This window comes from Lissotriton helveticus, chromosome 3_1 (assembly GCF_964261635.1).
Source record: "Lissotriton helveticus chromosome 3_1, aLisHel1.1, whole genome shotgun sequence".
NCBI classification, from domain to species: domain Eukaryota; kingdom Metazoa; phylum Chordata; class Amphibia; order Caudata; family Salamandridae; genus Lissotriton; species Lissotriton helveticus.
The window spans coordinates 1,531,533,327-1,531,677,505 of NC_136061.1; positions in this window are offsets into that span (position 1 = coordinate 1,531,533,327).

Sequence of the window (144,179 nt, forward strand, 5' to 3'; positions counted from 1 at the left end):
AGGGGAGCAGAACAAAGATAGCCAGACCAGAGGGGAGGCAACATGATGAAGAGAGTTTCCCTGGAGGGCACACAAGCTCCGCACAACAACCACCACCACCAACTACTCCTTCACAGACATCACCACAGCGCCAGGGAACGCCGCCATCTCCTCATACGCAATCACCACTGCAACAATCACCACCACCACCACGAGCTCAGCTTGTCATGAGCACCCAAGGGATTAAACATGGAGCATCATCCCATGAAAAAAGAGACGTCATCCATCAAAGAAGCAACGTCATTCCACCAAACAAGGGGCATCACCCCACCAAACATGGGGCATCATCCCTCTAAATATGGGGCATAACCCCACCAAATATGGGGCATAATTCCACCAATCTTGGGGCATTATTCCACCAAACACGGGGCATCATCCCTCCAAAGAAGACATCATCCTACCAAACATGGGGCATCATCCCACCCAAAAAGAGACGTCATCCCACCAAATATGGTAAGGTAAGGTAATACTTTATTGTACAGTTAATTAAAACCATTACAAACCAACATCGATAAAAACGGTTTTTTATGTCTATAGCAGCATAGAAAGTTGTATTAATACTGTGATAGGATGTAAAAAACTGCAATTAAAAGGTGCTAAATCTAAAACTATTCAAAAACAGGCAGAAAGGAAAATTGGCCCACTGCTGAGTCACTTCTATCATACCATTGAAGAGCTTTGCATAGTTAGGCTGACCTACTTTCACCTTCAAGATACATTTGATTATTGCAGTCCGTAATCCGCATGGGTAACAAGACGTTATCCTCCCCGTAAGCTTGTACTTTGTAGCGATGAAACCCGGTGGGCTCCTAAGTGCCAGCTGGGCCCTCGTTATTATCCGATTATTTTGGCTCTAAGGATACAGGTGTTGCACTGGGTTCCGTCACTGTCCTTCCTGATTTTTTTTAGTATGAATGCCGTCCCTTCTTCATGCAGGTTCTGGTGCTGACTTCTGCTCTACTACCAGGCCAATTTGGCTTTTTCTGTTTGTTCTTTCTTTATGTTAAGACGGACTTCTGCGACTTCAATGTATTTTACTAGTCGGCAGCTCAATTGAACTTTGTCACCCGAAAAACATGCCAGGACCGCTTGCCTGCATGACCTGATTCGTTTTTTGTTAAATAATGGTCTCAGAAGGTTCCGGCGATCTTGCAGCAGCTCCTTACAGATGGTAATAAGGTGTAAGATGTTTTCTTTGTCGTTCCCACAAAGGCGGCACTTTGCTGGCATTGAGGGACACAGCCAAAGGGCCATGTGGTCTGCAGAAGGCAATAGTCCTAGGCGATATTTCAGAAATTTCTCTTTTGTTTTTTTGGTGAAGCTGGTCTGAAGATATTTTAGTACATACAATAATCCAGCACTCCAACAAATTATATAGATTCATATGACAAACACATTTTCAGAAAGAAAATAAATCAGCAGGTCGTGGTGTAACTTCTTTATTCAATGTTCTTTTCTTAAAAGTTTAAAAAAAGGTTGAAGTTTTATTCCCCATGAGTTGAACTTTGCTTATTCTTTTAGCAATCTCTCAGGAAATTCTGCTGTGGCCCATACTGTTTTTGTTGCTTCCACCCCTGAGTGTCCCAACAGTTCTATAAATTCTACTGACTCCAGGTCACTAGAGGATATGTTTTTAAAACTAACAATAGTTTTCAGTAGGCGTAATATATTCCCCCTATTTAGAGTATTTATTATGCCCCTTGATTTGTACTCCGGGTGGAAGACTATTGTGGCGGTGCCTATTTGCCCCTTATCTTGTATCGAGCTATTGTGCACAGTAATAGGGTCCTCCCCTAAGCCATGACATTCCTCATTTGCTTCTGCATGTCTTTTAGTGCTCAGTTCAATGTTGTTCATTAGTTCTAATCCAGTAGGGCTTGCTGCAGTTACTGTCTGTTGAGGGCTTCCTCGAGGGTGTCTTTCTTCCTTTTTATGGGGGGACTGGTAATAGGCCTTCTTTCTTGAGGCGGTTTTCTTTTGTTTTTTTTCCTCCCTTCCAGGTTTCCGGTTTCTTGTGGGTTGTGTTCCATTTCTGTGTCATCTCTCATCTCAGTCAGCCTGTCTTGCAATAAGTCAGGTGTCTCTTTCGCACTAGTGGTGGCCTTGCCCCAGGGTATTACCGTTGTTTTTTTCTTTTTGGTTTCTTCCCTTCCTTTTCTGTTTGCTTCCCAGTTTTCCCGGTTGAAAGGGTTCCAGTGCGGCTTCTTTTTGTGAGTTTTCACCCGGTGGCACTATGTTTGCAGTAAGTGGCCTTTGGGTGCCTTCGTTTTGCTGTCTGCTGCTGAACGTTATCTTCTTTGCTTCTGTAATTTCCCTGATCAACTGTAGATCTTGGGTCATCTTTGAACTCTCATGAGTTGGTGACTGAGTTCCTGCTGTCAGTGGCATACTCATTTCGCATCTCTTCTTGGCAGAGCTAGTTGATCAATTGCTTTTTATGTTATGTTATGTTATGTTATCATAAGCTTGTAGAGCTCTATATCACCCGGGGGTATCTAAGCGCCATCAGCGGACACACAACATCAGTAGGCACAGGGTGCCAAATCACAGAGGCCCCCACGCCTCCCCAAAAAGCACAGTCTTCAGCTTCTTCCTAAACAACAACAGGTTAGTTTCCTTCCTGAGTTCTACGGGCAGGTGATTCCATGCCGTGGGGACGGTGCTGGAGAAAGCTCTGCCACCCTTGGATGTAAGATTATACCGAGGGCATAACAGGTTACATGCCACAGCAGACCGAAGGGTCCTACTTGGCATGTACTTGAAGAGCCGATCCTTGATGTATTTGGGGGCTGAGCCGTAGATTGCCTTATGCGCAATGCAGAGGCTTTTAAATTTTATTCTTTGGGCAATTGGCAGCCAATGTAGGCTGCAAAGTAGAGGCGTCGCTCGGGTGTGCCTGGGTTTGTTAAAAATGAGCCTGGCCACATCGTTCATTACAACCTGAAGTCTGGTCAGCAGGTTGTTTGGGAGGCCATGGTATAAGGAGTTACCATAGTCCAGCCGTGCCAGAATCAAGGCGGAAACAGCCAGCCTCATCGTGGAAAAGGACAGTAGTGAGGAGAGTTTCCGCAACTGGCGTATCAAGCCGACACAAATGCCCACCACAGATGATACCTGCTGTGTCATAGATAGTAAGGCATCAATTTTGATGCCGAGGCTTTTTACTACTGGCGCTGGTTCTGGAAGTGGCCCTAATTCAGCCAGCCAAAACTGATCACTCCATGGATTAGCAACTGTTGTAATTGCCAGGACTTCAGTTTTGTCTGGATTTATTTTTAAAGAGTTATCCAACATCCAGCTGATTGTAAATTTGAGCATGTTTTGCATTCTCAAATGAGCTTGAGCTGTGTCGTCAATCTGAATCAGGATCTGTGTGTCGTCAGCATAATTATAGACTCTACAGTCCATCCTGTTCAGTGCTGCGATCAGAGTCTGAAGATATATATTAAAAAGCAAGGGTGATAGGGCCGAGCCTTGGGGCACACCGCAAGTCAACTTCGCTGGTTTAGACACAAGGTCTGTAAGTTGAACTCGCTGCGACCGATCTTCAAGGAAGGACGTCAACCAGGCTAGAACTGTGCCCTGGATCCCTAGGTCCTTTATCCGCGATAATAGTTGGCAATGATTAACGGTATCAAATGCCGCGGATAAGTCCAAGAGGATCAGGGCACAGGGTTTTTTTTATCAGCCTTGAGTCTCAGGTCATCCAGCACGGACAGCATTACCAGTTCCGTGCTGTGGTGAGCTCTGAAACCCGCCTGATTAGGCTCAAGAAGGTGATTGCTTTCCAAAAAGAGGGTGAGAGATTGCAACACATGCTGCTCTAAAATTTTTGCAAGAAAGGGAAGCTGGGAAATTGGCCTAAAATTCTTTAGGTTTTTTGGGTCGGCCCCGGGTTTCTTAAGTAATGGAACCACCCTTGCCTCTTTAAAGTTGGAGGGCACATGTCCCGTCTCCAAGGAGTGATTCAGGAGCGTGAGGACCTTCTCCTCCAATCCGAGCCATCCCAGCTTGAAAATCTGAGGTGGGCAGGGGTCTGCTGGGGAGCCAGATTTCACCCGATTCAGTATGGTCGCTAAACATTCCTTGGTTAGGGCTGGTAAAACCGATAGGTTTTGCGTAGTTGGTCTGACGGGGATTGGGAGGGGTTCAATATAGCATGGAAGGTTTGGGGTCTGACAGATTTCTGTTACCAAGTCCTTAATTTTATTCATAAAGAAGTTTTGAAAGTCTTGGCAGTCCTTTAAATTAAAGGAGGGCTTTGGCTCTTTAACTATGCGTAGATCATTTAGGACCTTAAAAACTTCTTTCTGGGGTTGGCTGCCATTTGGATGGCTGTGTCGTAGAATTCGGCCTTCCTCAAACTAATAGCTTTTTTATAGGACGCAAGCTGCAGAGTGTACGCCTCATGTGCAATGGGCGAACGGGACTTCCGCCAAGCTCTTTCGCGTTGGCGAAGAACTTGCTTCAGTTCCCTAAGATCTTTTTTAAACCATTCTGCAGCTTTGCCCTTGTCTCTCATTCTAATTTTGTGGACAGGGGCAACAACCTCAATAGCTTCCTTGAGTAAAGAGTGCAAGGCGGCGCTTTCCGTATCCACATCGCCCATCGGCGATGACCTCCCTAATATCAGAGAGGAGATAGTCCATTGCCGTTGGGAGTGTTACCAATTTGTCCACAATTGTTATGTAGGAGCAGTTAGGTTGTGTAAATTGGGTCTCTGCTTGCGCCCTTTTAACCAAGTTGTTCAGCTCTGCTAACTTGCCATCAATGTTGGCGACAAATATTGACAGAGAATTGAGGACAGAAAGTTGTAAATCCATCTTGTCAGACTGGTATTGGATGGTGTTTACCGATAGTTGCATTGTGTGCAAAAGTGATGACCAAATGTCTTCTTTTGCTTGTGGTGTTTCCTTCCTCAGATTTGTGTTAGTTGCACTGTTGGGCCCTCCTGGCAATTCCCCCTTAGAGGCCGCTGGGAAAGATGCTACCAGTTCTTCCCACTCCTCTGGGGTGAGATACGAGGTTTCAAAGTCGTTGACCTGAGGTGGTATAGATGGTGTATTGGTTGAAGTGAATGGACTAGCGGGATCAATTTCAGTTTGTCATGGGGCACCTCCTAGCTTGACTTTCTCCTGTTGTTTCTCAGGTTTCTCAGGTTGTTGGTCATTTATTTGAGAAGTATACTGCCCCAACAAACATGGGGTATCATCCACCAATCTTGGGGCATTATTCCACCAAACATGCGGCATCATCTCTCCAACGAAGAGACATCATCCCACCAAACATGGGATATCATCCACCAAAGAAGAAACATCATTCCACCAAACATGGGACATCATCCCACCAAACATGAGACATCATCCTAACAAACATGAGACATCGCCCCCCCTCCAAACACGAGACATCATCCCACCAAACATAGGGCATCATTCCACCAAACATGAAACATCATCCCACCAAATATGAGACATCATCCCACCAAACATCAGACACCACCCTATCAAACATGGGGCATCATTCCACCAAACATCAGACGTTCCACCAAAGAAGTGACATCATCCCACTGAACATGAGACATCATCCCACCAAACACAAGACATCATGCCACCAAACACGAGACATCCCACCAAAGAAGAGACATCATCCCACCAAACATCAGCCATCCCACCAAAGAAGAAACATCATCCGACCAAACATCAAACATTCCACCAAAGAAGAGACATCATCCCACCAAACATGAGACATCATCCCACCAAACACGAGACATCATGCAATCAAACATGAGACATCATCCCCCCCAAGCACGAAACATCATCCTACCAAACACGAGACATCATCCCCCCAAACATGAGACGTCATCCCACCAAACATGGGACATCATTCTTTCAAACAAGAGGCTGCATCCCTCCAGGCATCTCTCTGTAATAATGTATTTAAATAGGTTTCAGATAGAACTGTGAGTCCTACCATTTAAGAACAAGTTGTATTCAGGGTGGTGTCAAAATACATTTTATATATACTTGTAACACAGCAATATAGAGTCATACTTTACGGACAAGTGATTTACACAATACACAAGCAGCAACATAAAAAATATTTATCATTCCACATTTGAAGGTTAGGCGAGCATGGTGCAGTCACCCCTCCAATCATGAGACTACATCTGCAGATCAGGTTTGGAGGTTAAGCATGCATTTTGCACTCACATATTTGCCTGCATTTTGCTCCGTGTCTATCTAGAATAATGAATAATGAATGAATGGTTTTATCCAGCAATCTCCAGGAATCGGACCGGTTACCGAGATGCTGTTATTAGGTACAGAGGATAATACAGTAACTATAGAACAAGGGCCTAATAATGTGCCTAATGAAGGCGACCCAATAGTCGTGGGGACCAGCTCTAAAGTGACTTGGTTGGATACCTGGGCCATATTGTATTGGAATGTTGCTGGGTTAAGATCTAAGCTGGATAATTATAATTGGGTGAAACTTGTTAATGAATATGATATTGTTAGTCTCCAAGAGACTTGGATGGTGGATGTGCACCATCTGATTGGTTTTAAAACTATATTTACTCCTGCTATTAGCTCATTACGAGGTAGAGCCAAAGGTGGCCTATGTACATATGTATCCAACCTTTTTAAATATGATAAAATTGAGATCTTATGTAATACTTGTTTTTACCATCTGGTTAGGATTCATATTGATAAAAATGTATGTTTATTGATTGTGAATTTTTATAATAATGTTCCCTCGGGAGATGTTCCCAATGTTCTGAAGACCCTTAGAAAAGATATTTGTAGCTCGACAAGCAAGGAGACTAAAGAGTCTATTGTTGTGTGGGGGGGTGATTTTAATTGTCCACCTTGCACAAGGGAAGAGAAGGGGGTTTGTGGCCTCATGTTAGATAGGGATATGAATTTGACACATTTTGACCATTCCGAAATTAGGGACTCCTTGAATGAAATTGTTTGCATGTGATTTGGGGTTCGCAAATATAATGTGTCAACCAGAAATGCCATTTTTCCCTACTTTCAATGGTAGAGGGGAATTCTCCGTAATTGATTATATTCTGATATCAACACATCATAAAGATTATGTCTTGAGATATAAAACGTTAGAGAACCCCCTGACCGACCACTTCCCTTTGAGGGTAGAAATTGTAAGACCAACTTCTGACGCTGTGAAAGATCAAGAAGCTAGGCGTTTAGTGCACAATGTCGTCTTGCAAAGACAGAATGGATATGCACTGAAGTGGCCAAGGGTGGTGCCCGAAGACTTTCTTCACAAATTAATTAAGACTTGTAAACCTAACTTTGATGTATGTCTGAGTGAGACCGAAGAGAATATTGACGTAATTAATAGTTTTAATATTATCAGTGCACAAATAAAGGTCGGATTACGGGTTGAAGCAAAGAACTCAAAAGGGAAAAAACCAATTTGGTTTGATAATGCATGTACCAAGGCCTATTCTAAATTAAAACGTGCCTTGAATTCCCCTGTTAGGGATACAATCCTGATTAGGGAATTGCGGAGGGTATATAACATGGCCCAAAGGAGGAGAAAGGATGCATTAAAGAGGGAGGCCTGTGAAGCCCTATGTGATGCTTCACAATCTCGTGATATGAAAGCTTTCTGGATGGCAGTAAATGCTCCCTTTTTTAATAATACCTCAAGGGCAAGGATTGAGATTGTAATTACCGAAGATGAGTGGGTACATTTCTTTGAAAATCTTTATAGTTTATGTACCACAACTGAAGACATGCCTGACGAGGCTACGCACAGGTGGCGACCAACTTCCTAAAAGTTACAACTGAGCTGGAAATTACAGTAGAGGAAGTGATTCTGAGCATCAGAGTGAGTTTGGGGGGAAAGGCCCCAGGTCCCGACGGGGTTCCGGTAGATATTTTTAAGAACAATATGAATTTATGGGCGCCACTGCTCACTCGTCTGTTTAATGCCTCTTGTTCAGAGGGTCTGGTGTCAACTTGGTATGAATCTATCATAGTGCCAATTTTTAAAAAGGGTGATAGGGCCAGTAGTGCGTGCTATCGCCCTATATCACTGTCAGATTTGACAGTTAAAATCCTTGGCAGAGTAATTTTAAATCGTTTACAAACATGGGCAGCCGAGCACAATATTATAAGTGACCTTTAATACGGCTTTAGGGAAGGTATAGGGACTGTAGAACAGTGCCTTAACTTACATATCCTCCTGGAAAAATACACTAAAGCCAAAGGTGGCAGAATGTTTTTAACTTTTGTAGACCTTACATCCGCCTTTGACTGTGTGACCCACAGTAAGTTGTGGTTAATTTTAGAACGTTTGGGGGTGGCGGATAACATTATCCAATTTCTTAAGGATTTATATAATGGTGCAAGGGCCTCGATTAGATTTGGGAAAAATGGTGAATGCACCAGGATGTTTAGCATTGACAGGGGCGTACGTCAAGGATGCGTCCGGGCCCCTTTTTTATTTACTATTTATATCAATGATTTAGAGAAAATTTTACAGCAGGAATGTCAGGACATGCCACTGGCTTCCAACCGTCCAATACCAGCTTTAATTTATGCGGATGACGCAGTATTGAAGGCCAGGACTCCGCTTGCAATGCAAAAAATGATTACGTCATTTGCAACCTTTATGACCAATTTGGATCTGAGGGTCAATTCCACTAAAACTTTTTGTATGAATTGTGGCTATCGCACATTGAAAGCTAAGAAAACAATGCACATTGATTCCAAACCACTGGATTTTATTCAAACTTTTCCCTATTTGGGTATTTTGTTTGATTGTTCTGGTCAATGGTGCAATGCAGTCAAAACTAGGAGATTGCTGTTTTTAAAATCTATTGTGGCACTTAAGTCCTTTAGCAAGAAAATGGGAAGGTAACCTATTAAAGAACTCCTACTTATTTACAAAGCAAGTTGCGTTGCAATTGCCACATATGGGGCGAGAATTTGGGGCTACTCAAATGTGACTATCCTCCAGGTGATGGAAAACAAATTCTTAAAATACCTGCTTTCAGTCCCAGATAGTGTGTCTACTTTTAATTGTCATACTGAACTTGGACTGCAGTACCTGGATGATATAATTAAGGTACAGACGGTTTAATTGTGGCACAGGGTTTTGTCCACAGAGGAATGTTCTTTTAATCGCCTCATTTTGAGGGATGTTATAAATCTTGATTGTGCCCACAAGATGAGATGGTTACAATACATTAAGACATTCCTTGGGAATATTGGTCTTTCGCAGTATTATGAAGAACCTGCAATGCTGAATTCGATATCTAGGAAAGATCTGAAGAAGTTATGTATACATTACTTGGAGGAATGCAGGCTAAATGTGGAACTTAAGAAAAAATCTGTGACTCAACACCAACTGATAACGACGACAAATGTCACCGAACCATATATAAATTTACAAATGAGAGACTTTGAAAGGTTTTTGTTAATCCGCCTAAGACTTGGAATTTTATTTAGGTTGTTGAGTTTCCCCGCTGTGAACGATTGGTCCATGCTAATCATTAAGTGTCCTTGTGACGATCGGTCTGAACAATCTGATATTCACATTTTACTCTTTTGTAAGTTTTATTCAATCCCCAGGAAAAGGTGGATACTGCCTATTTTCAAATACATGAATTACAGACAATGCCGACCTGCCTTTTTAGCTATTCTGAGGTTAGATGATGTTTTTACTGTTGCATCTCTTTCATTTTTTCTTAAAAATGTTTTTATTCTAAGGAAATCAATAACTAATTAAGTTGTATTGGACCTGGAGGAGTATATCTTGATTATCTTTTTTATTACTCTATATTGTATTTTTACGTGATGTTTCATGATGTGATCCTACTGTACTTTCATGGTTATGATGTAATATAACCGAATAAAGATACTTGAATTGAATTGAATAATGACTGTATATTATGTTGTTCATCTTTAAAATTAGGTCTAGGAATCTCAGGAAAGGTACAGGATCTACTGGGTAGATATGACATCATAGCATCATAGGACATCAAACATCGGTTCTGGTCTATTTTTTATAGGTACTGTAGATATGGACATGAACGTGTCAGTAACGTCATCACGGTAGGCTGCGTCAGTCCGCCATTTTGTGATCGCAGGTGGAGGCCTGCATGTCTGTGCTGTTGCATGTCTACTCATGGCGAGGAGCAACATATTGCAATTCGCTTTCTTTTGCGCAGTGGGAATCTTACCCACATACCCTACCTGTGCTCTAAGAAGGGGCGTGTCCATTTGATAGTCAGCGATGTTACTAATGGTTTGATAAATAGACAGTGGCAGGCCAAATTAATAAAATCAGGCATTCAATATTTAGTGTGCACACCCACCCAGCATGCTCACGACCACCATATATGCCCCATACTCTAGATGTGCGTGATCCACAGTAAATGCACCTGTACTGCACATGCACATTTTACATGAAAACTGGGTATTACAAAAGCACTAATTCACTCTAATGCAGATTAGGAGGTCACTCGCATTTCAGAACTACACCAGGAATCCTATCCTGTGGACAATTAAATTATGCGGCAATAGAGGTCAAAAGTATGCAGCAGAGTTGACTACATTTGGCAGCAGGAAAGGCAAATTACCTACTTGTCTATCGTTCATGATCCACTCCTTCCTGCAGAACCTGTTCCCTAACTAGCTGGCTTGTAAAATTCTACCAACATGGTTGTCACTATCCAGCAGCCAATAGATAAGGAGCACCGACACCACTTCTAGTCATTTGTACAAGACAAGCTCAAATAAATCAAACAGAAATATATATATATATATATATATATATATATATATATATATATATATATATATATATATATATATATATATATATTTATTACCTAAATTTCTCCTCTTCAGCAAAGGATGACGACGACGCTTTGTGCAGTTGGAAAATGCTTTTAATCAGCCAATATCGAACGCGTTTTGGCTGCGCAGCAGCCTTGCTCACCGATAACTAAGCAGAAAAAGCAGCCATTATTTAAAGTGCAAATCGTGCTCATTATGCAATTTACGTGAACTACAACTAGTGATATGAAAGACAGACTCGTAGTTTTTCATGGCACATTTCTTGCAAAATAACAGTTGTGCATATTCAGATTTTTATACAATATTTAATTAGCTTTTGTTGTATAAAGTGCATACTGCATGATTCCTAAAATTAATTAAAAGAAAGTATGAGTTTCATTATTTAGAATTCTGCCCCAGTGGGCAATGTTGCTCCTTTTGCTTTTCAGCCCATAGTGGGCTTGGTCAGCATTTTATCGCACCGCTAATTCCACATTGATGCCGAAGTGGACACAAAAATATTATCTATTTTTGTCTGTCACCATAAAAACAATTACTTAAAACACTCTTCTCACACAAAACAAATTTTTCTTTCATATTGTACGGTTAAAACCACATTTCATTTTTACGAATAGACACACATTACTGATTCATCTTATTCACAAGTGCGTATACAAGTCTTCCTCCACATTAAGGCCATTCAGACTTTTTGTGTTTAGTTCTATAATGTTCCGGGATTCAAGTTTTCTCAATTTCTTCTCTCTGTTCTCTCCCCGGACATCAGCTGCTACAGCATCGATCACAAAATAAGTTAGACCCTTGGGGCCTCATTTATGAGAAATGACGCATCGCTGCGTAAAAGCAGCGATGCGTCACTTCTCAGTGCGCACTCCTTGCGACATACCTGATGTGTCATATTTAATGTATGACGCATCATGTCGCAAGGAGTTACAGATACATCAGTATTTCTGACGTATCTGTAAGCGCAAAAGTGACGCGTTGCTGGAGTGTGTCACAAAAGTGACGCAACTCCAGCAATGCTTCCTTTCACATTGGGATAATATCTGAAAAAAGACTGCTGGACTGGGAAGATTTGTGAATGTTAAATTGTTGAGAGGTGAACACCGGAAATTACTGTGAATTGAGTTATCTGACGCAAGCGCGGCTGAGCGAGGTACGGTTTCCTGGAGTAGGGGACTGATCCTTATACGCAGAGCTACCTCCGCCTCAGAGTGCCTTGCACACCGGTTGTGATTCAAGAGAGGGGAACATGTGGTGTGGGTTGGGGGTGACATTTGATAGCGCAACCAAGTTGGGGGTGGTCAGCTGTGGGAGGTAATGGGAGTACATGGGGGGAGTTTCCAGAATTTCGGGGGGGAGTTGGGGGCGTTCTTATTTTTGATTGGAATGGTTTGTAAATGGCTCGCAATATGCTATGCACAGGTACAAGCGACTGGAGTGGTTGCAGGCAGGTTACAGAGGATTGAGGCCACATTGGCGCTGAGTGATCTAGCGAGGTCATGCACATTGGCGGCTGCACGTAGTACAGATACATCCCACACACATGGCAGGGGATGACGGGGGTGCTGAGCGGAAATTGATAGACAATCTGAGCGCCCTGACATGGAACATTAGGGGACTTAATGATCATCGTAAGGTCCGGAAGGTGCTCAATTACCTACACAGGCATAGTATTGATGTGGCATTGCTACAAGAAACACACCTTCCGCAAACAAGTGCAATGCTGAGATGTAAAGGGCTCCTAGGGAATATTAACACTGCAGGGTTTACGACACATGCCAGAGGGGTGATGACATGGGTGAATCCCAAATCAGCATACACGTTAGACTTGTTGGCATCGGATCCGAATGGGAGATATGTCATTTTGAGATGTAGGTGTAGAGGGCTGGACTTGATGATAGTTAACACATGGGCACATGCATCATTGAAAATTGCATTTGCAAATGGTGCGAATTGCAAAAATCGGCCGTTTGCGAATGCAATTTGAACTTTTGGGATGCATCATAATTTTTGTACTTTTCGCAATTTTAGTAATCGCAAAATTGCGATTACTTAAATTGCGATTGCATTTAAGGAATCATAAATTGAGATTCCTTAAATGCAATGCATCAAACAAAAAAAATTAGCGATTTCGCCAATAGGGGGAGCAAATTACCATGAAGTTGACCTTCATGGTAATTTGCAAAAACTTTGAAAAATGCACTAAAGTGCATTTTTCAAAGTTCCGTTTTACAAACACACATGCCCTTGGGGCATGTGCGTGTGCAAGATGTACTTATAGGCAGATTTCAGGGGTGCAACAGGGTGTCCTTTTGACACCCTGGCACCCTTGAAATTGCATTCTCAATTTGCGATTCTCTAATTGAGAATCGCAAATTGAGAATGTCTTCCCATTCATTCATATGGGCCTCTAGGCCCATAGGAATGAATGGGGAGGTATTCCTTAATTGCGATTCGCAATTTGCGAGTCGCAAATAAGGAATTTTAAGAAATCGCAATTTTTTTAACGATTTCTTCATGCAAGCCCATTTGCGATTCCTTATTAGTGAATCCTTATTTTTCGCTAATAAGGAATCGCAAATGGCAATGTTGATGCATGTGGGCCATGGCCCCAACTTAACATGATCAGGAACCCATGTTTAGATAGATCGGCGGGTCCACACCCAAAGACATCAGATGCTGCGAAGGCGCTAGAAAGTGGGATCACGTGCATAGACTTAGTAGACGTACGGCGAGCGCGTAACCAGCTACCTGGGGGCTACACACACTACTCAGCATATCACAACATACACACCCGTATAGAATATTTGTTGGCTTCCACTGGATTATGGGATAGTATTCGGACCTGTAAGGTACTGCCACGTACGCTCTCAGATCACTCACCGGCACTGCTCTCTCTGACTTACCCCAAGAAAACGATATCCCCATTTACCTGGCGCTTCCCACCGTACTCACTGTTGGATCCGGTTTTTAAAGGGGAGGTAGTGGAGGCCATAGAAACCTTCTTTGAGGTTAACGTGGGTTCAGTGGATAGTTTCCAGACTATATGGGAGGCATTCAAGGTTTATATTCAGGGCATAGTGATAGCTAAACACTCCGGGGTCTTAAAAGACATACGGCAGAGGTTGTCGACTCTCAAGTGGAAACTAAAGCAACTGGACGACCAAAGGGGCCAGCAGGGGGACACAGGAAAGGAGGAGGAAATGAAGGTCCTCTTAGAAGAATATCACGAGGCTGCGGACAGTGAAATAAAATACCTCGGTAAATATGCAACAGATAGCTTCCCTATCACTAGAGGCACAAGACAAGGCTGCCCCCTATCGCCACTACTATATGCGCTGGTAGCGGAGCCCCTGGCGTGCACGCTGAGGGAATATCACAGCCATGAAGGCATCAGCTTTCCAACATACAACGTAGTAATATCTACTTATGCAGACGATACGCTGCTGTACGTGCGGCAGCCAGAACAAAATCTGACGGCAGTCCTTTGCGAAGTTGTGCACTTTGGGGCCTTGTCAGGCCTTAAGGTTAACTGGGCCAAGTCACTGGTCTTCCCTCTGACCCCGGTCATGGAGGAATTCACAATGGAGTATCCGTTACAATGGACTACGGACTCTGTCCGGTATTTAGGGATTAACCTGCATACAGCCCCAGAGTTGATTCTGCGGGAGAACTACGGCAGGGTTATTGATAAACTGGAGGACGATGTGGAGGCTTGGTGCAAGCTTCCCCTGTACCTGATGGGGAGGATATCAATTATGAAAATGGTAGTTTTACCTCGGATGTTGTTTCTATTCTCCAATATACCAATTGTTCTCTCCCGATCCTTTTTCCAAAGACTGACGCAGCTGATGCTAAAGCGAGCATGGGCGGGCAAACAGGCGAGGGTCAAATGGTGGGTCCTGATGCTGCCATACAATATGGGCGGCCTAGGAGCACCAGATTTTGAATTGTACTACAGGGTGGCACAGCGCTCCTATTTACATGCTTGGATACATGGTGAGACGGGCATACCGTACTTGCGCATGGAAAAACTATTTGCTGCCCCGTACTCGCCTCCAGCGACAATATTTGAGGACCCGGACCGTAGAACGGGCTATTTAGATTCATTAAATGCCACCAGACACGCTTGGCATTTCCTGCTACAACAGCAGGCGGGAGCATTACTATATACCCCGTCAATGCCCATTGAATGGGCCCGAGGGTTGACGCCGTGCAGGGACAGAGGAGTGGTTAGAGCTTTACAATTGCTGCACTTGAATGCTGTGGGAGACCTCTTTCATGACGGAACAGCCAAAACATGGGAACAGGTACAGGAGGGGGCGGAAGCCACAACGCAATTGCAGAAATTTCAGTTTCATAGGGTGCGACAGGCTATGACGGAGCACTTTGGTAAGGACATGCAGGAACCCCCGGAGATCCCGAACTTGCGTATGATGTAAAAACCAGTTCCCCTCATAAGCTGGTTACCAATATTTATAGGCTGGCAATGTCACACAGGGTGCATGACTGCATGACAGGCAGACTGGCCTGGCAGAGGGACCTACAACCCACAATCGATGACAAGATAGGGCAGTACTGCTGCTCGAACACACAACGAATATCACTACATGGGAAGCACAGGCTAATCCATTTTAAATTCCTCAACAGAGTATACTACACACCGGAGCGGTTATTTAGATATGGCATCAGAGACAAAGCGACCTGTGAAAGGTGCTGTGCACAGACAGCTGATTTCATACATTTAGCATGGTACTATCCAGGTATCCAGAAATATTGGGGATAAGTGTTCAGGGAACTGGGGAGGATAGTGGAAATGGAACTGACCCCTGACCCGGTGCTAGCACTGCTGGGATTTTCCAAAGCAATCCCAAAAGCTGTACGCAGGCTCATAGACATGGGTCTTTTAATAGCAAAAAGGGTGGTGGCTCTATGTCCGATGAAGGGTCCAGTGCCCACAGTGCAAAGATGGTCGCACGACATGCTATACTGCTGCACGCAGGCGGAGATTTATAGCGAACTGCTCCCTCTGCGTAGCCGGCCAAAAATTTGGTTGGGATTATACAGGACATATAAAGATGGGGTGTCGGGGTGGAGAACGGGGAGGGGAGGGAAAGAGTTGGTGTAGGAAGGTGGAGACCTGACTATGGTTACCCCAGATTTTTTGCCTTGTGTTTAGCTGGTTTTCGACTTAGTTGGCCTGGGATCCTGCTAATCAGGGTCCCAGGCTATCTGCTCTCTCTTTAAAATGGACTCCATGTACCCTAGGTGCATAACTAATTGGATTGGGTCACCTTATGAGCACTGTACAGTGTACTATAGGTACCCAGGGCATAGGTGCATCCAAGGCCTACCAGGGGCTGCAGCATAGCTTTTGCCACCCCTGGCTGGCCATCCAAACTGACACAACTGGCTGATCACTCAGCTGGGGCAAGGTCGTGTAATCACCCCTTGCTTAGATATAGTATACCTATATCTAAACCTATATCTGGACACATATATACCTATAAGTCACTCCTATGGCAGGCCTTAACAATCCTGGAGGCAGAGTGCTTGGTTTTATGTGAGATGGTGCTCTAGCATGAGCTGAGCCTGTCTGCAGCTTTCGGAACCATTTCCTTATAGCTGTTCCAGGGTATTGGGTATTAAGTGTGGGGTTCCTTTTCGTTTTTAAGTTTTAGCTCTTCAAAGTTATTTGTGGATGACCATAAATTATTGATTGGTCCCCATCATTTTCTTGACAGATATTTAACGCGCAAGCAATCTTTTGTCCTGAAGATGACCGTTTAAAACAAGCAGCGGTCGAAACGCCGTCGACGCTTCTTTGTGGCCCAAATTTATTAAGGACACTGTGTTTATGTCCCAGTTGTTCCTTTTTTATTATGTGAAGATTCTATGTGCCACTTGTCTGGTTTTTGTTATATGTTTTTTTTATGTACACCAGCATTCTTTGTCTTGAGCGCAGTTGTTTTTAATGATTTTAAATAATAAATACACTTTTTGTGATACTGATTACGTTGTCCCATAGGCTTTTCCATTTACTTTTTATCTCATTTCTTTTCTCTCCATTTTTTCTGAGTTAAAACACGTATCATTCTAAGGTGTTTTTTTTATCTCCCTGAACCTATTGTTTGATGCCATAGCTAACCAAAACTTGGCAGGGGAGGCCTGTACAAAAGGTTTCCTGTCACAGGGAGGTGTTACACCACCCCAGACAGGAGATGGTGGATTGGGGCAGGGAGGGCTGAATGAAACTAGACACTGCCTGGGGCACACAAGGTGTCCCATGCAAAATCCAGTCAAACCGGTTCTGGGGCACTCCAGACCCAGCTCTGGCACGAAACTGGACAAAGGGAAAGTGGTGTAACCACCCCCTTCCCTGATCCCAACCATAGGAGGGACCGAGCAGGATACCCAGCCCCTTGATTTGGAATAAAGGTAGGAGCTGTGCCCATTGAAGACAGATAATCCTGACTGAAACTTTGATACAGAACTCTGGACCCTTCGACATCCCACTCGACGTGGAAGACTGAAGAATCTCCCTTGTGGTCAAGGAGTGACCACCCTGTGCAAGCAGGCACCATCCAGCGCCCAATGGTTTGCTTTGTTGCAGTTCCTGCCGGAACTCGAGCAACAAAGATCAACAAGACCCAGCTTCCCTGACTTCTAAAAGCCCGATCCATAGTCCCAGCAAATCTGAGACCCGTGGAGGCGACGTGAAGCGTGGGGCTGGCCATCTTGAAAAACTGCAAAGTGCTGACCGTGCAGCTCCCGAGGCACCCTCGAAGCTGTGCATTGGGGTTTAAGAAGCCCTAGCCCTGAGCAGCTTGTGCACCGAAGATCACCCCTCCACACTCACCGAGTGCTGCGTGGGGCCCTTTTGCACTTTCCTGCTCAACGCGTCTGTCCGGTCACTTGTCCGTTGGCTAGTGGTCACTACAACAACGAAACTTTGGAACTACTCTGTTAGTCTAGTTGCTCCAGACTGGTCCTCGTTTCCCTGAAAAGGAGCAACCTCTCTGACATTGCTGGTCCGAGTAAGAAGCAATCTTTAAATCCTGCATGGGTTGCATTTGCCAAGGCCTGTTAACTCAGATCCGGAAGCCGACACTGCCGACAGCGAGAGCCTTTGTGGGACAGCTCGTGATTCACTCCTGGTCATCCTCGGTGCCCCAAAGTCCACGTGGCAGCGGAGACAAGCTTCTCGACAACCACCTGATTGCGCCCGACATTGCCTGGTTCCTTCCTGGTTCCATCCTGGTCACTGCCAAGTGACCCAGACTCTGTCCCCTCTGCTTTCAGGTACTCTACATCTTCGATCCACCCTTGCATCCAACCGGACTCTTCTCTCCTGGCCGCCTGCAGCATCTTCATCTCCAGGCTCCATAGAACTCCACGACGAAACCCGACACACTTTGGCATCTATTCACCCGCTTCCTGTGGGTGAGGTAACGATTGAACGCCGGTGCTCCTGTAGTGGTTTACACCTCTAGTGTCCTAGTTTTAAGTGGCTAAGTTCTGGTCCAGTCGGAAGACTTCTAAAACAGTAACTTTGAAACTTTCACGCACCATTGACTTTGCATTGGTGCATGCGTGTGCTTTTAGCGCTGCACCCGAATCCCGCGGGCTACTCCCGTCCTAGCTACTGTTATTCCAGAGTAGTCCCAGCGATTCCCAAGGCCCTAGGCCTTACCATTGTTCGTAAAGCGGTTCTTATACCACTTATTTAATATATGGTTTGAGTGGCCACCAGCCCTATCCATAATTGTGCAACTTTTGTATGTTTAACTGTGCTTTTGTTTAAACGCTTGTGCCTCTGCACTCATAAAGAGTACAGAGGATTATTCTAGTAATAAATACATATATTTTTATAATATATAACTTGTGTGGTGTCCTTTCATTTGATATTACAGGATTGCATATGGTAAAACAGCTGGCTTCACATGCCCTCTTGAGTTAAGCCTAAGACTGCTTAGGTCTATGCTACCCCTAGGATAGCTAGTCTATAAGGTTGACTTACAAGCACCACCATAAGGGATTGTTTGGACTGATACAAGGTGCCCACAGAACTGTGGACATCATACATCAGGCCAACTTCTCACATTGGTGTGCAGCGGTTGGGATTTGAGCTTGCTGTTGTTTTACCATTGCAATCTTTATATCATTTGAAAGATCACATTGAGTACTATAGGTACATATAAACAAAGCTTACATACTTAAGTTCTACTGAAATTAGTAGTTGTAGATTAAAGGGCATAGCACACCCTGACTACAACTCACTAGCAAGGTTCTAGTAGGAAAACACATAGTGTAGGTAAGTGCACCACTTACACCTCACTAGAGTCATGTCTGGCACAGGTGAACAACCCAGTTCTCTACCTGTGGCAGGTGACCTTACCAAGGCACCTTCCAGCTATGACAACCTCAGCTTCAGAGACTTGAGTGCCTTGTGCACTACAAGGGAGCTGAAAAAGGGTCACAACCCTACCATTCCCATCCTGATAGGAGTCCTACTAAAGGATGATCTTGAGAAGGCTAGTGCGGGTCCCTCAGGTAATCCAGGAGAGGGAGTGAACCCCCCAGATAATGAGAACACCACCCAGAGGTGGATGAGGAGGAGGAGATAGAATCAGATGATCAGGGGGATAGCCAGGTCCAAGTTAGGAGGCTTAGCCATGCTAACTTGAGCCTACATGGGGATGGAGAGGGTAACCAACTCCCCAGACCCAATAGCAGAATACTTCCAGGCAATAGAAGAGATAGATCCCTTTCAAGGGAATCTAACCTTTCTAATGCCTCAAGGAACTCTCAAAGGGGAATGACTTCCCCTCAGAGAAAAGAGCATAAGGCCAGGATGAGAGCTGTCAAACTCCAGATAGAGAGGGAAGAGATGGCCCTGGCCCAAGCTAAACTTGCTTTAGCAAGGGAACAACAATTGTGTGGATTAGATTCCACTGGTGGCAGCAATATCCCTAGAGATAAAGACAGGTCCTATGACAATAGAAACCTGACAAATATTGTGCCCCCCTATAAAGAAGGGGATGACATCCACAAATGGATGACTGCTCTGGAGAGGGCCTGCATGGTACAGCAGGTCCCCTAAGATCAGTGGGCAGCAATCTTATGGTACTCCTTTTCTGAGAAAGGGAGAGATAAGCTCCTCACTGTTAGACCTGAGGATGCTAAAAACTACACTGTCCTGAAGAGTGCTCTTATTGATGGGTTTGGCCTAACCACTGAGCAATACATGTTGTTGTTCAGAGATACCCAAAAAGCTCAGACTCCGGACTGGACTGATTTGGGAGATTGTGCTACTAAGGCTCTGGAAGGTTGGTTACTTGGCAGCAACGTACATGACTATACAGGATTGTATAATTTGATTATGAGGGAGCAGATCCTTAGTAATTGTCAAAACCAGCTTTTGCACCAGCACCTGGTGGACTCAGATCTGGCCTCTCCACAAGAATTGGGTAAGAGGGCAGACAAATGGGTCAGAACCAGGATTAGGCCTAAGAATCAGGGTGGTGACCAAAAGAAGGATACTTCCAAGGCTCAAGTGAAAGGTGGGGATAAATCAAAAGAAAAGTCTCCCACTGGGCCCCAAAACTCCAAGGATGGGGATGGGTCCCAAAACACTTCCTCTAACCCAAAGAAACCTTATTGCCATGCCTGTACGCAGACTGGCCACTGGAAGACAGATAGCTGTTGTCCAAAGAATAACAATAAAGAAAATATTCCTCCAAGTAAAGCTCCAACACCTCCTGTTACTATTAGTGGTAATCCCCCAGTTGGCGGGAGCACCCCCAAGAATTTGGCTGGGTTTACTTTTGGAACTCATGTGGACTCTGGCCTAACCAGGTCCCCAACTACAGCTACTTGTGTCTGTGAAAATGGCATGGGGTTTGCCAACTTCACTGCTAGCCCAAACACTTTGAGCAAGTACAGACAGGAGCCCCTCATCAATGGTCAGAAAGTTGAGGCCTATAGAGACACAGGGGCTAGTATCACTATGGTGACTGAGAATCTAGTCCCCTCAAGGCAACTTTTACCTGGTGCCACATATCAGGTGACTAATATTGACGGAGTGCAGAAAAATCATCCCATGGCAGTAGTAAATCTCAGCTGGGGAGGTGTCACTGGCCCAAAGAGAGTGGCAGTGTCAACAAACTTGCCTGTAGATTGTCTACTTGGGAATGATTTAGAAATCTCAGCCTGGGCTGAGGTAGAACAAGAAACCCATTCTAAAATGGTAAATCCCCATGGAAAGGTTAGTGGGGCTGTGATGGCCACAGCCCCAATCCAAGATTTCCTTCCTGAAAAGGTTAGGAGGGCTGTGCCAGTCTCAGCCCAATCTCAAACAGATTCCTTCCCTGAAAAGGTTAGCAGGGCTGTGATGGTAACAGCCCATACCCAAACTGAGTCCCTTCCTGAAAAGGTTGGTGGGGCTGTGATGGCCACAGCCCAAACTCAAACAGATTCATGTGTTGTGAAGCCTGAAACTATGGATCACTCCACACAAACAGAGAGCATTGAGGAGGAAGAGAAATCTCCCTCCCACCAGACTTTAGGAAAGGATCAGCCTCCTCAGGGAACTGATCTTACCCCTTGTGAAGAAACTGCCCCAGAGGTAGTCGGGCCTAGCCTGGCAGAGCCCCTGATGTCAGTGGACCCTTCCAAGGTGGGACCTAGTCTGGAGCAGGTAACCTGCCCCTCTCTACCCTGCCTCAGTCACCCCAGGGCTGCAGAGGTCAAGGAGGTCAGTGAGCCCCAAACGGCCCCCTGTCCCATACAACACCCCCATCAGCAGATTAGGGGCACCAAAGCTAGCAGCCCTAGCAAGGTGAAAACTTTTAAAACTCTTGAGGGATCCCCCTTACAACTAGTTAGGGACCTCCCCCAGATGGACACTGTTGGGCACAGCCAAACATGGGACCCCAAGGCCCCAAACCTGACCTGTCCCTCCAGTAGCCAACCAAAGGGACCCAGCCTCCAGCTGTAGGTAGCCAGAGGTTGACCCTGAGAGCACAGTGCAACTCAGTCATGGAAAGAAAGGCATCCATGGTGGATAGTGATTGGAGGAAGTTGAGCCTTACATTAGTGGAGCCTCACTTCAGTACTCCATCTCAACACCAGCCTTTTACTTTGCCAAAACACACCACAGGTAGTGATTCCCTATGGTGGAGACCCTCTGATACCCCTAGGGTGAGGGATTGCTTAGTGGACCATGAGACAGGGGGTAACCATGCTAGTGCAGGTACTTCCTTATATGGCCACTTAGGCAATATATGTTAGGGGTGTTTCCATCGCAACTGGTCTCCCAACGTAGTCCTGTGGTGCTTCGGCTCAGCTAAGGTTTCCAGTAGGTCTCAATGGTTAACTAAATTGTTAATTTACTGTTTAAGATCTTAACTGGAAAATATGTAAACCAAGGGCCAATCCAGTTCTCTGTATTATAGTGTTATTTAATTGCTGTTGACAATGCTTGTTGGATGAATCAGAGACCTTGACTCTGCGCGTGAGTATTTTTAGAATGTTACATGCGCCCCGTCACGCGAGGAAAGACTATTAAAAGAACCGTCGTCAACGGCTCTGCGCTTCGTCTCTTGTTGTAGTCACGACGAGCACTTCAGCCCCGTTGAGCCGATCGAGTTTGCCAGGAAAAACCCTTTTCTCCTTTATTTAATGCGAGACTGAGTTAAACATGGAATCTCAGTAAATCTCTGCTGCTTTCCGTCTTGAATCCTTGTCAGGATTTTAACCTTTCCCCGTCCATCTAGAAGAAGTTTACCGGTATCTTCAAGGGAGCAGCGAGTGCCGATGACATCATCATCTTCTCAGAGAGAAGCAGATCGAAGCCCGACTTTTCTTTCCTTCCGTGACAGTTGAATGAAAAAGGAACAGTAAGATTTCTTGAAAGTTCAAGTGCAGATGTAAATAGTTAGCAGCAGTGCTGGAACTTTACAAATACTTTTAAAAAGAGCTTGTTGTGTTTTGACAGAAACGATTGACTTGAGTAAGCTTGAGGAATCTAAACAAGACTTGGCAAAGGCAACAAATTATTCATGAAATTACCTATGTTTTTGAATTGTAGAGGTTATGAGACAAGGTTTAATGTGACAAATCAAATGAGTCTAAACTCAGGGGTTAAGTCTGTTATTCCTAAGCTATCAAGAGAGTAGGTTGCTGTCTTGTTCTTTTTCTTTCCTTTTATTTCAGAACCCCTTGTTCGGAGGATTGACTGGGAAATTTTCAGGTATGAGCATGTGCATGTGTTCAGAAGTTACATCTGGTCTAATCAAATTAACATACTAATTCTTAAGTTCGATTTAAATGTTGAATTGAATTATTACAACTTTATTTAAAGGTGTCAATTCAAGTTTATTGAGTAGCTGCGCTTGACTCCAGACCCAGAAAAGTGTGAACAAAGGCCGTTAATTAAAATGGCCAGTAATTCAGAAGTGGTTAAAATATTTAGGAAGTTTTAAAGTTAAAAGAGGCTGAATTTATTATTGGATGCACTGTACTACAGGATTACGTGAGACCAGAATTGCGGATAGAAAAAACATCGGCCAGGAACACTATCTAGAGAGACAACAGCTGAAACCAGTGTTTGTTCTTGTTGTTTGTCTCTCTCTCTCCACTTCCCCTTTCCCTTAAGGAGAAATTGACATAGTCAGAGTTTTAATCCTGATTGTGTTGGTTGATCCTTGAGGGAGTTGGGAGTTTGCAGCGTCAAAGGGAAACGACTGGAGTGACTTTCGTGACTTCTCAACAGAAGACGAAGCCTTAAAAAAAAAAGTTGTTTCCTTTTGAGTTTGTAAACTCACCCTCATGGATATTCCTCAGTTGACTCAGTTAGTGCAGAAACTGAATATGGAGATGGAGAGTTTGCGATTAGAGAATCAATCGCTTCGTCAGGAGTTAGATGAAACTAGGGTGGGGTTTTCGGTTTGGAGAGATCCTACAGAAGTTAGAAAAGATAGAAAATCTATTTTAACTCCAACCAAGTTTAATACTAGTGTCCACCAGTCACACTCTCTTGGAGATCAGTCAGGTAGTCAACCAGTCCAAGTCACTGTTGTTACTCCAGCACCTGTTCCGTTGGCAAATCCTGAAAGATTTACTGGGGATTGTAGTAGGTACACAACTTTCATTAGTCAATGCCAATTGCATTTTATGTGTAAACCTCAGATTTTTGCCACTGACATCGCTAAGGTAGCTTTCATAATCTCATATCTAGGAGGGGTGGCTGCAAATTGGGCTATGCCATTGGTTGATAATAATGAACCTTTGCTTCATAATTTGCAAAATTTCAAAATTGCCATGTCCAAATTATTTGCTAAACATACATTTATTCAGGCGTCAGATAATGAGGTACTGAATTTACGTCAGGGAACAAAGGATCTCATTTCATACATAACTACTTTCAATAGACTTCTGACTGAGACACATTGGCCTGAGGAGAAAAGAATATCTTTGTTTTATAGAGGTCTTAAAGACGACTTGAAGGATTCATTAGCACATATAGTTAATTTGCCTGAGGACTTTAAAGAATTTCAGGATCTCGTGGTTAAGCTAGATCACAGATTAGGTGAAAGTAGAAATGAGAAACCGAGGAGTGATTTTAGGAACCCACAACACCGAGTAGTAAAGAAAAGTCGGGCTCCGATCTGCTTCTCTCTGAGAAGATGATGATGTCATCGGCACTCGCTGCTCCCTTGAAGATACCGGTAAACTTCTTCCAGACGGACGGGGTAAGGTTAAAATCCTGACAAGGATTCAAGACGGAAAGCGGCAGAGATTTACTGAGATTCCATGTTTAACTCAGTCTCGCATTAAATAAAGGAGACAAGGGTTTTTCCTGGCAAACTCGATCGGCTTAACGGGGCTGAAGTGCTCGTCGTGACTACAACAAGAGACGAAGTGCAGAGCCGTTGACGGCGGTTCTTTTAATAGTCTTTCCTCGCGTGACCCTGTGCATGTAACATTCTAAAAATACTCACGCGTAGAGTCAAGGTCTCTGATTCATCCAACAAGCATTGTCAACAGCAATTAAATAACACTATAATACAGAGAACTGGATTGGCCCTTGGTTTACATATTTTCCAGTTAAGATCTTAAACAGTAAATTAACAATTTAGTTAACCATTGAGACCTACTGGAAACCTTAGCTGAGCCGAAGCACCACAGGACTACGTTGGGAGAGCAGTTGCGATGGAAACACCCCTAACAGTTCCCCCCCCAAAGGCCGTTAATTTAAATGGTCAGTAATTCAGAAGCGGTTAAAATATTTAGGAAGTTTTAAAGTTAAAAGAGGCTGAATTATTTATTGTATGCACTGTACTACAGGATTACGTGAGACCAGAGTTGCGTATAGAAAAAACATCAGCCAGGAACACTATCTAGAGAGACAACAGCTGAAACCAGTGTTTGTTCTTGTTGTTTGTCTCTCTCTCCACTTCCCCTTTCCCTTAGGGAGAAATTGACATAGTCAGAGTTTTAATCCTGATTGTGTTGGTTGATCCTTGAGGGAGTTGGGAGTTTGCAGCGTCAAAGGGAAACGACTGGAGTGACTCTCGTGACTTCTCAACAATATAGGCTTACCTAGTCAAGGATAGCCTTATATCCTTTCGTTTGGGGGGGGGGGTTATGTAGGAAGGTGGATACCTGACTATGGTTACCCCAGTTTTGTAGCCTTGTGTTTAGCTGGTTTTCGACTTAGTTGGTCTGGGATCCTGCTAATCAGGTTCCCAGGCTATTTGCTCTCTCTTTAAAATGGACTCCATGTACCCTAGGTGCATAACTAATTGGATTGGGTCACCTTATGAGCCCTGTACAGTGTACTATAGGTACCCAGGGCATAGGTGCATCCAAGGCCTACCAGGGCTGCAGCATAGCTTTTGCCACCCCTGGCTGGCCATCCAAACTGACACAACTGGCTGATCACTCAGCTGGGGCAAGGTTGTGTAATCACCCCTTGCTTAGATATAGTATACCTATATCTAAACCTATATCTGGACACATATATACCTATAAGTCACTCCTATGGCAGGCCTTAACAATCCTGGAGGCAGAGTGCTTGGTTTTATGTGAGATGGTGCTCTAGCATGAGCTGACCTATCTGCAGCTTTCGGAACCATTTCCATATAGCTGTTCCAGGGTATTGCCATACCATATACTCTTAAGTGCATTATAATCCTCGCGGTTATTGCTAACTTTGGTTTGGTTTTATCAAAACATGTCGTGTAAGGTGTCATACACTTTGGAATACTACCCCTCGCCAGTTTTGGCGACGGGGGTAGCATTCCACCCTTCTAGAGGGCTAAGACATGTGGGTAACAGTAAATGCGGTTAAAACTAACCAGAGCCTCAGCATCACAAAATGGATGCTGCTGCCACAGACACAAGTCTGGCCTCCTGCTGCTGACCGAAACTTGGCAGGGGAGGCTTGGACAAAAGGTTTCCTGACACAGGGAGGTGTTACACCACCCCAGATAGGAGATAGTGGATTGGGACAGGGAGGGCTGAATGAAACTAGACACTGCCTGGGGCACACAAGGTGTCCCATGCAAAATCCAGTCAAACCGGTTCTGGGGCACTCCAGCCCCAGCTCTGGTGCAAAACTGGACAAAGGGAAAGGGGTGTAACCACCCCTTCCCTGGTCCCACCCATAGGAGGGACCTAGCAGGATATCCAGCCCCTTGATTTGGAATAAAGGTAGGAGCTGTGCCCATTGAAGATAGATAATCCTGACTGAAACTTGGATACAGAACTCTGGACCCTTCGACATCCCACTCGACGTGGAAGACTGAAGAATCTCCCTTGTGGTCAAGGAGTGACCACCCTGTGCAAACAGGCACCATCCAGCACCCAACGGTTTGCCTTGTTGCTGTTCCCGCCAGAACTCGAGCAACAGAGATCAATAAGACCCAGCTTCCTGACTTTTAACAGCCCGATCCACAGTCCCAGCAAATCTGAGACCCGTGGAGGCGACGTGAATCATGGGGCTGGCCATCTTGAAAAGACTGCAAAGTGCTGACCATGCAGCTCCCGAGGTACCCTCGAAGCTGTGCATTGGGGTTTGAGAAGCCCCAGCCCTGAGCAGCTCGTGCACCGAAGATCACTCCTCCACACTCACTGAGTGCTGCTTGGGGCCCTAACACGTCTGTTTGGTCACTTGCCCGTTGGCTAGTGGTCACTATGACGACAAAACTTTAAAACTACTCTACTAGTCTAGTTGCTCCAGACTGGCCCTCACTCCCCTGAAAAGGAGCAACCTCTCTGACCTTGCTGGTCTGAGTAAGAAGCGATCTTCAAATTCTGCGTGGGTTGCATTTGCCAAGGCCTGTTAACTCTGATCCGGATGCCGACACTGCCGACAGTGAGAAACTTTGTGGGACAGCTCGTGATTTACTCCTGGTCATCCTCGGTGCCCCAGAGTCCACGTGGCAGCGGAGACAAGCTTCTCAACAACCACCTGATTGCGCCCGACATTGCCTGGTTCCTTCCTGGTTCCATCCTGGTCACTGCCAAGTGACCCAGACTCTGTCCCCTCTGCTTTTAGGTACTCTACATCTTCGATCCACCCTTGGATCCAACCGGACTCTTCTCTCCTGGCCGCCTGTAGCATCTTCATCTCCAGGCTCCATAGAACTCCACGACGAAACCCGACACACTTTGGCACCTATGCACCCGCTTCCTGTGGATGAGGTAATGATTGAACGCCGGTGCTCCTGTAGTGGTTTACACCTCTAGTGTCCTAGTTTTAAGTGGCTAAGTTCTGGTCCAGTCGGAAAACTTCTAAAACAGTAACTTTGTAACTTTTACGCACCATTGACTTTGCATTGGTGCATGCGTGTGCTTTTTGCGCTGCACCCGAATCCCGCGGGCTACTCCCGTCCTAACTACTGTTAGTCCAGTGTAGTCCCAGCGATTCCCAAGGCCCTAGGCCTTACCATTGTTCATAAAGCGGTTCTTATACCACTTATTTAATATATGGTTTGAGTGGCCACCGGCCCTATCCATAATTGTGCAACTTTTGTATGTTTAACTGTGCTTTTGTTTAAACGCCTGTGCCTCTGCACTCATAAAGAGTACAGAGGATTATTCTAGTAATAAATACATATATTTTTATAATATATACCTTGTGTGGTGTCCTTTCATTTGATATTACAGGATTGCATATGGTAAAACAGCTGGCTTCACATGCCCTCTTGAGTTAAGCCTAAGACTGCTTAGGTCTATGCTACCCCTAGGATAGCTAGTCTATAAGGTTGACTTACAAGCACCACCATAAGGGATTGTTTGGACTGATACAAGGTGCCCACAGAACTGTGGACATCATACATCAGGCCAACTTCTCACATTGGTGTGCAGCGGTTGGGATTTGAGCTTGCTGTTGTTTTACCATTGCAATCTTTATATCATTTGAAAGATCACATTGAGTACTATAGGTACATATAAACAAAGCTTACATACTTAAGTTCTACTGAACTTAGTAGTTGTAGATTAAAGGGCATAGCACACCCTGACTACAACTCACTAGCAAGGTTCTAGTAGGAAAACACATAGTGTAGGTAAGTGCACCACTTACACCTCACTAGAGTCATGTCTGGCACAGGTGAACAACCCAGTTCTCTACCTGTGGCAGGTGACCTTACCAAGGCACCTTCCAGCTATGACAACCTCAGCTTCAGAGACTTGAGTGCCTTGTGCACTACAAGGGGGCTGAAAAAGGGTCACAACCCTACCATTCCCATCCTGATAGGAGTCCTACTAAAGGATGATCTTGAGAAGGCTAGTGCAGGTCCCTCAGGTAATCCAGGAGAGGGAGTGAACCCCCCCAGATAATGGGAACACCACCCCAGAGGTGGATGAGGAGGAGGAGATAGAATCAGATGATCAGGGGGATAGCCAGGTCCAAGTTAGGAGGCTTAGCCATGCTAACGTGAGCCTACATGGGGATGGAGAGGGTAACCACCTCCCCAGACCCAATAGCAGAATACTCCCTGGCAACAGAAGAGATAGATCCCTTTCCTGGGAATCTAACCTTTCTAATGCTTCAAGGGGTTCTCAAAGGGGAATGACTTCCCCTCAGAGAAAAGAGCATAAGGCCAGGGTGAGAGCTGTCAAACTCCAGATAGAGAGGGAAGAGATAGCCCTGGCCCAAGCTAAACTTGCTTTAGCAAGGGAACAAAAATTGTGTGGATTAGATTCCACTGGTGGCAGCAATATCCCTAGAGATAAAGACAGGTCCTATGACAATAGAAACCTGACAAATATTGTGCCCCCCTATAAAGAAGGGGATGACATCCACAAATGGATGACTGCTCTGGAGAGGGCCTGCATGGTACAGCAGGTCCCCTAAGATCAGTGGGCAGCAATCCTATGGTACTCCTTTTCTGAGAAAGGGAGAGATAAGCTCCTCACTGTTAGACCTGAGGATGCTAAAAACTACACTGTCCTGAAGAGTGCTCTTATTGATGGGTTTGGCCTACCCACTGAGCAATACATGTTGTTGTTCAGAGATACCCAAAAAGCTCAGACTCAGGACTGGACTGATTTTGGAGATTGTGCTACTAAGGCTCTGGAAGGTTGGTTACTTGGCAGCAACGTACATGACTATACAGGATTGTATAATTTGATTATGAGGGAGCAGATCCTTAGTAATTGTCAAAACCAGCTTTTGCACCAGCACCTGGTGGACTCAGATCTGGCCTCTCCACAAGAATTGGGTAAGAGGGCAGACAAATGGGTCAGAACCAGGATTAGGCCTAAGAATCAGGGTGGTGACCAAAAGAAGGATACTACCAAGGCTCAAGAGAAAGGTGGGGATAAATCAAAAGAAAAGTCTCCCACTGGGCCCCAAAACTCCAAGGATGGGGGTGGGTCCCAAAACACTTCCTCTAACCCAAAGAAACCTTATTGCCATGCCTGTAAGCAGACTGGCCACTGGAAGACAGATAGCTGTTGTCCAAAGAATAACAATAAAGAAAATATTCCTCCAAGTAAAGCTCCAACACCTCCTGTTACTATTAGTGGTAATCCCCCAGTTGGCGGGAGCACCCCCAAGAATTTGGCTGGGTTTACTTTTGGAACTCATGTGGACTCTGGCCTAACCAGGTCCCCAACTACAGCTACTCGTGTCTGTGAAAATGGCATGGGGTTTGCCAACTTCACTGCTAGCCCAAACACTTTGAGCAAGTACAGACAGGAGCCCCTCATCAATGGTCAGAAAGTTGAGGCCTATAGAGACACAGGGGCTAGTATCACTATGGTGAGTGAGAATCTAGTCCCCTCAAGGCAACTTTTACCTGGTGTCACATATCAGGTGACTAATATTGACGGAGTGCAGAAAAATCATCCCATGGCAGTAGTAAATCTCAGCTGGGGAGGTGTCACTGGCCCAAAGAGAGTGGCAGTGTCTACAAACTTGCCTGTAGATTGTCTACTTGGTAATGATTTAGAAATCTCAGCCTGGGCTGAGGTAGAACAAGTAACCCATTCTAAAATGGTAAATCTCCATGGAAAGGTTAGTGGGGCTGTGATGGCCACAGCCCCAATCCAAGATGTCCTTCCTGAACAGGTTAGGAGGGCTGTGCCAGTCTCAGCCCAATCTCAAACAGATTCCTTCCCTGAAAAGGTTAGCAGGGCTGTGATGGTAACAGCCCATACCCAAACTGAGTCCCTTCCTGGAAAGGTTGGTGGGGCTGTGATGGCCACAGCCCAAACTCAAACAGATTCATGTGTTGTGAAGCCTGAAACTATGGATCACTCCACACAAACAGAGAGCATTGAGGAGGAAGAGAAATCTCCCTCCCACCAGACTTTAGGAAAGGATCAGCCTCCTCAGGGAACTGATCTTACCCCTTGTGAAGAAACTGCCCCAGAGGTAGTCGGGCCTATCCTGGCAGAGCCCCTGATGTCAGTGGACCCTTCCAAGGTGGGACCCAGTCTGGAGCAGGTAACCTGCCCCTCTCTGACCTGCCTCAGTCACCCCAGGGCTGCAGAGGTCAAGGAGGTCAGTGAGCCCCAAAGGGCCCCCTGTCCCATAAAACACCCCCATCAGCAGATTAGGGGCACCAAAGCTAGCAGCCCTAGCAAGGTGAAAACTTTTAAAACTCTTGAGGGATCCCCCTTACAACTAGTTAGGGACCTCCCCCAGATGGACACTGTTGGGCACAGCCAAACATCGGACCCCAAGGCCCCAAACCTGACCTGTCCCTCCAGTAAGCCAACCAAAGGGACCCAGCCTCCAGCTGTAGGCAGCCAGAGGTTGACCCTGAGAGCACAGTGCAACTCAGTCATGGAAAGAAAGGCATCCATGGTGGATAGTGATTGGAGGAAGTTGAGCCCTACATTAGTGGAGCCTCACTTCAGTACTCCATCTCAACACCAGCCTTTTACTTTGCCAAAACACACCACAGGTAGTGATTCCCTATGGTGGAGACCCTGTGATACCCCTAGGGTGAGGGATTGCTTAGTGGACCATGAGACAGGGGGTAACCATGCTAGTGGAGGTACTTCCTTATATGGCCACTTAGGCAATATATGTTAGGGGTGTTTCCATCGCAACTGGTCTTCCAACGTAGTCCTGTGGTACTTCGGCTCAGCTAAGGTTTCCAGTAGGTCTCAATGGTTAACTAAATTGTTAGTTTACTGTTTAAGATCTTAACTGGAAAATATGTAAACCAAGGGCCAATCCAGTTCTCTGTATTATAGTGTTATTTAATTGCTGTTGACAATGCTTGTTGGATGAATCAGAGACCTTGACTCTGCGCGTGAGTATTTTTAGAATGTTACATGCGCAGGGTCACGCGAGGAAAGACTATTAAAAGAATCGTTGTCAACGTCTCTGCGCTTCGTCTCTTGTTGTAGTCACGACGAGCACTTCAGCCCCGTTGAGCCGATCGAGTTTGCAAGGAAAAACCCTTTTCTCCTTTATTTAATGCGAGACTGAGTTAAACATGGAATCTCAGTAAATCTCTGCCGCTTTCCGTCTTGAATCCTTGTCAGGATTTTAACCTTTCCCCGTCCGTCTGGACGAAGTTTACCGGCATCTTCAAGGGAGCAGCGAGTGCCGATGATATCATCATCATCATCTTCTCAGAGAGAAGCAGATCGAAGCCCGACTTTTCTTTCCTTCCGTGACAGTTGAATGACAAGCATTTACAATGCAATGGTTTTGCCTTTGAGAAAGTTAGAGCGATTGGCATTGTCAATGACACATTTTTTATTTATGTGTTGGTTTTGAAAACAGATAAATTAATGCCATTGTCATTTACAATGCCAATAGCGTAATCTCACGCAAATGGACGATGGTTACAAAAATTTTTGAAAAGTGCTCTATAGAATCAGGAGGAGTCGGGGAGGGATAATGAATAGAGATAGAGCCAAGAAGGAAAAACAAATTAGGGTGAGAGAGAGTGGTGCATTGGAGAGAGTTAGCAGTGTGTTGAAGGGAGAGTGAGTGACGGGATGAGAGAATGAGCAGAAGAAAGAGAGGCAGTGAGAGAAGGAGAGTGTGGTGAAAGGGAAGAGTGAGTGACGGGATGAGAGTAAGAGCAGAAGAGAGAGAGGCGGTGAGAGAAGGAGAGTGTGGTGAAAGGGAAGAGTGAGTGACGGGATGAGAGTATGAGCAGAAGAGAGAGAGGCGGTGAGAGAAGGAGAGTGTGGTGAAAGGGAAGAGTGAGTGACGGGATGAGAGTATGAGCAGAGGAGAGAGTCGGTGAGAGAAGGAGAGTGTGGTGAAAGGGAAGAGTGAGTGACGGGATGAGAGTATGAGCAGAGGAGAGAGTCGGTGAGAGAATGAGAGTGTGGTGAAAGGGAAGAGAGTGACGGGATGAGAGTATGAGCAGCGGAGAGAGTCGGTGAGAGAATGAGAGTGTGGTGAAAGGGAAGAGTGAGTGACGGGATGAGAGTATGAGCAGAAGAGAGAGAGGCGGTGAGAGAAGGAGAGTGTGGTGAAAGGGAAGAGTGAGTGACAGGATGTGAGTATGAGCAGAAGAGAGAGAGGCGGTGAGAGAAGGAGAGTGTGGTGAAAGGGAAGGGAAGAGTGAGTGACGGGATGAGAGTATGAGCAGAAGAGAGAGAGGCGGTGAGAGAAGGAGAGTGTGGTGAAAGGGAAGAGTGAGTGACGGGATGAGAGTATGAGCAGAGGAGAGAGTCGGTGAGAGAAGGAGAGTGTGGTGAAAGGGAAGAGTGAGTGACGGGATGAGAGTAAGAGCAGAAGAGAGAGAGGCAGTGAGAGAAGGAGAGTGTGGTGAAAGGGAAGAGTGAGTGACGGGATGAGAGTAAGAGCAGAAGAGAGAGAGGCGGTGAGAGAAGGAGAGTGTGGTGAAAGGGAAGAGTGAGTGACGGGATGAGAGTATGAGCAGAAGAGAGAGAGGCGGTGAGAGAAGGAGAGTGTGGTGAAAGGGAAGAGTGAGTGACGGGATGAGAGTATGAGCAGAAGATAGAGGCAGTGAGAGAAGGAGAGTGTGGTGAAAGGGAAGAGTGAGTGACGGGATGAGAGTATGAGCAGAAGAGAGAGAGGCGGTGAGAGAAGGAGAGTGTGGTGAAAGGGAAGAGTGAGTGACGGGATGAGAGTATGAGTAAAAGAGAGAGAGGCGGTGAGAGAAGGAGAGTGTGGTGAAAGGGAAGAGTGAGTGACGGGATGAGAGTATGAGCAGAAGAGAGAGAGGCGGTGAGAGAAGGAGAGTGTGGTGAAAGGGAAGAGTGAGTGACAGGATGTGAGTATGAGCAGAAGAGAGAGAGGCGGTGAGAGAAGGAGAGTGTGGTGAAAGGGAAGGGAAGAGTGAGTGACGGGATGAGAGTATGAGCAGAAGAGAGAGAGGCGGTGAGAGAAGGAGAGTGTGGTGAAAGGGAAGAGTGAGTGACGGGATGAGAGTATGAGCAGAAGATAGAGGCGGTGAGAGAAGGAGAGTGTGGTGAAAGGGAAGAGTGAGTGACGGGATGAGAGTATGAGCAGAAGAGAGAGAGGCGGTGAGAGAAGGAGAGTGTGGTGAAAGGGAAGAGTGAGTGACGGGATGAGAGTATGAGCAGAGGAGAGAGTCGGTGAGAGAATGAGAGTGTGGTGAAAGGGAAGAGAGTGACGGGATGAGAGTATGAGCAGAGGAGAGAGTCGGTGAGAGAATGAGAGTGTGGTGAAAGGGAAGAGTGAGTGACGGGATGGGAGTATGAGCAGAAGAGAGAGAGGCGGTGAGAGAAGGAGAGTGTGGTGAAAGGGAAGAGTGAGTGACGGGATGAGAGTATGAGCAGAAGAGAGAGAGGCGGTGAGAGAAGGAGAGTGTGGTGAAAGGTAAGAGTGAGTGACGGGATGAGAGTATGAGCAGAAGATAGAGGCAGTGAGAGACGGAGAGTGGTGAAAGGGAAGAGTGAGTGACGGGATGAGAGTATGAGCAGAAGTCCTGCATCCTGGTGTTAGAAAGGCGACCCCGGGGGAGGCAGAAGAGGTCTGACTGACCACCCCTAGGTCCGCCTTACCTTCGAGAAGTAGCCGAGCGTTACGGAGGGGCCTCCTGAATGAGGGCCCTCTCCGAGGATCGTACAGCCAAGTAATCACAACACTACAAACGGACACCACACAAGAGATCAAGTTCTTAAGCTTTTATAAGTAGAAAAGGTTGCTGGTTCTTGGCCGTATATACAGATGGATCGAAGGATCCGTAAAGTCTCGGAAAGGGGGGTAGGTAGCGGGACAGTCTAGCTCTGGGCGGAGGAAGGGATACCCTACGCACAGCTCTCAATCCTCGAGCTGGGGGGTTCCGAGGGGTTCGAGCCGCGGCAGCGCCAGCAGGCTTTCAGGTGGTTCAGCAAGGTAGGCCGCGGCAGCGCCAGCAGGCGTTCAGATGGTTCAGCAAGGTAGGCCGCGGCAGCGCCAGCAGGCTCTCAGATGGTTCAGCAAGGTAGGCCGCGGCAGCGCCAGCAGGCTCTCGGATGGTTCAGCAAGGTAGGCCGCGGCAGCGCCAGCAGGCTCTCAAGAGGGTTTCAGCAAGGTAGGCCGCGGCAGCACCAGCAGGCTCTCCAGTCCAGGATACAACTGACGTCCTAATCCAGGGCTGGCCCAGATATAGGACTGGAGTCCTTTGATGTCCGGACCCTCGCGCCTGGGGGTCAGAAGGGCCGGGATGATGGTGTCCAGACCCCCAGCAGGGGGGTGGAGCCAGCGCCAAGGGAGGCCGGAGGGCGATCGAAACCAGGCGTCCGGGGACGGCTGGAGGGCCATCGAAACACCCTTTTCTCCGGGATCTGTCGAGTGACCACTCGACCACCTGGGTGGATCTTGGTGCCTCGATGTCTGGGCTTCGCTGGGGCCCGGGCCGGAGCAGAGGCCACGTGGTCGTGACGTGGTGGGCCCAAGATGGAGTCGGGCGCGGCCTCATGCTTAGGTCGTGAGGGGCCCACGATGGGGCCAGGTCGGTAGTGGGGGTCCGGGATGGTGGCCGGACCAGCAATGTTGGGGCGTGCAGTGTCGGGCAAAAGGGCTGCCCGATGCTGGGTGGAGGGCCGATGTCGTTCTGGGCTCGCCATGCGGAAGGAGTAGGACCACGCCATGAGGCCGGGTCCAACACGCGTCCCCCCCAGCTGAAGGCAGGGGAGAGTCACCCATCTTCTTGGGGATTCTCCTCGCCGAGGCGGAAGAATCGGGACAGGCCGTCAGCATTGGCGTGGTCGTTGCCGGGGCGATGCTCCACAGTGAAGTCCATCCCCTGCAGCGAAATGGACCAGCGCAGCAGTTTCGGGTTTTCTCCCCGCATCTGCATCAACCACCGCAGGGGCCGGTGGTCGGTCTGTACTCGGAAGTGGGTGCCGAAGAGGTAGGGCCGGAGCTTCTTGAGGGCCCACACCACGGCGAAGGCTTCCCTCTCGATGGTGCTCCATCGCTGCTCTCGTGCCAGTAGGCGTCAGCTGATGAAGGCCACAGGCTGGTCGATGCCTTCGGAGTTAACTTGGGACAGTACGGCCCCGATGCCGTGCTCTGAGGCGTCGGTTTGGACCACAAACTCTCTGCTGTAGTCGGGGGCCTGGAGCACAGGGGCAGTGCACATGGCAGTCTTCAGAGTTTCAAAGGCTGCCTGGCACTCGGGGGTCCAGTGCACCTTCTGTGGTAGTTTCTTTGAGGTCAGTTCTGTGAGGGGCCCCACAATGCTCCCGTAGTTCTTTATGAATCGCCGATAATATCCGTTGAGCCCCAGGAAGGCGCGGACGGCGGTTTGGGTGACCGGGGGCTCCCAGGCCCGGATGGTGTCTATCTTTGGTTGGAGGGGAGCCACTTGGCCGCTCCCCACTTGGTGTCCCAGATAGGTCACGGACCCTTGGCCTATCTGGCACTTACTGGCTTTGATGGTGAGTCCGGCCCGCCGAAGGGCCGTCAGGACTGTCCAGAGGTGGGTCAGGTGCTCATCCCAGTGGAGGCTGTACACTGCAATGTCGTCGAGATAGGCGGCGCTGTACTCCTCTAGACCGGCCAGCACTTGGTTCACTAGTCTCTGGAAGGTTGCGGGTGCGTTCTTCATGCCGAAGTGCATCACTCTGAAGTGATAGTGGCCGTCTGGTGTCGAGAAGGCCGATCGCTCCTGTGCACCAGGGGTAAGACCAATCTGCCAATACCCCGCCGTGAGATCGAAGGTGCTGAGATATTTGGATGCCCCTAGGCGATCGATCAATTCATCCGCCCCGGGGATGGGATGGGCGTCGGTCCTGGTGACGGCATTCAGTCCCCTGTAGTCAACACAGAACCGGAGCTCCGGAGCGGCTCCAGGGGGGGCGGCTTTAGGGACCAGGACAACGGGACTGGCCCAGGGACTGTTGGAGGGTTCGACTACCCCCAGAGCTAACATCTTGGCCACTTCGGATTGGATGCAGGCCCGGACCCGGTCGGGCACTCGAAAAGCTCGGTGTTTCACAGGCGGGCTGTCTCCTGTGTCTACATCGTGGACACACCACCGGGTGACCCCCGGAGTGAGGGAAAACAGATCCGCAAACTGCCCCAGCAGCTTCCGGCAGTCCTGTTGCTGCTCTGGGGTCAGGGAAGAGGAGAGCGAGACCCCTTCGATGGAGCCGTCCTTCTCGGTGGTGCTGAGGAGATCTGGTAGGGGTTCGGAGTCGTCCTCAGCTCTGTCATCGGTCGCTAGCAGCAGGCTCAGTTCAGTGCCTGCAAAGTGTGGCTTGAGCCGGTTAGCGTGCAGAACCCGGAGGGGGTTCCGGGGGGACTCCATGTCCACCAGATAGGTGACTGGGCTCTTCCGCTCCACCACTTTGAAGGGCCCCGTCCATTTGTCCTGGAGGGCACAAGGTTCGACCGGGGACATGACCCAGACCTGCTGGCCCGGCTCGAATTCGATGGACGAAGCGTTCTGGTCATACCAGCGTTTCATCTCCTCCTGACTAGCCTCCAGGTTGGCCTCAGCAAGTTCCCGGAACTTCCGAGTCTGATTGCGGAGGGTCAGGAGGTACCGGTAGACATCGGGTGGGGCCTCTCGAACTGCTGTCTCCCAGCCTTCCTTGACCAGGCTGAGGGGGCCTCTGACCGGGTGTCCGTACAAGAGTTCAAAGGGGCTGAACCCCAGGGACTTCTGGGGTACCTCTCGGTAGGCGAACAGGAGGCAAGGTAGCAGGACATCCCATTTGCGCCGGAGTGGTTCTTCTAAGCCCTTGATCATCCCCTTCAATGTTCTGTTAAATCGTTCCACTAGTCCATTTCCTTGGGGATGGTACGGGGTGGTGAATTTATAGGCGACCCCGCACTGTTGCCATAGGGACCGCATATGCTTCGAGATAAAGTTGGAGCCTCGATCACTCACGACTTCTCGGGGGAAGCCGACTCGGGAGAAGATGCTCATGAGGGCTCGGCCCACCACGGGGGCTGTGATGGTTCGGAGGGGAATGGCTTCAGGATAGCGGGTAGCATGGTCAACCAGGACGAGGATGAAGCGGTGCCCCTGCGAGGTTCGAGGGTCCAGGGGCCCTACGATGTCTATCCCCACTCGCTCAAAGGGGGTAGTCACCACGGGGAAGGGCTGGAGCGGGGCTTTGACTTTCCCCCCGCTTTTCCCGCTGGCTTGACAGGTCGGGCAGGTCCTGCAGTGGTTAAGCACATCGGTGCGCATTTTTGGCCAGAAGAAATGGGTCACCAGGCGGCTGTAAGTTTTGTCCTGCCCCAGGTGCCCGGCGAGGGGCACATCATGTGCTAAGTTCAGGAAGAAGTCTCTGAATCGGGGGGGGTACGACCAGTACCCGCCCGGCCCCTAGTTCAGCAATCTTTTGCTCACTGTAGAGAAGGTCGTTGTCCCAATAGATCCAGTGGGACCCCGCGGGGTCTCCAGCTGCTTGGGTAGCGGCTTGCTGTCGAATCCCTTCGAGGGAGGGACAGGTTTTCTGTTCCTGCCGGAACTGTTCGCGGGTGGGGCCACCTTCTTGGCGCCATTGGGCGAGTTCTGGGAGGTGGTTGAGCTCGGTGAGATCTTCTTGGTCGGGCCCTTGGGGGCCGTGCTCGGGGTCGGCGTCCTCGGGGACGACGGGCGGCGGAGGGGCGGGCCACTCCGGCTCCTCGGTGGGAGCTTCCCCCGCTGGGGTGGAGGCTCGGGCGGTCATGGAGCGGGTGGTCGCACAGACCCACTCGGGAAGGCCTAGCATCCCCAGGTGCTCTCTCCGTTCGACGTTAGCCCAGGGGGAACTTTCTAGGTCGTTCCCAAGGAGACAGTCCACGGGGGCATCGTCGCGGACAGTCACTTTCAGCACGCCCGACACTCCCCCCCACTCGAAGGGGATGCGGGCCATCTGGCACAAAGTCTCTGAGTTATCTGCGGACCGGACTGGACACAGGACGTTAGGAAGGATCTGTTCCGGGGTCACCAGATGGCAGCGGACCGCTGTCACGCTGGCCCCAGTGTCACGGAGGGCTTCGGTCCGGCGTCCATTGATGGTGACCCACTGGCGGTATTTCTGGGTGTTGCCGGGGATCGGGCCTCGGGGGATCAGGTCGTGAGTACCCAGGCATGCTAAGGTCATGGCGGCGGGCTCCCACTCGGCTTGCTCGGGGTTGTCGTCCTCCTCCTCACTCCTTTCTTCACCCAGGGCCGCGGCTGCGATCTGGCGGGTTGGGGGACCGGTGGTGCCGGGTCGCTGATTCATTGGGCAGAGGGGGTCATTCGCATAATGACCCAGTCGCTGACATCCGTGGCACGTCACGTTCGGGCGGGGCCCCGGTCTGGCTGGGGGGCCCCCTCTCTGGCCCAGGGATGGCGACGTGGAGGTGGGGGAGGACCCCTGGGGGACGTCTCGACCCAGGCTCTGGCCTACTCCGCCGCCTCGTGGTCGGTGGTTCCCCGGGGATCCCCGGCCGTAGTCTCCCAGTGGACTCCGGGGAACTCGGGTGCTCACCCATCTATCCGCCTCGACAGCGAGTTTTCGTGGCTCAGTCAATTTGCTGTCGAGGGGGTGTTGCCGGAGTTCGATGAAGCAGTTATTGGACAGATGTTCCCATAGAATGAGGTCAATCAACTGCTGGTAGGTGGTGGCCTGGCAGCCTCTGACCCACCCCTCGAAGGCTCTGCTGTAAAAGTTCACGTACTCCACCCACGTGGTACCGGGGATTTTCTTGCAGTCTCTGAATCGCTGCCGGTACATCTCGGGGGTGAGTCCGTAGCGAGTGAGGAGGGCGGTCTTCATGTGCTCGTATGAGGTCATCTCAGTATCAGGGAGCTCCAGCAGGGCGTCCCTTCCTTCGTTGATAAACTTCCCCCACAGACCGGCGCCCCAGTCCTTGAGGGGTACTCGATGGGCGGCCATGGCGACCTCGTAGGCTTTGAACCACTGTTGGATGTCGTCGTTCTTATAGTACTCTTTGACGACATCCTTGGGTATGTGCACCTTTGTGTCAACCGGCGGGGGTGAGGTCTTACCCCCGGCAATGGCAGACTCGTTTGCCTTGGCTTTAAGTTCCATTTCTTTGAGGACGCGCTCGAGCATGAGTTTTTTCTCCTCGAGGGCTAACTTCCTTTCTGCCAGTTGGATTTCTCCTTCTTGTCTGAGTCGAGCAAGATCCAACTCGTGGAGCCGGTTCCTCTCTCGTTCTCGGGCGTCTTCGTGGGAGAGGTCCGTGTCTGGGTTTGCGGGTCTCCCTCCCGCTGGGTTCGTCTCAGCCTCCGGGCCGCCGTTCGGGCCCGGGTTATCTTCACTCGGGGGTGGCGCCTCGCTGGCGTCCACCCAGGCCTGCAGGGCCGATTTAAAGTCTTCTTTGGTGCTTAAGCCAGTGGTAGCGATGCCTAGCTCTTTGCAGAATTGCTTTAGCTCCTTGTGGCTGTAGTCTTCCATTTTCTCTTTCTGGAATTCTGTGTTCATGGTCGTAGTGGGTTTTTCTTGGTAGTGAGTGAATTACTCTCTGTACGATCTGCGTGGGCTCGGATCCCGGCGCTTGCCACCAATGTTAGAAAGGCGACCCCGGGGGAGGCAGAAGAGGTCTGACTGACCACCCCTAGGTCTGCCTCTCCTTCGAGAAGTAGCCAAGCGTTACGGAGGGGCCTCCTGAATGAGGGCCCTCTCCGAGGATCGTACAGCCAAGTAATCACAACACTACAAACGGACACCACACAAGAGATCAAGTTCTTAAGCTTTTATAAGTAGAAAAGGTTGCTGGTTCTTGGCCGTATATACAGATGGATCGAAGGATCCGTAAAGTCTCGGAAAGGGGGGTAGGTAGCGGGACAGTCTAGCTCTGGGCGGAGGAAGGGATACCCTACGCACAGCTCTCAATCCTCGAGCTGGGGGGTTCCGAGGGGTTCGAGCCGCGGCAGCGCCAGCAGGCTTTCAGGTGGTGCAGCAAGGTAGGCCGCGGCAGCGCCAGCAGGCGTTCAGATGGTTCAGCAAGGTAGGCCGCGGCAGCGCCAGCAGGCTCTCAGATGGTTCAGCAAGGTAGGCCGCGGCAGCGCCAGCAGGCTCTCAGATGGTTCAGCAAGGTAGGCCGCGGCAGCGCCAGCAGGCTCTCAAGAGGGTTTCAGCAAGGTAGGCCGCGGCAGCGCCAGCAGGCTCTCCAGTCCAGGATACAACTGACGTCCTAATCCAGGGCTGGCCCAGATATAGGACTGGAGTCCTTTGATGTCCGGACCCTCGCGCCTGGGGGTCAGAAGGGCCGGGATGATGGTGTCCAGACCCCCAGCAGGGGGGTGGAGCCAGCGCCCAGGGAGGCCGGAGGGCGATCGAAACCAGGCGTCCGGGGACGGCTGGAGGGCCATCGAAACACCCTTTTCTCCGGGATCTGTCGAGTGGCCACTCGACCACCTGGGTGGATCTTGGTGCCTCGATGTCTGGGCTTCGCTGGGGCCCGGGCCGGAGCAGAGGCCACGTGGTCGTGACGTGGTGGGCCCAAGATGGAGTCGGGCGCGGCCTCATGCTTAGGTCGTGAGGGGCCCACGATGGGACCAGGTCGATAGTGGGGGTCCGGGATGGTGGCCGGACCAGCAATGTTGGGGCGTGCAGTGTCGGGCAAAAGGGCTGCCCGATGCTGGGTGAAGGGCCGATGTCGTTCTGGGCTCGCCATGCGGAAGGAGTAGGACCACGCCATGAGGCCGGGTCCAACACCTGGGAGCTGCATGACTGCAGAGCCAGGACCTGCCGGTGGCACCGCTGACCCCTTGCCACTCCTCGGGTTCCCCGCAAAGCTCAGCCTGGGATGCGGCCCCACCGGTCGGCACTGCTGCTGCTGGCAGCGATGTTCCTGCATTGCAAGGCAAAGTTCGGAGAGAGGAGCGAGTCCCGAGGGAGGAGACGGTGTAATACTTGACTTGACTGGGCAATGGAAGGGACAAACTCAAGCTGAACAGTCCAAATAAAAGCAAGAAAATGTGAGGTACAAAGCCACTGGCAAGCAATGGGTGAAATGCATTCTCATGGCCGCTTTCCGAAGGTCCAAAAGATGTAGGCTTCGACCAAAAAAAACAACAAAAAAACAAAATAGGTACGCCTGTCAAAGACACTCACCTAGCCAACAAAAAGCGTGTGGGGCCACAACACACAGGGCCTCTTGGTAGTTGTGTGACTACTGTTCGAAACAGAATGAGGGCATTCACACCCACCTTTCACTGCTGCTCTCTTCCTTTGAGCCTGTACACTGCTCTGCTGTCTTTTGGGAATGTTTGCGCTATGCAAACACAACACATGTACACACAGTAAAAGTGGCACACAGTAATGTACTCCATTTAGGGTTGAATTTATAAATAAGTGCAGGGGCCTAAAGATTTTTTAAGAGCCCGCCACTGGCACTTACAAATGCCATGTTAGAAAAATACCAAGGCTGTCTAAACTGGATTCCACCTCACACCTTTCTTCCAGCAAGCCACACTGCCTGTCTCTTCATCTCACTTCGCAGTTTCTTTTCCATCCATGCTTTCTCATTTATCACAATTTCCCTATTTTTTCTCTTCCTCCTTTCTTCCTCTCCTGCCGGTCTCTCCTACTCTAGATGAAGTCCGAGGATGAAAAACAAGCCTTGGTCCTTAAAAATGAGGGACGGTGTCCACCACCCGTTTAAAAAAAAAAAAAAACCTGCACAAACTCCTTCTTTTGAAATAGTGGGTTCAACTTGCTGCTGCTTAAGCCCTGCCGATAGCCTCACAGTGCAGGAGACAGCGCTCCACATAATTATTACATTCATTGTCGAGGACTTTCTATTGTACTCACCCTGCATCAAAGGTCAGCCAACAAGTGGTAACTGGGTGTCCCAACCTCCAGCCTTACTGTCTACTCTGCCAACACATTTGGCCACTATTTACTTTGGCACAAGTGAATCAGGTGAAAGGCAACCCGATTCTCTTATACACTCATTCCTACTATTGAAATGCAGAAACAAATATACAGTATAGCTCTATAGATACATGATCGATCCTCAGTTCTTTTTTTTGCATATTGAGAGGAACCTTAAAACGAATCTTCTGTGTATAGTATATTTAAGAGCATCTGCCTAACTTTCTTCACGCAACAGCCGGCTTGGCTTGAATACCTTATTTCGAGAACTGAGAAATTGATAATTTGAAGTTAACTCAATTAGATGGGATGTAGTGATATTGTCTTTACGGTTGCTAGGCTTTGTGGCCACCCACAAACTGTGGAAAGGCATGACCAATCGGAACAGAAAACATGACGCATAGTGTATACCCCGGGGGACCGCACAGTGCATTCCGATAGAGAAGCACTCTAGTAGGCCCCTGCTTGTGCACCAGGGGCACTTAAAGGTCACGCAATGGAAACAAAGTGAAGCGAGGAGAGGTGGCGTAACACATAAAGCTGCCGACCTTGGAGGTGGAGAGCAGAGTTCGATCCTCAGCTTAGGCTGTATTAGTTCTAAATAATTAAAAGAAGATCCCTGGCTGGGCTGTATATTAAATAAACCCATCAGTAAAATTTCTGTCTAGCAGACTTAGACTATAACCGGACCAAAGAGCCTTATCTATCATAGGCACTCTCCCCCTTCTCTGCCCCACAAGTTCTCACGTTATCCCTGTGGCCCAAAGAAGAAGAGAGTGGGGCTTTTAATTAATATGTAATGCTTCAACCTAGCAGTGCCACTCGTGAACACAAAGAGGCACTTTTGAATAAACACCTCGGTAAAATAGTGAGCTACGGAGCTTCTCCCACACGGTGGAGTTAATAGGGGCGTGAAGAGTATGCTGCCACCCGTCCGCCGGAGGGCCCCCCCCCCAGTTGTATATAGCGCTAACGAGACCCGAAGGGGTTAGAGCGCTTTACATGAGCACATGTTGAGTTAGAGACGGACACATTCATGTTGTTAGGCACGGGGAGATTAAGCAATGCCGGACCAGATTCGGGGGCGTTCCAGAGGGCTTTCGGCTGACGGAGCGTGAGGTAGCCAAAAGCCAAAAATTCTCGGGAACGCCCCCGAATCTGGTCCGAGATTGACGGACAGAGCCTTCTCCCAATGGCTAGCCTCCATTTATGGAGCTAGCCAATGAGAGAGTGGGGACGGTCCAGTCCCCACACACAGATATCATTAAGTTTTTCCTAGCGCATGCGTACTTCGTACGCATTGGCTAGGCAAAACCTAAACAAGCATTTACAATGCAATGGTTTTGCCTTTGTTAAAGTTAGAGCTATTGGCATTGCTCTTGACATTATTTTTATTTATGTTTTTTTTAACATAAATAAATGGCATTGTCATTTACAATGCCACTAGCTTTATCTCTCGCAAATGACACACACAAACACACACAGAGCCCCCCCCACACACACACCCACACAAAGCCCCCCACACACACAGCCACACAGAGCCCCCCACACACACAGCCACACAAAGCCCCCCACACACACAGCCACACAAAGCTTCCTACACACACAGCCACACAAAGCTTCCCACACACACAGCCACACAGAGCCCTCCACACACACCCACACAGCACAAGCAGGCAACAGGGGCACACGGAGGCACAAGCAGGCAACAGGGGCACGAAAACGGAGGCACAAGCAGGCAACAGGGGCACACGGAGGCACAAGCAGGCAACAGGGGCACACAGAGGCACAAGCAGGCAACAGGGGCACACGGAGGCACAAGCAGGCAACAGGGGCACACGGAGGCACAAGGTTGACTGGTCAAGAGAATGTAATTTAATTCCAAAAAATCAAACAGGATTTAGAAAGTGCATCGAAACTATTTCAAATATCCTGTCAATTTCACTGATTGCTGAAAAATGTAAAAACAAGAAACAGGACCGAGAGAGAGAGAGAGAAAGAGAGAGAAAGAGAGAGAAAGAGAGAGAAAGAGAGAGAGAAAGAGAGAGAGAAAGAGAGAGAGAGAGAGAGAGAGAGAGAAAGAGAGAGAGAGAGAGAGAGAGAGAGAAAGAGAGAGAGAGAGAGAGAGAGAGAGAGAGAGAGAGAGAGAGAGACACACAGAGACAGAGACAGAGACAGAGACAGAGACAGAGAGAGAGAGAGAGAGAGAGAGAGAGATTGATTTAAAAGCTGCTTTTGACAGCGTAGACCAGAAACTAAAATGGACTAAATTGAAATCCTGGAATATACTGGAGAGAATACTTAGCGGTCTACTGCTGTTTTATACAGATACCTGGGTTTTTGTGAAGCTTGGGAATGTAGGTAGAATTTACAGAAAGGTTTATACCACCATGAGTCCAAAAAAGGGGTGCGTGTTGGCCCAGCACCTATTTAATGCATTCAACTACAACCTATCTGGAAAGCTCGATGCGATATTGTTCTTTTGAGCTTAACTTGGTGGGTTTAACAAGACTATTGAACAAACTCTCTGAATTGCTGGTTGTAAATAAATTGGAACTCAATGTATCTAAAACTAAATCAATGCTCATTACAAACCAAATAGCCTCTGATCATAACATCAGGCTAAAAGGTAACTTATTAGATAAAGTATCATACTGCAAGTATTTGGGATTTTATGTAGATAAGTTATCCTTTCGAGACCAGAAAAAATATAAGACGCAGCGAGCAGGGGCAATTAACTGAAAAATAAACTATTATTATTATTATTATCCAACAAAGGTCCCATTGGGCATTTTTTTAAAGAGAGGCAACGGAAAGTATAAGTGAAGTCAGTCTTTAACAGCACACTGAATCTATTTCGAAGCAGGCACAGAGAAGGCTCAGGTGGACTCAGGCCATATTCTCAGGCACTGTGACCGCATTGAGCTGTCATCTGGGTATAGTTCCTGGGCTGCCTGTGACAGCGGCATATGGCTGTATTAATTGCAAGGGGAGAAACGCTGCTGGAAGACTTCTGTCCTGTTTAAACCCAGGATGGCAATTTACGTCAGTGAAGAACGGGTAGAATAATCCAAACAAAACAGTGATGTGTTGGCTCTTCCCAAGATAGTCCAAAGGGGAGAGAAAAAATAACTATTTGCTGTTATTGGAAGCGTTGGCAGAGGACGACAAAACACTCGGGATCATGCCCAAGAAACTGGCACGAGTTACTATAAGACTGGTAGGCCCCACCACTTGTACAGCCGCATCTCACTACTCAACTCAAAGCTTATGCGCAGCTATATGCTCCCCGACACAGCCTGGAAGCAGCCCCTATGGTATATATACACGCACACAAAATACTTCCCACGCCGGCCACACAACATGCTCGAATTTCTCTCCATTCATATCCCAACTCTCAAAAGCCTATGAGTCCTACGTTCGCCTCAAAACACACCAAAGCGCAGGGATACAATCACGATAACGAAACACACTGAAACAATCCAAACATGGGTCACGAGCACAGCACGCTTTTCCACCCAATGCTCCCCAGAAGTAGCATATTATTAGTCGCAAATGCCGGTTGTTAGGGTTCGAAGAGCTATACAGATAAAACTACAAAGCAATAAAGGCAGTTCTTTCTGGAGAAGAGAAACAGGAGCCTTACTTATTTAGTGTCATTGTCTGACAGCTGTCACTGTTTAATAACGGCCCAGGAACCGTCTTTATTAATCACAGGGCTATCTACAAAGGAAGCAGGTTTGTTGATACCAGCCCTACCTTAGCGGGGTGCTTGCGCCATGTACCAGTGTGGCCGGCGGTTGCTGCATGAGGACCGAAGCAGAGGAGTCACAGAGGGTGGACATCTCGAATTGAGACAGGAGGGCGCACACCAAGAAACCTCACAGCAAAGAGCACTCGGTGGTTAAATATAGGTTGTTATGGAGCACTCTAAATAGGTAGAACATATCACATAAATTAGTGGTCAAAAACTGGTTTGAAACGGGAAGTGATGTACGCTGAATAGGAGCAAACGATCATCCCTATAAGGGGTTATAAAAGGAAGACGAAATATTTGGAGACTTAGGAGACATTTCATAGGGCCGGATACGAAGAAAAAAGGCTGAGAGGGAGGGCACTCAATAACGTACATATATCAACTTTTCAATTTTTTTTTGCGGAGCTTAGTTCTGGTGCTCGAATGTTTCCAAGCATCCGACATTTTTACAAATAAGGAAACAGAGACACATTTCCAGTTAGATTAGGGTTTAAAGTGGGAAAGCCGGGTTTGGAAGTCCGTCCGCACAGTAAAGTACATATCGGATGCTATTCTGTAAGCCCAGGTTCCCCTCCAACTTCACATTGGTCCGGCCGGAAACGTGTACCCTGGTGCTCAGTGGTTCCAGGAGGGTCGAATACGAAGAATGTAATAAGGCAACCAGAACGTCTGTAACTCATCCCCACCGGAAATGCGTCGGGCGGACGTTATTGTTCTGTACACGAGCCATGCTCAGAGCGACCATAGAGACTGAAGAAAGACTCCACCAATGCTCTTTATATAGGAATGTGTACATGCATTGGATTGATGGGGTTTAAGGAGTCTAAAACAGAGTTTTGGTGAACTAGAGGCTAACGTTTCTCTCTAAATGGTGTACCAACGATGTCATCCGTGTGGTAGATATAGTGAAAGCAATTCGTACGGTAGCTCCATTCGTTCGACCTGGGTCGTACCGTGCGCATAGAAATAGGACTAACAGCGATTAAAGAGACAAACACACGGACAGGCAGGGAGAGCGGGAGGGGGCGGGAGGGGGCGGGAAGACATACGGCAAGAACAAGAAAAAAACAAAGCACTCACCTGGACTCCGATTCGTAGTTCTCATGTCCAGTAAGGAAAGCCTTGATAAAACCAGCACTCACCTGGACTTCCTCCGGCCGCAGAATGGGCAAAACAAAGACGGACAAAAAAAATAAATAAACCCCGCCCACCGCCCGATGACGAGGCAAAAAGGGTGGAGAGGGAAAAAATCTCGGGAACGCCCCCGAATCTGGTCCGAGATTGACGGACAGAGCCTTCTCCCAATGGCTAGCCTCCATTTATGGAGCTAGCCAATGGGAGGAGGGGGCGGATACCCGACCCCACAGAGAAAAACATACGATTTTGCTAGCGTATGCGTACTTCGTACGCATTGGCTAGGCAAAACCTAAAAAGGAACAGTAAGATTTCTTGAAAGTTCAAGTGCAGATGTAAATAGTTAGCAGCAGCGCTGGAACTTTACAAATACTTTTAAAAAGAGCTTGTTGTGTTTTGACAGAAACGATTGACTTGAGTAAGCTTGAGGAATCTAAACAAGCCATGGCAAAGGCAACAAATTATTCATGAAATTACCTATGTTTTGGAATTGTAGAGGTTATGAGACAAGGTTTAATGTGACAAATCAAATGAGTCTAAACTCAGGGGTTAAGTCTGTTATTCCTAAGCTATCAAGAGAGTAGGTTGCTGTCTTGTTCTTTTTCTTTCCTTTAATTTCAGAACCCCTTGTTCGGAGGATTGACTGGGAAGTTTTCAGGTATGAGCATGTGCATGTGTTCAGAAGTTACATCTGGTCTAATCAAATTAACATACTAATTCTTAAGTTCGATTTAAATGTTGAATTGAATTATTACAACTTTATTTAAAGGTGTCAATTCAAGTTTATTGATTAGCTGCGCTTGACTCCAGACCCAGAAAAGTGTGAACAAAGGCCGTTAAGTAAAATGGTCAGTAATTCAGAAGTGGTTAAAATATTTACGAAGTTTTAAAGTTAAAAGAGGCTGAATTATTTATTGTATACACTGTACTACAGGATTACGTGAGACCAGAATTGCGTATAGAAAAAACATCGGCCAGGAACACTATCTAGAGAGACAACAGCTGAAACCAGTGTTTGTTCTTGTTGTTTGTCTCTCTCTCCACTTCCCCTTTCCCTTAAGGAGAAATTGACACAGTCAGAGTTTTAATCCTGATTGTGTTGGTTGATCCTTGAGGGAGTTGGGAGTTTGCAGCGTCAAAGGGAAACGACTGGAGTGACTCTCGTGACTTCTCAACAATATAGGCTTAACTGGTCAAGGATAGCCTTATATCCTTTCGTTTGGGAGGGGGGGGTTATGTAGGAAGGTGGCCTGGGATCCTGCTAATCAGGGTCCCAGGCTATTTGCTCTCTCTTTAAAATGCACTCCATGTACCCTAGGTGCATAACTAATTGGATTGGGTCACCTTATGAGCCCTGTACAGTGTACTATAGGTACCCAGGGCATAGGTGCATCCAAGGCCTACCAGGGGCTGCAGCATAGCTTTTGCCACCCCTGGCTGGCTATCCAAACTGACACAACTGGCTGATCACTCAGCTGGGGCAAGGTCGTGTAATCACCCCTTGCTTAGATATAGTATACCTATATCTAAATCTATATCTGGACACATATATACCTATAAGTCACTCCTATGGCAGACCTTAACAATCCTGTAGGCAGAGTGCTTGGTTTTATGTGAGATGGTGCTCTAGCATGAGCTGAGCCTATCTGCAGCTTTCGGAACCATTTCCTTATAGCTGTTCCAGGGTATTGCCATACCATATACTCTTAAGTGCATTATAATCCTCGCGGTTATTGCTAACTTTGGTTTGGTTTTATCAAAACATGTTGTGTAAGGTGTCATACACTTTGGAATACTACCCCCTCGCCAGTTCTGGCGACGGGGGTAGCATTCCACCCTTCTAGAGGGCTAAGACATGTGGGTAACAGTAAATGCGGTTAAAACTAACCAGAGCCTCAGCATCACAAAATGGATGCTGCTGCCACAGACACAAGTCTGGCCTCCTGCTGCTGACCGAAACTTGGCAGGGGAGGCTTGGACAAAAGGTTTCCTGTCACAGGGAGGTGTTACACCACCCCAGATAGGAGATAGTGGATTGGGGCAGGGAGGGCTGAATGAAACTAGACACTGCCTGGGGCACACAAGGTGTCCCATGGAAAATCCAGTCAAACCGGTTCTGGGGCACTCCAGCCCCAGCTCTGGTACAAAACTGGACAAAGGGAAAGGGGTGTAACCACCACCTTCCCTGGTCCCACCCATAGGAGGGACCTAGCAGGATATCCAGCCCCTTGATTTGGAATAAAGGTAGGAGCTGTGCCCATTGAAGATAGATAATCCTGACTGAAACTTGGATACAGAACTCTGGACCCTTCGACATCCCACTCGATGTGCAAGACTGAAGAATCTCCCTTGTGGTCAAGGAGTGACCACCCTGTGCAAACAGGCACCATCCAGCACCCAACGGTTTGCCTTGTTGCTGTTCCCGCCAGAACTCGAGCAACAGAGATCAACAAGACCCAGCTTCCCTGACTTTTAACAGCCCGATCCACAGTCCCAGCAAATCTGAGACCCGTGGAGGCGACGTGAAGCATGGGGCTGGCCATCTTGAAAAGACTGGCCATCTTGAAAAGACTGCAAAGTGCTGACCATGCAGCTCCCGAGGTACCCTCGAAGCTGTGCATTGGGGTTTGAGAAGCCCCAGCCCTGAGCAGCTCGTGCACCGAAGATTACCCCTCCACACTCACCGAGTGCTGCGTGGGGCCCTTTTGCATTTTCCTGCTCAACACGTCTGTTTGGTCACTTGCCCGTTGGCTAGTGGTCACTATGACGACAAAACTTTAAAACTACTCTACTAGTTTAGTTGCTCCAGACTGGCCCTCACTCCCCTGAAAAGGAGCAACCTCTCTGACCTTGCTGGTCTGAGTAAGAAGCGATCTTCAAATCCTGCGTGGGTTGCATTTGCCAAGGCCTGTTAGCTCTGATCCGGAAGCCGACACTGCCGACAGTGAGAGACTTTGTGGGACAGCTCGTGATTTACTCCTGGTCATCCTCGGTGCCCCAGAGTCCACGTGGCAGCGGAGACAAGCTTCTCGACAACCACCTGATTGCGCCCGACATTGCCTGGTTCCTTCCTGGTTCCATCCTGGTCACTGCCAAGTGACCCAGACTCTGTCCCCTCTGCTTTTAGGTACTCTACATCTTCGATCCACCCTTGGATCCAACCGGACTCTTCTCTCCTGGCCTCCTGTAGCATCTTCATCTCCAGGCTCCATAGAACTCCACGACGAAACCCGACACACTTTGGCACCTATGCACCCGCTTCCTGTGGGTGAGGTAACGATTGAACGCCGGTGCTCCTGTAGTGGTTTACACCTCTAGTGTCCTAGTTTTAAGTGGCTAAGTTCTGGTCCAGTCGGAAGACTTCTAAAACAGTAACTTTGTAACTTTTACGCACCATTGACTTTGCATTGGTGCATGCGTGTGCTTTTTGCGCTGCACCCGAATCCCGCGGGCTACTCCCGTCCTAACTACTGTTAGTCCAGTGTAGTCCCAGCGATTCCCAAGGCCCTAGGCCTTACCATTGTTCGTAAAGCGGTTCTTATACCACTTATTTAATATATGGTTTGAGTGGCCACCGGCCCTATCCATAATTGTGCAACTTTTGTATGTTTAACTGTGCTTTTGTTTAAACGCTTTTGCCTCTGCACTCATAAAGAGTACAGAGGATTATTCTAGTAATAAATACATATATTTTTATAATATATAACTTGTGTGGTGTCCTTTCATTTGATATTACAGGATTGCATATGGTAAAACAGCTGGCTTCACATGCCCTCTTGAGTTAAGCCTAAGACTGCTTAGGTCTATGCTACCCCTAGGATAGCTAGTCTATAAGGTTGACTTACAACCACCAACATAAGGGATTGTTTGGACTGATACAAGGTGCCCACAGAACTGTGGACATCATACATCAGGCCAACTTCTCACAGTTGGGGTGGTAGTACAGAATACTGATGTGCTGACGGAGGGTCTAGGCGTAGAGAGTAGTGATGACGCTGCCTGCCCCGTAGGGGTTGTTGGCTTAACAGCTGTGTGGCCTAATGACTCACTGGGAAGCTCTGTAACCAAAGGACTACTCGAAAAATGTTTGCAATGTGGGTCTGTGAAAGTTTGTAATATGGATATACCTGATGGTAAATTGTTCTGTAATGTACCGTACCTGGATGATAAACTGCATAAATAAATTAATTTTTTTTTTAAATCACCACAGTGGGTTGGTGTGATGCCCGCTCACACTGGGATGCACCTTATAACTTTCATCACGTCCTCCTGTCCACATATTGATGATCGCTGTTGTGCGTCACCAATTGTCTGCCTCACTGTAGCGGGGCTTCCTCCACGGCCAGGCTTGCCGTACAAAATCCAGCAAAGTTCGCCCACTCGAAGGAGCCCACTCAGGTAGGTAAATATTCACGTTTATTCAATGAAAGCTGCAACACAGCAGTCAGTCTATCGCACCATAACTTCTCGATCTGCCAACGTGTTTCGTGTTACCACACACTTTTTCACAGGCAAATTCTCCATACAATGCCAACCGATTGCAAGCACCTGATATACGTCTACTACCTGCCCAAGTGGGCGTGGACTGCTGCACTTCCTGAGCACAGCCTGCTGGTATGCGTAGTGCCTTGCTATATTTGTACTCCTCAAGTGAGTCCGTTTGGCGCTGCATTCATGAAAGAGTCAATATTCTCCACAGTGGGTTGGTGTGATGCCCGCTTACACTGGGATGCACCTTATAACTTTCATCATATCCTCCTGTCCACATATTGATGATCGCTGTTATGCGTCATCAATAGTCTGCCTCACTGCAGCGGGGCTTCCTCCATGGCCAGTCTAGCCGTACAAAATCCAACGAGGCTTGGCGAGGGAAAAAAGATGCACAGCCTTTGTGTGGTAAGAGACATTGTATCTGACTGAATTACCATAAGACACGCTACTAGCAGCATCAGTAATATCATTTAACTGCGTTGGTCATGGAGAACATCACTCAAAATCTGAAACATTACCTTTCAAGTATGGCGGTCATATGGAGTGCACATCGTAAGTTCTGCTTCAATTGCCACACTGTGAGAGCGCCAATCAGGAGAGACATTTTTCCTATTTAAAAAACGTAGCGCTGTGCACAAGATGTTTCCATCTGAAATCACTGAAGAAAGCTTACTGCTGAAACGCGTCTGCGAATAAAGGTGTTTGAAATCATTCCCCGAGTGCCTTCATGTGCTGTACCAAGCATGCGCTGGAGCTTGCATTTTAGAGTGAGTCCCTTCCTCACTGTAACAAGGCACCCGCCAGGAGTTCAGCAGGAGTCTGTTTGTTGAAGGAACTTGGAGCTATGCGTTATATACCCTGCTGTCTTGTTTTCGTCTGTCAGATTCCTTCTGACATGCGTTATATACAGAAGCTGAACCGTCTCTTATAGGATGTGCCTGCCGACCGGAGGTCGTGAATTATCCTAATTCAAGGTTAGCTGTCATATACTGCTGCCTGCGGTTTCATCCTGATTGGAAAGAGGCTGGCGAGGGAAAAAAGATGCTCAGCCTTCGTGTGGTAAGAGACATTGTATCAGACTGAATTACCATAAGACACGCTACTAGCAGCATCAGTAATATCATTTAACTGCGTTGGTAATGGAGAACATCACTCAAAATCTGAAACATTACCTTTCAAGTATGGCGGTCATATGGAGTGCATATCGTAAGTCCTGCTTCAATTGCCACACTGTGACAGCACCAATCAGGAGAGACATTTTTCCTATTTAAAAAACGTAGCGCTGTGCACAAGATGTTTACACCGGAAAGCACTGAAGAAAACTTACTGCTGAAACGCGTCTGCGAATAAAGGTGCTTGAAATCATTCCCGCGAGTGCCTTTGTGTGCTGTACCATGCATGCGCTGGAGCTTATATATATATATATATATATATATATATATATATTCACTGAAAAAAACATGGGTTTCACACCAGTTATAGTTAGCTGGAAATTTTACTGGCATAAAACCATTGAAATTCCCACGTTATAGTTAGTTGGACTCACTATAACTTGCGCGTGCAATGCACTGCTGATGACGTCACATATTACATCACTCATGACATGGTCAGTGACATCACTCATGATATCACTGATGACACCATCCAGTGAATGTGTGTCTTTTAAAAAAATAAATATGTGTTATATATGTATATGTAAAAGTTGAATAAATGTTTAAATAAGTGTTTACATGGATGTTTAAAAAAAAAATTGATTGGTTGACTGGTTTATTAAGTGTATCTTAGTGAATACATATATTAGAGAGTAATGTTTAAATATTTAAATATATGGATTCGTGTTTCACTTTGTGTATAAGTGGCTGCATGGGTTGGTGAGTAGCTACATATGTAGGTATATGGGTTATTAGATGTTTGTTTTAATATCAGTATGAGTGTCTATATGGTTTGGTGGGGGTATTACTTAGCACATAGATGCATGAATGACTGACTCTCTGTTTGTATGTGTTTTGAAGACAGCATATGTGCAGGACTGTATGGGTGGATGCGTGTGTATATGTGTATGTTAGTGAGTGAATGACTGTCTCACTAGTGTCTTTATCAGTAACTACATATGTTTTAATCTAGTATATGTGAATATTGATGTATATAAGTGAGTATATGTGAGAGTAAGAGATTGTAAGAGTTCCTGTTTAAAGAAGTATGTGTTTCTATAAGTGATTGTTTAAGAGAATAAATATGTGTAAATGTCCTTAGAAGTAAGGTGGTAGTGTGTGTATAGCTCTATATGCAAATAAATGGATGTTCAATAGTTTATTTGCATGTGTGAGTATGTGTGTGAGTAACTTTTGGATGACTGTCAGTGTGTAACAGTATGTATAGGTGTATCACTACATATGATGAGTGAGTATATGTATGAGTGACTATATAGAACTGTTTGTGAATGAGTGGATGTGTATATAGATGGTGGAATTACTGAATTGGTTGTTGTAACTGATATGGGTATCTCCATTTTTTTGAAAATTTTAGTTTCTATTTTTGAATATGTGTTTCAAGGGTTACATTACAGTGAAAGGAGGTCTGTCACTCTGTCACAAGGATGGTGTCATCAGTGATGTCATGAGTGATGTCACTGACCATGTCATGAGTGATGTAATATATGACGTCATCAGCAGTGCATTGCACGCGCAAGTTATAGTGAGTCCAACTAACTATAACGTGGGAATTTCAATGGTCTTATGCCAGTAAAATTTCCAGCTAGCTATAACTGGTGTGAAACCTATGTTTTTTTCAGTGAATTTAATAGGTTTTTTAAATGCTAATTCCTAACTATAACTGGTGTGAAACCTATGGTTTTTTCAGTGAATTTCATAGGTTTTTTAAATGCTAATTCCTAACTATAACTGGTGTGAAACCTATGGTTTTTTCAGTGAATTTCATAGGTTTTGTAAATGCTAATTCCTAACTATATATAGGGCCTCAACCCAATGTTTTTTTCAGTGAATTTCAAAAGTTTTTTAATAGAAAATCTCTATAGGTATGAAATATAATATTTTTTATAATGAATTTTGTATTGTATATTTATGTATTACTATTTTTTTATATATATTTTTCCCTTATTTTTTATTTTTTTTGCCCTGGAGCGCTCCCGGGGCGCGTACCGTTGCGCTCACCGGTGAGCGCATTGATACGGCGCGCCCCGGGGCGCGTACCGGTGAGCGTCCCGTTAGCGCTATTGCGGCGAACGAAAACATCATCGTGACGTATCGCGTAGTCGCGTGATGCGTCTTATGACGCACGGCGTAAGCGCACCCGGAAGCGCCCGAGCGCATACGATTGCGCAACATAAGCGCCCCCGGGGCGCACCCCCGAGCGCGCCCCGGGGCACGTAGCGTAAGCGCGTCGGGTCATGTTGATGGAGCAAGGATTCGCATATTACGCGACTTGCTTGAATTCATGAACCTCGAATAATATGTAACTGTTGGACCCGGCCTCATGGCGTGGTCCTACTCCTTCCGCATGGCGAGCCCAGAACGACATCGGCCCTCCACCCAGCCTCGGGCAGCCCTTTTGCCCGACACTGCACGCCCCAACATTGCTGGTCCGGCCACCATCCCGGACCCCCACTACCGACCTGGCCCCATCGTGGGCCCCTCACGACCTAAGCATGAGGCCACGCCCGACTCCATCTTGGGCCCGCCACGTCACGACCACGTGGCCTCTGCTCCGGCCCAGGCCCCAGCGAAGCCCAGACATCGAGGCACCAAGATCCACCCAGGTGGTCGAGTGGCCACTCGACAGATCCCGGAGAAAAGGGTGTTTCGATGGGCCTCCAGCCGTCCCCGGACGCCTGGTTTCGATCGCCCTCCGGCCTCCCTGGGCGCTGGCTCCGCCCCCCTGCTGGGTGTCTGGACACCATCATCCCGGCCCTTCTGACCCCCAGGCGCGAGGGTCCGGACATCAAAGGACTCCAGTCCTATATCTGGGCCAGCCCTGGATTAGGACGTCAGTTGTATCCTGGACTGGAAGCCCTGCTGACGCTGTCACGGCCGACACCAGACGAACTCATCCCCGGTAACCTGAACCATCTGAGAGCCTGCTGGCACTGCCGCGGCCTACCTTGCTGAACCATCTGAGAGCCTGCTGGCGCTGCCGCGGCCTACCTTGCTGAACCATCTGAGAGCCTGCTGGCGCTGCCGCGGCCTACCTTGCTGAACCACCTGAGAGCCTGCTGGCGCTGCCGCGGCCTTCCTTGCTGAACCATCTGAGAGCCTGCTGGCGCTGCCGCGGCCTACCTTGCTGAACCATCTGAGGGCCTGCTGGCGCTGCCGCGGCCTACTTTGCTGAACCATCTGAAAGCCTGCTGGCGCTGCCGCGGCTCGAACCCCTCGGAACCCCCCAGCTCGAGGATTGAGAGCTGTGCGTAGGGTATCCCTTCCTCCGCCCAGAGCGAGACTGTCCCGCTACCTACCCCCCTTTCCGAGACTTTACGGATCCTTCGATCCATCTGTATATACTGCCAAGAACCAGCAACCTTTTCTACTTATAAAAGCTTAAGAACTTGATCTCTTGTGTGGTGTCCGTTTCTAGTGTTGTGAGTACTTGGCTGTACGATCCTCGGAGAGGGCCCTCATTCAGGAGGCCCCTCCGCAACGCTCGGCTACTTCTCGAAGGAGAGGTGGACCTAGGGGTGGTCAGTCAGACCTCTTCTGCCTCCCCCGGGGGTCGCCTTTCTAACATTGGTGGCAAGCGCCGGGATCCGAGCCCACGCAGATAGTACAGAGAGTAATTCACTCACTACCAAGAAAAACCCACTACGACCATGAACACAGAATTCCAGAAAGAGAAAATGGAAGACTACAGTCACAAGGAGCTAAAGCAATTCTGCAAAGAGCTAGGCATCGCTACCACTGGCTTAAGCACCAAAGAAGACTTTAAATCGGCCCTGCAGGTCTGGGTGGACGCCGGCGAGGCGCCACCCCCGAGTGAAGATAACCCGGGCCCGGAGGCCGAGACGAACCCAGCGGGAGGGAGACCCGCAAACCCAGACACGGGCCTCTCCCACGAAGACGCCCGAGAACGAGAGAGGAACCGGCTCCACGAGTTGGATCTTGCTCGACTCAGACAAGAAGGAGAAATCCAACTGGCAGAAAGGAAGTTAGCCCTCGAGGAGAAAAAACTCATGCTCGAGCACGAGCGCGTCCTCAAAGAAATGGAACTTAAAGCCAAGGCAAACGAGTCTGCCGTCGCCGGGGGTAAGACCTCACCCCCGCCGGTGGACACGAAGGTGCACATACCCAAGGATGTCGTCAAAGAGTACTATAAGAACGACGACATCCAACAGTGGTTCAAAGCCTACGAGGTCGCCATGACCGCCCATCGAGTACCCCTCAAGGACTGGGGCGCTGGCCTGTGGGGGAAGTTTATCAACGAAGGAAGGGACGCCCTGCTGGAGCTCCCTGATACTGAGATGACCTCGTACGAGCACACGAAGACCGCCCTCCTCACTCGCTACGGACTCACCCCCGAGATGTACCGGCAGCGGTTCAGAGACTGCAAGAAAATCCCCGGTACCACGTGGGTGGAGTACGTGAACTTTTACAGCAGAGCCTTCGAGGGGTGGGTCAGAGGCTGCCAGGCCACCACCTACCAGCAGTTGGTCGACCTCATTCTATGGGAACATCTGTCCAATAACTGCTTCATCGAACTCCGGCAACACCTCCTCGACAGCAAATTGACTGAGCCACGCAAACTCGCTGTCGAGGCGGATAGATGGGTGAGCACCCGAGTTCCCCGGAGTCCACTGGGAGACTACGGCCGGTGATCCCCGGGGAACCACCGACCACGAGGCGGCGGAGTAGGCCAGAGCCGGGGTCGAGACGTCCCCCAGGGGTCCTCCCCCACATCCGCGGCGCCATCCCTGGGCCAGAGAGGGGGCCCCCCAGCCAGACCGGGGCTCCGCCCGAACGTGACGTGCCACAGATGTCAGCGACTGGGTCATTATGCGAATGACCCCCTCTGCCCAATGAATCAGCGACCCGGCACCACCGGTCCCCCAACCCGCCAGATCGCAGCCGCTGCCCTGAGTGAAGAAAGGAGTGAGGAGGAGGACGAAAACCCCGAGCAAGCCGAGTGGGAGCCCGCCGCCATGACCTTAGCTTGCCTGGGTACGCACGACCTGATCCCCCGAGGCCCGATCCCCGGCAACACCCAGAAATACCGCCAGTGGGTCACCATCAATGGACGCCGGACCGAAGCCCTCCGCGACACTGGGGCCAGCGTGAAAGCGGTCCGCTGCCATCTGGTGACCCCGGAACAGATCCTTCCTAACGTCCTGTGTCCAGTCCGGTCTGCAGATAACTCAGAGACTTTGTGCCAGATGGCCCGCATCCCCTTCGAGTGGGGGGGAGTGTCGGGCGTGCTGAAAGTGACTGTCCGCGACGATGCCCCCGTGGACTGTCTCCTTGGGAACGACCTAGAAAGTTCCCCCTGGGCTAACGTCGAACGGAGAGAGCACCTGGGGATGCTAGGCCTTCCCGAGTGGGTCTGTGCGACCACCCGCTCCATGACCGCCCGAGCCTCCACCCCAGCGGGGGAAGCTCCCACCGAGGAGCCAGAGTGGCCCGCCCCTCCGCCGCCCGTCGTCCCCGAGGACGCCGACCCCGAACACGGCCCCCAAGGGCCCGACCAAGAAGATCTCACCGAGCTCGACCATCTCCCAGAACTCGCCCAATGGCGCCAAGAAGGTGGCCCCACCCGCGAACAGTTCCGGCAGGAACAGAAAACCTGCCCCTCCCTCGAAGGGATTCGACAGCAAGCTGCTACCCAAGCAGCTGGAGACCCAGCGGGGTCCCACTGGATCTATTGGGACAACAACCTTCTCTACAGTGAGCAAAAGATTGCTGAACTAGGGGCCGGCCGGGTACTGGTCGTACCCCTCCGATTCAGAGACTTCCTCCTGAACTTAGCACATGATTTGCCCCTCGCCGGGCACCTGGGGCAGGACAAAACTTACAGCCGCCTGGTGACCCATTTCTTCTGGCCAAAAATGCGCACCGATGTGCTTAACCACTGCAGGACCTGCCCGACCTGTCAAGCCAGCGGGAAGAGCGGGGGGAAAGTCAAAGCCCCGCTCCAGCCATTCCCCGTGGTGACTACCCCCTTTGAGCGAGTGGGGATAGACATCGTAGGGCCCCTGGACCCTCGAACCTCGCAGGGGCACCGCTTCATCCTCGTTCTGGTTTACCATGCTACCCGCTATCCCGAAGCCATTCCCCTCCGAACCATCACAGCCCCCGTAGTGGGCCGAGCCCTCATGAGCATCTTCTCCCGAGTCGGCTTCCCCCGAGAAGTCGTGAGTGATCGAGGCTCCAACTTTATCTCGAAGCATATGCGGTCCCTATGGCAACAGTGCGGGGTCGCCTATAAATTCACCACCCCGTACCATCCCCAAGGAAATGGACTAGTGGAACGATTTAACAGAACATTGAAGAGGATGATCAAGGGCTTAGAAGAACCACTCCGGCGCAAATGGGATGTCCTGCTACCTTGCCTCCTGTTCGCCTACCGAGAGGTACCCCAGAAGTCCCTGGGGTTCAGCCCCTTTGAACTCTTGTACGGACACCCGGTCAGAGGCCCCCTCAGCCTGGTCAAGGAAGGCTGGGAGACAGCAGTTCGAGAGGCCCCACCCGATGTCTACCGGTACCTCCTGACCCTCCGCAATCAGACTCGGAAGTTCCGGGAACTTGCCGAGGCCAACCTGGAGGCTAGTCAGGAGGAGATGAAACGCTGGTATGACCAGAACGCCTCGTCCATCGAATTCGAGCCGGGCCAGCAGGTCTGGGTCATGTCCCCGGTCGAACCTTGTGCCCTCCAGGACAAATGGACGGGGCCCTTCAAAGTGGTGGAGCGCAAGAGCTCAGTCACCTATCTGGTGGACATGGAGTCCCCCCGGAACCCCCTCCGGGTTCTGCACGCTAACCGGCTCAAGCCACACTTTGCACGCACTGAACTGAGCCTGCTGCTAGCGACCGATTACGGAGCTGAGGACGACTCCGAACCCCTACCCGATCTCCTCAGCACCACCGAGAAAGACGGCTCCATCGAAGGGGTCACGCTCTCCTCTTCCCTGACCCCATAGCAGCAACAGGACTGCCGGAAGCTGCTGGGGCAGTTTGCGGATCTGTTTTCCCTCACTCCGGGGGTCACCCGGTGGTGTGTCCACGATGTAGACACAGGAGACAGCCCGCCTGTAAAACACCGAGCTTTTCGAGAGCCCGACCGGGTCCGGGCCTGCATCCAATCCGAATTGGCCAAGATGTTAGCCCTGGGGGTAGTCGAACCCTCCAACAGTCCCTGGGCCAGTCCCATTGTCCTGGTCCCTAAAGCCGCCCCCCCCCCCCGGGCCGCTCCGGAGCTCCGGTTCTGTGTTGACTACAGGGGACTGAATGCCGTCACCAGGACCGACGCCCATCCCATCCCCAGGGCGGATGAATTGATCGATCGCCTAAGGGCCGCCAAATATCTCAGCACCTTCGATCTCACGGCGGGGTATTGGCAGATTGGCCTTACCCCCGGTGCACAGGAGCGATCGGCCTTCTCGACACCAGATGGCCACTATCACTTCAAAGTGATGCCCTTCGGCATGAAGAACGCCCCCGCAACCTTACAGAGACTAGTGAACCAAGTGCTGGCCGGTCTAGAGGAATACAGCGCCGCCTATCTCGACGACATTGCAGTATACAGCCTCCACTGGGATGAGCACCTGACCCACCTCTGGACAGTCCTGACGGCCCTTCGGCGGGCCGGACTCACCATCAAAGCCAGCAAGTGCCAGATAGGCCAAGGATCCGTGACCTATCTGGGACACCAAGTGGGGAGCGGCCAAGTGGCTCCCCTCCAACCAAAGATAGACACCATCCGGGTCTGGGAGCCCCTGGTCACCCAAACCGCCGTCCGCGCCTTCCTGGGGCTCACCGGATATTATCGGCGATTCATAAAGAACTACGGGAGCATTGTGGGGCCCCTCACAGAACTAACTTCAAAGAAAGTACCACAGAAGGTGCACTGGACCCCCGAGTGCCAGGCAGCCTTTGAAACTCTGAAGACTGCCATGTGCACCGCCCCTGTGCTCCAGGCCCCCGACTACAGCAGAGAGTTTGTGGTCCAAACCGACGCCTCAGAGCACGGCATCGGGGCGGTCCTGTCCCAAGTTAACTCCGAAGGCATCGACCAGCCTGTGGCCTTCATCAGCCGACGCCTACTGGCACGAGAGCAGCGATGGAGCACCATCGAGAGGGAAGCCTTCGCCGTGGTGTGAGCCCTCAAGAAGCTCCGGCCCTACCTCTTCGGCACCCACTTCCGAGTACAGACCGACCATCGGCCCCTGCGGTGGTTGATGCAGATGCGGGGAGAAAACCGGAAACTGCTGCGCTGGTCCATTTCGCTGCAAGGGATGGACTTCACTGTGGAGCATCGCCCCGGCAACGACCACGCCAATGCTGACGGCCTGTCCCGATTCTTCCGCCTCGGCGACGAGAATCCCCAAGAAGATGGGTGACTCTCCCCTGCCTTCAGCTGGGGGGGACGCGTGTTGGACCCGGCCTCATGTCGTGGTCCTACTCCTTCCGCATGGCGAGCCCAGAACGACATCGGCCCTCCACCCAGCCTCGGGCAGCCCTTTTGCCCGACACTGCACGCCCCAACATTGCTGGTCCGGCCACCATCCCGGACCCCCACTACCGACCTGGCCCCATCGTGGGCCCCTCACGATTTAAGCATGAGGCCGCGCCCGACTCCATCTTGGGCCCACCACGTCACGACCACGTGGCCTCTGCTCCGGCCCAGGCCCCAGCGAAGCCCAGACATCGAGGCACCAAGATCCACCCAGGTGGTCGAGTGGCCACTCGACAGATCCCGGAGAAAAGGGTGTTTCGATGGGCCTCCAGCCGTCCCCGGACGCCTGGTTTCGATCGCCCTCCGGCCTCCCTGGGCGCTGGCTCCGCCCCCCTGCTGGGTGTCTGGACACCATCATCCCGGCCCTTCTGACCCCCAGGCGTGAGGGTCCGGACATCAAAGGACTCCAGTCCTATATCTGGGCCAGCCCTGGATTAGGACGTCAGTTGTATCCTGGACTGGAAGCCCTGCTGACGCTGTCACGGCCGACACCAGACGAACTCATCCCCGGTAACCTGAACCATCTGAGAGTCTGCTGGCGCTGCCGCGGCCTACCTTGCTGAACCATCTGAGAGCCTGCTGGCGCTGCCGCGGCCTACCTTGCTGAACCATCTGAGAGCCTGCTGGCGCTGCCGCGGCCTACCTTGCTGAACCACCTGAGAGCCTGCTGGCGCTGCCGCGGCCTACCTTGCAGAACCATCTGAGAGCCTGCTGGCGCTGCCGCGGCCTACCTTGCTAAACCATCTGAGGGCCTGGTGGCGCTGCCGCGGCCTACTTTGCTGAACCATCTGAAAGCCTGCTGGCGCTGCCGCGGCTCGAACCCCTCGGAACCCCCCAGCTCGAGGATTGAGAGCTGTGCGTAGGGTATCCCTTCCTCCGCCCAGAGCGAGACTGTCCCGCTACCTACCCCCCTTTCCGAGACTTTACGGATCCTTCGATCCATCTGTATATACTGCCAAGAACCAGCAACCTTTTCTACTTATAAAAGCTTAAGAACTTGATCTCTTGTGTGGTGTCCGTTTGTAGTGTTGTGAGTACTTGGCTGTACGATCCTCGGAGAGGGCCCTCATTCAGGAGGCCCCTCCGCAACGCTCGGCTACTTCTCGAAGGAGAGGTGGACCTAGGGGTGGTCAGTCAGACCTCTTCTGCCTCCCCCGGGGGTCGCCTTTCTAACAGTAACCAAGTAATCCAACCTGTTTGTCTTACTAATTTCCCTGTTATTCTGACATTTTGGGTGTCCCAGTGAAGCTTGCCTATGTGTTTACTAACATTAATACGCTTGCCACTGAAAATGGCCGCTGCTTGGCGGGTTTTCTTCTGTGCATGCGTTGGTCACACTCACGTGACGTGACGTACTCTCAGTTCTGGTGGGAAATGTTTGCTCATGCGCAATACAGCTAATATGGCCGCTTTGTCTCCTCATATGCTCTGTGCTTGCAAAGCTGCTTTTGCAAAGTCGTTTATTCCGCATTTACCCTAACGCTATAGATATTATAAAGTAAGGGGTATAGAGTAGCTATTCATGGTATACAGTGTATTCATTTATTTCTGTGTTTTAATTTGTTTTCGCTTACTTTTCATGTACCGCGTTCTTGAGGGTCTGCGAGACACTCGTGAATCCATATTGAGTTACCGTACTGCGCATGACAGTCTTCTGCCGGTGGCATTGAACCCATGCCAACAAGAGGTCCCTGCCAGGAGGCTCCTGAGAAAGTGACCTGCGACCTAGCAGAAGAAACTGAAATGTTCTGCAAATGCAACAAATGTATTATTTTCCATTGTACTCTGTAGAGCATGTCATGGGAACCCCAAAATCAATAGGCGGTCCCAGAAATGTTAATACCGGCTTGTAGAAATCAAATATGATTGGTGTGTTGACCTATCCTAGTTGGGGACCAATCGAAATTGGGGATTCTGACACTTGCAACATTTGGGGGGTGGTACACTGACCCAAAAAACAGTATAACTAGCCTAGGTTTAGCTAGAGAAATTGTCCGACTTGTCCGAATAGCTGACCTGTCACTGACCCAACGCACTCAATAGGTGACTTGATACAGAGGGCTGCGGAGCACTCTGTCCAAACTTTCCATAGACTCTAGAGGTTTTAAAGCTTAAGTGCTGGCGGAGCACTTTGCTGGGGAAATCGATAACCCAATCGGGGTTCTGGCCGATAGCTGCAGAGAGGGTGGAGCGCAGGTGTTGCTTCCGAACTGCGGGTGCTGGTCGTGCCTTGGTGGTCCTGTCCTGATCCTAATCTGGGTTTGCTGTCCTGTCCTGGGGTGTCCATTCTGCACTTGCTGTCCTGCTGATGACGGGTTTCCTTTGGGGTCCCTTCTGTCCTTAACTGACCTGTGGCCAGGGTTGGTCTTCACACCATTCTAGGTAAATATAGTGCTGAAACTCTATACTGCACCTTTCTATTTTTCTGTCTTTTGCTTCAATAAAGACATATCTTTGCATATATTGATTTTCCATGCTTTTTCGCAAACCCACTGAATGAAAGCTCATGCGATATTTGTCGTTATTCTAGCATGTTCCATTTTTCTTACCCATCCTTAGTAAAATTCCTTTTCAAGTTTGATACATAGATGTTTTTTGTCTTTTCCCATTGTTTAGTCGATTCAAGTAATTGCACCAGTTTATTAGTATGGTCTATGTGCATTTTATCTATAGTTCCTCTTTATGGGGAAATATTTCACTGTGAAATTCTAGTATGCTCTTTATTCTTCCCCGTTTTTTAGTCTCTCCATACTAAGTTTAAATTCTGAAACTGCTGCCTAGCATGTTCCTTGTTCTTACCTCTCTTTAGATTCACAAATGGTTGGTTTTATATACTTCCTTTATGGATACGTGCTCTTTGTAATTCTGGTTATCGATTGCTTGCTCGTTGTAAATCTCATGTTTTCTGAGCTTGCTGAATTTTAGATAAAGGTATTCAAAACTTTCTGAGTTTGTGGTTATTATAGTACAAATAGAATATATAAAGTATAAGTATTTTGGTATCTGCCTTTTCTTCACAGCTAGCTCCCTGATTCATCGTGGTCATTAGGTACCCGTGACGGTGGATTGGTAAGTCGGGTACAATAGAAATATATAGGAAGGAACTGGGTTACTGGTAGTAGAGTGTATGGTCACCCGATTAATAAATGGTGAATTGAAATATATGGGCCCGATACGTGTATGGTAAATCTGTTGGTTGGGTGACCTGCGCGCTCTATCAGTAATTTTCTGGTAGCCAGAGGATGGTTAGGGACTAGTTAAAAGAAATGGTTTTAAGGACTAGTTAAAAGTTAGGCAGGGTTAGTTAAGATAGCTAGGTAGGTCGGATGCTGCTAAAAAGTTATTGCTGCTAATTGTGAAAATTTTGCTGCTAAAACGCATTTGCAAATGTTTTATTGCTTTGAAAATTATGAAATGTTTTAAATTGTTTTTCTTGCTGTTGTATTGATAAATGTACTAACCCACTCATTAAATAAATTGTTGTATGTTGTCTGGAATCCCCGGGGAATTGAATAGCGAGTGGTGAGGAGAATCCACTTTGCTTTGAGGTCATTGGCTAGAGGAAAATTGGTGCAGGTTAGGCAGAACTGGAAGCACTAATTAGGGTTTTTTCTGAATGTATGTTTGAATAAAAGATAGCAAAGAGTTCGCTGGCAAAACTTCTATTGTGATATAACCTAGCAGGGGTCACACAGAAGGAGTAGCAGGTTCATCGGAGCTTAGGTGATAGCAAAAGGGTTCGCTGGTGAAACTTTTTAGCCGTGTGTTAAGTGACGGTAGTGATAAAGCTTTGAATTACCGCATTGCAAACAAGGGATTGTTGACAGCCAGTAGATAATATTCTTTCCAATCTTCTCTTTTAATAGCACCACATTATTGTATAAATTCCAGGCATGTAAGGACATGAAGTTACAATGTTTCCTTAACATTTGTTTACACCTTCTTTTTACGAGTTGAAAAGAAGATTTAAATTATTACGTGGCAAGATCTAATTTATATTCTATTTCGTGTCTGCAAGTGTAACAATGATTAGCACTTTATATGTTTAAACTTCATTTATTTTCACATTTATTGAGATCACACGATGAATTTATGTTTATATATAGTCTGTTTTCGCTGACCATGTTGTGGAAAATCACATGTCCCTTTAAATCATGGCGGAACATACACTCTAACACTCGTGATCAAGGGAGTAATCCCGAGACACGTAGAGTGTTGCTGACACCCTGCCGGTCTTTTGTCAATAAATTCATGTTGCTGAAACGTCTACTAACGTGTCGGTGGCTGCTGTTGTTCAATTATTGCGGCGTTTTGTTGGATATATATATTTATATATATGTTCTCCAACAAAGTGCTCTGCTGCAAGGACGCACTCCACAACAGCTGGCTCCCAAGACCTTTAATATTCAAACCGGCAAGTGCATTCTGAAAGTTCTTCATGCCTGACGCGTTTCGAAGCAGAGCTTCTTTCTCAAAAGGCATTGCATGTAGATTTCCGGCGCTGTTGACGCACTACGTTACGAGTTTGCTTAAGTAGCTCTCCTAACATAGCACAGCGCATTATGATTAAACGCAGTGCGCCAATTAAATGATTCCCCTTAGTGGGTCCCGAAAATGCTTCTATAATTATTGCAGTTATTCAACCCTCACTGAGCTTCAGGCAGCACTCCGGTTATTATTTTAGAATTCTGTTGTGCCATTAAGATTCTGTAATGTTCCCAGCTCCTCCGGCCCCACACAGCAGTGCGAAGGGTGGTGCAGCCCTTCACGAACGAAGCCGTCGTGTATAGTTTCTCCAACATAGTGCTCTGCTGCAAGGACGCACTCCACAACAGCTGGCTCCCAAGACCTTTAATATTCAAACCGGCAAGTGCATTCTGAAAGTTCTTCGTGCCTGACCCGTTTCGAAGCAGAGCTTCTTTCTCAAAGGCATTGCATGTAGATTTCCGGCGCTGTTGACGCACTACGTTTAGAGTTTGCTTAAGTGGCTCTATTGAAATAGCACAGTGCATTATGGTTATTGCAGTGCGCCAATTAAATTATTTCCATTAGTGGGTAGATTTTGCCATCACTTACAGAGCATGCCACAGCTTTCTTCATAGTATGTCAGTTTTAGTAAATGAAAATATTTATACCTGATCAAGTAAAGTAAGTAAGTACTCACTGACACTCTCGAGTCGAGACAAAGGGCACACACAGGCTGGCTCCCGCACACGGTCCACACGAGGCGACTGGTTGCGAGTAGTAGAGAGAGGATCTGACCAGTCAGCAGCGCTGCAAAATGGCCAATCACTGCATGACTACATGAAGTCACACACAGGGATTGGCCATTATGCAATCCCCACGCGCGGCATCCAATAATGGATTGCCCTGCCCTGCTGCGCGGTGACCAGCCAATCCTGGCGCTGCAAGCAGCGCCAAGATTGGCTAGGGGGGCTCACTGACTGCTCGCCCTGTGTCGCCCTTGAAAAGCCGGCCAGCTTAAACAAACACCCCCCTGGTATGGGGGAACACTAATGCGCATGCTCGAAGTAGTTTCTGCCCCCCTGTCACTTGCGCGCTAGTTACCTGAGTGAGTGCGTCACGTGGACTGTCACTCAAGCTGCGCAGCTGTCCAGACCAGCCCCTGCACTCCCGGATAACTCGGGTGCTACCCAAATTCCCGGCGGCGCTCGCTCGGCGATTAACTTTTTCAACAACAGTCAGTGTGTGTGTTTATTTTATTGCAGCAGCGTCCATGGGGCTTGTGGGGCTACGCCCCTACGCCCCAATGGACGCACGCTGCTGCTTTAGACTTAGTATATATCCCGAAAAGAAGTGGATGAGTCAAAGAAGTAACAGGTTCTCTGATGCTTGAGTGAAGGGTAGGCAGAAGAGATCTACTCGTAGTATTTGAAAAGTAGACAGAAGAAGTTTACTTGCAGTAAAACAAATCTTTCTTTCTAGACACTCTAGTACAATGGCGAATGTTTCTACGTTGTAAAATAAATAACGCACTTGCACTTTAAGAAAGAAAGAAAAGTTTCCGTTACCTTGTGAAGGAGGGAGTCAGTTGCGGAGCTGCTCTGACGTCACTCTGTGCAGCGCTGGTATTGGTCGAAACAGCGGGTGTGTAGCGGAGCTGGAATTGTAAAGGAAGGGTGAGTGCCGAAGCGTGAGAACCTGTCTCACGAAAAGGCCACGCACCCATTGGTCGAGATTATTTGAAACCGTGCATTTAACTGGTTGCACGAAAATAAAAGCCGCATTTGGATTGGGAGTGATTTTGTAAACAAAGTCGCTTGCAGAAAATTTGTATGTGGTATACGTATACTCCGGAAACTAGACCTGATCCAAGATATCTAGGGTTTGGAAAAGATAAGTGGAAAAGTAATAGATACGACATTATGTACGGAAATAAGAGAAAAATGACTTTAGTAAGCAAAGTAAAGAATTATTTCAAAAAGGACAAACCTATCAAAACCAGAGAAGGTGTTGTCATACCGCCACCTAATACGCCCGCATCTTTCATGATGTTTGATAAGGGGTACCACTCATGTGTGTGGTTGGAAAATTGGGCGGAGTACACAAAGGATGACGGAGTTTTGGCTTTTCCGTTAGAAGGTACCTTTAATGGCAGGATCCTTTTTAATTTGAGAACGCGAATGAATGATTTACATCCCAGACCTAGACTGACACAGTACGAAGCATTAGAGGAATGGGAGATAGAGGCTTTTGAAAGAGATAAGCCCCGAATGGATAAAGGGTTAACCAAATGGTATCCGAAATTGAAGCAAGAGACCCGAGATAAAAAGATGAAACAGTGGAGACAGAATATGATTGTAGAAGGACTGTATCCAATTATGGCAATGGGTGGTCCTGCGGGAGAGAAAAAGACAGAAAAGACCAAGCATTGGGTGTCCAGTGGGGATTCAGATGATGATTTGTTGGATGACATGTTTATGAAAAATCCGCCTCCTTATAATGAAGGACCCAGATCCTCTAGTGTAGAGGATACTTCCCAATGACCCCTGTGTCAGGAAGGGAATAGATCTGTAAACGCAAGAGACAGCTGTCAAATACCTTCCTATAATGAGGGCCTAGGACCTATAGGTGCCAAGGACACCTGTCTAAGACCACCATTTAGTGGAGAATCAAGATATTCAGGTGAAAGAGACTTTAGTCCAAGACCTCCTTATGAGGAGGGACCGAGATCCGTAAACACAGCAAGCCTGTTCCCAAAACCTAATTATGGCGAAGGACCAAGTATGGCGCATCTAACTGCCCCAACATTGAGTCCGCAAATAGTACCTGAAATAAGAGCGAGAGGCTCTAGCCAAACAAAGAACCGAAATAATTCAGAAACTCTCCCAGTTAAATACCAGCCCCGAAGCCTTGACAATCCCAGTAACTATTGGACCAGTTGTTCCTTTGTATGGGGATAGACAAGGGAGTCCAAAGGCCCCGATCATTACCCCAACTGTAGTGCAGCCAAGAAAAGAGCCCTTAATAGTAGATGATCAGACGAGTGAATGTGAATCTGAAGCTTCTTTAATGGATTTGCCGATTAGGAACTCAGGATGGAGTTTGCAGAAGAGACATAATCCTGTCAATACGAGAGAGATTCAAATGGAATCGACTTCAGCTACCAAGAGTGTCACATTGGTGACTCCTGAAGAGATTGAGAGATGGAGTCGAGAATTAGAGAGACAAACTCCTCAGACAAAACCATTAGATATTTACAAATTGAGAATTGAAATGGAAGAACTGACGGCCGGAAACGTGGTGTTAGACAGATTAAATACCTATTCCGAGGAAGAGCTGCTGTTTATCGGCAAGAGTCTTACCCGTAATACCAGAGTGCTCCATGAGAAATTAACAGACACTGCAGCTAGTATGGGAATAGATATTTCGAAATCAAAGCCATTACAAAAACCCTATAGAGCTGACTTCTCAGACAAAGATCTGGAAAATATGAATGTGTCAGGGAAAAAGGTGCAGATCAAAGAATTGTTGACCGTGTTGCAAAAATGGGGAGATGTAGAAAAGTGGAAAGCCAGATGGGCAAAGAAGAAGGAAGAAGTTAGATCAAAACAAACGACTTCTGAGTTTGCTTTAAGGGAAGCTGACAAGCCAGAACAGTTATACCCAATGCGAGAAGTGCCAGGTGGGAAGTATGTGCACGTTCCATGGTCCAGACAGGATATTGGGTCCTTTACTAATGACTTTCCAAAGTTGCGAGAGAAGCAAGTGGATTGGTACAGGCAGGTAGAAAGGTTTGTGAAAGTACAAAAATGCCTGTGGAAAGATCTGGATGGGTTTTTCAACATAGTTGTTCCCGTAGATTTCTGGACAGAATGTAAAATCGCCATTGGTTGGCCTAGTGAGGAATACGCGAGGTGTCCTATTTCAGGAGCTCCATCTGATGAGGTAATGAAAAAATACCAGCAAGTAATGTTATACCTGAAGGGAAAGGTGCCTGCAAAGGAAACTGATTGGACCAAAATAGATAGAACTACACAGGAAAGAGATGAGACTGTGCATTCCTTTTATGAAAGACTATTACAGGTGTTTAAAACATATAGTGGCATAGATAACATCGAGATGAAGGATATGACCCACTTCATTTACAGGTTTGTAAACGGTTTAAGACCTGAAATTTGTCAATGGATCAAAGACAATAAAATCTGTTGGCAGTCTAAGAAAATAGATGAAGTCTTGCGATACGCAAAGTATTGCGAAGACGAGATGGCTGATAAGCGAAAAGCTTTGAAGGAAAAGGTCATGTGGGCACAAGTAAAACTAGCGGAACAGCAGGAAAAGCAATTAGGTAAAATGAATAAGAATTTCCAAAATCAAGGTTCTGGGGGTGGAGGGAAGCCCAGAGTGAAAATGAGTCGAGAAGAAGCCAAAAAGAAGTTCCCCTGTCACCAGTGCGGAGAAATAGGGCACTGGAGAGACGAGTGTCCATACGCACAGAATAATAACCCTCAAAACCCTGATTTAAATCCACAGACGCAGAATGAAAAACCAAGAAAGAACCAGCAACAGGTAAAGGCGAGTCAGTTGCCTCGTGCACCTAGACCGAATTTTAAGGGAAAGACACGGCAAGGTGAAGACATAGAAATCTGGGGAGGAAAGGAGGATAGAAATGCAGCAACTTCGCAATTTCTGTTGAATGACACTTTCCTCTGTGATGAACCTTACTGACGGTGCCTGAGGGGGGAGGACAAGGAGTGCGTACTTGGCGCTTTCTTGCCGGTAGACCAGTCAGGGCCATACATTGAAGGAAAGGTTGAAGGCAATGATGTCACCTTTCTGTTGGACACTGGAGTTACCCGGTCTACTGTAAGAATAGCAGACGTTCCAAACCTACCCCTCTCGGGAGAAGCAATCCAAGTAGTGGGTGTATCTAATCAGTTGATTAGTACCCCAGTTACTGAACCCATGGAGATTACAATAGGGAATTTCAAAGAAATGCATAGATTTGTTGTCTGTGATACCAGTCCTGTAAACTTATTAGGACGTGATTTGTTGTGTAAAATGAACTGCACTATCTTTTGCACACCAAAAGGCGTTGAAATTCAAACCCCAGACAAAGATGGAATATACAAATTAATGTTAATAAGACCTGACTCAGAAATTAAACGACTAACAATACAAGACTTACCTGAAGAACTCCAACAGACAGTGAAACCAGAAGTATGGGATTTTACTGGAAAAGATGTAGGACTAATGGCAAATGTAGACCCAATTAAAATAGCCATAAAGGAAGATGCAGTTTACCCCAATACTAAGCCGTACAAAATGAGTGCAGAAGTGAGGGCAGGAGTGGCCATTGAAATAAAAAGATTGCTAGAAGCCAACATCATACAAGAAGTGATGAGTAGCCCATGTAACTCACCCATAATTGGAATCAAGAAACCTAGTGGCAAGTACAGGGTAGTACAGGACCTGAGAAAGGTAAACAAAATAGTTGTTCCCTGCTGCCCTATTGTTCCGAACCCAGCAGTGATCCTGTATCAAATTCCCTGGGATGCTGAGTGGTTCACCGTGATTGACCTATGTCACGCATTCTTTTCGATCCCATTGCATCCAGATAGCAAATTTCTTTTCTCATTTGCATTCGACAGTCACGGGTTCGTTTCGAATCGCGTCCCCCAGGGGTACACAGAAAGCCCCTCAATCTTTAATCAGATTCTGAAAAAATGCCTTGAATCCCTAGTCTTACCTGGAAATTCAGTATTGGTGCAATATATAGACGACCTCTTGGTGGCGTCTAAAAGTCAGAAAGACTGTGTTGTTGGCACTATTGCCTTGCTGAACCATTTAGGTGAAGGAGGACATAAAGTATCACCTGACAAACTACAGTTCTGTACCAATTCAGTAAAATATCTGGGGAACCAGATAGAGAAGGGTATCAGGAAAGTTACTTCAGAAAGAATTAGGATAATTCGAAACATGCAGTTACCTAATACTCAGAAGAGATCAGAATGTTCCTTGGAGTTGTAGGATACTGCAAGCAATGGATTGTGGGATTTGCAGTCCTAGCAAAACCATTGATAAAAATGACAAAGAAAGGAGCAAAAGACCCAGTAGAATGGGACGAGGAAAGCCTGACAGCATTCACTAAATTACGAGAATGTCTATGTACAGCTCCAGCATTGGGAATGCCTGATTATTCGAAAGAATTTGCACTGTTTTGTGACACACGAGATAATTGTGCATTGTCAGTCTTAACTCAGGAGCATGGTTTAACTAAACGTCCAGTAGCATATTTCTCTGCTAATTTGGACCCAGTGGCTGCTGGATTACCTGGATGTCTGAAAGCTGTAGCTGCAACTTGCATGAGTCTTGAACAGAGCGAATCCATCGTTATGGGACATCATGTAACTGTGTATGTTCCACATGCAGTTGTAATCCTACTGACCAGAACTAAAACCCAGTATCTCACACCTAGTCGGCTGACTAAGTATGAAAGGATTCTTGTTGGTGCTGCAAATGTAGTCATTACTCGGTGTAACATATTGAATCCAGCAACATTGTTGCCTGAGTCACTGATTGCAGAAGCAAAGGGAGAGGTCGAGCATGACTGCATTGACCTGACTGAATTTAGTACCAAACCACGACCAGATATCAAGGAAATGCCCCTGCCTGTAGAAGATTGAGTTGTTTGTGGATGGCTAATGTCTGAGACATGAAACTGCAGGCCTAAGTGCTGCTTATGCTGTAGTCACGGTATCACGCACTATAGAAGCATCCTGTTTATTTGGAGTAAAGTCTGCACAAGTAGCTGAATTGGTTGCATTGACAAGAGCCTGCAAAATTGGGAAAAATAAAAGAGTAACCGTGTATACTGACAGTCAATATGGTTATGGAGTTGTGCATGACTTTGGCCAATTGTGGCTGCAAAGGGAGTTTCTGACTTCTTCAGGTACTCCTATCAGAAATGGGAAAGTCGTACAAGAATTACTGGACGCAATCCAGTTACCAAAAGAATTGGTAGTGGTCAAGTGTGCTGCTCACAAATCTGGCAATGACCATGTGACAGTAGGCAATAACTATGCTGACCAAGTAGCCCAACATTGTGCCGACATCGAATGTCTGTCAATATCAAATTGGGGGGATATGGAAACAGCTGCCAACTTATGGTGTTTGAGGATGTGCCTACATGGGAAGAATTGAGAGATTGGCAGCATGCTGCGACACCAAAGGAAAAGGGAAAATGGAGTAAGCTTGGTTGTCAACAGAGAAGCTTGGATGGTGTCATTGTGGGCCCTGATGGTATGCCTGTGTTGCCTAACCGCTTGCTTGCTTCTATGGCCAGACTTATACATGGAGATACACACATTGGTAGGGATGCCATGATACGTGTTTTCCAACAGACATGGTACAGCTCGAAGTTCAGGAAAGTAGCAGAGTCTCTCTGCCAGAGGTGCTTGACATGTCAACAGTTCAACGCTGGGAAGAGAACAGTAGTTGAAATGGGTAAAATTGGAAAGTCAGGAGGTCCTTTTGTAAGAATGCAAATTGACTTCATTCAGTTACCCCTTTGTAAAGGAATGAGATACGTCCTTGTCATCGTCTGCCTATTTTCAAAATGGGTAGAAGCTTACCCGGCCAAGAAAAATGATGCCATCACTGTAGCCAAGTTGTTACTGCGAGAGCTAATACCTAGGTACGGGGTTCCAGTCACAATTGAATCAGATAGAGGTGGGCATTTCCAAAATGAAATAATTGACCAGCTCTGTAAAGCCTTCAAGATTACACAAAAGCTGCACTGTGCATATCGCCCAGAGGCTTCTGGAGTGGTGGAACAAGTAAATGGCACTATCAAGTCGAGATTAGGGAAAATGTGTGAATCTACTGGCATGAACTGGATAGAGGCTTTACCTCTTGTTCTGATGGGAATCCGAAGTATTCCAGACCGAAATACAGGCCTCAGTCCCCATGAGATCCTAATGGGAAGAGTGACGAGACAAGCATGGGTACCAGGACACAAACTGATAAGCATTTCTGATGATTTGGTACTTGAGTACTGCAAGCAACTGGGTGACCAAGTGCGTTCTATCTCTCGCCAGATTGGGGAAGACGCCGTCGCCAGTCCAGCCACTCCAGTCCATAGATTGATTCCAGGCGATTGGGTGGTACTCAAGAAGCACACCCGTTCGAATTGCCTTGCACCGAAGTGGGGAAAGCCAAGACAGGTGATCCTGGTGACGACAGCGGTGAAGTGTGCCGGTGTGCCGAAGTGGATCCACGCCAGCCACACCAAGAAGGTGACCGAAGACAAGAAAACTGACGCTGAAGGTTGTCCAGCTGAGGGGTCTCCAGACGTTGGTCCTGAAGTAGCTGATGATGAACAACCGAGCACCAGTCGAGATGAGTGGATACCCATAATCGACCTGACAGATGATCCCATAAGAACAAGGAGGCAAACCTACGTAGACAGAGAGTGGAATAGTGAGGAAGAGACAGGAATAGGAGAAGACAATCAGATTATTGAAATCCATGTAAAATCTGAAGAAGAAGAAGATCATATAGGGACAGAACAGGTGATTGACACACCTCCAAGAACTCCTGAAGTTGAAAAGGGACAGACAGAAATGAGGGCGAAAGTTCAAGCGGAAGAGAATCAAAGGTTCGAAGTGCTTGAACAGGATCAGATAGAAATAGACGAATGTGTTCAGGATACAGAAAGGGAAACACCCAAAAGCCAAACCCAATCTACACCTGAACAAGGCCAGCTTAATGACCAGGCAGAAGAAACAGAGATAAGACCTGGGACTAGTCAGACAGGAAGGGAAGAAGCAGATGCAGAAGTGCCACAACTGAACAAAAATAAAAGAGCCTTAGACGAAAGCCCAACAACAGTGCCAGTTAAAAGACTCAAGAAAAAGAAAAATACAGAGCCAAGGTACATCAAAAGACTGTGACTGAGACTGAAAACAGTGGAAGAAAAACTTGAGCAAAGGAAACAAGCTTTAAGTAAAACAGAGCCAACTGGAGAAAACACTAAGCGAAGAAGTGCCCGAGTAAAAAGACAGAACGAAAAGTACCAGGATCCTGAATGGACATTCCTGGTGTTGGAGGAATTTGAGGATCTTGAAATAAGTGACGAAAGTGACGAAGAAGTGACAGCTGATCAGTCTGCCGAAGAAGACGAACCAACCTGAAATTGCTCAGTGTAAGCTACCTGTGCAAAGTTACAAAGAGGGGTTGAGAGAAGCTTCTTTTGAGCAGAAATGTCTGATTCAAATGTGAATGGAAGACCTAGACGTAATTGCTGTAAAACATGCTGTAAAGTATGTATATGTAGTGTAGCATTAGTGTTAATATTATGGATAGGACTAACAATTATTATTCCTTATATGATGAGTAAAGGTACTATTACTGACACCACAGAGACTGTGACGAAAAATGCAGGAGAAACGACATCACAAAGTGTAGAAGGACATGAGAAAGCACTTAGCATTAGACAAACTAAACCGGACTTAGAAGCATCAGATGAGGAAGGACTGCATTATCATGGAGTAAAGAACCAGACTCATTTAAATGTATTCGCTAACCTTTTAGTGCATTATGTAGAAACCATGGAAATAGAGGACTGTTATGTTTGCATGAAGCTACCAACTTCTGTAGCTGAGGGAGTGACATACCATCACTTGCCATTAACATATGGAATTTCCTGTAGTATTCTAGCTAGTTTATTTTACAAAAGAGGACAGTTACAGTACTATTACTCTAACTCAGACGTGATATTTTCTGAACTTCCTATACGTAGAAATCTGAACCCTGTACATACAAAAAGTGACGTGACACGTTATATGGGAGAATACTTCCTGACTATAGGTACCATAGATTTAGGTGAAGCACATAGAGATAACTTGACCTGTTCATTACATGAACAAGAGAAAATGTTTCTAAACATGGCAGAGAAAAGAAGAGAAAGTTTCCAAAGAAAGGCGAATGATAAAAAGCAGAGAATTCCTAAGTGGGCTGAAAACATGGGAAGCACCTCAAATGGTGGGGCTAGTCCTGCTTTGTTGCTGGATTTCGAGAAAAAAGGGAAGCTTTGTCTTCACCGAGAAAAGACTAGTTATTATAATAACATTTTCATTGGTTCCAGTCAATGTGAACACAATTACAAGGTAATTGGAGGTTGGGGTTTCAAAAATGGGTCAGAACCTGTGTTTCCCGGGATTTATTACATATGTGGAAACAAGGCTTATTTCAAATTGCCGGATCACTGGTATGGAAGCTGCTATTTTGGCATTGTCTTCCCGAAAATATACCATGTGAATGAAAATGTTGGAAGCAATGAAAACACTAACAGTTTAGTGCGTAGTAAAAGAGAAAGTGTAGGTGAAATAATGGGTAGTATTTTTTGTGCATTGATACCTGCAGTGGGAGTGGTTCTGAACACACATAGAATTTGCAAATTGTCAACTATAGTGGATCGGTTGTCTACTGACACTGCAAGTGGATTTCTGATGGTCAATACCGAAATGGTTGCGATCAGATCTATGGTTTTACAGAACAGACTTGCTCTTGACACCTTATTAGCAAAAGAGGGCGGAGTCTGCCGAATGCTGAAAGCGCAACATTGTTGCACTTACATACCGGATAAAAGTGTGCAAATCAAAAGGTATGTAAGGAACATTACACATTTGGAAAAGGAACTCAAACCACTGGAGGTTGATAGTGCCTGGAAGAGACTCACTGATGGTCTCTCCGCTGTAGGTCATTGGTTTTCTAATTTAGGTAAAGGTTTTTTGTTAAAGGTACTGATGCCAATTGCAGTAGTAGGTTTTATCATATTCCTTATATTTGTCTGTTGCAAATGTCGCAAACACCAAAAGAAGTATACTGTGAACAAAAGAGGTGTGAAACGGAGTGTGGATGAACTTGAATTAGAGGAACTGAATAATCAGATTTATAAAAGGGTGAAGAATTCACACCCTAACAAAGAAACAAAAGAAAAGCTGAATCGAATGTTAGAAGAAATTGAAATGAACAAAGTGTGAGAAAAAGTTGGCATCTAATTCCATTGGTTTTGTGATGATAGTAAATATTATCAAAGAGGGGATTGATGGAGCAAGGATTCGCATATTACGCGACTTGCTTGAATTCATGAACCTCGAATAATATGTAACCAAGTAATCCAACCTGTTTGTTTTACTAATTTCCCTGTTATTCTGACATTTTGGGTGTCCCAGTGAAGCTTGCCTATGTGTTTACTAACATTAATACGCTTGCCACTGAAAATGGCCGCTGCTTGGCGGGTTTTCTTCTGCGCATGCGTTGGTCACACTCACGTGGCGTGACGTACTCGCAGTTCTGGTGGGAAATGTTTGCTCATGCGCAATACAGCTAATATGGCCGCTTTGTCTCCTCATATGCTCTGTGCTTGCAAAGCTGCTTTTGCAAAGTCGTTTATTCCGCATTTACCCTAACGCTATAGATATTATAAAGTAAGGGGTATAGAGTAGCTATTCATGGTATACAGTGTATTCATTTATTTCTGTGTTTTAATTTGTTTTCGCTTAATTTTCATGTACCGCGTTCTTGAGGGTCTGCGAGACACTCGTGAATCCATATTGAGTTACCGTACTGCGCATGACAGTCTTCTGCCGGTGGCATTGAACCCATGCCAACAAGAGGTCCCTGCCAGGAGACTCCTGAGAAAGTGACCTGCGACCTAGCAGAAGAAACTGAAATGTTCTGCAAATGCAACAAATGTATTATTTTCCATTGTACTCTGTAGAGCATGTCATGGGAACCCCAAAATCAATAGGCGGTCCCAGGAATGTTAATACCGGCTTGTAGAAATCAAATATGATTGGTGTGTTGACCTATCCTACTTGGGGACCAATCGAAATTGGGGATTCTGACACTTGCAACATTTGGGGGGTGGTACACTGACCCAAAAACAGTATAACTAGCCTAGGTTTAGCTAGAGAAATTGTCCGACTTGTCCAAATAGCTGACCTGTCACTGACCCAACGCACTCAATAGGTGACTTGATACAGAGGGCTGCGGAGCACTCTGTCCAAACTTTCCATAGACTCTAGAGGTTTTAAACCTTAAGTGCTGGCGGAGCACTTTGCTGGGGAAATCGATAACCTTATCGGGGTTCTGGCCGATAGCTGCAGAGAGGGTGGAGCGCAGGCGTTGCTTCCGAACTGCGGGTGCTGGTCGTGCCTTGGTGGTCCTGTCCTGATCCTAACTGGGTTTCCTGTCCTGTCCTGGGGTGTCCATTCTGCACTTGCTGTCCTGCTGATGACGGGTTTCCTTTGGGGTCCCTTCTGTTCTTAACTGACCTGTGGCCAGGGTTGGTCTTCACACCATTCTAGGTAAATATAGTGCTGAAACTCTATACTGCACCTTTCTATTTTTCTCTCTTTTGCTTCAATAAAGACATATCTTTGCATATATTGATTTTCCATGCTTTTTCGCAAACCCACTGAATGAAAGCTCATGCGATATTTGTCGTTATTCTAGCATGTTCCATTTTTCTTACCCATTCTTAGTAAAATTCCTTTTCAAGTTTATGATACATAGATGTTTTTTGTCTTTTCCCATTGTTTAGTCGATTCAAGTAATTGCACCAGTTTATTAGTATGGTCTATGTGCATTTTATCTATAGTTCCTCTTTATGGGGAAATATTTCACTGTGAAATTCTAGTATGTTCTTTATTCTTCCCCGTTTTTTAGTCTCTTCATACTAAGTTTAAATTCTGAAACTGCTGCCTAGCATGTTCCTTGTTCTTACCTCTCTTTAGATTCACAAATGGTTGGTTTTATATACTTCCTTTATGGATATGTGCTCTTTGTAATTCTGGTTATCGATTGCTTGCTCGTTGTAAATCTCATGTTTTCTGAGCTTGATGAATTTTAGATAAAGGTTTTCAAAACTTCCTGAGTTTGTGGTTATTATAGTACAAATAGAATATATAAAGTATAAGTATTTTGGTATCTGCCTTTTCTTCACAGCTAGTTCCCTGATTCATCGTGGTCATTAGGTACCCGTGACGGTGGATTGGTAAGTCGGGTACAATAGAAATATATAGGAAGGAACTGGGTTACTGGTAGTAGAGTCTATGGTCACCCGATTAATAAATGGTGAATTGAAATATATGGGCCCGATACGTGTATGGTAAATCTGTTGGTTGGGTGACCTGCGCGCTCTATCAATGTGACCTGAAAATAACACTTTTCATTGGTTCAGAACACTTTTGGTTTCCAAATGATGAAAGGCCGGGTCATGTGACCTGAAAATAACACTTTTCATTGGTCCAGGACAGTTTTTTTTTCCAAATGATGAAAGCCCCCACCTTTTTTCCTTATTCTGACTTTGTCCTTTGACTGAGGAAGACCTGTTTGGAGATCTGTCACTAATCTTTTGTACTTTAAAATGGCTACAGTAGCAGCAACAGCTGGAGCATCTGCACCACCACCACCAAGAGGACCACCACAACATCACATTGGTGGTCAAGAAGAAGAAGAGGAGGAGGAGGAGGAGGAGGGAAGAAGGACATTCCTGCCAGAAGACAATACCCCATATAGGCCAAAGGAGCACATTGTATGGGAGTTTTTTTCCATCCCAGAGGGCAAGAAGAAAGTGAATGCGCCAAAGGTGACTTGCCGAATCTGTGGCTCGGAACGTTCAAGGGGGAACCCTAATAAGAAATATTCATTTGGCAATTACACCATGATTCGGCATATGCAGCGCAAGCATCTCAACAACTATTCTGCTGCAGAGATGAGAGAACTGGCCAGTAACCCTCCCCAATCTTCACCCAGCACCTCCAAAAGAAAGCAGCCCACTCCATCGGGACCAGAGACAAGAGAGATGATGCCAATCATACAACCACGGTTTGGTGAATTCAGGGTCACATGTATTTTTTGTGGTAAGACCATCAGCTATGGTGAGCAGAGCGTAAAGCTCATCGTCCTTGCTGGTGACAACCACAATTGCCCCAAAAAACCCTAATTTTTTCCTGATTTTTCTTTGCTCCAGTTGAGCCGTTTACAATTCCCTGTTTTTTGTTTCTCCCCATAAAAAATAAAAAAAAATAAAAAAAAATGTTCAGAAAACCCCAAAAAAGTAAAAAATGTTCAAAAAAACAATAAAAAAATATAAAACAACAAAAAGAATTTAAAAAACTGTTCTTTTTAGAACTACCTCCAATTTATAAAAAAAAATGCTACATTTTTTAAAAACTCTGTCATTCTTTTTTCCTTAGGGTACGCGCACCGGGACGCGCTCCAAAAAAAATAGAAAAAAAAATAATGAAGGAGTGAGCATGAGAAAAGGGGACAGAGAGAGTGATGTTAAGAGAAAGAGAGCTAGAGGGAGCAACACAGAGGGACTGTGTATTACATAGTAAGACAGAGAGAAGGTGTAATAGGGTGTAAGTGAGAAAAGGAAAATGAATAAGGGAGCGAAAGAAGTAAAGAGAGAGGAAGAAAACTAAAGCAGAGGTACCGGAAGAATGTGAGTGGGTGTTGAAAGTAAAGGGAAGGACAGTAAAGGATGGGGAATGAGGGGTAGTGACAGAACCGGAGTAAAGGAACAACGGTGATGGAGGGTTAGAAAAGAGCAGTGACTGTAAGTAAAGAGGGGTGAAAGAGGGTGGATAAAAGTGAATAAGGGTAAGACATGGGGAGTGACAGAGAGAAAAGAGAGAGAGAGTAAAGGAAGGAGTGACTGAAAGGTAGTGAGTGAAGCAGCAAAGAAAGGTAAGTGAGGGAGTGTGGGTGAGTTGTAGGGAGTGAGCATGACGAAAGAGTATTGACAGAATGAGGGGACAGAGACAGCGATGATAAGAGAGACAGAGTGAGGGAACGGAAGTGAGGAACTGTGAGAACAGACGGACTGAGAGAAGGAGTGACAGGAGTAAAGTAAATGATTAAGGGAAAGGGAATGAGTGAGGGAGCAAAGGAAGGGAACAGAGGGTAAGGGAAGTAAAGCAGGGGGACTGAAAGAAGTTGAATGTGGGAGGGGAGTTAGGGAAAGGGGAGTAAACATGGAGGATAAGAATAAGTGAGGGAAGCAGAGTAAGGAAACAGGAGTGAGGTAGGGTGAGAGAATAATAATTTACTTCACTGTTAAAAACTCAGAAATACCTGTCTGAACTTAAACCCAAAAGTACCCTAACAACTGATAAAGTTATTTTTTATGCAATTTACAGAAAGAAAATGGAAGAAAAACAACAATCCAATGTTATTTCTTTCGAAGTAAAGATTGAAAACAATCCAGATGAAAAAAAAGATGTCTGGGATTTCATGGATGACTCTATAGACCAACAATTAATTGACTGTTTGTAACAAATTGAATCATGCAATGATAATTATGAGGAAATTCCAGACAATATAATGTTAGAAGTTTTATTAAATTTTGAAAAAGAATCAGAAGAATAAATGTATATTTATTAATCAAAAATTGTTTGAGAAATTATTCATTTTTATATGTAATTCATGAACTACTACCAAAATGATTATAATATAAAGTGAGACATATAGTATTCTGTGCAACTTTTTGTCTTACATAGTAAGTTTACTCATTTTCATCATCATAAGGGAGCAGGATAGACTACACATGATCCCCTAGGCCTTCTCAGGGAGTGCTTAAAGTATCTATTTCTGCTTTCCTGACAGACTATGATATGGATTCCATATACCACAATAACTTCTGTAACAACATGCAAGATATCTACAGAGGAAACGGTGTACATACATTTTTAGACTCTGCATTGGTACCTACATGTTGGTACTTAAAACACCCAAACAACACAATAACTCTATTCAGAGCTACCCTACCTCTAAGCACTTTAAATTATTATTTTACTATTTCACTGGTTTTTCCCCATGGTACGCTCCCCGGTACGCTCCCCGGTGCGCGTACCGGGCGCTACCCCCGCGAAAATCGGAAAAAAAATGATTATTCTTTTGCCCCGCGGGGCCCTTTTATGGCCCCCACATCAAACCTAGGGGGTCAAGGGGGGTCTACCCTGCCCCCTTTTGGTCATTTCCCCCTTTGTTTTTGCCACCTCTTCTGTCTCGATCCTACCGAGACACAAGATGGCGGCCGCTCCGGACTGTTTGGAATGTTGACAGACACCCGAGAGCCAATCAGCTTTCCGCTCGCGAACTCGCGTAGCGTGCCCGGTGCGCTCCACGGTGCGCGTACCGGGGCAAGCCTATAGATATATATATTTTTTTGAACCTTAATTACTCAAAATCCACTGGAGCACATATCTTGAGACATAGCAGTCCCTACAATTTTGCCAAGTTTGGTGGAAATCCATTCAGCCGTTCGGGCTAAAAGTGAGTCCAACCGCCCTATGGAAATTAACATGGGGAAAGCACGTTTTGGGACCCCCGTTTTATCTCGGCCCCCGCTTGACAAATCCCCCCCCAAACTTTCAGGGAAGGAGCGGAGCGGGCCATCTTCTTTGAGAAATTCGCGAAGATTCGTCCACCGGCGCCAAAGTTATTCCCAATAGAATGTTGCAGATTTCCTATGGAAAACAATCCTAACTATAACTACCTACTGGCGACCGCCATATATATATATCATCAGGACCAACAGAAGGACGGCACAGAGAAATCCTTTTGACGAAGCGATTTATTAGGCTTCAAATGGTCCCATAAGTTATGGAGCAAATAACCAGCAAGGTGTATATTAATCCACAGAGCAGACCTACGCGTTTCGGCTGAAGCCTTCTACTGGGCCATAGGCATGCGCAGTTTTCGTAATGATCACCCAGAGACGGCGAGGAAGAGGATGAGGGCAGCCCGGGGACGCCGCAGTACAGGTAAGTGTTTTTTGTTTTAATTAATTTCTAATTAATTTTTAATAGGGGGGGTGGAGGCGGTGTGAGAAGTTGGCCTGATGTGCAGTGCTCACTATTCTAGTGATCACTATATATCAGTCCAAACAACCCTTATTGATGATTGGTTGTAAGTCAACCTTATAGACCAGCTATCCTAGTAGCATGGATACGAGCAGTCTAAGGCTAAGACTCTAGAGGGCGTGTTAAGCCAGCTGTTTTACCATCACATTACCCCTTGAACACCCAGTGAAAGGACACCACACAAGTGTTATGAAAATAAACAGTGTATTTATTAGAATCACAACAGCCCTGTACTCTTTATGAGGACAGGGTGCTAGGCACACAACAAAACTCTTACGAAAATACTTAAGTTAGCACAGTATACACAAATGCCCGAGGGCACGAAAAACCATATACTCTGAAAGTGGAATGCGAAATTACTAGCAGGTAAGTACAGTACTAATAGGCTTTGGAATCGCTAGGACTTGACTAGGGAATCGTTAGATTACTTCTAGGAGGCCCAGGGGACTCGGGTGCAGAGTGTGCACTCTCACGCGGGATGCGGGACAAAGTCTATGGAAGCTAGTAAAGTTAAAGTTAGTGTTTACCGGCGAACCCGACCTGGTAGGAAGAAAACGACAGTGGATCCTGACCCTTGGATAGTGAGGCTATGCTGGGGTACCGAAATGCCGAAGTTACCTAGCCCAGGGGCTGCAGCTGCATAGGTCTCAAAAGACGTCGGGAATCCTCGTCGACGAACCAGGAGCCTTGAAGAAAGATGCTGGCAGGCGACCAGTGAAGAGAGTTCGAGTTGATCCAAGCCTGGATCTTGAAGATGGATGACACCTGAAAGCAGAGGGGACCAAGTTCGTGACTACTAGCCAGTAGTCAGTGGGCACCAGGAGGGCACCGGATGGTAGTCACCTCGACTAGGTGACGCTGTGCTCTGCAGATCTCACGGACCAGGAGGCGTTGTCGGCGACCAGGATGGAGAGGCGAGCTGTCCCACGATGGATGAAGCCGTCGGCGTCGAAGTACCCAGGATTGGGCAACAAAGCCTTGGCTAATTCAAGCCCACGCGGTGGACTCAAAATGGCGTCTTGAGTGGACCAGGAGGGTCCGGGGTGCTCCTCTTCTGGAAGGGAGCAAGAGCCAGTCTGGAGCAACCAGACCAGCAGCAGTGATGTCGTCGGGCGTCGTTCAGAAGGCCACAAGCCAGCGGGCTAGTAGCCAAACAACGCGGTGAGCAGCAAAAAGCAGAAGGGCCCCACGCCGATCGTGGAGATGCTGGGGGGCTGCTCTTCGGTGCTGGAGCTGCTCAGGGTTGGGGCTTCTCGGACCCCAAAGCACTCGCCAGGAGATTACTCGGCGGGCTTGCTGTGCAGAAGTCGTGCAGTCTTGGCAATAGTCGGTCCCTTGAGGTCTCGTCGCACTCACGGTTCTCAGCTTGGCTGTAGAGGTGAGTAGAGGTCGGAGGTGCCAGGGAAGCCGGGTCTTGTCGAGCTGGGCAGTCGGATTCCGGAGGAAGGACTTACAGCAGACCGCAGTGTTCTTCGGGTGGTGCCTGCGGATGCAGGGTGACTACTCCTTAGTCACAAGGGAGAATCTTGAAGAAGAAATCTTGATGTCCTTTCGTAGAAAGTCGTGTCTTGATTCCAAAGATGATCTAATTTGGAAGGGGGCCTGCTCCTACCTTTATCTGGGAAAAGGGGGCTGGCACGCGACTAAGTCCTGCCCTATGGGTGGGACCAGGAGGGGGGTGGTTACACCCCTCTCCTTTGGCGGGCTTTCCCCAGGCCAGGGGCTGGAGTGCCCCTGGAACTGGTTTCAGCCGGCCTATGCACAGTGAGCACCGGGGGGCCACTTGCAGTCACCTTCCTCTGAAGCCCTGCCTACCTAGGATACACAAAATCCTGTCTGGGACGGTGCTGGCACCGCCCCTGGCAGGAAACCCTTTGTCCTTATCTCCTGCTCTGGGAGGACTCCCAGCAGCAGGAGGGCAGACTTGTGTCTCGGTGGCAGCATCCATTTTGTGGAGCTGAGGCTCTGTTGGACTTTAACCGGGGTTAGAGGTTACATACATGCCGTGTCCCTCTAGAAGGGTGGAATGCTAACCCCGTCGCCAGAATTGGCGAGGGGTTAGTATTCCAATTCGTATGACACCTTACTCGACATGATTTGATAAAGCGATACCAGAGTTGGCATATAACCGCGAGGATTATAATGCCCTTAAGAGTATATGGTATGCGATATCATGGAAACGGCTAAGGGATGGATCCCGAAAGCCGCAGACAGGCTCAGCTCATGCCAGAGCACCATCTCACACGATTCCAAGCACTCTGCCTTCAGGATTGTTAAGGCCTGCCATAGGAGTGACTGATAGGAGATCTGTGTGTCCATTTTAGGGTTAGATATAGGTATACTATATCTAAAGCAAAGGGTGAGTACACCACCTTGCCCCAGCTGTCGTGCAGCCAGTTGTGTCAGTTTAGTTAGTCAGCCCAGGGGTGGCATAATACATGCTTCAGCCCCTGGGAGACTTCTGGGTACACCTCAGCCCTGGGTACAGGGACTTGGAGAGGGCCCAGTGCCAATTCAGTACCTGAGTACAATTTGGATAGAGAGAACAGCTAGGCTGTGGGTCTGATTAGCAGGCCCACAGCCAGGGAAAGTCGTAAACCAGTGCAGCAAAAAGCAAAAATCTGGGTGATCATAGGATTGCAGACCCTACTCTCCTACAGGCGGGGCCTGGCCAACTCCGCTCCGCTGCGGAATGTGCAGAGATTTGCCTACTCCGTGTTCCACGGACAACGCGGAGTAAACAAATCCCACATACTCCGCAGGCGGAGCAGAGTTCTCTGCCCATGCCTAATTATTTTTTTTTTATTTCAGATCATTTTTATTGAAGTAAGGAAAACAAAGAAAGTACAGTACAATAAAGCTTCCAATACATAGATCAAGACAAAAATAGTGTTAGAAAACAATACACAAAACCAACCGAAACCAAATTATAAGCTTGCCCGGTAATGTCTGTAAATGGAGTTACATGGGAATAATAACAATGATTAAATAAATGACTAAAAACAAATGAAGCACAGTTACATGACAATTCCAGCAGACGGTAATTAGGTCAGGCACAGAGTTCCGTATTTCTAAGGGATATAATACCAAGTGGTACCTCACGGGGGGTCAAAGCGGAAGGAGGACTCGTCAAGTGATTTCCAGAGTCTCCTATTGGAAGGTCGCCAGGCAGCCGATTGTAGCGCTGGGTTATCTGCTCCTCTCAGGAAGGAGAGCCACTCCTGCCATATCCTAAAACTAATTTCTGATGCATTCTTCCATTTGCACAAAATCACCTCACATGCCAGTGTTAACATCAAGTCCAAAAGCTGGCGATCCTGTGAGCTAGGTAATTGTGGGTCGAGGACCCCCAATACAACATAAACAAATTCCCTCACTGGCTTCAGGTGGAATACACATTGAATGCAGTCGAAAATCCTATCCCAGTAGGTCTGAAGAGAGGGACAGTAAAAGAGCATATGGGCAAGATCACCTTCCCCCAATTGACAATTCCAGCATGTGGGTGTATCTCTGAATTGGCACTTAAAAAGTCGAGTGGGAGTCCAGAACACTCTGTTTAGTAGCATACATTTTGTCTGGGACATGATTGGCGACACCTTATTGGTTAAAGCGGTTCTGTGGATCATATCCCAGTCAAAGCCTATCCCAGTGGAATTGGGTTCTGATTCCCATTTTATTTCAGCCTTTCTGTGGGAGTTCTTGGGCAGAGGGAGTAGTAGCTTATATACTCTGGAGACAAAGTGGCTAGCGGACACGAGGCGTGGTAGGTGGGACACGAGCCATGGTGTGTGTGTGTCAAGGCCCCGAGCAGATATGATTGTTTTCAGTTTCAGGAATTCATAGAAGTCCATGGGTGTTAGGTCATATGTTGTTTGTAAAGTCGAAAAGGGAAGGGGCTGAGTCCTGTCATATAGATCGGTTACCATGTTAATACCTTTTGTGGCCCAGGATTCCCAGTAGAGGGTTTTGCCATTTAGTTTAAAAGAAGGGTTTCTCCAGAGAGCCACAAACGTGGATTTTTTAATTGTTAAGTTGGTTTTATGGGACTGATCTAACCTTAACAGGGCCCTCCTCGTGTTCAACATAATATATTTAGAGTGGGGTAAGTGTGATAGATCCATGGTTAGCAGGGCCAGGAGAGGTGCATGAGCGATGATAGATTTTTCAATATCTAACCACATTGGTGTATAAGATGGTGAGTTTATCAGCCATTGTGCTCCCTGTTTGCAGAAAAAAGCTGTCTGATAAGTCCTGAACGAGGGAATACCCAGACCACCCTTTTATTTTGCTAATTGTAGCTTCTTCAGTGATACCCTGGCTCTTTTACCTTGCCACAGGAATCCGCCAAACAGCTTGTCCACCTTATTAATTAATTCATCAGTGAATGTCATAGGAAGCATGCTGGCCAAATAATTCACCAACGGGGTGCACATCATCTTAAGGGTCTCCGCCCTGCCCCACCATGAAAGGAATTTAGGTGACCATCCTTCTAGAAGGGAGGAGATCTTTTTTAGGGTAAGTTCCTCATTGATTTTTAGGGCGGAGATCAGGTCTTTGTCAAAGTCGAGACCCAGATATTTAAAACATTTTGGTTGCCAGGTTAGACCAGAGTCTCCAAGGATATCTTTATTGCCTATGTTGTTAAGGAGTTTGACTTCCGTTTTGTCCTTATTCAGTTTGTATCCTGAGACCCGGGAAAACTCATCAATAGTTGACATCAGGGTGGGTATTGCTTCACCAGCTCTCTCCGACATAATTAGCACATCATCTGCATATGCTGTGAGTTTTACATTACACCCTTGAAATGGAATACCAGCAATTGCGTCATTATGTCTAATGTGGTAGAGAAATGGCTCGATCGCAAGTAAAAACAAAGAAGGCGACAGGGGGCACCCTTGCCTCGTACCTTGCTTCAACTGTAAAGGGGATGAAAAAGAGCCACCCGCCCTAACTTTAGCCGTTGGACAAGAGTAGAGGGACATTACCAATTTCGTAAAGGTCGTCCCCAGGTTGAATTTGTGTAACACCGCTTCCAGGAAAGACCAGTCAACTTTGTCAAAGGCCTTCTCGGCGTCTAAAGTTATTGCCGCAGTGGGTGTGTCGAGGAGTTTGGCTTTTTCCAGAACATGTGTCAGTACCCTAGTATTGTCACTTGATAGTCTATTCTTCAGAAACCCTGCTTGGGAAGGGTGAATCAGTTTTGGAAGAACTCGTTGGAGACGAGCGGAGAGGATCATCGCCAGGAGTTTACAATCAAGGTTAATGAGGGAGATGGGCCTGTAGTTCTTTGGGAGAGAAGGATCTTTACCATCTTTTGGGAGAACTGCTATTATAGCTTCGGACAGGGTACCTTTAACTTCACCAGTATCGTTTATTTCCCAAAAGAGATGTAGGAGGGGTTCTACTAACAGGGAGGGAAATGTTTTATAATAATGTGCTGTGAACCCATCAGGGCCGGGGGCCTTTCCGCATTTCAAAGATTTAATCGCTTGCTCTATTTCGGGAACTGTGATCGCTGAGCTAAGTCGCAATTGCTCATCAGAGGACAGCTGGGGGAGGTCACATTCGCTTAAATAGTCCTGAATTTAATCTTCTTCTACAGAGGCGTTTTTGGCATATAAAGTTTCATAGAATTCTTTAAACACCTCCGCTATCTTGTCTGGTTCTGAATGGGCGACCCCTGACGCTTCCTTGACGATATTAATTGTGTTTTTTTTAACCTTGAATTTCAGATATGCGGCCAAGCTCCTACCTGCCTTATTTGAATCGCAGAGTTTAAACCTTCTTCTTCTATATAGCCATATCCCAGCCCTCTCGCTCACTATTTTATTATATTCATATTTTTTGTTAGCCAATGCATTTAGAATCATGTCACCCCTGATTGTCCGGTGTTTATGTTCTAGGTCCGAGATTTCCCGTTCCAAAGTTTCTAACTTCATGTTATGATCTTTATTGATTGCAGATCTAATTTTGATGCATACCCCCTTAACTGTGCTTTTCAGGGCCTCCCAACGGATGAGATCGGAGGTATCTCCGCTCTTATTGATGTCCAGATATGAGTTAATAGCAGATTGAATAGTAATGCGGTGTTGTTCTTTGTCTAATATTTCATCATTCAGGCGCCACGACGTTTGACGGGGTGAGGTCTTGACGTTGGAAATGGATAGGGAAATGCAAGAGTGATCAGATATTACTCTTGGTTCTATTGAGGTATCCTCTATCCTAGGAACCCCATTCTGTGATATGAGAATATAGTCTATTCGTGAATATGAATCGTGAGGAGTGGAATAGAATGTATAGGCTCTGGCCGTGGGATTCTGTAGTCTCCACGCATCAATGAGATGGAAGCGCTTGCACACGTTAATAAAAGCTTTATGTGATTTGCTCGGCCTGAATGGACATCGGGAGTCTCTATCTAGGATAGGATCCATGGGGAAGTTGAAGTCTCCAGCTAATAGATGTAGGGCCGAGTCTGGTATGGTCTCAATTTGTTTAGCCAAATCCTCCCCAAATTTTAAATCGTTAGTGTTAGGGCCGTAAACATTTGTTATATAAAATTCTGTGTTATCCCTACTAAGTTTAGCTGTGACCCACCTCCCTTTATCATCTGTGGTGGACGAGAGGAGTTCAACTTTCGATTTTTTCGCTAGTAGTACTAATACCCCATTCTTCTTACCCACTGCCTCTGACCCTACAACCTCAGAATAATATTTATTCCTCAATGTGTAAAATTGTTTAACATCAATTTTAGTCTCCTGCAGCAGGACAATGTCCCCTCGTTGTCTACGCAGGTAGTCTAGTATCTTTTGCCTCTTGATGAGTTGGTTCAGACCTTTCACATTGAGGGACAGTATTTTCAATTTGTCTATAGCGGCCACACCAAGCGGTGTATCAATTGTAGGATGCACCATCTGTAAACAATACGATCAAGATCCAAGCCTCGTGACCCCTAGATGTTCTTGTTATCTGTGAGTTGTCCCGTGTGAGAACAGTGATGTACCTGAAGGTCTTACCAACCACAGTAAACGACCAAATCAGAGTGTGTGTGGTCGTAGAAGCCTGTGAATATGTCATGCAATTGTCAAATAATTCCAGGATAATAAGTACATAAAAGGAAAGAAAAATACTACACATACTACACATACCCGTCCCAGCCCTCTCTCCCCAACAGTAAACAGTAAGCATGGTGACTTAAGAGAAATCGCAGCATCTCCCTCCCGTGGATATCAAACTATTAGAAACATTGGAACTGCTTCATCAAACTAGAACATCCTAGCCAATTTTAGCTAGAGAGTAACATTTCTGACACATGACATTTGAGGACAGGGCCCCATCATGTAACACGTATGAACTCAACATTGCTCCTCTGGATTAAATGGAGGACAAACAATTAACCCATTCCAAACTCCACACCAAAGATCACCAAAGATCATTAAAGCTGTGGAGCAAATAAGGTACAGGCACAGAGCAAGGCAACTGACATATATAACTGTTCCATATGAAAATAGCATTCCAAGTATAGATTGCAGGTCAAGTATAAATTGCATTGAACTTGCATTGAACTTCTGAAACAACTGTTCGTTTCATTATCTCCATTCACACAAGCGGTTATCAAGCGCAATTGTATGTAGAACATTGCATACTGGCCAGGCAGGACTTTGAATGCCTTGGAATCATCATGGCACATGACGAGAAGAGTCAACAGCAGGGAAAGTGCCTGATGGTCGATACACTATGGTGAGTGGCAAGAAGGATGTTCCATGAGCCCATCCAAGTTTGAATGAATACCAACAGCACCCAATTGCCTACCAATATCAGTGTTACTGAACAATCTATGGCCGTGGAGAGACCCACCTATGGCCGCAGCACAACCAAACAGCAAAGGAAAGATTTTATTCAGCCAACTTTATGAACAAAGGATACTCATTTGTAGCCGGAAGCAGAGGCAGCCATGCCTCCCGAGTTGTTAGTGTCCATCTCCTGATATGTAGGGCCCTCCAGCATTCGTTTGAGTTTCATCGGATTTGAAAAGATATGTGGGGATCCTTGTATGATCACTCTGTATTTTGCTGGTCCTATGAACCCGTACTGATATCCCATTGATTTGAGCTGCGGGCGGAGTGCCAGAAGTGCCTTTCTCACATCCACTGTTTCCTTGCTGTAGTCCTGTGAAATATTTACTTTGGCATTTTTCCATAAGATGTGATTGTTTTTCCGAACAAATGAAAGGATCTGTTCCACGTGCTGGTAACGACAGCTTCCCAAAAAGCTTGTCATGGTCCTGACTCACATTCTGAATTATCACCTCCAGCTCCTTCTCGCTGAACTTCATCTTCCTTTTCCTTTCAGTTGCCTCCTTCTCTCTCTCTCCTGGCTTGCCATTTCAAAAGTTTCTTTTTTTTGTTTTGTTGCTGTGAGGCTATGTAGCTCCTGGATCCTCAGCTCACCTGCCTGCCTCACAGTCCGCTCCAGGTTCAGTGCAGCTGCCCGGGTGGGGCCACTTCCTGTTTGGGAGGTAATTGGATGACACAGGATTGGCTGATTCATCAAATTACGAATTTTTGAATTACTGAATCAGTATTTACCGAATCGGTAATGGATTTGGTCATTCCGATTCGGTATTGCTGTTTCGTTTTTTTTTTACCGATTCCATCCGAATCGGTTTTTTAACCGAATTTTAACAAATCTGTAAATGTTACCGATTTTTTAAGTACATCGCATTTTCGGATTCCTTAATACCGAATCGGTAATATACGGTATTAAGGAATCGGTATTCATAGTTTACCTACATATGGCCCTCAATCAATTAATAGCTGGTAAGAAGGCTGTTTTTTTTTTAACTACCTGCACTACCACCACACCCTTCGCTTTCAGGCAGAGGCACCTCAAAGTCAGTATTAACCATTCAGGGGCAGTTTTTTTGTGAAAGCTGAGTCAACTGGGTGGCAGGTAGAAGGCAAGCAGGGTTGCATTCAAATGCAGAGCCCTAATCCTCTCGATCCCTGGAGCCTCACAGTAATGGTCTAGGAGACAGAGGAAAGGAGCGAGATTTATAGATTTTGTCAAAGAGAAGGCCCAGAATAGGAAGCACTGTATGGGGACTTATTTTTATGTTTACAAATGGCCAGAGACAGCTTCTAAGGAGATATACCCCAAAGAAGGGGACAATATAAGAGGTTTTTCTTTAGGGACATTAATTAGTGAAGCTAGTACTGCTGCCAAGTGTGTAAGTAGACACTGCTGGTTATCATTAAGGAAGCAGATGCATCAGGACTGTGGCCCATGAATTTGAGGGGCCCACTGCTTCTCAGGTATGACTGTCTACCTTTAAACAAGGGGCATTGGAGCTTATATTCCTTTCAAGCATTAGGACTGAGGTGATGATCCATCATGGTGGGGAAGAGGTAAAAGATGCAGAGGAGATAGCTTTCTACTCAGGACTGCGGTTATCATTAGTGCAGCAGGTATATTTGCATTGGGGTCAAAGAGTGTGAGGGGCTCACAGCACCCCAATCATGGGGAGCAGTTTGTTTGGGATAATGTCTGTTTTTGTTTGATGCATTTGCTGTTTTATATGTCTCATATTTAGTGTGATTTATAAGTTATAGAAAAAGCCTTCTTGAAATCATCTCATAAGCCCCAGGGGGGCCTGACCTCAAAATGTTTTGCTTAGGAGGGCTCAGAGTAAAAATGTTTGAAGACCTCTGCTCTACATGGATTAGACATAACAACCATAGATGTAATGCAGCTGCCACCAAGTTATTTATATTAGTACTATGTCTCCCCAATGTCACCTGATTTAGCACTCAAATATCAGCTTTAAATATGTTTGCGAAATTATGAGGTTTCAAAATGCACGTATTTTTGTGTTGAATAGAGACTTTTAAATTATGGTCAACACGACTAATTCAACCAACCAAAAGTGTCTACTTTATTAGGTTGGGCTGGACACAGGAGAGCTGCTTACAGGTGGGTGGTTGTTTGTCATCTTGGCCAATGGGGCAAAGCGGTTACTACAAGGTAAAGCATCCTCAAGTCTTGACTGTAGTCGCTGACCAGAATCGGGGTGTACTAGTGCGGTTGTTAACAGTGAGTGTGCTTTACCCACAGTATGTTGCTCCTCGGCCTGAAGAGTATGTTCCTTAAACGTCCCCTGGATTTGCTTTTGCTTGTTTGTGCTGCATGGGGGTGGAAAATGAATGGGGTGAGGAAGCGAGGAAGCGAGGCAGTGGGTGCTGGAGCGAGTATCTCCCACATTCAACGAACTGATTGTCATGGCTTTCAAGCACACAATTGCTTCCAGCATGTTTTTGCTAATTTTTGTTTTTCTTTCTTACCAACCCCCTCACCCATCCCCTTCAGTGGCATTCCTTTTGGCCATTTGTAAATGACATAGGCTTATACCAGAGCTGCAAACAGAGCTATGAAATGGTGGATTAGAACATTTTCAGTGAGTTAGACTAGAACAATCAGGGCAACAAGCTTACTTATCAGATCAATGCAAACTGACCCAGTCATACAGCTTAAGATGCTTAGATATAACAAGGGGTTGAAGATATACCAAACTACAGTACATTTTCGGGGTAAAAAAGACGTTAGCGGGAGGTCCAGCCTCCTCTGGATATGGACGGGCCCGCCCTTGGCCCAGGCTTTGTGAAATAGCGCTGTTGATGAATCCCAGGTGAGAGTCCACATTGGGATGTGAGACTTGGAGTCCCCAGCGGTGGTGGCAATCAGCTGATCCCCCATTAGGCAGATGAGTCGACAGTGTGGGTTCAGTTATGAAGCCCCCACTTAGCAGGGCTTCAGGAAGGTCTGTGCACCACCCCCAACAAGCACAAATGGTCCCTAAGTGAACAGCAATGCTCCCTCCTCTTGCGAATCTGGACTAGGATTGGGCGGTGAACTTTACTCCGTTCGCAGAGTTTGCGGGGGTCTCTGCACTCCGCGGAGCTCGCAGAGTGCAGAAAACTCCGTTTTCGATGTGCAGCGGAGTTTTTTCCCCCGCTTGCGATTGCGAGCGGTAAGTTCGCAATCGCGAACAGTAAGTTTGCGAGCCTGAGCTGCCTCTCGGGTACAATTTTTACCCGAGCAGCAGAAATGCCAGCACAAACTGCAGATCGCACTGCACTCCGCCTTTCGCGGAACTTCACTGAGTCGTTTTGTAACTTCACGGAGATCCACGTAGCAAAACTCTGCAAACTACGCCCAACATGTTCCCCCTTAGGTTAGGGAGTTTTGTGTAACATGATTCAAGGCTCAGACGCAGACACCCTAGTTCAGTAATGTTTGAGCTCCGTTCAATCCAGTCTCCTTGGATACAGTCTCACCACAACACAGCCTCCATGTCTTTTCGACACAAGTGTCTCTAATCTCTCCCACTTCTGGGATGAGACGTGGTGGGTGCAGAAGACGCAGTTTTAAAATATAATCGACAGACGTGAACATCGCCGGCGCCATCTTGCTTAACAAGAGCCACTGCGTGCATGTAAGCAGCAACCATTTTAGATATCGCAGCCATTTCACTCGCTGCTAGTCACCTTTGATTCACCCTGACCTCGCAATCATCCCCTGCACCCTGACCAAGCCTGAACACACGTACTAGGGTCATAAAACCTTGTCAGCCTGACAATGCCCCAGAGCCACTTCCCACCCTAAAACACATTTGTTCTTTCATCCCCTGCACATGAGCAAGGCCTCCTGATAACCCTGTAACCGCACCTGGCCACCCGATCCGGTCTCAGGCACTAACTGACCCCTGCAGACATAGTTTATTGCCCCCACACGGCAGGACTTGTAGCACTAAGAAAGAAGTCTGATTTAATCAATAACATCAACCCTCAGATCTGACCGATCCCACACTTTTAGATCCTGTCGGAATGTCCGGCTGCAAGATAGCAATCATCTGTTAGATTTGGGAGGGGGGACAGCAGCTGGTGGGTCTGTGTGGGAACCGGCTGGAGGCAGGAATTCCAAGGATGTTTGACCACCAATAAAATGTCTGTAATACTGTATAAAAGAGAAAGCAGCGGAGAAGTTGTTAGAGCACCTCCCAAAGACATTCTGCGTGTCCGAGTTGACGTGTTCTCCTCTGGAGTAATAAACCTGTTCTTGCCTTCCAGGCCTAGCGCCTGCCTCTTTATTTTGGTAACTATTATTGAAGTGAATTAGAGGCGTCTTGCACCGGGCAGCTTTGGTATTTACAAGAGAAATACTGTATTTCTGCAGCAGCTAATCTTGGTAAGCTGTTAACAGGATGGGTAGCTCAATTGGTAGCCTGGAGTTCTTCGCCAAATGCAGATACTGGTGGTGGGGGTCACAGGGCAGGCACTGGACCCACTTCTGGGTCACTTGAGCACGAGATGGGTAGCCATTTAGACAGGGACACAGCAGCACGCTAGTAGTCACAGTGAGCACTTTGAAAACGCAGCAGTGGTGACGGTCGCAGGCACAAGTCTTTGCTTTGATCGCAAATATGTCCATGGTCACAGTTGTTTCACTTTACCAGCAAGGACACCCCCAATCAGTCTTATTGCGCTGCCGCAAGGTTAGCGGCCAATCCACAATTTACATTTGCCACCTCACTTCTGGAGAGACTGTGCTCATGCTATCGGACTCACCAATCAGTCTTTGCTGTCTCCATTCCCCTGGTTTGACCCTCAGCACTAGGGTCTGGCTGGGACTCCAACACCTCCTGCAGGGTTGGCAGGAGATTTCCCTCTCTCAGTAGGCCGGCTGGCTTCAGGCAATTAAGGTCAGAGATAAGCTCTTCCAGCAAGACAGGACTCCAGGGAATACCCCTGTCATCTGGGAAGTTGGATGTAAGACAGACGCCACCTCTGGGTGCACAGCAGTCCTCACGGTATTCTGCAGAGCAGAGTGATGCCCCCTGTAGTACGGTAGTCTCCATCCAGGAGTAACCACAACCGAGGCACAAAGAGAGGTGAGCTTTCTATACCTGGCATATCAACAACCACACTATGCAGTGATCAGGGGAAATACAAAAGGCTGGCTCACCTAAAAGATCCTTTCCACACTGAAAAGAAGACTTCTGTCCCACCCTTCACCGCCACCATCTTCCAAGTGGCAGTGCTACAGGAAGACTAATCAGCAGCTCCTCTCAGCAAAAGGGCTTCAGTGAATTTCTGAAGGTGTCTTGTCTCCACCCTCCAGCTTTAGGAACGTCAGCAAAACACTTCCACTGTCTGGGAAAACAATCTCACCTCCATCTTGTGCACAGGAGCAGATTCTGGGCTTCCAGAATGGAATCCAGAGGCCTCTATTACATGGGCACATTTGTGTACATATTGCATGTACAACCACACAAGACACAACATAAACACACACAGTATATATTTAGAATGTTAGCTCAAGGGTTAGAAGTAGCGCACTGAGGCAGAACTTTACATTGGCGGGCCTCCACTCCAGTGACACAGATAAAAAGGCCTGATCATGACTATGCATTCACAAAACACAGTATGCTGTGCCATCGATCTACATGCTTAACCCGTGGCAGGCTGGTAGTCCACTATCAGGACAATGAGGGCATGCTTGACATGTCCCTCCAGGTCACAGGATAGGTCCATGACCTCCGTCACGTCAAGGGACAGCATAGGCCTCTATGCGCTAGATTAACACAAGGTTAGGGCCAAAATTAAATAATCTCTGGGACACCAGCTACTCACAGTCGAGTTTTCAGGATAAGGCAACATGACTTGTAGCTCACAGGGGACATGCCCGTCCCACTAGCATGTTCAGGCAATATTATGTTTTCCTAAATTAATATGGCTTCCCTTATGGTCTTTCCACTCTGTAGGTGTAAATCTGATGTTTTGTGGATACTAAACAAGTGCACATGTGTGGCTCAGTGTATAGTCACTGGTCTATGTATACATTATTTACACCTCAATTGCATCCTCGGGGCGGGGCCATCCGGCCATTCTCTTGATCCCATCCCTAGAGCCATTGCAGCCTAGACCCTGATGTTTGAAGGTATGCCATTGTGCCTGGCATTTTATAGGATAGTGAGTATCACTTCAATACCTTCATTGCTGTCCAGCGGAATTGATATATGGTCGTTACCTCCTGCAGCAGTGTTTGTTGTGACTATATGTTCCCCTCACTTACAGGAACTTGATGCATATGCGGCAGCTTTAGTTCGGTATTCAGGCTTGGAATAGGGTGGGACGTTATTTAATTGCCTCAAATTGTAAAGCGCTCTGATATCCTTCGGGATCAAGTTTGCGCCATATAAAACTTTATAAATAAAAATGAATAAAATAAAATAAATAAAATGCACACATGGCTCTGTAGCCTGTAAATGGTAAACAATGAGGATGTTTTATTTTCTTTCTTCTGAAGAAGGTAGTGAAGAAAGCTGGCTGAAGCGATACCTGATGTCTCCCGTGCTTCAGGCAGACCTGTCCTTTGACCTGGGGAGGTGAGCTGCAGCTTGGAGAGTGGACAGCAGCCGAGAGCCCAGACCACAAGAAAGGAGATCTGAATAGGGAGAGCAGCTGAGTGGCCTGTAAACCTGACAAGGGGCCTGCAAGTCACAAGCAACAGCCCCTCTAGAAGAGTTCAGAGCAGAGAAGGTTCCTTCAACCGCAATACCTGAAGTGGTAGTACCTAAGGACAGCTTGGTTCCTTGCAAACACACTAAAAAGGCCTTCACACACCTGGCTGTCTGTAGGACACACCTGAAATAATTCCCACTCACCCGTGTCAGTCTTCCTCCTTTGCCTTCCCACTGCTGCTCAACCACAATTCTAGCAGCACAGCTCAGTTCACCAGAAAACAAAACATGAAAGCAACTACAATTAATCACCTTTAACCTCCCTAACCATGGAAGAATTCATCAAAGCTGAAAACTCTTGCCTTCGGGAAAAGTCTGTCTGCTCGGGCCAAGCTACCCAGGGGGTGAGCAGGGGTCATCTTGAGTGTGTATCCCCCTTACCCTAACTAGAAGCAACGGTCCCAATTTGGACAAAGGTACCTACCTCTGCTAAGTAGAGAACCAATTTCTAACAATAAATAAACATGACATAAATTGAAATATTCATGTGCGGCAAAAGGATCAAACACTGCTATGAATAATTTGGCCTTAGTAGTTAGCCCCCACATAACTCAACCCTAGTGCGGAATAAAAGGGAAACCATGGAATCTTTCAATCCTAATCAGATTGGGTTTGTCCAATGCGTGAAAACTGCAAAATGTGTCACTTCTTTCCCTCATATTGGCTATAAAGATGGCTCTGCCCGCATTGCCTGAAATTCTTGGCCCGCACCACTTGCTGGAAGTGTTAGCCCCCCTTTCCTGCCCCCCCCCCCCAAGGTTGGGTCTTGTTGCTCTCCTGACCTGAGCACAGGTTTCTCGCAGAGCTGCCAAGTTTTCCGGGTCCATCCGTGTTGTGCTGCTCCAGTCCCCGTTTTTTCCTGGAATTCTGGGACTTGTAGTCTTGTTCATTATAAACAGGACTACACGTCCCATAATTCAGAGGAAAAAACCTGGACTGGAGCGGCACATCAACAATGACCGCCGAAACTTGGCAGCTATGACCAAGACTCACAGGGAAAGTAGAAGCACCTCGGATCAACACACAGTAAAGATTGCTCTGGAAATTCACACAAGTGAGACCCCATCACGAGCCTGGTGAAGAATGAGAGCTCCTGCTGTGAATGATACAACGTCCACGAGGGGAGACCCATCTATCAGCAGGGACGCAACAACTGCTCCTGGGTGTGACTGGTTCTAAGTTATCTCACTGTGACCAATGAAGAGTGGCCCGCATTGGGCTCTCTTGGTAAAGTTCATAATAAATTGTAGCGTATGAACCCCCTGTGTGAGTGTCTTCGCACGTGCTTGTATGGATGTGTGTGTGTGCAAGTTGCGACAGCCTTAGGGCCCCGCCTTCCCAGCAGCAGAATCCTGTGGAATGAACACCTGTGACGTGCCAGGCCCTCCACTGTGACGTCACGAGGTCGAAGCCAGCACCAGCAGGGGAATCCTGTGGATGGAACACCTGTGACGTGCCAGGCCCTCCACTGTGATGTCACGAGTTCGAGGCCAGCACCAGCAGGGGAATCCTGTGGATGGAACACCTGTGACATGCCAGGCCCTGCACTGTGACGTCACGAGGTCGAGGCCAGCACCAGCAGGGGAATCCTGTGGATGGAACACCTGTGACGTGCCAGGCCCTCCACTGTGATGTCAGGAGGTCGAGGCTAAGTGCAGAGGGGAGGCCTCCGCCGCAGCAGAGACAAGGAGAGGCCACTGAGGGGGGGAGAAGGTCGGGCAAGATTAGATCGTCTTTGAGGTTCACCGCAGGATCCTTTTGTGACTAAATAGATGTTTGCTTTTTTTAGGTAATTGAATTAAAACCGTGTCTCGCCTGCTCCCCCTCCCCCCTTACACTGCCACACCTGTCATCGCCCATAAACCGGTGATGCGTGATGACAGGTTGAAGGTCCCTATTGTGACGTGTCCGTGGTATACAAGGCTGGTAACCAGGCAGCCGCAGCATTGCACTCATGAGCACCGGACGGAGAGGACCACAGCTGGCGGCCGGAGCCGAGGCCCCGAGAGGCCGAGGGGGCCGGGGCCTCACAGGCTCCAAAAGAACTGGGCGGGGCTGGGTGAAAAGGAAAAGGTGAGTATAGAAACCAAATGAAAACGAACTTGAAACTGAACTGAAACCAAACTTTAAACTGACTTGATACTGGCTTGATACTGGCTTGATATTGACTTGATACTGACTTGATATTGACTTGATACTGGCTTGATACTGACTTGATACTGGCTTGATACTGGCTTGATACTGGCTTGATATTGACTTGATACTGGCTTGATACTGACTTGATACTGACTTGATACTGGCTTGAAACTTCCCTTCCCTTTCTCTTTCCCGTTTTTCCTTCTCTACCTTACATTCCTGTCTCTCCTCTCATATCCTCATCTCCCCCTTTCTTTCAAGTTCCCTTTTTCTCCATCACTCTTTAATCCTCTCCCCTTCTGTCACTCCCCTCCCCTTCCCATTCAATCCATTCCGGTCCCATTCTGCACTCTCTTATCTCCTTTTCCATCTCCACCCTTCCCTTCTCTTCCCCTCCATTCCCTCCCATTCACAGCCTCTTTCCCTTCCAATCTGTTCCCATCGCCTCTGCTCCTTTTCTGCTCCCCTTCCACATACCCATTCTTTCTTCCTTATTCTTCCTTCCTTCCCCTCCCTTCCTCTTCACCATTCCCTCCCCTTTCCCCTCACCCATCCCTTCTTCCATACCCTACCCTTCCCCTCACTACCCTTCCCCTCACTTCCCTCTCTCTCGTTGCCGTCTCCCTTCCTTTCCCTGCCTTTCTCCTCCTTTCTCTTCACTTCCGCCTTCTTCCCCTCATTCTTCCTTTCCTTTCCTTTCCTTTCCATTCCCTTCTCCCACCCTTCCCTAACCCATCCCTTCTATCCGTTTACCCACCCTGCCACTACCCCTCTCCCTCCTTGTTCCCCTTCCCCTCCCCCTTTATTTCCATTACTTTCTTCTTTACCTCTTTAATCCTCTCCCCTTCTGTCACTCCCTCTTCCCTTCCATCCCATTCGCCGCCTCAACTCCCATCCCATTCTGTTACCCCACACACACAACCCCCCACACACACAACCCCACACACACAACCCCACACAAACACCCCCACACAAACAACCCCCACACACACAAGCCCCCCACACACAACCCCCAACACACACACAAAACCCATACACACAACCCCACACACACAACCCCACACAAATACACCCCGCACACACACAACCCCACAACCTCACACCCACACACACAACCCCATAACCACACACACACAACCCCACACATACACTCAACCCCCTACCTACAACCCCCCACACACACAACCCCCCCACACACACAAACCCACACACACACAAACAACCACACACACATAACCCCACACAACCACACACAACCACACAACCCCCACAAACCCCCCCTCCACACAAAACCCTACACACACACACCCACACACAACCCCACCCACACAACCCCCACACACACAACCCTCCACACCCCCCCACACACACCCCCACACACACAACCCCACACACACAACCACCCCCACACACACAACCAAACACACACACAACCCCATACACACAACCCCCCACACACAACCCCCCACACACACAACCCCCCACACACAACCCCACACACACAACCCCACACACTCACACACACACAACCCCCCCACACAAAACCCCCCACACACAACCCTACACACACAAACCCTCACACACACAACCCCACACAACCCCACACACAACCCCACACACAACCCCCCCACACACACAACCCCACACTCACACACAACCCCCCCACACACAACCCCCCATACACAACCCCACACACACAACCCCCCCACACACAACCCCACACACTCACACCCCCACAAACTCACACACACACAACCCCCACACACAACCCCCCCACACACAACCCCACACACACAACCCCACACACACAACCCCCTCACACTCAACCCCCCACACACTCAACCACCCCCACACACTCAACCACCCCCACACACAACCCCACACACACAACCCCACACACAACCCACACTCACACACAACCCCACACACACACAACCCCACACACACACAACCCCACACACCCCACACACAAACACCACCCCACACACAACCCCACACACTTACTCAACCCCACGCACAACCCCCCACACACAACCCCCCCCACACACAACCCCCACACAAAACCCCTGCCACACAACCCCCAACCCCACACACATACACTCACTCAACCCCAAACACACAACCCCCCACACACATCCCTACACACACAACCCCCATGCACACAACCCCCCACACACACAATCCCACACACACAACCTTAAAAAACCATAAAACCACACACAAACACACAACCACATAACCACACAAAACCCCACACACACAAGCCACACACACAACCCCTCCACACACACAACCGCCCACACACACAACCCCCCACACACAACCCCACACACACACACAACCCCACACACAACCCCCACACAACCCCCACACACACATCCCCACACACACACAACCCCACACCCACACAACCCACACTCACACACACAACCCATACTCACACACACAACCCCACACAACCCCCCACACTCACACAACACCACGTGCTCACACACACAACCCCACACACTCAAACACCCCACAAACACAACCCCACACACACAACCCCCCACACACAACCACAAACACACAACCACACACACATATACAACCCCATACACACTCAACTCCCACACACACACAACCCCCCCACACAACCCCCCACACACACAACCCCACACAAACACAACCCCAACCCCACACACAACCCCACCTACACACACACAGCTCACACACACAACCCCAAACACACACAACCCCCACACACACAACCCCACACAAACACCCCCCCCCACACACACAGATCCCCCCAACCTCACACCCACACACACACAACCCCATAACCAAACACACAACCCCACACATACAAACACAACCCCACACAACCCCCCCACACACACAAACCCCCACACCCACAACCCCACACCCACAACCCCACACGCAACCCTACACACACACAACCCCACACACCACTCAACCTCACACATACACAACCCCACACACACAACCCCCCCACACAATCCCCCCACACACAACCCCATGCACACACAACCCCCCACACATACAACCCCCACACACACAACCCCACACACACACAACCCCACACACACACAACCCCACACACACACAACCCCACACACAACCCCACACACACAACCCCACACACACACAACCCCACACTCACACACACAACCCATACTCACACACACAACCCCCCACACACAAACCCACACACTCACACAACCCCACATGCTCACACACACAACCCCATCACACAACCCACACTCACACACACAACCCCACACACACAACCCCCTCACACACACAACCCCCTACACACACAACACCCCCACAACCCCACACACGCAACCCAATACACACAAAACCCCACACACACAACCCCACACACTCACACACACAACCCCACACCCACACAACCCCACCCACACAACCCCACACACTCACACACAACCCCCTCACACACAAACCCACACAACCCCAAACACACACAAAACACACTCACACACAACCCCCACACACACAACTCCACACAACCACACCAACCCCCACACACAACCCCACACACTCACACACACAACCCCACACACAACCAAAACCCTCCACACACACAACCAAACAACCCTGCACACAGCCACCCCACCACACACACAACCCCCCACAAACCCCAACACAAAACCCCACACACATACACACTCACTCAACTCCACACATACACAACATCCCCACACACAACCCCACACACACAACCCCCACACACAACCCCACACAAACACATACCCTCAGACACACAACTCCACAACCTCACACCCACACACACAACCCCATAACCACACACACACAACCCCACATATACTAACACAACCCCACACACACCACACACACAACCCCCACCACACACACATAACCCCACACAACCACACAATCACACACACAACCATACACACATAACCCCACATACACACATGCCCACACACACCACACAAACCCCCCACACACACAACCCCTCACAGACATTCTCACAGTCTCACAGACACTCCCGCACACTCACATTCTCTCGACACTCTCAAACTTTCGGAGACACTCAGTCTCACAGACACTCTCAGTTTCTTTCTCACAGACTCTCACAGACAGTCACTCTCTCACATACACTCCCTCACACACTCACAGACTAACAGACACTCTCAAAGGCACTCTCCCACAGACACTCAGACACTTGCAGACACTCTCTCACAGACTCTCACAAACTCTCTCACAGACACTCTCTCACACTCTATCACAGACACTAACTCGCACAGACACTCTCTCACAGACACACTATCACAGACTATCGAAAACTCACACTCTCACAGACATTCTCACAATCTCACACTCTCACAGACTCACACTCGAACAGACACTCTCACAGACACTCACAGAGACACTCTCAGAGGCACTCTCTCACAGACTCTCAAAGACACTCTCACAGGCTCTCTCTCACAGACTCTCAGATACTCTCACAGACGTTCTCAGACTCACAGACACTCTCAGACTAACCGATTCTCAAACACTCTCTCACAGACTCACACTCATATTCTCTCAAATACACTCTCACAGACTCTCACAGACATTCACAGTCTCTCACAGATGCTCTCTCAGAAACTTACAGACTCTCTCACACTCTCAGACTCCCACAGCCACTCTCTTATACTCTCTCACACACTCTCTCAGACAGTCTCAGACTCTCACAAACACTCTCTCACACTCTCTCAGACACTCTCTCACAGATACTGTCTGACAGACGCTCTCTCACAGACACTCTCAGACACTCTCTCACAGACACAGACACTCTATCAAAGACACTCTCCCACAGACACTGTCTCACAGGCAGTCTCTCACACACACTCTCACAAATTCGCAGACACTCTCACACTCTCACAGACACTCTATCACAGACACTCACAGACACTCACAGACTCTTTCACAGAAACTCTCACAGACTGTCACAGACACTCTCAGACACTCCGACAGACACTTTCTCACAGACACTCTCAGACTCAGACACTCTCTCAGACTCTCACAGATATTCTCTCTACACTCACTCTCAGTTTCAGAGACGCTCTCTCAAAAACTCTCACTCTCACACTATCAGACACTTCCTCACACTTTCACAAACACTCTCCCAGACAATCTCAAAGACTTTCTCACACTCCCAGACACACTTTCTCACAGACTATCACATACACTCTTTCACATACACACTCTCACAGACACTCTCTCACAGACACTGTCTCAGACACTCTTTCAGACGGTCTCTCACAGACACTGTCACAGACACTCTTTCACAGACACTCTCAAAGATACTGTCTCACAGACACTCTCTCACAGGCTCTCAAAGACACTCTCTCACAGTCTCAGACACTCTCACAGACGCTCTCTCACAGACACTCTCAGACACTCTCACAGACAATCTCTCATAGTCTCTCACAGTCTCTCACAGACTCTCATAGACACTCTCACAGATACTGTCTCACACTCTCTCACAGACGGACTTCCACAGACACTCTCTCACAGACTCTCAAAGGCACTCTCTCACAGACACTGTCTCACACTCTCTCACGGACAGACTCTCACAGACACTCTCACAGACTCTCACAAACACTCTCTCACAGACTCTCACAGGCACTCTCTCAGACTCACAGACACTCTCTCACAGACACAGACATTCTCTCGACACTCACACTCTCACAGACACTCTCAAAGACTCTCACAGACACTATCACAGACACTCACAGGCACTCTCAGACTCAGAGACACTCTCTCACAGACACTCACAGACATTCTCACAGACTCTCACAGACTCTCTCTCACAGACACTATCACAGACACTCACAGACACTCCCTCATAGACTCTCACAGACTCACAGACACTCTCTCACAGTCACACAGACACTCTCACAGACACTCTCTCACAGACACTCTCACAGACATTCTTATCAAAGACACTTTCTCACAGACATTCTCTCACAATCTCAGACAATCTCTCACAGACTCTCTCATAGTCTCTCACTCTCTCACAGACATTCTCTCGACACTCTCACAGACACTCTCTCACAGACACTCTCACAGACACTCTCAAAGACTCTCTCACAGACTCTCTCACAGACACTATCACAGACACTCACAGACACTCCCTCACAGACTCCCAAACACTCTCTCAGACTCACAGACACTCTCACAGACACTCACAGACATTCTCTCGACACTCTCAAAGACTCTCACAGACACTCTCACAGACACTCTCTCAAAGACACTCTCTAACTGACAGACTTTCACAGACACTCGCTCACAGACACTCTCTCACAGACTCTCAAAGACACTCTCTCACAGACACTGTCTCACACTCTCTCACGGACAGACTCTCACAGACACTCTCACAGACTCTCACAAACACTCTCTCACAGACTCTCGCAGACACTCTCTCAGACACTCTCACAGACACTCAAAGACATTCTCTCGACACTCTCACACTCTCACAGACACTCTCACACTCTCACAGACACTCTCTCACAGACACTCTCAAAGACTCTCTCACAGACACTATCACAGACACTCACAGGCATTCTCTCAGACTCACAGACACTCTCTCACAGACACTCACAGACATTCTCTCGACACTCTCACACTCTCACAGACACTCTCACACTCTCACAGACACTCTCTCACAGACACTCTCAAAGACTCTCTCACAGACACTATCACAGACACTCACAGGCACTCTCTCAGACTCACAGACACTCTCTCACAGACACTCACAGACATTCTCTCGACACTCTCACAGACTCTCACAGACACTCTCACAGGCTCTCTCACAGACACTCTCTCAGACACTCTCAAAGACTCCCTCACAGACTATCACAGACACTCACAGACACTCCCTCACAGACTCTCACATACTCTCTCACAGACACTCTCACAGACTCTCACAGACACTCTCTCACAGTCTCACAGACCCTCTCACAGACACTCTCACAGACATTCTTATCAAAGACACTCTCACAGACATTCTCTCACAATCTCAGACACTCTCTCACAGACTCTCTCATAGTCTCTCACTCTCTCACAGACACTCACAGACATTCTCTCCACACTCTCATAGACACTCACAGACACTCTCACACTCTCACAGACACTCTCTCACAGACACTCTCAAAGACTCTCTCACAGACTCTCACAGACACTATCACAGACACTCACAGACACTCGTCTCACAGACTCTCAGACACTCAGACTCACACTCTCACAGCCACTCTCACACTCTCACAGACACTCCCTCACAGACTCTCACAGACTCTCTCACAGACACTCTCACACACTCTCACAGACGCTCTGTCTCACACTCTCACACTCTCCCACAGACACTCTCTCAGACATTATAATCAAAGACACTTTCTCACAGACATTCTCTCACAATCTCAGACACTCTCACAGACTCTCTCATAGTCTCTCACAGAGACTCTCACAGACACTCTCATAGACACTCACAGACACTCAGGGACACTCTCACAGATACTCTCACATATTCTCTCACAGACACTCTCAGACACTTTCTCACAGACACTCTCAGACTCTCACAGACTCTCACAGACACTCTCTCACAGACTCTCAGAGACCCTCTCACAGGCTCTCTCAGACTCTGACAGACACTCTCTCACACTCTCTAACAGAGACTCTCTCACAGACAATCTCAGACACTCTCACACTCTCTTAAACTCTCACAGACTCACTCATAGTCTCTCACAGAGACTCTCTCATACACACTCACAGACTAATACAGACTCTCACACAGTCTCACAGACACTCTCTCACAGACACTGTGAGAGTGTGTCTGTGAGAGAGTGTGAGAGTGCCTGTGAGAGAGTCTGTGAGATAGTGTCTGTGAGAGAGTGTCTGTTAGTGTCCGTGAGAGTCTGTGAGAGAGTGAAGGAGTGTCTGTGAGAGAGTGTCTGTGAGAGAGTGTCTGTGAAAGTTTGTGAGAGTCTGTGAGAGTGAGAGAATGTGAGTGAGAGAATGCCTGTGAGAGTCTGTGAGAGTGTGTCTGAGAGAGTGTCTGTCTGAGTGTCTGTGAGAGTCTGAGAGAATATCTGTGAGTGTCTGTGAGAGTCTGAGAGAGTGTGAGAGTGTGAGAGTCCGTGATAGAGTGTCTGTGAGAGCCTTTTGAGAGAGTGTCTGTGAGTCTATGAGAGTGTCTGTGAGAGTATCTTTGATAGTGTCTGTGAGGGAGTGTCCGTGAGAGAGTATCTGTGAGAGAGTGTCTGTGAGAGAGTATCTGTGAGTGTCTGTGAAAGTCTCTGTGGGAGAGTGTCTGTGAGAGTCTGTGCGAGTGTGAGAGTGTCTGTGAGAGTCTGTGTTTGAGTGTCTGTGAGAGAGAGTCTGTGAGATAGTGTCTGTGAGAGAGTGTATTTGAGAGTGTGAAAGTGTCTGTGAGAATCTGTGAGAGAGAGTCTGTGAGAGTGTCTGTGAGAGTCTGTGAGAGAGTGTCTATGAGAGTCTGAGAATATGAGAGAGTGTGAGAGTCTGTGAGAGTGTGTCTGTGAGAGTGTCTGTGAGAGAGTCTGAGAGAGTCTGTGAGAGTGTCTGTTCGATAGTCTGTGAGAGTTTGTGAGAGTGTCTGTGAAAGTCTGTGAGAGAGTGAAAGTCTGTGAGAGAGTGAGAGTCTGAGAGTCTGTGAGAGTGTCTGTGAGAGTGTGCTTGTGAGAGTGCCTGTGAGAGTGTCTGTGAGAGTATGTGAGAGTCTGTCTGTGAGAGTGTCCGTGAGAGTGTCTGTGAGAGTCTGAGAGTTGAGAGAATGTCTGTGAGTGTCTGTGAGAGTGTCTGTGACAGTGTGAGAGAGTGTCTGTGAGAGTGTCTATGAGGGTGTGAGAGTGTCTGTGAGAGAGTGTCTGCGAGAGAGTGTCTGTGAGAGATTATGAGAGTGTCTGTGAGAGTGTGAGGGAGTGTCTGTGAGAGTCTGTGATAGTGTGCTTGTGAGAGTGTGTGTGAGAGTGTGTGTGAGAGTGTCTGTGAGAGAGTGTCTGTGAGAGAGTGTCTGTGAGAGAGTGTCTGTGAGAGTTTGTGAGTCTGTCTGTGAGTCTGTCTGTGAGAGTCTGTTAGAGAGTGTCTGTGAGAGTGAGAATATGAGAGTGTGAGAGGGTGAGAGTGTCTATGAGAGAGAGTCTGAGAGAGTCCCTGAGAGTTTGTGAGAGTGTCTGTGAGAGTCTGAGAATATGAGAGAGTGTGAGAGTCTGTGAGAGGGTCCGTGAGAGTGTGTCTGTGAGAGTGCCTGTGAGAGAGTCTGAGATTCTGAGAGTCTGTGAGAGTGTCTGTGAGAGAGTCTGAGGGAGTCTGTGAGAGTGTCTGTTCGATTGTCTGTGAAAGTCTGTGAGAGGGTCTGCGAGAGTGTGCTTGTGTGAGTGCCTGGGAGAGAGTGTCTGTGAGAGTGTCTGTGAGAGTGTCTATGAGAGTGTCTGTGAGAGTCTGAGAGTGTTGAGAGAATGTCTGTGAGAGTCTGAGAGAGTGTCTGTGAGAGTGTCTGTGAGGGTTTGAGAGTGTCTGTGTCTGTGAGAGTGTCTTTGAGAGTCTGTCTGTGAGAGAGTGTGAGAGTCTGTCTCCGAGAGTGTCAGTGAGAGTCTGTGAGAGTGAATCTGTGAGAGTGTCGTGGAAAGAGAAAGTGTATGTGGTTGTGTGGTTGTGTGTCATTGTGTGTGTGGGGGGAGGTTGTGTGGGGTTGTGTGTGTGTGGTGTTGTGTGTGGGGTCGTGTGTGTGTGGGGTGTGTGTGGGGGGTGTTCTGTGTGGGGGTTGTGTGTGGGGGGGTGTTGGGTGTGTGGGTTTGTGTGTGGGGGGTTGTGTGTGTGTGGTTATGGGGTTGTGTGTGTGTGTGGGTGTGAGGTTGTGGGGCTGTGTGTGGTGCTGTGTGTTTGTGTGGGGGGGTGTTTGTGTGGGGTTGTGTGTGTGAGGGGGGTTGTGGGGGGGTTGTGTGTGTGGGGTCTGTAGGTGGGGTTGTGTGTGTGGGATTGGGGTTGTGTGTGTGGGATGTGTGGGGGGGTTGTGTGTGGGGGTTGTGTGTGTGAATGGGGTTATGTGTGGGTGTGGTTGTGTGTGGTGGTTGTGTGTGGGGGTTGTGTGTGTGGGGTTGTGTATGGGGTAGTGTGTGTGGGGTTCTGTGTGGGGATGTGTGTGTGTGGGGGTTGTGTGGTTGTGTGTGGTTGATTGTGTGTGGTTGTGGGATTGTGTGGTTGTGTGTCTGTGTGTGGTTGTGTGGGGTTTTGTGTAATGTGAGGTTGTGGGGTTGTGTGTGTGTGGGGGTTCCATGTGTGTGTAGGGATATTTGTGGGTGTTGTGTGTGTGTTGAGTGAGTGTGTATGTGTGTGGGGTTGTGTGTTGGGGTGTTTGGGGCACTGTGTGTGTGGGGGTTGAGTGTGGTTGTGTGTGTGAGGTTTTGGGTGTGTGAGGGGGGGTTGTGTGTGTGGGGTTGTGTGTGTGTGAGTGTGTGGGGTTGTGTGTGGGGTGGTGTGTGTATGTGGGGTGGTGTGTGTATGTGGGGTTGTGTGTGTGAGTGTGGGTTGTGTGTGTGTGGGGTTGTGTGTGGTTTTGTTTCTGAGTGTGTGGGGTTCTCTGTGTGAAGGGGGTTGTGTGTGTGGTTGTGTGTGAGTGTGGGGTTGTGTGAGTGTGTGGGGTTGTGTGTGTGTGTGTGTGTGGGGGGTTGTGAGTGTGGGGGTTGTGTGAGTGGGGTTGTGTGTGGGGGTTGTGTGTGGGGGTTGTGTGTGGGGGTTGTGTGTGGGGTTGTGTGTGGGGGGTTGTGTATGGGGGTTGTGTGTTTGTTGGGTTGTGTGTGCATGGGGTTGTGTGTGTGGGGGGTTGTGTGTGTGTGGTTGTGTGTATGTGTGTGGGGGTGTGGGGGTGGGGGGTTGTGTGTGGGCAGTTGTGTGTGGGGGTTGTGTGGGGAGTGGAGTTGAGGGGTTGTGTGTCTCTGGTTGTGTGTGTTGGGGGTTTTGTGTGGGGGTTGTGTGTTTGGGGGGTTGAGTGTGCGTGGGGTTGTGTGTGGGGTTGTGTGTGTGGGGTTGTGTGTGTGCGGGGTTGTGTGTGTGCGGGGGGTTGTGTATGGGGGGTTGTGTGTGTGTGGGGTTGTGTGTGCGTGGGGTTGTGTGTGCGTGCGGTTGTGTGTGGGGTTGGGTGGGGTTGTGTGTGTGGGGGGGTTGTGTGTGTGTGTGGGGGCTGTGTGTGTGGGGGCTGTGTGTGGGGATGTGTGGTGTGTGGGGGGTTGTGAGTGTGTGGGGATGTGTGTGGGGTGGTTGTGTGGTTGTGTGTTTGTGTGTGGTTGTGTAAGGTTGTGTGTGTTGTGGGATTGTGGGGTTGTGTGTGTGGGGGGTTGTGTGTAGGGATGTGTGTGGGGAGTTGTGTGTGTGGTGTTGAGTGAGTGCGTATGTGTGTGGGGTTGTGTTTTGGGGTGTGTGGGGGGTTGTGTGTGTGGTTGTGTGTGTGAGGTTTTGGGTGTGTGTGTGAGGGGGGTTGTTTGTGTGGGATTGTGTGAGTGTGTGGGGTTGTGTGTGGGGTGGTGTGTGTGGGGTTGTGTGGGGTTGTGTGTGTGAGTCTGGGTTGTGTGTGTGTGGGGTTGTGTGTGTGGGGTTGTGTGTGTGGGGTTGTGTGTGTGTGGGGTGGTGTGTGTGGGGTGGTGTGTGTGGGGTTGTGTGTGTGAGTCTGGGTTGTGTGTGTGTGGGTTGTGTGTGTGGGGTTGTGTGTGGGGGGGGTTGTGTGTGGGGGGGGTTGTTTCTGAGGGTCAGGTTCTGTGTGTGTAGGGGGTTGTGTGTGTGTGGGGCTGTGTGAGTGTGTGGTTGTGTGAGTGTGTGGGGTTGTGAGTGTGGGGGTTGTGTGTGTGGGGGTTGTGTGTGGGGGGTTGTGTGTGGGGTTGTGTGTGTGGGGTTGTGTGTGTGGGGGTTGTGTGTGTGGGGGGTTGTGTATGGGGGTTGTGTGTTTGTGGGGTTGTGTGTGCTTGGGGTTGCGTGTGCATGGGGTTGTGTGTGGGGGGTTGTGTTTGGGGGGTTGTGTGTGTGGGGTTGTGTGAGTGTGTGGGGTTGTGTGTATGGGGTTGTGTGTGTGGGGGGGTTGTGTATGGGGGTTGTGTGTGTGTGTGGGGTTGTGTGTGCGTGGGGTTGTGTGCGTGCAGTTGTGTGTGGGGTTGTGTGTGTGTGGGGTTGGGTGGGGTTGTGTGTGTGGGGGGGGGTTGTGTGGGGTTGTGTGTGTAGGGGTTGTGTGTGGGGATGTGTGGTGTGTGGGGTTGTGTGTGTGTGGGGATGTGTGTGGGGTGGTTGTGTGGTTGTGTGTTTGTGTGTGGTTGTGTAAGGTTGTGTGTGTTGTGGGATTGTGGGGTTGTGTGTGGGGGTTGTGTGTAGGGATGTGTGTGGGGGGTTGTGTGTGTTTGGTGTTGAGTGAGTGTGTATGTGTGTGGGGTTGTGTTTTGGGGTGTGTGGGGTGTTGTGTGTGTGGGGGGTTGTGTGTGTGGTTGTGTGTGTGAGGTTTTGGGTGTGTGTGTGTGAGGGGGGTTGTTTGTGTGGGGTTGTGTGAGTGTGTGGAGTTGTGTGTGGCGTGGTGTGTGTGGGGTTGTGTGGGGTTGTGTGTGTGAGTCTGGGTTGTGTGTGAGTGGGTTGTGTGTGTGGGGTTGTGTGTGTGGGGTTGTGTGTGTGTGGGGTGGTGTGTGTGGGGTTGTGTGTGTGGGGTTGTGTGTGTGGGGGGTTGTTTCTGAGTGTCGGGTTCTGTGTGTGTAGGGGGTTGTGTGTGTGTGGGGTTGTGTGTGTGTGGGGTTGTGTGTGGTTGTGTGAGTGTGTGGGGTTGTGAGTGTGGGGGTTGTGTGTGTGGGGGTTGTGTGTGGGTGGTTGTGTGTGGGGTTGTGTGTGGGGGGGTTGTGTATGGGGGTTGTGTGTTTGTGGGGTTGTGTGTGCTTGGGGTTGCGTGTGCATGGGGTTGTGTGTGTGGGGTTGTGTTTGGGGGGTTGTGTGTGGGGGGTTGTGTGAGTGTGTGGGGTTGTGTGTGAGTGTGGGGTGTTGTGTGTGAGTGTGTGGGGTTGTGTGTGTGGGGTTGTGTGTGGGGGGTTGTGTGTGTGGGTTGTGTGTATGGGGTTGTGTGGGGTTGTGTGTCTGGGGTTGTGTGTGTCGGCGGGTTATGTGTGGGGGGTTGTGTGCGTGTGGGGTTGTGTGTATGGGGTTATGTGTGTGTGGGGTTGTGCGTGTGAGGGGTTGTGTATGGGGGGTTGTGTGTGTGGGGTTGTGTGTGCATGGGGTTGTGTGTGGAGTTGTGTGTGTGGGGGGGTTCTGTGGGGGTGGGGTTGCGTGTGTGTGGGGTGTTGTGTGTGTGGGGGGGTTGTGTGGGGGGTTGTGTGGGGGGTTGTGTGTGGGGGGGTTGTGTGTGGTTGTGTGTGTGGTTGTGTTGCATGTTTGTGTGTGGTTGTGTGTGGTTATGTGTATGTGGTTGTGTGTGTGTTGGGTTGTGTAGTGTGGGTGTGTGTGTGGGGTTGTGTATGTGTGGGGTTGTGTGTGTGGTTATGGGGTTGTGTGTTTGTGTGGGTGTGAGGTGGGGTGTGTGTGGGGGGGTGTATTTGTGTGAGGGATTGCGTGTGTGTTTGGGGTTATGTGTGTGGGGTTAGGGCTGTGTGTGGGGGGGGTTTGTGTGTGTTTGTGGGGGGGTTGTGTGTGTGGGGTGCTTGTATGTGTGGGGTTGTGTGTGGGGGTGTTTGTGTGTGGTTGTGTGTGTGTGGTTGTGTCTTGAAGGGTTGTGTGTGTGGGGGGATGTGTGTGTGGGGGTGGGCTGTGTGTAGAGTTGTGTGTGGGGTTGCGTGGTGTGTGGGGTTGTGTGTGGGGGGTTGTGTATGTGGTTGGTTGTGTGTTGTGGGGTTGTGTGGTTGTGTGTGTGGTTGTGTGTTTGTGTGGTTGTGTAAGGTTGTGTGTGTGGGGTTGTGTGTGAGGGGGTTGTGTGTGGGGGGTTGTGTGTGGGGGGCTGTATGTGTGTAGGGATGTGTGTAGGGGTTGTGTGTGTGGGGGGTTGAGTGAGTGTGTATGTGTGTGGGGTTGTGTGTGGGGGTGTGGGGTGTGGTTGTGGTGGGGTTGTGTGGGGGGTTGTGTGGTTGTGTGTGTGTGGGGTTTTGGGTGTGTTTGTGTGGGGTTGTGTGTGTGAGTGCGTGGGGTTGTGTGAGTGTGTGGGGTTATGAGTGTGGGGTGGTGTGTGTGTGGGGGGGCTGTGGGTGTGGGTTGTGTGTGGGGTTGTGTGTGTATGGGGTTGTGTGTGTGAGGGTTGGTTGTGCGGGGTTGGGTGTGTGTGGGGTTGGGTGTGTGTGGGGTTGTGTGTGTGCAGGGATGTGTGTGTGCGGGGTTGTGTGTGTGAGTGTGTGGGGTTGTGTGTGTGCGGGGGGGTTGTGTGTGTTTGGGGGGTTGTGTGTGGGCGGTTGTGTGTGGGGGTTGTGTGTGTTTGGGGGTTGTGTGTTGGGGGATTGTGTGTGTGGGGTTGTGTGTGTGGGGTTGTGTGTGGGGGGGCTTCTGTGTGGGGGATTGTGTGTGTGGGGGGTTGTGTGTGTGGGTGTGTATGGGGTTGTGTGTGTGGGGTTGTGTGTGTGTGGGGCTGTGTGTGCATGGGTTTTGGTGTGTGGGGTTGTGTGTATGGGGTTGTGTATGGGGTTGTGTGGGGGGTTGTGTGTGGGGTTGTGTGGGGGGGGTTGTGTGTGGGGGGGGTTGTGTGTGAGTGTGTGGGGTTGTGTGTGTGTGGGGTTGAGTGTGTGGGGGGGTTGTGTGTATGGGGTTGTGTGTGTGGGGTTGTGTGTGTCTGTGTGGGGTTGTGGGTGTGGGGGGGTTGTGTGTGGGGGGTTGTGTGTGTGCGGGGTTGTGTGTGCGTGGGGTTGTGTGTGTGGGGTTTGTGTGTATGGGGTTGTGTGTGGGGGGTTGTGTGTGTTGGGGGGTTGTGTGGTGTGTGGGGTTGTGTGTGTGTGTAGGGTTGTGTGTGTGGCCATGTGTGTGTGGGCGTGTGTCTGGGGTTGTGTGTGTGGGGTTTTGTGTGTGGGGTTTTGTGTGTGGGGAGTTGTGGGGTTGTGTGGGTGTGTGTAGTTGTGTGGGGTTATGTGTGTGTGGTTGTGTGTGTGGGGGTGTGTGTGGGGGGTTGTGTGTGGGGGTTGTGTGTGGGGTTGTGTGTGTTTGTGTGGGATTGTGTGTGTGGTTATGGGGTTGTGTGTGTGGGTGTGAGGTTGTGGAGTTGTGTGTGTTGGGGTGTGTGTTTGTGTGGGGTTGTGTGTGTGGGAGGGTGGTGTGTGTGTGGGGTTGTGTGTGTGGGGTTGTGTGTGTGTAGGTGGGGTTGGGGTTGTGTGTGTGGGGGGTTGTGTGTGTGGGGGGGCTTGTGTGTGGGGGTTGTGTGTGGGGGGTTGTGTGTGGGGTTGTGTGTGTGTGTAATGTTGTATGTGTGTAAGGGTTGTGTGTGTGGGGTGTTGTGTGTGGGGTTGTGTGTGTGGGGTTGTGTGTGGGGGTTTTGTGTGTGTGTTGGGGGTTGTGTGTGGGGGGCTTGTGTGTGGGGGGTTGTGTGTGTGTGGGGTGTTTGTGTGGGGTTGTGTGTGTGGGGTTGTGTGTGTGTGGAGTTGTGTGTGTGGGGTAACAGAATGGGATGGGGGTGAGGCGGTGAATGGGATGGAAGGGAAGAGGGAGTGACAGAAGGGGAGAGGATAAAAAGTTAAAGAAGAAAGTAATGGAAATAAAGGGGGGAGGGGGAGGTAAATAAGGAGGGAGAGGGGTAGTGGGAGGGTGGGGTAAAGGGGAAGAAGGGATGTGTTAGGGAACGGTAGGGGAATGGAATGGAAAGGAAAGGAAAGGAAGAATGAGGGGAAGAAGGCGGAGGAGAAGAGAAAGGAGGAGAAAGGCAGGGAAAGGAAGGGAGAAGGGAGGGGAGAGGGCAACGAGAGAGAGGGAAGTGAGGGGAAGGGTAGTGAGGGGAAGGGTAGGGTATGGAAGAAGGGATGGGTGAGGGGAACGGGGAGGGAATGGTGAAAAGGAAGGGAGGTGAAGGAAGGAAGAATAAGGAAGAAAGGATGGGTAAGTGGAAGGGGAGCAGAAAAGGAGCAGAGGCGATGGGAACAGATTGGAAGGGAAAGAGGCTGTGAATGGGAGGGGATGGAGGGGAAGAGAAGGGAATGGTGGAGATGGAAAAGGAGATACGAGAGTGCAGGATGAGACCGGAATGGATTAAATGGGAAGGGGAGGGGAGTGACAGAAGGGGAGAGGATTAAAGAGTGATGGAGAAAAAGGGAACTTAAAAGAAAGGGGGGAAGGGGATATGAGAGGAGAGACAGGAATGTAAGGTAGAGAAGGAAAAACGGGAAAGAGAAAGGAAAAGGGAAGGGAAGTTTCAAGCCAGTATCAAGTCAGTATCAAGTCAGTATCAAGTCAGTATCAAGTCAGTATCAAGTCAGTATCAAGCCAGTATCAAGTCAGTTTAAAGTTTGGTTTCAGTTCAGTTTCAAGTTCGTTTTCATTTGGTTTCTATACTCACCTTTTCCTTTTCACCCAGCCCCGCCCAGTTCTTTTGGAGCCTGTGAGGCCCCGGCCCCCTCGGCCTCTCGGGTGCCTCGGCTCCGGCCGCCAGCTGTGGTCCTCTCCGTCCGGTGCTCATGAGTGCAATGCTGCGGCTGCCTGGTTACCAGCCTTGTATAGCACGGACACGTCACAATAGAGACCTTCAACCTGTCATCATGCATCACCGGTTTATGGGCGATGACAGATGTGGCAGTGTAAGGGAGGAGGGGGAGCAGGCGAGACACGGTTTTAATTCAATTACCTAAAAAAAAGCAAACATCTATTTAGTCACAAAAGGATCCTACGATGAACCTCAAAAACGATCTAATCTTGCCCGACCTTCTCCCCCCCTCAGTGGCCTCTCCTTGTCTCTGCTGCGGCGGAGGCCTCCCCTCTGCACTTAGCCTCGACCTCCTGACATCACAGTGCAGGGCCTGGCACGTCACAGGTGCTCCATCCACAGGATTCCCCTGCTGGTGCTGGCCTCGACCGCGTGACGTCACAGTGGAGGGCCTGGCACGTCACAGGTGTTGCATCCACAGGATTCCCCTGCTGGTGCTGGCCTGGACCTCTTAACGTCACAGTGCAGGGCCTGGCACGTCACAGGTGTTCATTCCACAGGATTCTGCTGCTGGGAAGGCGGGGCCCTAAGGCTGTCACAACTTGCACACACACACACACATCCATACAAGCACGTGCGAAGACACACACACAGGGGGGTCAAACGCTACAATTTATTATGAACTTTACCAAGAGAGCCCAATGCGGGCCACTCTTCATTGGTCACAGTGAGATAACTTCGAACCAATCACACCCGGGCCAGTTGTTGCGTCCCTGCTGATAGATGGGTCTCCCCTCGTGGGCGTTGTATCATTCACAGCAGTGGTGCGGGCCAAGAATTTCAGGCAATGCGGGCAGAGCCATCTTTATAGCCAATATGAGGGAAAGAAGTGACACATTTTGTAGTTTTGACACATTCGACAAACCCAATCTGATTATGATTGAAAGATTCCATGGTTACCCTTGTATTCCTCACTAGAGTTATGTGGGGGGCTAGCTACTAAGGCCAAATTGTTCATAGCAGTGTTTGATCCTTTTGCCGCACATGAATATTTCGATTTATGACATGTTACTTTATTGTTAGAAATGGGTTCTCTACTTGTCAGAGGTAGGTACCTTTGTCCAAATTGGGACCGTTGCTTCTAGTCAGGGTAAGGGGATACACACTCAAGATGACCCCTGCTCACCCCCTGGGTAGCTTGGCCCGAGCAGACAGACTTATCCCGAAGGCAAGAGTTTTCAGCTTTGATGAATTCTTCCATGGTTAGGGAGGTTAAAGGTGATTAATTGTAGTTGCTTTCATGTTTTGTTATCTGGTGAACTGAGCTGTGCTGCTAGAATTGTGGTTGAGCAGTGGGAAGGCAAAGGAGGAAGACTGACACGGTGAGTGGGAATTATTTCAGGTGTGTCCTGCAGACAGCCAGGGGTGTGAAGGCCTTTTTAGTGTGTTGCCAAGGAACCAAGCTGTCCTTACGTACTACCACTTCAGGTATTGCGGTTGGCTGATCCTTTCTGTTCTAAACTCGTCTAGAGGGGCTGTTGCTTGTGAATTAAGTGGGCGGTGGTAGAGCCCACAAGCTGCTGCTACGATCGTTACCCTCAGACTGGTATTTTTTTAATCAATCTGCTTACATTGCATTGCATTGTTTTAATTTGCGCATTACTTTTACTGTGGACTTCTTACCTGGGTGCTAGAGGCTGCCAGTGGGAGGGGGCGGCTGACATTACGCTCCGGGGGCCTCGCTCGACTGTTTCTTCCTTCCCGCCTTGGTCCGACGCGGAGAACAGCGCCGTTGTGCGGAGGGCGTGGAAGGTGAGAGCGCAGGCACTTCCGGGGGCGGTCAGCGCTCTAGGCTCGGCAGCAGAGGATAAAGGGAGCAGAGGAGAGTGGTCGCGTTTGGTAAGTGGGCGGTGGTAGAGCCCACAAGCTGCTGCTACGATCGTTACCCTCAAACTGGTATTTTTTTAATCAATCTTCTTACATTGCATTGCATTGTTTTAATTTGCGCATTACTTTTACTGTGGACTTCTTACCTGGGCGCTAGAGGCTGCTAGTGGGAGGGGGGGGCTGACATTACGCTGGGGGCCTCGCTCGACTGTTCCTTCCTTCCCGCCTTGGTCAGACGCGGCGAACAGCGCCGTTGTGCGGAGGGCGTGGAAGGTGAGAGTGCAGGCACTTCCGGGGGTGGTCAGCCCTCTAGGCTCGGCAGCAGAGGATAAAGGGCACATGTATGATCGGCCGCGCAGCGGGCGCGCCGAAGGCAAGCCCGTCCGCGGCCAATCGGGGACTGGGGCCACAACCCCTGGCCAAAATTAGGCAAGAATCCAGTGGACCTTTAATCAACTCTACAAGCTCTGTCCTAAGATAGCCAGCATGTGTTGCCATAGTATGAAGGCAGACCCTGGGGCGAGCTGTGAACACTGCCCTTTTAGTTACTGCATGACAGTCAAGACACAGCCAAAGACAACAGGGCTCTCCTGTGGTCTACTTAATTCTAGATCAATGTGTAAACACAGACTAGATATCTACGATCTACTCGTAGGAAAAAAACTGAACCTCCTATTTCTTACGGAGGCCTGGTTAGACTCCGATTCCGAGCCTGAAATTGTCGTGGCCCTTCCCACGGGTTACATGATTGTTAGGCTGGACAGGGCATCTGGTAGAGGTGGCGGGATAGCTATTGTGTTTAAACAACCGCTTAGCTGCCAACTGGAAACTGTCACCATAGCGGACAGTGAGGCAGGCGCATTCACAATTAGGGTCAGCCCGCACCTTACTGTGAAAGGACTTCTGGTCTACAGACCTCCTTGCCCACATGCACGTTTTGTTTCCAGCTTGCTGGAAGGTATAACGGAATCTGCCCTACGGAAAGATAAATTCCTCTTGTTGGGGGACCTCAATATGCACTTGGAGAATCCCCTCGACAGGGGGGCTGCTGACTTATGCCAGGAACTTCTGTCACTGCAACTAGGCCTGAATTCCAAGACCCAGTATTTGATAATTGGGGGGAAGTTGAAGTGAGTCTCCCTATCTCTATCCCCTGGACTGATCATTTTCTGGTTCCCTTTCTAATAAAGATCCCAGAACACAGAGTCCCGGAGCAACCTGTGTTAGATCACCCATGCCGCAAATGGTCTGGCTTTTCTCGGTTGAAGTTTAACGAAGCCCATACCAAAGTAGGGCAGCCGGGGGGTGCCGATGTGGAAACAGCTTGTCGTAATCTAGAAAGACGCATAGTAGAAGCCCTTGATAGTGTAGCTCCTCTGCGTTCGAATATAACAGTGAGAAGATCTCAGAAATCTGCTCCTTGGTACAACGGTGATCTGCGCCTGGCTAGGTCAGAATGTAAACGCTTAGAGAGGTTGTGGAGGGTGGCCTTTCTCAGTCAGGCCAAGTTGGAGTATCATTATTAAGCGGAATATTTATCATGGGCTAATTAGACGGGCCAAAGCCGCTTACTACACTGAAAGAATTGGGGCAGCAGGGAACTCCACGAAGGAACTATTTAAGATCTATAAGGAGATTTCTACTTTGACATTGTCCACTATTCCTAGGGATAGCTCCGAGGAATCATGCGATCGTATCGCTGGGTTCTTTGCAAAGAAAGTGGAAAAAATATACTCTTCCTTTCCGCGAGCCAGGAAGCTAGGTGCAGAGTATGTGGAAGTGATGGGAGATGGTGGGGGAAACCGCAGGCTGGATAGTTTTACCACTCCTCCCCCTGAGCGGCTTAGCAAGATATGCAGTTCCATAAAGTCTTGTTCACCCTGGGACCCGGCTTCACGAAAACTGCTAAGGGAGAGTATTGCTATTCTTGAGCCTTATATCAGGCACATCCTTGATGTATCCTTTAGCACGCACAAGGTGCCTGATGGCTAGAAGCAGGCTGTGGTTCTTCGGACCTTTCATTTGAACCCCAGATTAGACGTGTGGTGGAATGTGCTTCGGCGTCCTTAAGGGTCTACGCAAGACCATGGACCTTCTTCCTACTGAAGCTAGGAGGACGCTGGTCCACACACTTGTCACCTCACGTCTAGACTATGGCAACATATTGTATTTAGGTGCCACAGTTAAGAGTCTTGATCGACTTGAGGTGCTGCAAAATGCGGTGGCTCGGCTGGTCCTTAGGCTTCCTAGAAGGGCCGCTTCTAAAAAAGCCTTGGACGCTCTTCATTGGCTTCCTGTCAGGAAGCGGATAGTGTTTAAGGCCCTTTGTATGTGCCACCATATCATTCAAGGCACTGGGCCAAGGCACTTGCGGAATCTCATCACTTGTTACCGGCCTGTTCGATTTCTTAGATCTACCGGGACTGGCCTGGGGATGATTCCTAAAGTCAGGAAAGCCCCTATGGGTGGTAGATCTTTCCGGTTCTTGGCGGCCAGGAGTTGGAATCAACTCCATACTGAGCTCCAGCTCGAACCTTCTGAGTTGAGGTTCAGAAGAGAGCTTAAAACACACTTGTTCCTTCACTAATGGACCTAGGTACTTCTGTCTGGGTATAGGGCTCTCCATCTCTCACTTGCTACAGCGCGGGGACACGCCGGTGGGGGTAACCAGGCGCTTTATAAACCTCCTTTATTATTATTATTATTTTTATTAATTACAGGCCCCTCATCAGGTTTACAGGCCACTCAGCAGCTCTGTTTATGTTGTGTCTTGTGTGGTGGTACATGCAATATGTACACAAATGTGCCCATGTAATAGAGGCCTCTGGATTCCATTCTGGAAGCCCCGAATCTGCTCCTGTGCACAAGATGGAGGTGAGATTGTTTTCCCAGACAGTGGAAGTGTTTTGCTGACATCCCTAAAGCTGGAGGGAGGAGACAAGACACCTTCAGAAATTCACTGAATCCCTTTTGCTGAGAGGATCTGTTGATTAGTCTTCCTGTAGCACTGCCACTTGGAAGATGGTGGCAGTGAAGGGTGGGGGCTGAAGTCTCCTTTTCAATGTGGAAAGGATATTTTAGGTGAGCCAGCCTTTTGTATTTCCCCTGATCACTGCATAGTGTGGTTGTTGATATGCCAGGTATAGGAAGCTCACGCCTCTTTGTGCCTCAGTTGAGGTTGCTCCTGGATGGAGACTTCCGTACTACATGGAGCATCACTCTGCTCTGCAGCATACCGTGAGGACTGCTGTGCACCCAGAGGTAATTGCAAACACAACAGTGATGGACAGAATGTGGATCAATGTCACACATTCACCCCAGTCCAAAGATCTGGGCCCAAATCCATCGTTTTTCCACTCCACACCATCCTGGGTTAGACAATGGCGATATGCAAATCAGCGCTGACCCTGTGCCCCATGGGAACAGTCCAGTCCGAACTACAAAAGCCATGTCCTTCCCAGAACGGAAACAAGTATCCGAGGACCGGCCCGGTTTCGAGGTAACACCTCTCATCAGCCCGGCTAGCTTGATTCCAGTGGTGTGGAGTGCCTGGGACTCACGTCTGAGCATCCCCAGTACACTTAGAGCGGTAATTGCAAACACAACAGTGATGGACAGAATGTGGATCAATGTCACACATTCACCCCAGTCCAAAGATCTGGGCCCAAATCCATCGTTTTTCCACTCCACACCACCCTGGGTTAGACAATGGCAATATGCAAATCAGCGCTGACCCTGTGCCCCATGGGAACAGTCCAGTCCGAACTACAAAAGCCATGTCCTTCCCAGAACGGAAACAAGCATCCGAGGACCGGCCCGGTTTCGAGGTAACACCTCTCATCAGCCCGGCTAGCTTGATTCCAGTGGTGTGGAGTGCCTGGGACTCACGTCTGAGCATCCCCAGTACACTTAGAGCGGTAATTGCAAACACAACAGTGATGGACAGAATGTGGATCAATGTCACACATTCACCCAAGTCCAAAGATCTGGGCCCAAATCCATCGTTTTTCCACTCCACACCACCCTGGGTTAGACAATGGCGATATGCAAATCAGCGCTGACCCTGTGCCCCATGGGAACAGTCCAGTCCGAACTACAAAAGCCATGTCCTTCCCAGAACGGAAACAAGCATCCGAGGACCGGCCCGGTTTCGAGGTAACACCTCTCATCAGCCCGGCTAGCTTGATTCCAGTGGTGTGGAGTGCCTGGGACTCACGTCTGAGCATCCCCAGTACACTTAGAGCGGTAATTGCAAACAAAACAGTGATGGACAGAATGTGGATCAAGAGGTGGCGTCTGTCTTACAGCCAACTTCCCAGATGACGGGGGTTATTCCCTGCAGGAGGTGTTGGAGTAACAGCCAGACCCTAGTGCTGAGGGTTAAACCAGGAGAGTGGAGACGGCAAAGACTGATTGGTGAGCCCGATAGCATGGGCACAGTCTCTCCAGAAGTGAGGTGGCAAACGTAAATTGCGGATTGACCGTTAACCTCGCGGCAGTGCAATAAGAACGAATGCGAGTGTCCTCGCTGGTAAAGTGAAACAACTGTGACCATGGAGATCTTTGCCATCAAAGCTAAGACTTGTGCCTGTGACTGTCACCACTGCTGCGTTTACAAAGTGCTCACTGTGACTGCTAGCATGCTGCTGTGTCCCTGTCTAAATGGCTACCCATCTGCTGCTCAAGTGACCCAGAAGTAGGTCCAATGCCTGCAGTGTGCTCCCACCACCAGTATCTGCAGTTGTCGAAGAACTCCAGCCTACCAATCGAACGACCCATCCTGTTAACAGCTTACCAAGATCAACGGCCTCTTCTGCAACCATCACGTCACATCCCAGAAGTGGGAGGGAGTGGAGACACTTCCTATTAAAAGGACATGTAGACAGTGTTGTGGTGAGACTGTATCAAAGGAGACTGTTTTTTTTTACAGAGTTTGATATAGCACAAACTTGACCCAAAGCGGGTATCAGAGCGCTATACATAGCACCAGTCGCATTAACTCAGGACACATTCATTTTTTGTTAGGCATGGGGAGATTAAGTGATTTGCCCAGAATCACAGGATGTTCAGCGTCAATGCTGAGACTCGAACCCAGTTCCCCAGATTCGAGGTCGACCGCCCTAGCAGTTAGGCTAAGTCCTCTCTCCTGATTGAGCTGAGCTCAAACATTACTGAACTAGGGTGTCTCCGTCTGAGCCTTCAACCGTGTTACACAAAACTCTCTTACCTAAGGGGGACAATTCTAGAGTCACAAGAGGAGGGAGTATTGCTTTTCCCTTTGGGACCATTTGCACTTGTTGGGGGTGGTGGACAGACCTTCTTGAAGACCTGCTAAGTGGGGGCTTCATAACTGAACCCACGCTGTCATCTGCCTAACGGGGGATCCGCCGCAGCTGATTGCCGCCACCTATAGGGACTCCAAGTCTCACAACCCTGGGACCTTCACCTGGGATTCATCAACAGTGCTATTTCACAAAGCCTGGGCCAAGGGCGTGCCCGTCCATACCCGGAGGAGGCTGGACCTCCCGCTAACATCTATTTTCCCAACCAAAATGTACTGTTGTTTGCTATATCTTGCAACCCCTAGTTGCATCTAAGCATCTTAAGCTGTTTGACTGGGTCAGTTTGCATTGATCTGATAAGTAAGCTTGCTGCCTTGATTGTTCTAGTCTGCCTCACTGCAAATGTTCAAATCCACCATTTCATAGCTCTGTTTTCAGCTCTGGTGTACGCCCCTTGTCATCTACAAATGGGGAAAAAGGAATGTCACCGAAGGGGATGGGGGAGTGGGAGTTGGTAAAAAAGAAAACCACAAATTTGCAAAAAACATGCTGGAGGCAATTGTGTGCTTGACCGCCATGACAATCTGTTGGTTGAATGTGGGGAGATACTCGCTGCATCCCCCCGCTGCCTCGTGTCCTCCCCCAATTAGTGTTTCACCCCCAGGCAGCACAAACAAGCAAAAGCAAATCCAGGGGATGTTTAAGAAACATAGGGCCATATGTATCAAGCCAATTTTCATTTGCAAACGCTGCGAATCGCAAAAAACAGCGTTTGTGAATGAAAATTCGCTATTTCGAATGTATGGAGCAAAAATCTGCGAATTTCCTAGCGATTTCTCATTTTGTGATTTCTTCGTGTGCAAATTCGCAAACGTGAAATCACAAATCAAGACATCGCAACGGAATGTATCAAAAAATCGCAAACTGCAATTTCCGGAAATTCGCAATTTACAGAATCGCAATTACCACCAAGTAGGAGCAGGTGGTAACCAGGTGCAAACTATTTAAGGAGTCCCCGAATGCAACAGACTTTTTTCCACAATGGTTGGGCTGTACGTGATAGGCAGGAGGATGCGACTCAGAGCTGATGCGCAAATGAGGAGACTCCAGGAGAGGATATTCCGTGCGCGCATTTCAATCTTCCAGCGCACTAAGGAGGACATCTACACACACTACAGACTGGATGAAGTTAGTATCCATGATTTAATTGAGGAACTCAAACCCTTCCTAGAACATCCCACACGCAGGACACATTCCATCCCCACTCACATCCAGGTCCTGTGCTCACTACACTTCTTGGCATCAGGCAATTTTCAGGGCGTGATAGCCTCAGCAGGAGGGGTGTCACAAAGTGCACTTTCACGCTTTTTCCATGCGTTCCTTGATGCCATGGTACAAAGGATGCAACACCACATTTACTTTCCAAGCACCCCACAGGCACTAGACCAGACCAAACAGGACTTTTATGAAATGCCCAATTTCCCCACGTCATCGGATGTATAGATGGGACACACTCTTCCTTGCACCGTCAATCTGCTGCTGCTGCTGAGTTTCCTGGCTGGCCGTGTCTCCAGTTTCAGCCATTCTGTAGAAAACTGCACAGTTCCCTCTCCACCACTCCTTCTCTTTGACTGTGACTCAGCAACCCAGGCGCAGCATGGGTAGTCATACTTCCTGGTTGTGATGTCATCAAGCTGCACCTGAGTTTCCGATTGGCAGATTCGAAAAATTCGCAAAATTGCGATTTTTTCCGTTAAGAAATCGCAAAATTGCGATTTCTTATGGTTAAGGTATCGCTATTGGGAATCTCGCAATTAAATAGCGATTTTTACCGAATCGCTATTTAAGTGCGCTTTATTACATGCATACCAATTTGTGATTCTGAGTTTGCGATTCGCTAAAAATCGCTAATTCAGAATTGCCAATGGGTACCTTCATACATATGGCCCATACTCTTCAGGCCCAGGAGCAACATACTGTGGGTAAAGCACACTCACTTTTAACAAGCGCACTTGTGCCAACTTAGCACCAAGAGACCTGTTGGTGTACGTGCGCTTTAATAAATCTCCCCTAACATAACCTAACATCACTAGTACACTCCAATTCTGTCTAGCAAATCCAGTCTAAATTTGAGGATGCTTTACCTTGCAGTAACCGCTTTGCCCCATTGGCCGAGATGACAAACGATTAGGATGTCCACGGCACCTGATGTTTCTGTTCCCATCTCCTCTGACCAGGCCTCTTACACTGCTTTTATCTTAGATTTGAAAACTGAGGAAGGGGCTTCTAAAATCCATGATTACATCACTGACCAATTCTTTGAAACAGCTTCTAGCTTTTAGCAACACGCATGCAGTTATTGGACAAATTGATCTACCAACAACCATTTCCAGACCATCTGCTGCTGTATCTAGTCAGTGACTCCTGTGAATAAGGGTGCCAATCCCATATCCGATGATGTTCCCACTGCTAATCACCATAAGCAATTTCCCAGTCATGTGCCTTTATGGGCGCTTAACTACAAAGGGGTAACTTCCAATACCTCGAGTACTCAAAGCTTAGGCGCTCATGCTGGGCACTTGACTCTGGATAGTTTTCCCTCTTCTTCTTCCTTTGGGGCCAATCTCGGTCATAAACCTAACAACTCCCTGTGCCCCACTAAAAGTAGACCTGCCAGTGCTGATTAAATCATGATGATCGGTGTTCCTTAGCCAGGCTTCTCCAATGAGTAGCTCGTGAGCTACAGGTAGCTCTTCACCCATCTGTAAGTAGCTCTCCTGTGTGCAGCCCAAACTACTAAATTCGACACTTTTGGTTGGTTGAATTAGTCGTGTTCACCAAAATTTAAAAGTATCTATTCAACACTAAACTACGTGTATTTAGAAACCTCATAATTTTGCAAATATATTTAAAGCTGATATTTGAGAGATAAATCTTAGCTGTAACAAAACAAGTGGATATCCTGTCCCCCCTGGTATCCTGCACAATTCTCTCACGTACTCTCCTTATCACTCCGCACTTCTCCGACCTACATACATGCTATCACTGCATCTCCCGTTCCTATACTCACTACCCCGCCTGCTAAAGACCCATATAGAACTTCCCTCCCCCGCCCCTCTCATATCCTCCCACGCATCACTACTCACTATAACCTCCCTCCGCTATTACCCCCACGTCCTTGCCTGCCCCTCCCTGTCCACTCTCCCCCTTTTATTTTCTTCTCCCCAATATAGCCTCACCCTCATGTCCGACCTCAACACCACCTACACACCTCCCCCCACTCAGGATCTAACTAACAATCCCCCCTCACTCATCAAACATGGTCCCAACTCCTGGACAATTCCATACCCCTCCATCCTCTCTAAAAATGCCAAAAAGAACTTCAAACAAACTACTCACCCATCATCCTGAAACCCTCATTGAAGATTACTATCACAGCCTCACATCCCCCATTAAAACTAACTTCATTTTCTATACCAAACGCCCATCTAAATGGAAGAGCACCTTCCTACAACACCTTCCAGTTTCTAGCTCGATTAAAATCCCTCATGCTCATAAGCTCGCCACTTCCCCCTCCTCTCTTTTTCCTGGTGAATTAACCATTTCCATCTACAAAACGGGAAATATCCTGAGCCAAGCCTCTGAGAAGCACCTCCTAATCGTCGAACTTCTCTTCAACACTCTGTCCGACCATCTGGCACTTTCTACTCCCCCTCCAACATTCCCTCAGTCCCAATCCCCTTACTTTCTACTCCCCCTCCAACATCCCCTCAGTCCCAATCCCCCTCACTTTCTACTCCCCCTCCAACATCCCCTCAGTCCCAATCCCCCTCTGGACCCCCCTCGGCCGGCACTGCTCCCAACCCTCTCCAAAATGACAGTCCCCTGGCAAATGCTCTGGTGGACCTGGCCTCGTGGCGTGGTTCCCCCCGATCCTCAGCGCCCCGACAGTTATCCCTGTGCAGCAGAAACCCCTGGTCGTCCCGTCCCCTGTCCGCCCGTTCCCTACAGGACCCTACCAAACGGACGACCATTCCCGCATCCCGCCATCTATCCTCCCGGTACAGGGCGCCCAGAACCCGCAATCACCCCTGAGGGCCCCCGGTAGCCATCACCCTTCCCGGGATGTACGTTGTTACAACGCATGCTTTTACCACGCATGCTGTTACAACGCAAGTTTTACAACGCAAGCCTTTACAACGCATTGCTTTGGGGGGTGCTGGATAGTGAATAGTTTAATTTTCTATTCCAACTCCAGTCCCCGTGGATAGTAGGGAAGGTGTTGGATAGTAAATTAAAACTATTCCCTATCCTAGAGCGCCCCCCAGTGCAATGCGTTGTAATCGTTTTCGTTGTAAAACCTGCGTTGTAAAGGCACTGCGTGGTAAAAGTTGCGTGGTAAAGGATGTTTCCCCCCTTCCCGAGATCCCTGACTCCATAGCCCCCTGCATGACCCCGGCCACAGCAAAACTTAGGCTTCAAACGCGCCATGCCCGGCTGGGGGGTAGAAGGTTTCCTCTGAGGGAGATAGGGCTTTGGTTTGGTTTCGATTACACCTCCGGCCTCCCCTGGGAGACTGGTTTCCCTCACACCTCGGGCCTCCCCCTGGGGACTGGTTTCGATCACACTTCTGGCCTCCCCAAGAGCTGGCTCCAGGCTCTGATAGGCGTCTGGAAATCCCCGGACGCATCCTCAAAGGATCAAAGAGCCAGCCGGCAGGAAACCCCGACGATCAGCCTCGAGGCATCAGATCCCCGCCTGCGAGGGTCCGAACTTCAAAGGGGAACCGGACTATAACAAGGGCAGAACTAGCGGGCAGTTGAATCCTGGAGAAGAGAGCCCTGCGGACCTGGTCGCGGCTCAGCCATTTTGAGAAAGAAGATCAATCCTGGAACTTTGTAACTTGTGCGAGCCCTGCTGACGACGTCGCGGCTCATCCTTGCGGAAAAGGACATTCGTGGAACATCTTGAGCCCTGCTGACATGGTCGCAGCTCCCCAAGAACTCACCGACACTCCGTTTACTCCGGATCGAGCCCTGCTGACTATGTCGCGGCTCGAGGAGTACTCTGGTCCGGCTGGACCATCGACGCTACCTGTATGACCTGGCTCGAGAAGAAGTGAGTGGAGCAGCAGTACGGCCCCCATCTACCGTATTCCCCGGCTCGAGGATTGAGAGCTGTGCGCAGGGTACGCTTCGTACTGGTCCCAGTACTGTGACTGTCCCGCATGCCTATACCTCACAACCGAGACTCTTTCCGATCCCTAGATCGCCTTGTAAATACGTACTCGTTTTACCTCATATCTACTGTTGATAAAGAACCTTGTATACTGAACTCTACGGTGTGGCGTCTGTTTATTAGTGTGGTGGAAGCTCAGTGTGTACGATCCTAGATACGAAGCCCTCCCCTGCGAGGGCCTCCCGTCAGTGCTCGGCAGCGTTCCTAGGAGAGGTGGGTCACGGGGTGGTCGGGAGAGCATATCCTGTCCCCCTTGGATCGCCCCTTCTAACATGCTCCTACCCTGTCAGCTGCACTCGAACCACCCCCTAGTGCTATCCAATTCCAACTCTCCTCACCTGCCCCCCTACAGACCCCTGCCAACTCTCCTCTGCCCCCCAGAGTCTTACTCCACTCCTCCTTGAAACTCCTGCCCGTAACAACACTCAACTCACCTTTAATCCTACCCTTCCCTCTTCACGTGAACCATCCCCCAGCCACCCCCGCAATTCACTCCGCCTAAACCCCACATCCCCTAATGACTGACCAATTCCCACACTCCCTATTACTCCTCCTCTCCGTCTTACTACCCCCTCATAGAACAATGCCCCGCATATCTCCTCCCCTGCCTTCGTAAACTGCATGCCCATCCACCTCACCGCTCCCACTTCCCCCCTGGCCCCGCATACCCTGCCCCCACCTCTCCCCCTCCCCCTCTCCTCCTTCCAGTCTAGTACACATCGCACCTAACACCCCCACCAATCCCAGGCTTATACTCCCCTCCCATCCCCTGCCCTTCCCCAATCCTCCTCCCAACATAGAACCTCTCACATTACCACCCCCTCTTAAAACTACGACTCCATGCCTCCAACCCTCACGTCCATAACCCCTCCTTTAGCCCCGACTCCGCCCCACCTCCCCAACCTCCTCCAGCTATTTTGCAACCTAGATTTCAATCTTTCGACCCTAGCAGCTCAAATAACACTGCTCAGAAATTACTTCAATCTGATTAAATCCATCAAACCCTATGTGCACCCCCCTGGCCCCATGCTATTACCACTATTCACAGAAAGCACCCATACCCCAATCTTTGGTCCACTACACCCCTACTCCCACGCTCTGACAGACCACTGAGCACCACAAATACCTACTCCGCCCCCGATCTATCTGCCCTATGGTACGACTACCTTAACACTTCCCCTCCTATAGACCCCTCCCCCCCTCACTCCAACATCCCTGTCATTCTGGGGACCTGCAGAAACCCGGAGTCTCTGAGTTCCCCCAGACCCCCCTCCAACTCACCAGCATTCAACTCCTCCCTGCCCTTAACTCCAAACCGAAACCCCTTTCATGCATGCTCGTGAACTGCCGCTCAGCCGTCCGTCATGCGACCGAAATCTCAGAAACCATCCTCAATGAGTATGTGGACATTGCCTTCCTTTCGGAAACCTGGCTCAAAGACCACTCGACACCCATCCTTAACCTTCTGACCCCCCTGGCTACTCTATTCACAGAAAAAATAGACCTGAAAAAGATAGGGGGAGGCCTAGCAATTATTTTCAAAGAAGAATTACAACTCGCCCAAAGTAACAACCCTGACTATTCTACCATTGAATACTTAGGAGCCGAACTCTAAATAAAAAACGCCCCCCAATACGACTCCATAACATATACCACCCTCCTGGCGATCACCTCCCATTTGCAGAAGAACTTTCTGATCTTATATCCTCTTCACTACTGCGTTCCAACTCCAACAAACTCTTCTTTGGCGATCTCAACCTCCACTGGAATGAACCCAATGATCCTACTACCAACCTTGTCAATAACCTTCTCGAGATTAGCGACCTCAAGCAGATTTGCAATGCCCCCATCCACGCTAAAGGAGCTACCCTTGACGCCATCATCTCCAAACCTGATCTAGCTTCCTTATCCAAAATCATCCCCATTGACTGGTCTGACCATCACTGTCAGGTTTGGTAGGCCAAGACAGCGGTTGCTTTATCAGTCAGGTAAAGGGTTTAGGAAGAGGATCTTGAACTATCCCTGGAGTCGGCTGCGCCGATTCTCTAGCTAAGGGATTTTCATCAAGTCGCCTGTTTCCCCGGTGGGGTATAATGGTCGCCCTTCTGCTCGTCCTTTCTGCTCAGTCAGCGTTCTAGTGGTTATTAGGAAGGCAGGTGTTCGCGCTCGCTCTCCTTGAGCATTGCGCACTTCAACTGAATTTCTGAGGCGTTCGGTCGTTTCCTTCTGTCGGCACTTCATTTTGTTCTGAGAACACCGGTCTGGGGAGGCTAGAAGTCGTGTCTCCGCCCGACTCTCTCTGCAGCATCAGCACTCCTGTTTTTCCGGCGGGAATTTTGGCATTCCAGAAGAATTCTGAGCTGGTAGTGCCATCTGGTGAGCTATTTCTATTAGCAGTACCAGCTTTTCTGTCCTCGCAAGTAAGTGTTGCGGGGAATCTGTCGCTCGCCTCCTGCCTAGGTGTATTATTTAATTTGGGCAGTCTGAGAGCTTGCACTTTGTTTTTTGGGGGCTCAGTCCAAGAGCTCAAAGGTTTGTCGTGGGAACAGCGGTTAAACTTACAGAGTCCTTCTATGCCACAGCCGACTTCAGTAATAAGAAGGAAAGATTATTTTCCAGCATTTAAACTCTCGGAGCCTTGAGAGAATTGTTTAGTTAAACAACCAGTGACTCTGTGAATGGCATTAAAACTCTTGAGTTTAGAGGGTAATTTAAGTTACACAACTAGAGACTTTGTGAATTAACAATTAACTCAGTTGCCACATACGTAAGTAACAATATATATATATATATACATATATCTATATATATATGAAAGCTCCAAAGTCACCCACAGGCGAGGGAGCACACGAGCTGCATCGAATCTCCAGTAGATCAGGCGCAAGGCAGGAGCAGCCTGACGCGTTTCGGGTTGGTTCCCTTCTTCAAAGGCATAGTTCACCAAACACACAGCGTTTAACCACACCCTTTATTAAAAAAATACTGCCTTCTGATAGGCTGTTGAAAATAAACAGGTGATCCATAGTCCCTCACAGGATTCTGGGACCTGTAGTGCGGTGTTGCTACCCAGATGGGTGCCGTGTCCATGGTGTCCCCAATGCATAGCCCTGGATGGGCCCAACAATGCGCTCGGTCTGGCTTTCTCTGGCGCTGCACTCCACAAGAACTTGGCAGGATACCAAGCCCCAAGGCCCGCTTCCCTTCTCACGGTGGTGCTCCCTCCACCGCCGGGCCGCCGTGAAAAAAATGAAAGCTCCAAAGTCACCCACAGGCGAGGGAGCACACGAGCTGCAGCGAATCTCCAGTAGATCAGGCGCAAGGCAGGAGCAGCCTGACGCGTTTCGGGTTGGTTCCCTTCTTCAAAGGCATAGTTCACCAAACACACAGTGTTTTAACCACACCCTTTATTAAAAAAATACTGCCTTCTGATAGGCTGTTGAAAATAAACAGGTGATCCATAGTCCCTCACAGGATTCTGGGACCTGTAGTGCGGTGTTGCTACCCAGATGGGTGCCGTGTCCATGGTGTCCCCAATGCATAGCCCTGGATGGGCTCCACAATGCGCTCGGTCTGGCTTTCTCTGGCGCTGCACTCCACAAGAACTTGGCAGGATACCAAGCCCCAAGGCCCGCTTCCCTTCTCACGGTGGTGCTCCCTCCACGGCCGGGCCGCCGTGAAAAAATGAAAGCTCCAAACTCACCCACAGGCGAGGGAGCACACGAGCTGCAGCGAATCTCCAGTAGATCAGGCGTAAGGCAGGAGCAGCCTGACGCGTTTCGGGTTGGTTCCCTTCTTCAAAGGCATAGTTCACCAAACACACAGCGTTTTAACCACACCCTTTATTAATAAAATACTGCCTTCTGATAGGCTGTTGAAAATAAACAGGTGATCCATAGTCCCTCACAGGATTCTGGGACCTGTAGTGCGGTGTTGCTACCCAGATGGGTGCCGTGTCCATGGAGCTTTCATATATATATATATATATGCCATATTAATTTATTCTTGTAAATTTGCACAAATTGAGTCTCTGTTTACCATTAAGGCATTTATGCTGCTATAAATTGATAATACTATAAAGATAAACTCAGAGGGTTAAAATGTTTTAAATGTGCCTTACCAGCATTGTAAAAGCCACTCATCCTGTGTTTTATAAGTATGTCTTCACTTTCTATGAATCACGTGGTGTGCTTGATAAAAGGTCTCTGGTACCACTGATCCGTTATGTGAACAAGGGTAGTCCATACCCGAAACGTGTCAGGCCAGTGAGAAACAAGGGGATAATAAACTGAACCTTTGTACTGGACGAGCTGTGTGGTGGTCCTTGTGTTCTGCGTGCTGTGCGAGCAGCGTGGAGAAGCAGGAGGAGAGTAATATATATATATAGATATATATGCATATATATATATATTTTGCCTACCACCTCACCTATCCAGTCACCTATCCGTAGGTCAGCTATTCTATGGACCAAGATTCTACTTTCTATACAACTACATCATTTGGTCCAAAAGGGAGTGGCTAATCACTGCAGGGAAAAAGGTAGGAGACACGACTGGGACGTTGGGTAGTATGGAAGGGTAAAGTGTAGAATATATATTAGGAAGTGAGAGTTAATAGTTGTGTTTGTGTGTTACAGATACCTCACTAGTAAGACGGAAGTAACAACACCTGAAGTAGCAGAGGCACCAGCAGTGGAGTCTCTTTTTATCCCATTCTCCTTTTCCATCTCTCTACTGGAAGTGGACGTGGTCCGTTTGCAGTGGGGTGTGGGGATTTGGGGATTTAGTCATCTGCTCCTGTGGAAGATCAAGTCTTAAGGTGCGTGTACTTGACAGATTGAAGTGCCTACTTAAAGCTTCCACCTGGGCAGGATGGCTGAGGGTTTCGATATAAAGACTTTAGCAGCAGTATTGGAAGGGATGCAGAAACAGCTTAGTGAGACTATGGAAGTTAATAAGAGTTTGCGGGAGTAGGTTAAAAGGTCTAGTCAAGAGACTAGTTTTTTCAGGCAGCGCTTTGAGGAATTCATTGCAGGAACCAATCCTATGTCCAAAGAGCAAAAGCCCCATACCTTTCCCCCCTCCCCTCCAGCTACAGAATTAACCACTCAGGTTATTCATGCCATGTCACCTACAATTCCCTTAGCTGCCCCTGAAAGATTTACTGGAGATCCAGATAAGGCCCAAGTGTTTATCACACAATGCTCCTTACATTTTTTGTGTAAGGCCATCATTTTTAAGGAGGACCAATCTAGAGTGGCCTTTTTATTGTCTTACCTGAGGGGCGATGCAGCGGCATGGTCTATGTCAATAGTAAATAGTAATGATCCCATCCTGTACAATTTAGAGAATTTCAAGGCGGAGTTCCTGCGGATTTTTGATCGAAGGTCAATTTCGCAAACCACAGACAATGAGTTATTAGACTTGCGACAGCGCAATCATGATTTGGTAGCCTACCTTGCGCAATTTAACAAGTTGATCGTGGAGACCCAATGGCTAAGCTAAGCGAGCAGCAATATTCATTCTATAGGCATCTAAAAGATGAACTAAAGGATGGATGTCGCAAATTCCAAAGAGACCGACTGAGGTATCTGAATTAATTGATTTAGTTCTGCAAATAGACCAACGGCAAAATGAAAGAAAGAGCGAACGTCGCAAGGAAATCAAATCATTTCCGCCGCGTTTTGATCAGATGAAGGCTGAACTTTTAAAGTCAAAGGAGGCGGTGGTTGTGAGAAGTTGGCCTGGTATATGATGTTCACTATTCTAGTGAGCACCTTGCACCAGTCCAAACAACCCTTATGGTGATGGTTGTAAAGTCAACCTTATAGACCAGCTATCCTAATGGTAGCATGGACAGAGCAGTCTTAGGCTAACACTCTAGAGAGCATGTGAAGCCAATTGTTTTACCAGCAACAATCTCTTGAATACCAAATGAAAGGTCACCACACAAGGTATATATAAAATATATATGTATTTATTTCTAACACAACCCCTCTGCAATCTTTATGAGGTCAGAGTTGGAGATACAGCACAAGTGACTTAATAAGCATACGTTAAGTTGCACATATACAATTCTGCCCTAGGGGCCTCACGAACCATATACTAAAGAAGTGGTATAAGTACCACTGCAGGAATAGTGAATAGGCTTAGGGCCTAGGAAATCGGTGGGGCTACACTGAATAATCACAGGTTAGGAAGCTGGAGTCCCACAGGATGCGTGTGCAGTGCTTAAACACACACGTGGGTTCTCATAGACTTAGAATGGGAACGTAAAGTTTAGAAACTAGTTGATTTCGGACAGTCCGGGTGGACTTCGAGGAAACCCAGTTAAATTAGGACACTTGGATAGTTATTACCAACAGAAGCACCGGAGTACTCGAGTTACCTCACCCAGGGAAGCCGAGTGCATAGGTGAAAAGTCGTGTTGGGTTTCGTCCTCGATTCCTTTGGAGAGCTGCAAGAAGATGCTGCATGCGACCAGGAGGAAGATGTCCGGATGGATCCAAGGGCGGATCGGAGAAGTGAAGAACCTGAAAGCAGAGGGAACAGAATCTGGGTCACCAGCCTGTGACCAGGATGGAACCAGGACGGAACCAGGTGATGTCGACCTCCGATCAGGTGAAGAAGTGAAGCTTGTCTCTGCAGCCACGTGGACCAGAAGGCGTCGACGACAACCAGGAGCTGGATACTGTCCCACAAAGGCTCTCGCTGTTGGCTGTGTCGGCGTCCGGATCAGAGTCAACAAGCCTTGGCAAAGGCAACCCATGCAGGATACGAAGATCGGCTTCTTGTATAGACCAGCAAGGTCTGTGGAGCTTCCCTTTTACAGGAAAGCAGGAGCAAGCCCAGAGCAACCTGGCAAGCAGCATTGTTTCAAAATGAAGTCTTCAAGATGGCCACTAGCCAACAGGCTAGCAAACCTGAAGATGCATCGAGAATAAATGCAGGCACAGGCCCCACACGGCACTCGTGGAGTGTGGATGTTTAGCTTCGGTGCACTTACTGCTCGGGGTTCGGACTTCTCAGGGTCCAATGCACAACTTCGAGGACGCCTCAGAAGCTGCCCAGTTAGCAAAAGGCAGGTAATGCAGGTTGTCCGGTCCCACATCTCTCGTGTCCGCCACGGGTTTCAGCTTTGCTGTGGATGTGGGTCGGGGTCAGAGAAGTCTGGAAGTCCAGAGGCTGTGTCGCTAAGTCTTCGGGTTCCGGCGGGAGCGTCGACAAAGCAAACCGGCAAGTTACTGGTGGTGCCTGTTTGTACAGGGTGGTCACTCCTTGACCACAATGGAGATTCTTCAGTCTTCTAGTTGCAGTAGAATGTCGAAGATCCAGAGTTTCGTTTCAGAGTTTCAGTTAAGGGAAATCTAAAGTCTCTAGACTCAGCTCCTACCTATATACTGATTTGAGGGGCTGGATTACCTGCTAGGTCCCTCCTATGGGTGGGACCAGGGAAGGGGGTGGTTTCTCCCCTTTCCCCTTGTCCAGTTTCGCGCCAGAGCTGGGGCTGGAGTGCCCCAGCAACTGGTTTGAACCGGACTATGCATGGAGCACCTTGTGTGCCCCAGGCAGTGTCTCATTCCTTTCAACCCACCCTGCCCCAATACACTATAGCCTGTCTGGGGAGGTGCCAGCACCTCCCAAGGCAGGAAACCTATTGTCCAGGCCTCCCTTGCTGGAAGGGCTCCCAGCTGCAGGAGGTCAGACTTGTGTCTGTGGCTGCAGCATCCATTTTGTGATGCTGAGGCTCTGTTTAACTTTAACCGGGTAAAGCTACAACTACATGTCTTTTCTCTCTAGAAGGGTGGTATGCTACCCCTGCTGCCAGAACTGGCGGGGGTAGTATTCCAAAGCATATGACACCTTACAGGACATGTTTTGATAAAGCCAAACCAAAGTTAGCATTAACCGCGAGGATTATAATGCACTTAAGAGTATATGGTATGGCTACAGTCATAGAACAGCTATAAGGACATGGTTCCGAAAGCTGCAGACAGGCTCAGCTCATGCTAGAGCACTATCTCACATAAAACCAAGCACTCTGCCTCCAGGATTGCTAATGCCTGCCATAGGAGTGACTTATAGGTATATGTGTGTCTATCTATAATGGTAGGCATAGGAATACTATACCTAAGCAAGGGGTGATTACACAACCTTGCCCCAGCTGAGTGATCAGCCAGTTGTGTCAGTTTGGATGGCCAGCCAGGGGTGGCATTATACTTGCTGCAGCCCATGGTAGGCCTTGGATGCACCTATGCTCTAGGTACCTATGGTACACCATACAGGGGCTCACAAAGGTGACCCAATACCTAATTGGATATGTACCTAAAATACATGGTATGAATTTAGAGAGAGAACAGCTGGGCTGTGGGTCTGATTAGCAGGCCCACTGCCACACTAGTCAAAAAAACAGTGTATCAGAGCAAAAAGTGGGGGTGACCATAGGAAGCAGACCCTACTCTCCTACACAACCCCCCCCCCCCCAACGCAGGGACATTAAACTAACCTTGACCAGTTGAGTCTTCATGTTCTAAGTGGAAATATCTGGAGAGTCCATCTGCATTGCCATGATCAGTTCCAGGTCTATGTTCCACTGTAAAGTCCATACCCTGTAGGGAAATGGACCACCTGAGCAGTTTGGGATTTTCACCCTTCATCTGATTTAGCCACAAGAGGGGCTTGTAGTCTGTCTGAATCTTGAAGTGAGTACCAAACAAGTATGGCCTCAGCTTCTTCAGGGCCCAAACCACAGCAAAGGCCTCCCTCTCAATAGCTGACCAACGTTTCTCTCCAGGGGTCAGCCTTCTGCTAATAAAAGCAATGGGCTGGTCTTGACCATCTATATTCAGTTGTGAAAGAACAGCTCCCACACCCAACTCAGAAGCATCTGTTTGGACAATGAATTCTTTGGAGTAATCTGGACTTTTCAGAATAGGTGCAGAGCACATGGCCTGCTTCAGGTCATCAAATCCCTTCTGACAGCTTACTGTCCACTGAACTTTCTTTGACATTTTCTTTGAGGTTAAGTCATTAAGTGGTGTCACAATGGACCCATAATTCTTAACAAACTTTCTGTAATAACCAGACAGGCCCAAGAATGTTCTGACCTGTGTCTGGGTGGTTGGAGGAGTCCAGTCCTTTATGGTCTGGAACTTGCTCTCCTTTGGTTGAACCTGACCTCCACCTACAAGGTGGCCCAGGTACACAACCTTACTCTGCCCTATCTGGCACTTTGTAGCCTAAATAGTTAGGCATGCCATCTGCAGGGCCTCCAAAACGTTCTTCAGGTGGATCAGGTGATCTTCCCAGGTGGAGCTGAAGACAGCAATATCATCTAGATAAGCTGCACAGAAGTCATCCAGACCTGAGAGGACTTGGTTCACCAACCTTTGGAAAGTGGCAAGTGCATTCTTCAAACCAAAGGGCATCACCACAAATTGGTAATGACCTCCTGGGGTTGAAAATGCTGTTTTGGCTTTTGCATCATTAGCTAGTCTGATCTGCCAGTAGCCTGCTGTCAGATCAAATGTGCTCCAAAACTTGGCAGAAGCCAATCTGTCAATGAGCTCATCTGCCCTGGGAATTGGATGGGCATCTGTCCTAGTGACAACATTGAGACCTCTGTAGTCCACACAAAACCTCATCTCTTTCTTACCATCTTGGGTGTGAGGCTTTGGCACAAGGACTACTGGACTGGCCCAGGGGTTCTATGAGGGCTCAATAACTCCCAGTTCCAACATCTTTTGGACCTCTGTCCTGATACAGTCCCTGACGTGGTCAGGTTGCCTGTAGATTTTACTCTTGACAGGCAGACTGTCACCGGTGTCCACCTCATGGGTGTACCAGTTTGTCTGACATGGGGTCAGGGAAAACATATGCCTGTAGGCCTGTAGAACTTGTCTGCAGTCCTGTTGCTGCTGGTCAGTGAGGCTGCCTGCCAAGGCCACCTCATCAACTGAACCATCATCAGGGTTCTGAGAAAGCAGATCTGGGAGAGGGTCACTCTCCTCCTCCTGTCCCTCATCTGTAGTCATGAGCAAGCCCATGTCTGCCCTGTCAACATATGCCTTCAGTCTGTTGACATGAAGCACCCTGCGGGGGCTTCTGGGAGTCCCAAGATCAACCAAGTAGGTTACCTCTCCCTTTTGCTCAACAATAGTGTGGGGTCAAGACCATTTGTCTTGGAGTGCTGCTGGGGCCACTGGCTCCAGCACCCACACTTTCTGTCCTGGCTGGTACACAGTCAGCACAGCCTTTTGGTCATGCCAGGCATTTTGAAGTTCCTGGCTAGCTTCAAGGTTTTTAGAAGCCTTTTTCATATACTCAGCCATCCTGGAGCAGAGACCAAGTACATAGTCCACTATGTCTTGCTTAGGCTTTTTGAGAGGTAACTCCCATCCTCCCTTCACAAGACACAGGGGTCCGCTTACAGGGTGCCCAAACAAAAGTTCAAAAGGGCTGTAGCCAACTCCCTTTTGTGGGACCTCTCTATAAGCTAATAAAAGGCAGGGCAGCAAGATATCCCATCTTCGCCTAAGCTTTTCAGGGAGTCCCTTGATCATGCCCTTCATGGGCTTGTTGAATCTTTCCTCAAGGCCATTGCATTGTGGATGATAGGGTGTGGTGAACTTATAGTTTACATCACACTCCTTCCATATAGCAGTCAAATACCCAGACATGAAGTTTGCACCTCAATCTGAGACAACCTCTTTCGGGGACCCCACTCTGGAGAAAACTCCAAGGAGGGCTCTTGCCACAACAGGTGCTGCTGTGGTCCTCAGGGGAATAGCTTCTGGATACCTGGTGGCATGATCCACTACCACCAGTATAAATCTGTGCCCAGAGGCTGTTTGGGGATCCATTGGTCCAGCAATGTCTATCCCAACGCTCTCAAAGGGAACCCCCACCACAGATAGTGATATAAGGGGGGCCTTTGTTGTTCCACCTGACTTGCCACTGGCTTGGCAAGTTTCACAGGAGTGACAAAACTCCTTGGTATCTTCTGACATATGGGGCCAGTGAAAGTGAAGGACAAGCCTGTCCCAAGTCTTGTTCTGGCCAAGATGTCCTGCTAGGGGAATATCATGGGCTAAGGTAAGAAGGAAGCCCCTGAATGCCAAAGGTATGACCAACCTCCTGGAAGCACCAGGATTGGGGTCTCTAGCCTCTGAATAAAGGAGCCCTTCATCCCAATACACTCTGTGGGTACCTGTAGCATTCCCAGCAGCCTCAGCAGCAGCTTGCTGTCTGAGGGGTTGAAGAGAGGAGCAATCCAATTGCACCTGCCTCAGGTCTGCCCTTGAAGGCCCCCCTGTCCCAAGAAACTCAACCTGGTCAGGTTCAAGTTCTTCTAGGGCAGTTCCTTCTAGGGTCTCGCACTCAGCTTCCTGGGAAGACTGAACCTCATCCTGAGGCAAGGGGGAAGGCACTACCTTAACCCGTTTGCTCTTCTTCTTGAAAGGTAACTGGTCCATAGTTTCAGGATCCAGTACCTGTTCAGTTTGGCATGTTTTGGCCTGTGACCTGGTCACAGCAAGGACATACTCTTGAGTAGCTGAGCGCTTTATAAATGCAACATAACATAACATAACATGTGCTGACAAGCCCAGTATTTCTGCATGAGTCCTATACTCCACTTCAGACCAGACTGAAGATTCTAGATCATTGCCCAACAGACATTCTACAGGGAGGTTTGAACTTACAACAACCCTTTTGAGGCCAGTTAACCCCCCCAGGAGAAATTAACAATTGCCATACTATGAGTGATAGTGGCATTGCTAGCATTGGTCACTAGGAAATTCTCTCCTACTATGATCTGTCCAGGGTCCACAAAGTTAGGCGTCACCATGGTGACACTGGCACATGTGTCCCTGTAGGCCTGAGCCACTTTATTATTAATTAAAGGTGTATGTCTGTACCTGCCCAGGTTACTGGGGCTCACAGTAGAGGACATAGCTATGTCCACATCACAGACAAGGACAGCTTGAGGTGGTACTCTGACTAGGCCAGAGTCATTCTCAGTTTCCAGGGTTAACCCTACTACACCCTTCTGTTGAGAACCACCACTATTAGCTGTACTACGGGGAACAGTTGCTTTAGGGGCAATGGTGGTTGGAGCTGTCTCCTTTTTGGTGCAATCACTGGTCCAGTGAGTATTACTTTTACAGATATTGCACCAGGGTTTTCTTTGGCCATCTTTCTTCTTGGGTTTTTTGGACCCACCCTCAGTAGAAGCTTTTTGGGGACCTGTTGAAGACTTCTGGTCTTTTACTTTCTGCTCCCCACCCTTTTGGTCTTGCTTCTTCTGATCACCACCTTGTTTTTTTTTTTTTGCTTTACCCTGGTTCTGACCCATTTGTCTGCCTTCTTTCCCAATTCTTGGAGAGAGGTCCGATCAGAGTCAATCAGGTGCTGATGTAACAACTGGTTCAGACAATTATTAAGTATTTGCTCTCTCATGATCAAATTATACAATCCTATATAGTCCTTAACTTTACTGCCCAGCTACCAGCCTTCCAGAGCCTTAGTGGCACAATCTACAAAATCAGTCTAGTCCTGAGTCTGTGTCTTCTGGGTATCCCTGAACAGCAACCTATACTGTTCAATGGTTAGGCCAAACCCATCAATCAGAGCACTCTTCAGGACTGTGTAGTAGTTAGCATCCTCATCGCTAACTGTGAGGAGCTTGTCTCTACCTTTTTCTGAAATGGAGAGCCATAAGATTGCTGCCCACTGACTTTGGGGTACCTGCTGTACTTTGAAAGCCCTCTCCAAAGCAGTTATCAATTTGTGGATATCATCCCCAACTTTATAGGGTGGGACAATCTTGCTTAGGTTTCTATTATCATAGGACCTATCTTTATCCTTGGGGATATTGCTACCACCAGTGGGTCCTAACCCACTTAACTTTTGCTCTCTTGCAAGAGCAAGTCTCTCTTTGGCTAGGGCAAGTTCTTGCCTCTCAATCCTCAGATTGACTTCTTTCATTCTGGCCTGATGTTCTCTTCTCTCAGAGGAAGTTATTCTTCTAACAACATCTGACCCTACAGTGGCACCAGAATGGTGAGATTTCCTAGATAGGGATCTCCTCCTCCTGGGCTCAATGTTAAGCCTGCTTGGGGTTCTGGAAGGTACTAGGCCCTCTCCATTCCCATGTAGGTTTAGGTTAGTCTGGTTAAGTTGTGCTACTCTGACCTGGCTATTAGCATCTCCATCAGAGTCCTCCTCAACCTCCTCATCATCAATTAGAGTTGGATCAGGGGAATCCTCTGCTGAGGGCTGTCCCTCATATGCATTAACTGACAGGCCTGTATTCGAGGCTTTCTGAACATCATATTCTTCCATGAACTCAATCAGGTGCTTGAGGGTAGGGTGGTTGGAACCCTGTTTTAACCTCCTAGTTGTGCACAAGTGCCTTAGATCATGGAAGGTTAGGGTATCATATCTGGAAGGTATCCTAAAAGGATCTACCTCCACTGGGAGAGATCCACTTGGTTCTGCTCTCAGAGACATGATCTAGTGAGGTGTGGTGTGTGCACCTACCTGCACTAAGTGTTACCTACTAAACCTCTCTAGGAGTTGTAGTCAGGGTGTGCTAGGCCCTGTCTACAACAACTAAGTTCAGTAGAACCTAAGTATTTAAGACTTGATTTATATGTACCTCTAGGTACCTTAATGTGATCTTTCAAATGATATCTCAAAATATTGTGGTAAAACAATCAGCAAGCTCTTATCCCACCACTGCCACCAACGTGAGAAGTTGGCCTGGTATATGATAGTCACTATTTTAGTGAGCACCTTGCACCAGTCCAAACAGCCCTTATGGCGATGGCTGTAAAGTCAACCTTATAGACCAGCTATCCTAGTGGTAGCATGGACAGAGCAGTCATAGGCTAACACTCTAGAGAGCATGTGAAGCCAATTGTTTTACCAGCAACAATCCCTTGAATACCAATCAAAGGACACCACACAAGGTATATATAAAAAATATATATATTTATTTCTAACACAACCCCTCTGCACTCTTTATGAGGTCAGAGTTTGAGATACAGCAAAAGTGACTTAATAAGCATACGTTAAGTTGCACAAATACAATTCTGCCCTAGGGGCCTCACAAACCATATACTAAAGAAGTGGTATAAGTACCACTGCAGGAATAGTGAATAGGCCTAGGGCCTAGGAAATCGGTGGGGCTACACTCAATAACTTCAGGTTAGGAAGCAGGAGTCCCACAGGATGTGTGTGCAGTGCTTAAACACACATGCGGGTTCTCATAGACTTAGAATGGGAACGTAAAGTTTAGAAACTAGTTGATTTCAGACAGTCCGGGTGGACTTCGAGGAAACCCAGTTAAATTAGGACACTTGGATAGTTATTACCCACGGGAGCACCGGAGTACTCGAGTTACCTCACCCAGGGAAGCCGGGTGCATAGGTGTGAAGTTGTGTCGGGTTTCGTCGTCGATTCTTATGGAGAGCTGCAAGAAGATGCTGCAGGCGACCAGGAGGAAGATGTCCGGATGGATCCAAGGGCGGATAGGAGAAGTGAAGAACCTGAAAGCAGAGGGGACAGAGTCTGGGTCACTAGCCAGTGACCAGGATGGAGCCAGGTGATGTCGAGCTGCGATCAGGTGAAGAAGTGAAGCTTGTCTCTGCAGCCACGTGAACCAGGAGGCGTTGACGACAACCAGGAGCTGGATGCGGACTCTCCCACGAAGGCTCTCACTGTTGGCGGTGTTGGCTTCCGGATCGGAGTCAACAAGCCTTGGCAAAGGCAACTCACGCAGGATACAAAGATTGGCTTCTTGTACAGACCAGCAAGGTCTGTGGAGTTTCCCTTTTACAGGAAAGCAGGAGCAAGCACAGAGCAACCTGGCAAGCAGCGTTGTTTCAAAATAAAGTCTTCAAGATGGCCACTAGCCAATGGGCTAGCAACCGTGAAGATCCAGCAAGAAGAAATGCTGGCACAGGCCCCACGCGGCACTCGTGGAGTGTGAAGGGCTGACCTTCGGTGCACTTACTGCTCGGGGTTTGGACTTCTCAGTGTCCAATGCACAACTTCGAGGACACCTCAGAAGCTGCACAGTTAGCAAAAAGCAGGTACTGCAGATTGTCCGGTCCCACGTCTCTCGTGTCTGCCACGGGTCTCAGCTTTGCTGTGGATGTGGTTGGGGATCAGAGAAGTCTGGAAGTCTAGACGCTTCATCGCTAAATCTTCGGGTTCCGGCAGGAGCTTTGACAAAGCAAACAGGCAAGTTACTGGTGGTGCCTGTTTGTACAGGGTGGTCTCTCCTTGACCACAAGGGAGATTCTTTAGTCTTCTAGTTGCAGTAGAATGTCGAAGGTCCAGAGTTTCGTTTCAGAGTTTCAGTTCAGGATAATC